Below are 144,179 nucleotides of genomic sequence, written 5' to 3'. Positions count from 1 at the left end.
ATGTTTTTATTACCTTAGAATGAGACATTTATATCTACATAACCGCGGGCACCCCCTTCTATGAAGGTCGACATATTGTGTGACGTCATGTTTCACGTTAAGAATTGATTCTATAGTTATGTGCTTTTGAAAATATGTGCACAGGTTTGTAATTCCATACAACCCATGCCTAAACAAACTACTTGTCTTGCCTATAATATTATTGATCTGCCTTACTTAAGGTGGACGTTGACGCAATTTTCTTTTAGAAACAAACTTTGTTGTATTATTTTCATGTTATCACTGTGAAGCTGCTTTGATACAATCTGTATTGTAAAAAGCGCTATATAAATAAAGGTGACTTGACTATAAATTTTGATACAGAATTTTGTTTTATTTTATCACTTCGGGGTACCCGAACCGAAATTCACAACGCTTTATCTGTAGAGTGGGAAAAGGATCCTCCATAGGGAGAGGATAGTTGACACTTCAGCACTGCATTGTCATCGGGTCCAGGCAAAGCTCCTTCGTCAGATCTGTATACGGCCTGGATCCGGCAGGCTGCGGGAAAACCTCGGGATAAACAAAGACACGAATATTAGCGTAGATGCCATTCTTCTTATGATGTAACGAGTACATCAAGATTTAAGGGAAGTGTTCCCAGTTCCGGCTGACCTAATCTATGCAGCCTAACATTGAATTATAGAAGTCTATAATGTATTATGTGTATGCTAGGTCAAAGAGATGTATTCTTAGTCTAGCTTTGAACTGACAGAGTGTGTCTGCTTCCCGGACAATGGTAGGAAGACTGTTCCAAAGTTTTGGTGCTAGAGAGGAAAAGGATCTACCGCCAGCAGTCGATTTAGATATTCTAGGTATTATCAACTGGCCGGAATTTTGAGATTGCAATAGACGTGAAGGACTATAATGCGTTAAGAGCTCGCTCAAGTACTGCGGAGCTAAACCATTTAGTGCTTTGTAAGTAATCAACAATATTTTAAAATGTATACGATGTTTAATAGGGAGCCAATGCAGTGTTGACAGAACCGGGCTAATATGGTCATACTTCCTGGTTCTGGTAAGAACTCGAGCTGCTGCGTTTTGAACTAGCTGTAGTTTGTTTATTAAGCGTGCAGGGCAACCACCCAGTAGAGCATTACAATAATCTAGCCTTGAGGTCATGAACGCATGAACTAATTGTCCCAGCAGATCTCTCTGAGTCCTGAGAGAACCAAATATCGTTACCCCATTGAGCTTTCCAAAAATTTACATCAGCAGATGTGGAATGGCTTTCTTGAAAAAAAACTAAAATCCGTACAAAGTTGTTTGGCAAAAAAAAAATAAGGCTGTCCTTTTACAGATCTGTCTTAGTCCCCTGGCATTGAAAGAAACAATAGATAAAGACAAAGTTCTTAACGAACGTGAACGAGAAATAAACTAGAAAATAATCAATAACAAGTTTGTTAGGAGTGTATTACTGGATAAGGGGACCGAGTGCAGCTTCATATTAAAAAAAAAAAATATATATATATATATATATTTATCGGTAAAGAGGAAAGGAAATATTCCCTGCCAACTAAAAAGCACAGCGCTCCTAATCAGCTGCCTTGGTTATTAAATGGCCTTAAAAAGTAGAACATATTATAGAAATGGCAGCGATTTTTGTTGATAAATCCGCAACCTCCAATGAAGAAGGCTGGTTTGCCCTCCTCTCGAGTTTTTTTTTATCACGGGCCATAGTTTGCTCTTTCGTTCTCTGTCTTCCTTAGAAAGATCCTCCGCAAATCTTAATCCGTTGTCGCACAGGTATGACGTCTTGGCAGCTTTCCATACGGCGTCTCTGCAGACACGTGCGATGAACTGGATGATGATGCCTCTGGGTTTGTAGTCGATCTGCCGCTTAGTGCCGAGCCGATGTACGGTGTCGATAGTGTCAGCCAGCCTGTTCTTCTCCTCCGGCAAAACAGCCTGACAGACCTCGATGGCCTTCTTTCGTATGTTTTCCTTTTCTGATTCTTCAACTCCGTAAAGTCTAAGGTTCCATCTCCTGGAGTATCTTTCCAACTCTGAGACCCTTTGCTGACATGTGTCTACTCGTTCCCTTTCGAGGGAACTCGCGATGCGTCACTTGACGCTTTGGGAACGCCCCCAGCGTGAATGCGTCTGAGCATCAATGTCAACTAGTCCAATGGAAAGAATGAGCGTCACGGGCGGGTGACGTCATGACCAGGAAGGCATAAGAGCACATCCGGTGAAACGCGGCATTAGCTTCTGTGTCTCAGCAAGCGATCTGTGTTACTCTGTCTCTGTCTATTTATTGTTGTCTGTTCGATATTATTGGGAAGAGTTATGGCGAAACAACTTTACAAACTCTGTGCTTCTCCCTGCCCGCGTTATTTAACGGGTGGGGACACACACGAGCTTTGTGTATTTTGTTTGGGAGTGGAGCATGCGGTATCAGCCTCCGAGGGGGCTGATTGCAACATTGTGAGAAGCTTTCGCTTCGCATGCTCCACTCCCGCCTGTCACTTTTCGAGGAAAGTGGCCAGGCTCGCGATCCTCGGGGTGCAGGACACGCGTCTGCCGAGGCAGCGCGGAGAATGCATTCCTGTGGATCGCGAATAGGATCTCGTTACGGGGTTGGAGACGGGTCCGCGGATCTTATCTCCTCCCTTTCCACGAGGGATCCAGTGCTCTCTCTCCGGTCTCGGAAGCCCGCGCTGCGGTCTCTTCTGCCCGGGGAGAGAAATCAATGCTTCAGTGCTCTACCTCCGAGGAGGTAGATGTGCTGGGCATTGAAAGTGTACACAATCATGGGGGAAGTGGATTTGCCATCTCTTCCCCAGCGTATGAGAATTATATATAGCCTATATATATATATATATATGATAGTTTATATATTATATATAAAATAAAGTGTATATATATAAAGAATGTATATAAAAAAATATATATATATAATAATAAGCTGGTGGAGGTGTTTACTGAGGCTGTAGATGAATTCAATATTTAATGGCCAGCAGAAATAAGGGGGCACTCGTCCTTAAAATAAATTTCCTTCCCTCTATTTTTCCACCTCCATCACGGGGCCTTCCATTTTTCCCGATCTGCACAGCGAGCTGTCTAGATCATGGAAAAAGCCTTACTCATTTTTTAGCCCCACATTCATGTATATTCAGATATTTGGGGGTTAAGAGAGTATGGCTATGGGGCAATACCCCGGGTAGAACAGACACTTGCGAGCTATGTCTCCCGGTTCAGTATCGTCCCTGAAGGCGTCGGCTTCTCTCACTAACCATTAAAGAAAACTATTTTTTAATCTAGTGGGAAAAGCATATATGACAGTGGGTCTAGCACGAGCCTGCTTGCACACTATAGCAGTGCTGCAAGCATATCAGGCTGACCTGCTGTGGTATTTGGACAGAAGTGAGGGAGTTTGGCCCGATGGGGTTTGAGAACTCCGTCGGGCCTCAGATTTATCTCTCAGGGATGGCAGCCAAAGAAATGTGGTCACTGAGAGACACCTCTGGCTCAATTTGATGGGAATCATGGAGAAAGATACAAGATAATCTCTCCCTCGCTATGTCCAACCCACTGGGGCTGCTGGGCGTGAGCAGCTCCAGCCGGCTAGTTTCTCATACACAACACAGCAGCCAAAGCCTTCAAAGCAGAAGCCGGATCCGAGGACCGTTCTTCATGCTGAGAAGGCTGCGGCTCAAAAGAAAAGGTCTGGCGCCACGGCGTCAGACCGGTGAGGGCAGCCCCAACCGGGGTGGAATGGTGTACACCTCATTATACGGTGCCCTTTCCATCTCTGTGCCCTCAGGGGACCGTTCTGCCAACCCCGCCACCCTTGGTGCTTCGGGGCGCAGCGTTCTCCAGCGAGCTTCTGGCGCAGCGTCAACTCGACATTGCGTCGGACTCGCGCCCTCTGAGGGGGGTTCGAAAACAGTCAGTTCGGGTGGTTCCTGCCAGTATGTTTCAGGTCCCCGAACTGGCTGTCTTTATTACACCAGAGGCCAGCCTCGAGGGGCTGGTTCCCTTGGTAGATTTTCTGGCAGCGCGGAAGCTACTGCCAAATATATCTCTATGGGTAATGGTAATCTCTCTGGTAATGGAGCAAGGGGTAAAGGCCCTGTTAGCAAAGAAAGCTATAGAGCAGGTGTACTCACCCGACATTGCGTCGGGTCTTTACAGTCGTTATCTCATTGTTCCAAAAAAGGATGGAGAGCAGCGTCACATACTAGATCTTCGTCTGTTGGAGTGTTTGGTGCTGGAACTCAAGTCCAAGATGCTGACACTCAAACAGATCGTGACTCAAATCAGATCCGAGGACTGGTTTGTCACGATAGATCTAAAAGACGTATACTTCCATATCTCCATCCTCCCTCAGCACAGGAGGTTCCTGAGGTTTTCTTTGGGGCAAAGAACACCAGTATCAGGCACTTCCTTTCGGTCTAGCTCTATCACCCCGCACATTCACGAAGTGTATAGACGCAGCTCTGGCCCCGCCAGGCTGCAGTGTATACGCATTCTGAATTGCATAGATGACTGGCTGATTCTAGCGGAATCAGAACAGTTAGCGGTTCGGCACCGAGGTGTCGTTCTCGCTCATATGCAGATGTTGGGGTTGAGGCTCAATGCCAAGAAGAGTGTGCTTTCTCCAGTACAGAGAACCACTTTCCTTGGTGTGGTATGGGATTCAGTGAAGATGCGGGCCACTCTGTCGCCCGTTCGTGTAGCTGCTATCCTAACAGCCACAAAAGAGCTGAGGCTAGGCCAGTCACGCACTGTAAAACAGTTCGAGAGACTGTTGGGTCTTGTGGCAGTAGCGTCCAACGGGATACCTTTTGGCCTGCTGTACATGAGACCTTTGCAGTGGTGGCGCAGGACCAGAGGGTTCTCCCCGAGGGGAAACCCACTTCGTATGATCAAGATCACGCGGCCGTGCCTTCGTGCCTTGGTTATATGGAGGAAACACTGGTTCTTAACCCAGGGTTCGGTGTTGGGAGCTCTTTGCCATCGAGTTGCTATCTCGACAGATGCTTCCCTCACCGGCTGGGGAGCGGTATTGGAAGGCCGCTCAGCTCAGGGCTTGGGAGGAGTCATCATCTCGCTTGGCACATGAATTGCCTAGAGATGATGGTCGTCTACAATGCGTTGAGACATCTCCTCCCAGACCTGAGGGGCCATCATGTGTTGTTCTGAAACAGTGACTGTTGGGCCTCAGGGCAGCAGCGTTCAATGTGATACCCTTTGACCTGCTGTACGTGAGACCTTTACAGTGGTGGCTCAGGACCAGAGGGTTCTCCCTGAGGGGAAACCCACTCCGTACGATCAAGATCACGCGGCAGTATCCCCGCGCCTTGGTTATATGGAGGAAACTCTGGTTCTTGACCCACAGACAACACGTTGGTGGCCTATTATTTTGGTCCCTCAGGAAATTACGCTGTCTGAGGGCAGTGTATATTCCAGGGGGGCCAGAATATTGGAGCAGACACCCTGTCGAGGCAGGGGCTGAGGCCAGGGGACTCCACCCCGAGGCGGTGGAGCAAATATGGGAGTTTTATGGCCAGGCAGAAGTGGATTTGTTCTCGTCTCAGCATACGACGCACTGTCCACTCTGGTTATCCCTCACTCAACCAGTCCCCACGGGGCTGGTTGCTATGGTGCAGACGTGGCTGAGGCTACGTCTGTACGCATTTCCCTCTGTTGCTCTGCTCCCAGGAGTTCTGGAGTGATTCCGCCAGGATGGAATAAGCCTATTTAGTAGCACCACCCTGGCCGAGCTGAATTTGGTTTGCGGACCTAATTTTTCTCCTCGACGGACCTCCCTTGGAGGTCCCGATCAGGAGAGACCTTCCGTCTCAGGCAGGGGATGCAATATTGCACCCCCGGCAGGGGATTTGGAAACTGTGGGTTTGGCCTCTGAGGGGGCCCAACTCATAGAGAGTGGTCTCTCAACCGAGGTTGTTGAGACCATTCTAAGCTCCAGAGCTCCCGCTACGAGGAAACTATATTCACTATTTCGAGAGTTTTTCACTTCTTGGTGTTACCAGCGTCAGTGGGATCCGGTTAACTGTTCAGTAAACACAGTATTCGAGTTTCTGCAAGAACGCTTTGTATCAGGTCTATGTCCTTCCACGCTTAAGGTATACGTGGCGGCCATTGCGGCTTTCCACGCCCTGGTGGGTAGTACATTTTTGGGTCGAGACCCCCTGATCACTCGTTTCCTTCGTGGCACTTTGAGGCTGAGGCCTGCAACTTGCACTAGGGTGCTGGCTTGGGACCTTGCAATAGTTCTAGAAGGCCTATCTGGGGCTCCCTTCGAGCCCTTAGATTTGGTCTCAGAGAAGTTCCTTTCTTTTAAGACTATTTTCTGCTAGCTATTTCATCCCTATTAGAGTCAGACCTTCAGGCCCTTTCGGTCCCCACCTGCCTTGAGTGCACCGGGGATGGCCAAGGCATTCTTACCCGAAACATGGATATGTTCCAAAGGTGCCTACCATTATTCCGAGGCCTATTGTGCTGCAGGTTTCTGTCCTCCTTTTACATCTGCGGACCAGGAAAGGCTGAACCTCTTGTGTCCAGTGCGAGCACTGGATACTTATGTTCATCGGACATCTTCAATGAGGAAGTCCGACCAGTTATTTATTTGCTTTGGATCACCTAAGAAGGGTCTTCCTGCTTCTAAACAGACGGTTAGTAAGTGGATAGTTGAGGCTATTTCACTTGCATACGAGTACTCTGACCAGCCGTGTCCTTTGGTGGTCAGAGCTCACTCTACGAGGGGTATGGCGGCCTCTAAAGCCTTATTATTTGGAGTTTCTCTTCAAGACGTATGTGATGCGGCAGGCTGGTCCTCACCGCTCACGTTCGTCAGGTTTTACAGTTTGGACCTGGATGCTGCCCCAGGTTCTCAGGTGCTTAGTGCTTAGTTCCAACAGACTAACACTCAGGTACTTGGAATTCTGGCGTTTTGGGTATTCTCGTTCCCAAAGCGTCAAGTGACGCATCGCGAGTTCCCTCGAAAGGGAACGTCTCAGGTTACTACTGTAACCATAGTTCCCTGAGAAAGGGAACGAGACGATGCGTCACCCTGCCATACTTCCTGCATCCCTGTGATCGGCTTGCTTCGACTTTTTGAAGCTAATGCCGCGTTTCACCGGATGTGCTCTTATGCCTTCCTGGTCATGACGTCACCCGCCCGTGACGCTCATTCTTTCCATTGGACTAGTTGACATTGATGCTCAGACGCATTCACGCTGGGGGCGTTCCCAAAGCGTCAAGTGACGCATCGTCTCGTTCCCTTTCTCAGGGAACTATGGTTACAGTAGTAACCTGAGACGTTTTTCTCCTTTTGCCATTTTCACCTCGAGTGTACACACTTTGCTCTTTACCTCCTTAAGCTCTATTATGGTAGCCCTGTTTGTGCTAAATAGAGTGTAATTTCACCTGTGCCATTAATATGTTTATAAGCAACTGAAAAAAGCACAGATGTCAGGGCATGTCAAAACATCTCAAGGACCCCAAAAACACCTTAGACCCCAGAGGGTTAAGTCCATCATCAGCACGTGATCATTATTGTCATCAGGTTCTCCCTCACCTGGCACTGGGAGTCTACTTAGAGCATCAGCATTTTGGTGACACTTTCCTGGCTTGTGCACATTGTTGTACTGATATGCTTGTAACATCACAGCCCACCTTTGCACTCTGGGTGATCCCATTTGAGGAACTGCCTTCGTTTCATTGAACAAATGAATCAAGGGCTTATGATCAGTGCAAATTGTGAATGCACGACCATACAAGTACTTATAAAACCTTTGGATCCCAAAAATCACAGCTAAGCCTTCTTTGTCCAACTGTGAATAACGCTTCTCTGCAGACGTTAGCGTTCTTGACATGAACCCAAGGGGTTTCTCCACACTCTCTCCTTTTCTACGCTACGAGAGCACTGCAACAACCCCGTATGCTGAGGCGTCACAAGCCAGAACCAGTTCGGAATCTGATGAGTAATGCACTAGCACCTCTGCTGATTTTAGTAGAGCTTTAGATTCCTTAAAAACTTCTTGTTGTGGCTTTTTCCACATCCACTGAACATCTTTTCTCAGCAGCAGATGTAGGGGGGCTAGCAGCGTTGGAAGGAACTAATTATAATAGTTCAGCAACCCCAGGTATGCTTTAAGTTCTGTGACATTCCTTGGTTCTGGTCCTTTTTCAATGGCTTTCACTTTAATTATTTTAATTCCCATATTTTTGTTAGATAAGTATCAGGTTTTGCATTATGATTACAATCAAACAATAACATTTGGTTAAAAAGGGAACACAATGCACAATGTATATTTGTTTTACTCAGTATTTGATCATTAAAAAATCTAACAAAATAAGGGATGGATAGTGATAATTCAAAACACTTTATACTGTACATTTTGCAATTAATTGGTATTTAATTCAGTTTAATTCTATAAATGGTAATACAACTTCAGAAGGGAACAGCAATTATGATCTAACAGCAAAAACACAATAAAACAACATAACAGCAAACAATCATTATCAAACTGTGGGTTAAAAAAGAGGAATAAAAATGTAATAATAATAATAAATATTATTTTTTACTATATACAAACACAATGTAATTAATTTATGTATTGTTGCATGTGCAAGAGATATCAGGAACACCTATTAGGCTAAAATAAGAGCAAACACAATAATTGTGTGTGTGTGTGTGTGTGTGTGTGTGTGTGTGTGTGTGTGTGTGTGTGTGTGAGAGAGAGAGTTTGTGTGTGTTTACCTCAGTGTGCTCAGCAGTGAAGTTGAATTTGCTAAATAAATATGACAATAAAACAATGTTTGATTGCACTACACTGATCATTGCTGGAAAATTTTGCTTAATACTGGAAAGCTACATTGGAAAGCTCGGAAGGATGTGAACTATATAGTATTTTGATGTTGAGGAGTAATGAATATCCATCAGAAAAAGCAGGTGTGAGGTAGATTCAAAATAGATTTAAAATACACCTTTCAGCGCTATTTGACAATGTTTCCGGCTTTAGAACGCCTTCACAGCATGACTGCCATAGATACTTTAGTGCAAGCACTGCCTATTCTGTTCAAAGTGCAGTGACACTGCAACAGCGTATTGACTGCAAGCTAAGAATAACTCAGTTATCTTGTAAAAGAAGAAAAGTCAAAGAAATCCTGATCAGCAGCCATGGTTGGTGTGTTTCTACTTGCATGTAAGTACTGAAATTACAAAATCTTAAATATTCAATAAATTAAATAAATAAATTAAACCTTTTTTATGATAAATTATTATTATTATTTCCTAGATATCTCAGTGAATCTAATCCTTCAAAGTCAAGGTAAGTTTTAATAGTGCACTGAATAAACACCTTTGCAGTTAATGTAATATTGTACTTTTTTAGGATGAACAAACGTCTTATTTCCTTCACAGGCGAACAGCTTCAAAAAGCCAAGATTTTCACTGGAAATACAGAAGTACCAGAAGGTGGTAGACTGGAGGTTACTTGCAGTACATTTGGTTTTACAAAACCAGAGGCTAAGGCAGTTTATGTATATCTGTGTAAAGATGGTAAAGCTATAGATATGAAACACGGACCCACTCGACAAGACATCACCTTTAAAATAGAGAGAATAGAAATGGACCATTCGGGCAACTACAGCTGTCTGTTTTCTGAAGAGCACTTGGAAATAACCAAAGTGATGGGATATGGTAATAATATCATCTTCATAAATGTGATCGGTAAGATGTATGACACTTCTGCTTACATTTGAGAGTGTGTTTGGTTCCTGTGCACAGATGAGACATGTTGAATAACACACTTGTGCAGATTAACCACAATAGACTCACTGTTGTACAAAATTGCCTTTAATGAGAGAGAAATGTTTGAAATTGTGTTTTCTTTTTGCTTTAGACCCTTTGTCCTGGAATGCATTAAAGGCCATGCTAAACATTTAACCATAAGTGTTCCCTTTCTCTCTACAGAATCTTTATTTAATTCACAGATACATTTGCTACAGTCTGAGGTGGCAGTGGGAAGTGATGCTGAGTTTATCTGTACAACATCCAATCCTATGAACAAAAACCTGTCCAATAATATGATTTTGGCTTTTCTCATCAAAAATGAAAAGCCCATTAAAGTCAATATTTGGGACACAAAAGAAACGATGACAACATTCACCCTCAGAGAGGTCCGGATGGAAGATGCTGGAACATACAGTTGTGCTTTGTTAAACATTCTCCCTTACCATGGAATGAGACTTGATCGAAATAATAAAGTCAACCTTCAGATAGTTGGTAAGAATGGGAGGGGAAGAACAAAACCAAACTTTTGTATGGTTAATGTGTTAATAAGGCTGTACGGGGTGCCATGCATTCTTACTCTTATTTACTCAGTTTAGCGAGAGAATATACCTTTGTGAAAAAGAAGTACTATTTAGCATACCTTTGAAAAGAGTTGTTATAACATAAATAATGTACAGTACTTTAAAATAAGTTCCATGCAAACATGTTTTCAGTGACTACATTGCATGTTAATTAAAAAATAAAAGAAAATGTATTATTGTTAGAATTTATATGAAATGCAATTAGCTGAAATTCAGAGTTTTTTTTACCCACTTAAGTACAGTAGTATGTTCTACCGAATGTAGTGACAAACATTTAATGTTGCCGTAACTTTGCCAAGTAAGACATGTTCCTGGATCATTTGTTGATCCTGGAACAACAATCCTGTCCAAAACCAGTCCTAACCCTATCCCTATCCCTACACCTAAACCTAACCCTCCCTATCCCTAAAATCAGAGGGTAATTAAAGGCGAAAAAAGTGGTGTAGAAGCCCTTTACATTACAGTTAAAATGATAGCCAAGTACTTTACATGTGATTTAGTATGTTAGCCAACAGATGAAAATAAATGTCCTTCTTTAAAGCATAACAAAAAATAATGATTTTATCATAATGAAAGGTTACTTACTTGTCTTGGGGTTAGTTCACCCAAACATGAAAATTCTGTCATTAATTACTCTCCGTCATGTCACTCCGAACCTGCAAGACTTTCATTCATCTTCAGAACACAAATGAAGATCTTTTTGATGAAATCTGAGGGATTTCTGTCCCTCCGTTGACAGCTACCAAACTACCACTCTGACGCTTCAAGAAGTCCAAAAAGAGATCGTCTTACTAATCTACTGAAGCGTATTGCATTCACTTGAGGAAAAAAAATCTACTCTGTTTTTCTGAATTAACGAGTTAATTATCTCAGAATTACGAGATAATTTTTCATGGTAAACGTTTTTGCTCTGTTTTTCTGAATTAACGAGTTATTTATCTCAGAATTACGAGATATTTATTCATGAAAAAAAAGTTTTTGCTCTGTTTTTCTGAATTAACGAGTTAATATCTCAGAATTAAGGGGGAATTTTTCTTGAAAAACATTTTTTCACTCTGTTTTTATGAATTAATGAGTTACTCATAATTTTGAGATAATTAAGTCATTAATTCAGAAAAACAGAGCAAAAACTTTTTTCCATTAAAAATTATTATGAATTAATGAGTTACTCATAATTTTGAGATAATTAACTCGTTAATTCAGAAAAACAGAGTAGATTTTTTTCCTCAAGTGAATGCAATACGCTTCCGTACTAATCCATATGAATTGAGTGTTTTAGTAAAAAAATTCTGAAGAGACTCACTCGCTTTATAGGATGAACAGATTGAATTTAGGCTTTAATTCACATATAAACATTGATCAGTGAACATAAACTGAAGCTCAACCGAACCTGCTTGAAGCGTGAGGACAACGTGCTGCGTAACACATGAGAATAAACCTCATTTGTTCTCGCACGTCAAGCGAATATGCTTGAGCTTCTGTTTACCACAACTGATGTGTGAGTTTATGATTGTTTATATGTGACTAAAAGCCTAAATTAAATCTGCTCAGCGTATAAAGCGACCAAGTCTTTTCAGAAAATTTGGACTAAACTGCTCTATTCATCTGGATTAGTTTTACGATCTCTTTATGAACATGTTGTGTAGCTGTCAACGGAGTGAAAGAAATCACTTTTGCATTAAAAATATCTTAAATTGTGTTTCGAAGATGAATGAAAGTCTTTCTGATTCGGAACGAAATTAAGGTGAGTAAATTATGACAGACTTTTCATTTTGGGTTAACAAATCCTTGAAGAAGCATAGACAATAGTGTGTACTTTCCAAGTACAGTCTAGTGGCATTTTATTTCATTAATATCATATTACCTGCAAGAATAGTTTAAAAAAATACTTGGTTACACTTTGTTTTAAGGTATATTTGTTACACTGTAATTATAAATTTAAGTTATTTACTAAAATTAAGTAACTTAATATAGGGTTGGGATTAGGGTTAGTTACATGTAATTATGCATAATTATATTATTTTACAAGGGTAGTTAACTACAGTATTATATTGCAACATTTAATCAAACCTACAATAAAATATTTTTTGTGTTTCTGGGATTTCTTTGACAGTGGCATCTAGCAGCGGCTTTGACAAAATCATTATTGTCATAATAATGTGCTCTACCATAGTGTTATTCCTCAGTCTGTTTCTGGGAATTTGGGCAGTGATCCGCAAAAGAGGTACTGTGACACTTTCTCCTAAACTGCAAACATTGACATATTTCACTTTAACGTTTCACTTGAAAAATTCTGTTTAAATCCCAACACTCACAACGTTTTGTTTCTAATAGGATGCCTTGGATTCCACAAGGAAAGGTCTGTTTGAGATTTTCAATTAAAATATATTGAATTTTTAACAAAGTTTTTATGAATTTCTAATCAACAGATCCTTGAATGAGACAGAGCTCAAAGGAAATGATGTGTTCTACGAAGGTATTCACTGTATGGTTCTTGTTGCTTTGTTAAACTATTTTCTATTAACAACAGGAGATTGGGACATGACCAGTAGTGACAGAATTAGTTGGGGGAGGAGAGGGGGTGTAAATGGGTACGCTGTAACAACTGAGCTCATGAATATTAATTAACTCTTGTTGCTTAGTAATCTTCCCATAGTCATTCTTAAAAGTTTTGCTTATATTGTTCTGTACATAAATGTAAGTGGCAATGGTATATATTTTGAAGGTTTAGTTTGCCCAAGAATGACAGTTCCCTTTCGTTGTCACTTCGAGTTACGTCGAATGACGACGAAATGGGGTTTCGCTTAGAAAGCCTATCAACTTCGAGTATTAAGAAATGCCATGGGTCTGCGGATTTTGCATAGCGTGACTCTGCCCCACCTCGTGGGTATATAAGGAAGTACGCTAGCAATATGCAGATATGTTTTTGCTTCGGAGCCAAGAAGTCCTCTTCACTCCTGCAGCCTATTCTCTGACTATCTTCAAGAATCTTCAAGACGAGCAGCTTCCAGTCAGTGTTGGTGTGATGTCTTGTTCCAGCGAGTTTCACATTCCTGCCTGCTGAACTGAACAGCGTGTGTTTCTCCCTGGGCACTTCAGCACTGCTGCAAGCTTTTCTCTCTCAAAAAGAGCGTGCACGCGGCACAACTTTCTAAAGACGATCTGCCCGTGTATTTCTGAGTGAGGTAGTCTAAAAGATTCAGCTGATTGGCACGAGCGCTGTTTTGACGTGTTTAGGCTTCGATCATGCTCAGACAGCGTTCGTGGATGCATCACATTCTCCCAGCGGGAACATGACCATCGCAATGTAACGGTCGAGACTCGATGAGTGACAAACTATCGCCGCATTACAAGGTGAGCTGGAGTCCTCTGGAGATGAGGGCTCGTCTGTGCTGCCACCCTCGAGTGTGCTAGCATAACGAGTCTGATCCACAGTTGACAGCAATACTTTCCCAGGCCACCGCGAGTATCAAGCTTGTGTGGAACCATCTGCCATGTCCCGAGCACTTAAGGCTGATGATTGGTTTTTGGGGGAGGCGATCCCAAATCCTTTCTACTCAGACGTGCATGAAGAGGTCATGAGATCGTGGGAGTCTGCTTTGACTTTTCGCGATTGCTCAGCGGCCTCTTCCGCCTTTTCTGCCCTCGCAGAGGCCGCGGCCAAGGGTACACTGGGGTTCCCCCTATGGAGTGTTCTGTGGCAGCACATCTGTGTCCCCACAGCGCCTCCACCTGGCGTGGCGACCCTAAGCACCCCTCCAATGCCTGTAGGTTTTCGTCTACTCCGGTGGCAAAGACCTATAGAGCTGCAGGGCAGGCTGCCGCCTCACTGCATGTTATTGCCATCCTTCAGGGTGCTCAATGACATGCACGAGGTTAGGGCTGATTCAGGGCTCATCCAAGAGCTGCCTGCCACCACCGACCGACGAAGGTGACCGCATGCTCCCTGGGTCAGGTGATGTCCACATGCGTGGTCAGACATCCCTGGATTAACCTGGTTGATATGCGCGAGGTTGAGCGAACCCGCTTCCTCAACTCCCCCATATCCCAGGCTGGCCTCTTCGGCGGCACGGTCGAGGACTCTGCCCAGTTCTCGGCCGCCCAGAAGCAGACTGAGGCTACCAAACATGTTCTGACCCCGCGGCCAGCTGCTGTCACCCAGCCGCCGGCTCAGACACCTCAGTCCGCTTGCCGCCGAGCGCGCCCTCCTGCGACTTCCGCACACTCCCGCACGACCCCAGCAGCATGGGCCGCGCCGCGGAGGTGGTCGCAGGAAGGCGCCCCTGCCCGTACCAGTCCCGCAGCCTCCCGAACACCAGGCGATGTGTCTCTCCCGTTACGGGCAGCTCAGAGGTGGGTTGCAGTTCTTTCAGGAAATGGTTGCAGGGCCACTCCTTCCCCCGGTGGAGGGCCGGGGGAGAACCTCTTCTCCAAAGAACTGACATCCTATCTCTGAGCCCCCAGAGGGTGCGGATGGCAGTTTGCAGCGATTGACCTGAAGGACGCCTAATTCCATGTCTCCTTTCTTCCTCGACACAGACGTTCCCTTGGTTTGTTTTCGAGAGGTGGACATACAAGTACGTGGTTCTCCCATTCGGGCTAGCCCTGTCTCCTCGCGCCTTCACGAAAGTGGTCGAGGCAGCCCTTGTGCCACTACGGCAACACGGGGTTCGCATCCTGAACTATCTCAACGACTGGCTGATCCTAGCTCACTCTCGTGGCCAGGTTTGTAAACACAGGGACCTAGTGCTCCGGCACCGAGCTCGTCTGGGCCTTCGGGTCAACTGGGAAAAGAGAAAACTTTGCCCCGTGCAGAGGATCTCTTTTCTCTGTATGGAAATCGACTCGGTCGCCATGTGCGCGCAGCCTATGAGCAAGCGCGCGCGCAGTCACTGCTGACTTGCCTTATACAGTTCGAGGGCAAGAGTTCCACTGAAGTTATTTCAGAGGCTCCTGGGGCATATGGCATCTGCAGCTGCAGCAACGCCGCTCAGATTGCTTCATATGAGACTGCTTCAGCTCTGGCTTCGCGATCGAGTCCCGAGGTGGGCATGGCAACAAGGCACGCTCCGAGTACCAGTTACTCCGACCTGCCGTCAGACCTTCACCCCGTGGACGAACCTCAGCTTTATACGGGCCGGAGTGCCCTTAGAACGAGTTTCCAGGCATGTTGTTGTCTCAACAGATGCCTCCACCAAAGGCATCAGCGCCTTTGGCATGTTGATTGCCTCGAGTTGCTGGCAGTACGTCTCGCTCTGCACCGCTTCCATGCGTTGCTCAAGAATCAGAATGTACTAGTCCAATCAGACAATACCGCGACAGTAGCGTACATCAACCGACAAGATGGTCTACGCTCCCGTCGTATCTCGCAACTCACCCGACACCTCCTCTTATGGAGTCAGAAGCATCTGAGGTCGCTTCGAGCCATTATATTACGGGAACCCTGAATTGTGCAGCCGACGAGCTTCACGGTTTCAGCCTCTTCCTGGAGAATGGCGACTCCATCCCCAGTCGGTTCAGCTGATTTGGGATCAGTTTGGGGATGCACAGGTAGACTTGTTTGCCGCCACATTTCGTCCCATTGCGACCTGTTTTACTCCCTGACCAAGGGCACGCTCGGCACGGACGCACTGGCGCACAGCTAGCGGCAGGGCCTTCCCAAGTATGCGTTTCCCCCAGTGAGCCTTCTTGCACAGACCCGGACAAGGCAGGTTTGTGTACCCTACCACCAGTGGTGGTGGCTACCATCACTTCAGCTAGAACATTGTCCACGAGACATGCCTACGCATTGGAGTGGAACCTCTTTGTCAACTGGTGCTCTTCTCACGAGAAGACCCCAGAAAATGCCCGATCAGTGTCGTGCTTTCCTTCCTGCAAGATGGGTTGAAGTGAAGGCTGTCTCCCTCCACCCTGAAACTCTATGTTGCCGCTATCGCCGCACATCCCAACGCAGTTGAGGGTATGTCCGTGGGAAAGCACGACCTGATCATCAGGTTCCTGAGAAGAGCGAGGAGACTGAATCCTCCTCAGCCTCCTATCGTTCCCTCTTGGGACCTCTCAGTGGTTCTAACTGCCCTGCAGAGTGCTCCCTTTGAGCTTCTGCAATCAGTGGAGCTTAAGCTCCTGTCAGTTAAGACAGCTCTCCTGGTTGCATTGGCCTCCATTAAGAGGGTAGGGGACCTGCACACATTTTCCGTTGACGAAGCGTGCCTGGAATTCATGCCGGCCTATTCTTACGTGATCCTGAGACCCCGGCCTGGATATGTGCCCAAGGTTCCCACCACTCCCTTTCGAGATCAGGTGGTGAACCTGCAACCGCAGCCGCTGGAGGAGGCAGACCCAGCCTTGGCACTGCTCTGTCCAGTACGCGCCCTCCGTGCTTACGTAGAGAGAACACAGTGTTTCAGGACCTCAGTCCAGCTCTTTGTCTGTTATGGTGGGAAGCTGAAGGGAAAGGCTCCGTCCAAGCAGAGGCTGTCTCACTGCATAGTGGACGCCATTGCTTAGCATACCAGCAGCAAGGTCGACCGTGCCCCCTTGGTGTGAAAGCCTAGTCCACCCAGAGTGTGGCTTCCTCTTGGGCTCTAGCGCATGGCACCTCGCTAACAGACATCTGCAGAGCTGCAGGCTGGGCGACACCCAACACATTCGCCAGATTCTCAATCTCCGAGTGGAGCCAGTGTCCTCCCATGTACTCGCTTCAACCAGCCGGTACTAGGACCCACTCAGGTGTCTTCGCTTGCTCGCCATTCCACTCCATGGACTGGATACATGCGATATATTCCTCAGGTGAGCTTTCCCACAAGCCCTGAGTTCCTCCAGCGCTGTTGATGTCAACGCCAGAGTCTATGCCTGCGGCAGCTTTCACGTTGAATAGGTGCCTCCATGTGCTTGGTTCCCCACTGGTGACCCCCACATGTGTATTTCCACTGTAAGCCTCTCCGAGCATGTGTCTTTCCCTTGGCAAGCCACCTTGCCACTCCTGGGGTTGAAACATTCCACCCTGCGGGCTGGACACCCCAGTGTTTCTCCATATGCAGCCCCTCTGGGTCATATGTGTATTCTCTAAGTCCCCCCCTTCGGGCAGGCACTGATTGCATATTTCCACTGAGGTATGCTTCCCAGTGTACCTTGGTATTCCTGTTTTAAGTAGGAGTCCTTCGTCCGTGCTGGTCTCACGACAGGGAGCTCAGACTTACGCAGGGCACTGGAAGACAGCTGAGGTGGCGTGATTAGACTGGGAACCCCATTTCGTCGTTACGTCTCCCTGCCACTTCGCTGTACCACTGGAACAGCCTGAGTTCAGTCTCGGCTCCTCAGCAAGTAACATCTGTATATTGCCAGCGTACTTCCTTATGTACCCACGAGGTGGGGCGGAGTCATGCTATGCAAAATTCGCAGACCCATGGCATTTCTTTGCCATTGGCTCGTTTTGTAATACTCGAAGTTGATAGCCTTTCTAAGCGAAACCCCATTTTGTCGTCATTCGACGTAACGTTGTATCATCATTTACTCACCCTCATGTTATTCCACCCCTGTATTACTTGTGGAATGTGAAAGATGATTAGAATCAGAAGAATGCTGGGATCCAAATAATATTGAATGCCATTGACTTTCATTGAATGGACAAAACCTTTTTTTTTTTTTTTGTGTTCCACAGAAACAAACGATGCATACTAAAATCTGTACAATTTAAATATTTATCTGATAAAAGTTAATTTTGTAAGCATTTAGGTGTCCACCACCATACCAATAACATCAAAGCTAAACAAACGGATTAAAAACTGCTAAACACCACTTTTCAAATTTCATAGGGTGTTTTTGTTCTCTTTGCTTCGGTTCTGAGCAAATTTTGTCTCTTACAAATTTATATTCTAGAAATGCCCAAACCGGATACAGCTGGTACTGGTGAAATACGAAGTGTTGTCTGGTAAGCCAGTAAAAAATGAATAAATGAACTAATGAGCTTTGCACTGTTTTATCTTTAATTTTCCAGTCTCCGATTGATTACATATGTATCATGTCAGCTTTCAGATTATTGATGTCTTATCTATTTTTGTTCATTATTTCTTTCCATGCAAATGCTGTAAATCAATCTCCATGATGGCTTAGTTCTGTCGCAGTGTGGGACGAGTTCTCTGATATCGGTACGTCAAAGATTTCTTGCAAATTAACTGTTGTATTTTTTTAATACAATATTACAGTACTGGAAAACACAGTAATTCGGCTATACGACAAATAATAGGATCTTGTGTTTCTAGCGTGAAACCATTTTGGCCATTTTGTGCTGCACAATAACAATGACTAGCTATGTCTGCATTACACAAATTACAAATTATTTTTCACAGATGAAGAGTATGATGAACTGGTCTTCCAGCAGTCTTAATGGCCTTCCTGTGGCTCAATAGCACATGATAGCAATGCATGGTCATAGGTTCGATTCCAAAGGGAAAGCAAGAACTGATCAAATGTGTACTTTGAATGCAATATAAATAGCTTTGGATAAAACTGTCTGCTAAATGCATAAATGTAAATGTGATCAATTGGGTGTCTTTTTTATATTATTTGTTTGTCACTATTGTTGTTGTTTTTTATGACCGTGACCAACTGAGTGTTGACCATCTCTATAGTCATTGTCCACATTTTCACATCACATGACTTTACTAAAGTCTATAAATCTCTCAGAATTAATAACAAAATACAATATACATATTGTTTATGTAACATATTGTACACATGCAAATTCAGAATACATGTTTTTTTTAAATAATTATTTAAAATAATAAAAATCTGCAATCTGTTACAGTGTGTTCACAAATGTACTGAAGAATACCTAATAATAAAATGTTTTGAATGAAAAGATATTTCACCAGGTGGGCTTCATTTCATCATATTTCATCACAGATTGTATTTCATCATTTTTAAACATTGTAAAAATAAATAAATATTGACATTTTGATAATTTTTGTTTCAAAGCACAGGGACTTACTGTATGATAACAAATTTGTTATTCTCTGATAAATTTGTAAGAAAGAAAGTTCCACAGCACCATTATGTTAATGCTCAGCCTAACTCAAAATGCAGGATATTTGAACTTGGATCCATAAGTAAAAATCTTTACTATTTTTGAGGAATTTATGTTTGATGAAAGCAAAGACTAACTTTAGTTATGTCGATACAACAATTTCCCCTAAAGCCGATTATACTCATAAATCTCCTTTCATTTTTTTCCCAAACATTTTTTTTACAGCCTAAATTTTCCTTTTCAACTATTTACCTTTATCTTGAAAAATAGCTATAAAAAGAAGATCAGCATGTATACCTATATATCACCAAAAATGTATAATCTGTGAAAGGAAATCTGCTCATATACAAACAATCAGCAAATGTATAATTAAAATGACATTATCTTTTATATCATACTAATTCTAAAATGGCAATACAGGACTATGTTTACAACATAAATTAATCAATTTCTTTGCAATGCTTATAGGCTACTAAATGTTTATATCAGGTAAACAGAATGTTACATATTTAACTGTGTTAGCAGTAAGCAGTATCCTAGCCTTGTTTGATAGGTAGAAATCTATAAAAATCTATAAAAAATCTATAAGAGTTTTTTCGAATTCATGGTTGTGAAGTGGCTCTCAATTACTTCCTTTGGCTGTTTCCTGGCTTTATTAAACAGTTGGTTCAGTTCCTTTTGTACCACTTTTAGCTCAGTTCTATCTTTATTTCTGAAAGTTGCCTTTTTTTCGATTTATGCAGTCTTTTATGTCCTTGGTTATGTAAGGCTTATTGTTTGGATAAACCACAACCTCTTTCTTTGTAAGGACGCTATCTATACAATAATTTATATAGTCTGTGATTGTGTCTGTTGTGACATCAATATCTGTGTCGTGGAACACACTCCAGTCTGTACACAAGAAGCATCCTTTTAGTGTTTCTATCCCTTCATCAGACCACACGGTGACTGTTTTCACTTGTGGCTTACTGCGTTTCAGCATGGTTTTGTAGATGGGAATTAAGTGAATCACGTTGTGGTCTGAATTGGCCAACGGTGCTTTTGGTTTGGCTACATAGGCATTTTTGACGTTGCCATAACATTTGTCAAGAGTCTTATTTCCACGTGTGCTACACTTGATATATTGTTCGAACCCACTGTAAACTTGCTAATTCATGTTTACAGTGGTTGAAGTCGCCCATTACAAACACGGGGGCGCCCGGAGCACGCTGCAGTTCTTGGTGTACACAGTCAGCAATGCGAGCTGCGGCCCTAGCTGCATTCCCGTTTGGGGGAATGTACACAACGCACACGGCCACACTTCCGAACTCCCTTGGGAGGTAAAACGGTCTCATAGTCAAATGCAAAATCTCAACATCCGGACAGCAAAGAGTTTCCCTAACTGTGTACTGTTTGCACCAATTGTTACTTACATACACAGCCATACCGCCACCTCTTGTTTTTCCGGATTGTTCAGCCCTGTCTCCCCTGACAAGTGAAAATCCATCGATGTCAACCAGGGAGTTTTGGATATCTCGGTGTAACCACGTTTCCGTGATCACCATTAAACTTGAGGTGCGATACTCAGAGCATGTCCTGGTATTAATACGAAGTTCGTCTATTTTTAGCTCGAAGTGATCTTGCGTTGCATAGTATCATTGAAGGTAGAGGAGGCCTGCTGCCTCTCCGTCGTAAACGCTGGCGCTCTCCACCGCGCCGACCCCTTTTCCTCGACCGTGCTGTCCGAGCGCTCACGCAGGCTGGTAAATCCACAGGTGGAAGATTGGACGATTGGAGTGCCAGCAGCGCATCTCGGGTGTAAATAGTAAGACGCTGGGCCTGAATGCCCGCTGAATGAGTTTGGCATGGTGCACATAGTCCGACAATGATCAACACAAGATATATGTAATGGATAAATCTTGACATGTTGGCTTCACACTCCCACAGCGCAGCAACACATTCACAAACATATAAACCAACGCAAACAACAAACAAAACGAAACGAAGATCGCAGTAGACAGCGTGCCCGGGTCGCAAGCAGAACAGCGCCACCGGAATGTTATGTTCCGTTATGTTCCGTAAAAATAATGTTTAAATGAAATAGAGTAAGTACATGTAATTAATATTACTCAGTACTTATTTGAGTAAGTAAAGTATGTCCTAAAATAAAATGTAACCAAAAGTTGTCATCCTGTGCTCTCTGCCACTTCAGCAGTGTGTTTAAAATATACCTGATGGAAAATTTGCAAAAGGTTAAAAAATGTCTACCAAGACTGTTATGACAGACTCAAAACTGGCCATTTAAACTGAGATAAATTCAATCAACAGACATTGACCCTTTGAGTCAAAGCAAACAGATTTTGTGTGTATTACAGGTTTTTTAAACTTTGTCAAGAGTGCAGCACATGTATAACCACACTCAAGCACACACACATACACATACACACACACACACACACACACACACCTCTGCTGACCTAACCACCTTCACATCATACGCCTCAGCAAATTTCGCTTCACGAGAGGCGAAACTAGAAATAGAGCAAAGTTCTGCATCACACGCTTAGCATTGTTTATCTGTATAATAATTCTAACCACAGCTCTCTATAACAAGCAGTGGAAATTTACAAAAGAACCTTCTGTAACTTCTATCCACAATTAATTCTGACCAGTTGTAGACCAGAATTATGAAATGTTTTTTCTCCAAAACACGTTGGCCACAATTATTGGCACCCCTATAATTGTATATCTCTGAAGTATATTCCAATTAATATTTACCTTTTTTAGCACACCAGGGTGACTAAGAACATGAAATTGTCTAGCTATGACTTCTTGTTTCACAGGAATTTAAATATGAGAAAACACAAAGGCCAAATTCCCTTATCATCCATCACAATGTGTAAAACCAAAGAATATAGTTATGATGTGCATCCAAAGATTGTTGAGCATCACAAAATAGAAAGTGGCTGTAAGAAAATAGCTAAAGAATTGAAAATCCCCATTTTGACCATCAGGGCAATAATTAAGAAGTTCCAATCAACTAAATGTGGCAACCACAGGGACAAAGGACACTACATATATGTTGTATGTTTTAGTTTAGACTACGCCACCCTGGGAATTTCACCCAGAGAATATTATCCGCACACAGGTTCCTCACCAAAGACAGGAAACATGGAGACACAGGTATTTATACAAAATTCCAAAAAGGAAGTTTATTATAAGTTATAACAAGACCCCATACACGAAAGACAAACCTCAAATACAACGTTCAAAAAAAGGAAGCTGCGGCCTTGGCAAGAGATGTGTATATTCCCCTCATACACACTACACACTCACTCTCACAGCACAAAGAGCCCCAGTGAAATGATCGGTCACGGCACACGTTGTAGACACCACCACCAAAGATAGGAGGGAAACAATCAATTTCCTAAGCCCAAAAGGCCACAGCTCCTAAAAACAAACACACTCTCTACACCACACACACACACACAACACACAAAAATAAGAGATTAATAAAAAAGGTCATACAAGCAAACAGGTGGATGACAAATACTCATCCACCTACAGGCCTTGACATTCAACCTTAATAGGCGGAATCCAAATGAAATAAACAATTATAGTAAACAAATTTTGAAAATAAACTTTACAAAAATCAATAAACAAGAAAACAATTATGTTGTGTTATACATAAATCAACACTTCAAATGCATAAACAATATCAAAAAAATAAATCAATTCACAATATTATATTTACCAAGAAAGACAGTTTAAGGCATGAAAAATACAAAAGAAAGAAAACCCCCCCAAAAAAAGAGGGAAACCAAAATTACTCCAAAATAAGATATCAAATGGGAAAATATAACTTGAAATCCTACTGTGGGCAAAACATCCACTGAGGAAGTGTGTGGAAGCAGAAAATATGAAGATGTAACAGCACAGCAGTCTCAAAACATTGTATCAGCAGTATCAAATGGCCTAGGACAAAACAGCGGTGACACTGCACGAACTGTAGTTCTCCTGTAATTCACACAAATGGTTAAAACAATCTATATGGGCACGTATACCTTTTTAAAAGGGGAAATACGATGGTGACCTACCGTAGCTGCGAGGCCAGGCACCCAAAAGGACATACCCTCACTAGTTTAATGCAGTCGTCATTCACCCACCCAATCACGAACTAACAAAACAAATGCAGGAGAGTTGCCACCTAACCAGTTGCTACACTTTAATACAATAAATTAAAACCAGTCATACCCGCACCTGAAGTCCACAGACGCCCGCACAACAGCCATCTGAATGAAGCGCAAATGGGAAGTTGTCCGCCCAGAATGGTCACCGGCTTAGCCGCGTGCAGCAAAAAGCAACAGGCGAGAGTTTCCAAAAGACACGCTGGAAGTGGTCACAGCAGCGCGCAGCACGAAGCAAAAAGGCGAGCATTCACAGAAGACGCGCAAGGAGCCTAAATGCGAGCGCAGATTAATGACGTCACATACTTTAGAGTGCGGACAAATGAGCTTTCAGCTCATTATGCCACAATCTACCCCACCCTTTTGCAACGTCGCCCCGACGTTGGACTCAACTCCAGGGTCTAAAGACAGAAACTGAACTAGAAACTGCTGCTGGTCGAATAGCTGACCCAGAACCTCCTACTGCCCTAGGAAGGGCCCTAGGAAGGTGAAGAGGGTTAGAATGTTGTCCTGCAGTTGTTCGTCTTGGCCTCACCTGACCATTATCTGGTTCAGGGGGGTGTATAACCCCTGGTAAGATAGAGACCAAACTACCACCCCCTACTTCTACCGGTTCAGGATCAGACTCGCTTGGGACCACTAATGGCATTGCAGCAGTAGTGGATGACTCAACCAAAGCATGACCGTCTAAGGCTGGCCCATCTGCTTCTTGATGCTCCCTTGGGACCACATGCCAGCAATCCACCTCGTCTACCTCCTCATACACAGTCTCTAACAAGGTTGAAGACACCTCACTAGGACTCGACTCTACAGTTACTACCTGACTTCGTCCCTTTAACAGGGAGCGATGGACATGTTTGACCTGATCGGGTTCTTCCCGTGATGCAATAGAGTACACAGCACCGTTATCCTCGGGTGCTTTCACCACATAATAGACCACAGGACTCCATAAATCTTGGATTTTATGGCGTCCTCGTCTACCACACTCCTTCAAATACACCAGCTGGCCAACGGCCAATGGGACATCCCGAACATGCTGGTCATGGTTCACCTTTCGATGATCTGCCGCAAGCTTTAACCGTGCACGGGCCCCTTCAAAAGCAGCCTGTAGCCTTGCTTGATGCTCTACAATCCATTCATGCACGTCGCCAGGAACGACGTCCTGGACCCCTCCAAGCAGGAAATCCACCGGGAGCCGTGGCTCCTGCCCAAACATAAGAAAATATGGGGACTCACCGGTGGACTGGTGGGGAGTGGTATTGTAATAATACACCACTTGCGGGAGACAAGACGCCCAATCCCTCTTCCTTGAGGGAGGAAGGGTGCGCAACAGATTATGCAAAGTGCGATTAAATCGCTCGCATTGGCCATTACCTGCAGGATGGTAAGGCGTTGTGCGAGACTTCTTGATGTTGTACAATCTGCATAACTGCTGCACCAGGATAGACTCAAAGTTACGGCCCTGGTCGGAATGGATTCGACTGGGGACTCCCAACTTATAAAACCATTCCCCTACTAAGACCCTAGCAACGGTTTCAGCCCGCTGGTCTCGAGTTGGGACAGCCAATGTATATTTAGTGAACACATCGGTCATCACTAAAACATTCTCTATCCCTGTCTGAGATGCCTCCAAGACAGTGAAATCAATCGCTAGAATCTCATTAGGCCGAGATGCCAACAGATGGCCCATATGACTACGAGCAGCTGGTTGCGTGTCTTTGGCAACTTGACACCGCTCACAATCTCGACACCACTGGGCCACTTCTGCTGCCATACTCGGCCAATAGCAGCGCTGCCTCACCAGTTCGAGAGTGCGCTCTATCCCCTGATGTCCATGTTCCTGATGCAACAGGGTCAACACTTCACTGCGCAGAGAGGAAGGGAGAAGAATTTGAAGAATCTCCTCTCCTCCATCAGAACGAAAAACACGGCGGTACACTACACCTTCTCGATCTACCAACCTATTCCACTGGCGGAGTAAGACTCGTGCTGACTTGGAGAGCTCTCGGCGCTTCTCCCCATTGGGAAAGATCTTACCATCCCAAAACTCTAATACCTCACCAAGGACTCTGTCAGCATGCTGCTGGACTCTAATCTCTTTGGCAGAGTAACTCGGTAGAGCGGACATCACTGCCTGAAGAACGTGGGGACCTATTTCTCCCTGCCTCACAGAACCCAGCATCTCCTCTGGTACAATAGTCCCAGGAAGCGCATGATCCAACCCATGACAGCCAGGTGGACCCTGTCTTGAAAGAGCGTCAGCATTACGATTGCTTCGGCCGGACCTATACTTTATCTCAAAGTCAAATGAGGCAAGCTGTGCGGCCCACCTCTGCTCTGTAGCACCAAGCTTTGCAGAATTCAGGTGACTCAGGGGGTTGTTGTCAGTGTAAACTACACATTTCTGTCCCAACAAATATTCCCTGAATTTCTCTGTCATGGCCCACTTGAGCGCAACAAACTCCAGCTTCATGGAGCTATAATTTGACATGTTGCGCTCAGTGGGCCGTAGACTACGACTCGCATAAGCGATGGGTCGCACTCTGCCCCCCTGCTCCTGAGAGAGCACCGCTCCCAGTCCTTTATGGCTGGCATCTACTTCCAGAACAAAAGGTCGGGAGAAATCAGCATAAGCCAAGACCGGAGATGACGTAAGCCTATCTCTCAAGCCATCAAAGCTTTGTTGGCACTGCTCGGACCATGCCATGCCAAAGCGTTCAACCGTATGCTTCCTGGATTTGGACCCTGCAAATTCTGCCACTAACCGATGTAGAGGAGCAGCTAATTGAGCAAAGCCCTCCACAAAGCGACGATAATAACTTGCGAAACCCAAGAATGAACGCAATTCCTTAACCGTCTCTGGGCGGCGCCAGTGGGCCACTGCCTCAACTTTACTGGGGTCGGTGGACACTCCCTCAGCCGAAATGACATGTCCTAGATATTTCACCTCTTTCTGGAAAAAGGAGCACTTCCCTAACCTAGCCTTTAACCCTTCAATCTCCAAACGATGTAAAACCACCTCTAGACGCATCAAATGTTGTGCCACTGATGATGAGAACACTACAATGTCATCAAGATATAGTAATAACGACTGGCACTGCTGGTCTCCAAACAAGCGTTGCATTAATCGCTGGAAGGTACTGGGGGCATTGCAGAGCCCAAACGGCATACGATTGTACTCAAATAGGCCAAATGGGGTACAAAAGGCGGTCTTCGGCCGATCCCCCTCAGCTACCGGGACTTGGTTATATCCATTAGCCAAGTCCATGGTTGAGAACCAGCAGGCCCCTGACAAGGCATCTAAAGATTCCTCTATGCGAGGCAAGGGAAATGCATCTTTTCGGGTTTTGGCATTTAGTTGACGGTAATCTACGCACATGCGTAGAGTACCGTCCTTTTTCTTTACCAGGACTATCGGTGAAGCGTAGGGGCTACAGCTCTCTCGAATCACCCGTGCCTCAAGCAATTGGTTAATATGTGCTTTAACCACCTCGTACTCGGAGGGCGGGATCCGGCGATAACGCTGCCGAACTGGAACATCGTCCATGAGGGGAATATCGTGAGCCAACAAACCAGTACATCCCAAATCCCCCTCATGGGCTGAAAATACCGACTGGTATCTATGAAGCAACGCCCTCACTTGACTTACCTCCTTCTCCGATAATCCTGGCAATTCTAGAACATTAATCTGTTCCTCCATAGTGAGAATCACCTGGGGATCAGGAGTCTGGACAGTGGCGACAACAGATCGAATCTCTGCCACATCTGGGGGCAGGCTGACCACAAGCACCTGATCCAAAGTTCCTAAAGGGCTACGGGGATAAAGCATGAAATCGGAAATCCCAACGTTCACAACGGGCACATATGCAGTACCCCGGATTACCTGAATTAACGCAGGAGACGCCAATAATCCCGCAGGTAACCCCTGCTCGAGTGGCTCAAAGAGCACAGGAGAATCAGAATAGTGCTCAGAGCATGTGGCAGCGACAAATTTCACTGTGCCACCGGGTATACAGCAAGCCCGGTGGCCACGAACTCTGACCTTACCAGTCCGACCCTCTACAGGTTCAGTATTAACTTGACAGCAATACTGAAGTGCGTGAACCATCACGCTCGGAGCCTGGGTAACAAAAGGCACGCTAAACAATGCAGGGCCATGTTGACCAAAGAGCTCCTGGTAACATCGGCGCAAGACATTCATCCCCAATACACCGGGAACTTTGTCACCCATGCCGCCAGGAGGATCTCTGACCACCAGAACCCCACACTTAGGCACTAAGCACCCACAAAGCTCAATGTCTAACTCTACATAGCCAATATATGGAATCTCGAGCCCATTTGCTGCACGCAGCTGCAACCAATGACACATCTTAAGCGCTTCTTGTTCTCCTGGTGCAATATCCCTACGGAAACAGCTCTCTGTAATAGTGGACACCATTGAACCAGTGTCCACCAAACAGGGAACTGAAACCCCACCAAAGACGGCAACAAGATGGGGACAGGACGAAATTAGTAGAGGCCTATTTTCAACGTGATTTAAGACCGAGCCCATTGACACCCCAACCGGACTGTGGCTCTTTAGCCCGGTGGGAACTAGTTTTCCGACTGTTGTGCTGGGCGGGGCTGTCTTCCCCCAGATACGGGTACTACCGCGGAGGGAGGCCAAGGGCGAGGAGGAACCCGGTCACCATCGCATTCTCGAGCGAAGTGACCAGCACGTTGACATCGTCTACATATTACAGGACCCCTGCGAGGGGAGGGCTTTTGCAAGGACGAACCCTGTAACTGGGCAAGCCCTTGAGTAAGCTGGCCCAACTGTTCCTGTTGAAGTTTTAACATCTCTTTTAACTCATCGAATTCCGATCTGGCCACCAAGCCACCACCCTCTAACCCAGAACGCCCCTGCATTCCATATTGGACACCATACGCTAACGGGAGGGACTGACTCCGAGCTCTCGCACCTCCCAACATCCCTTCCCTTTCCCACCTTATCGCTTCACTACGCACATGTAAAAAATTACAGGATGGCTCACGACGAACCAATTGTTTAAGCTCACGGCGCAATGCTGGGTCTAAAACGAATTCAACAAATTGGTCACGTAGCAAAACCCCTGCATTTGGCATCGCAGCCGGTGACTGTTGCTTCACCTTCTCCTGAAGGCCCATTAAGGCGAGGGAGAACTCCAACAAGGTCTCCCCCTCCTGTTGCCTACGGGAGAAGAAAGCTTCTTGTAGTGCTACATACGATAAGGAACAACCATACAGGTCCCGAAGAACCACAATCATTTTATCAGGGTCTCCCTTTTCTACATCAGGACGATCCCTAATTTCCTCTCGAGCTTCCCCGTCTAAATGATCAAAGAGAAAAAAAGCTTTATCGGCCGTGGACAGACAACGGACCCGCATACAGGCCTGTGCTTCCTCAACCCACTCGTTAATACCTAATCCTGATTTACCACTAAACTTTGGGCACTTCCGGTCCCTGGGGACAAAAACAAACCTATCAACAGCTTCAGTGCCAGCACCGACCTCTGAAGGCCTAGTGGTTGCTGCATTACTACCCTGTGCATCGCTTATGGCACTTACTGAAGGTTGCTGTCCCTGTAGCCTTTCGTTCTCAGTCCTCAATTGGGCCACCAGGTCCCGCAGCTCCTGCAACTCAACATCCATATCTCACAATTTAAATAGAGAAAAGAATTGTGAATTAAATGGATAAACCTAAACGTAGGGATGTTAGAGAGAACAGTTTATGACACCGCTGTTTTGTCAAAAATGCATATGATCAAAAAAACAAACAAAACAAATACCCATGTCTCCACAACCCCGTCAAAACAATAAGCAAGCCCTGCCGACTATACGCCAAATATGTGGCAACCACAGGGACAAAGGACACTACATATATGTTGTATGTTTTAGTTTAGACTACGCCACCCTGGGAATTTCACCCAGAGAATATTATCCGCACACAGGTTCCTCACCAAAGACAGGAAACATGGAGACACAGGTATTTATACAAAATTCCAAAAAGGAAGTTTATTATAAGTTATAACAAGACCCCATACACGAAAGACAAACCTCAAATACAACGTTCAAAAAAAGGAAGCTGCGGCCTTGGCAAGAGATGTGTATATTCCCCTCATACACACTACACACTCACTCTCACAGCACAAAGAGCCCCAGTGAAATGATCGGTCACGGCACACGTTGTAGACACCACCACCAAAGATAGGAGGGAAACAATCAATTTCCTAAGCCCAAAAGGCCACAGCTCCTAAAAACAAACACACTCTCTACACCACACACACACACACAACACACAAAAATAAGAGATTAATAAAAAAGGTCATACAAGCAAACAGGTGGATGACAAATACTCATCCACCTACAGGCCTTGACATTCAACCTTAATAGGCGGAATCCAAATGAAATAAACAATTATAGTAAACAAATTTTGAAAATAAACTTTACAAAAATCAATAAACAAGAAAACAATTATGTTGTGTTATACATAAATCAACACTTCAAATGCATAAACAATATCAAAAAAATAAATCAATTCACAATATTATATTTACCAAGAAAGACAGTTTAAGGCATGAAAAATACAAAAGAAAGAAAACCCCCCCAAAAAAAGAGGGAAACCAAAATTACTCCAAAATAAGATATCAAATGGGAAAATATAACTTGAAATCCTACTGTGGGCAAAACATCCACTGAGGAAGTGTGTGGAAGCAGAAAATATGAAGATGTAACAGCACAGCAGTCTCAAAACATTGTATCAGCAGTATCAAATGGCCTAGGACAAAACAGTGGTGACACTGCACGAACTGTAGTTCTCCTGTAATTCACACAAATGGTTAAAACAATCTATATGGGCACGTATACCTTTTTAAAAGGGGAAATACGATGGTGACCTACCGTAGCTGCGAGGCCAGGCACCCGAAAGGACATACCCTCACTAGTTTAATGCAGTCGTCATTCACCCACCCAATCACGAACTGAAGTCCACAGACGCCCGCACAACAGCCATCTGAATGAAGCGCAAATGGGAAGTTGTCCGCCCAGAATGGTCACCGGCTCAGCCGCGTGCAGCAAAAAGCAACAGGCGAGAGTTTCCAAAAGACACGCTGGAAGTGGTCACAGCAGCGCGCAGCACGAAGCAAAAAGGCGAGCATTCACAGAAGACGCGCAAGGAGCCTAAATGCGAGCGCAGATTAATGACGTCACATACTTTAGAGTGCGGACAAATGAGCTTTCAGCTCATTATGCCACATAAAGATGTTACTAATCTACCAGGAAGAGGACGTGCGTCTACATTGTCTTAATGCACAGTGAAGAGTGGCCAAAGACTCTCCAATGATCACAGCAAGAGAATTGCAGAGATTAGTTGAGTCTTGGGGTCAGAAACAAAAAGATCCCCTACATCCCCACATGTTGTTTGGGAGGGTTTCAAGAAAAATCCTCCTCGCTCATCCAAAAACAATCTCCAGCAAATTCAGTTGTCAGACACGACTGGATCTTCAAATGCCACAGGGTTCTGTGGTCAGATGAAACTAAAAAAAGAGCTTTTTGGTAGCAAACACGCTAGATGGGTTTGGTGCACACAAGGATAAAAAGTACCCCATGTGTACATGTTACAAACCTTTTAGGAAGAATAAGGCGTGCAACATCAAAATACTGAACGTGTACTGGAAAACATCTCACACAAACCAGTCTAATTTAAGTATGGTGATAATTTACAACAGTGAGAAACGAGATGTAAAGAATACCTCAAGATAATTATTTACATAAATGTAAAATGTGTATACAAATTATAACCAAGGAAAAGGTTCAAAAGAAAGAGGTAAAGAGAAAAGAACTAGACAGTGCCAAATCAAAGAAAGAAGCAAAACCAAAACCAATGTTACTAGATATAAACAAAACAATTTATAACCTGACTGAGTTAACATTCATCAAAAACAAAAGAGATCAAAAGAGTAAAAAACGCCCTAAATAAACTACTCTTACTACAAAACGAAAAATACAAAGAATGGCATGTGTCGCTAAACTAGTGTTCAATACACAATTGACAACTCAATGTAGCACATGTATATCACATGATATCTCACCTGTCCTTTTCTCTTCCTGGTTTAATAACAGGTCTAACAACCAGAACAACGGCAAAATAAACGGCGAAATACTCAGAGAAAAGACGACCCAAATGGACCTCTATTTACCAAGTTCTCAAAGAACACTGCGTTTCTCAAACATTAAAATGGTACAGGGCAAACATGCATCACAGACAGATCAAGTGGAATCTCCTGCTTCCCACACAGGTGTGCTCTTTCAACGCATTCTCATCCCAAAGCGTAATATATTGACTCTTTTGACAAAGCGTCTATATCCAACGCACATGGCACCCTTTAGCGTCAATATAACACGCTTCGGTTTTGGGTAGGTTTAGATCTGGGGTAGTGTTAGGGTTAGACCACTAGGAGGCGCCATATATCTGCGTCTCATATGACGCTAAAGGGTGCCATGTGCGTTGGATATAGACGCTTTGTCAAAAGAGTCAATATATTACGCTTTGGGATGAGAACGGGCTGGCTCTTCATAGTCACATAGCGTGTCCTCATTGGTGAAGCCGCGTTGCATCATCACCATGCATTTCGATGATTGGCAGATGGATGAACCAATCAGGTAGACGCATCATCCTGTTAGGAGTGAAAGTAAAGAGAAAAAAGGGAGAAGAAAAAAAAAAAAAAAAAAAACCCCAGAAAAAAAATAACATAGGACGTAACAGTACAATTTAATATACCGTTGGATCTTTAATGTTGTGGGTATATTTTTCTGCTGGAGGTCCTGGACATCTTGTTCAGATGGCATTGTGGATTCTATCAAATATCAACGGATAAACAAAATCTAAAACCTGACGACTTCTGCTAGATATCTTATAATGGGACGTGGTTGGATCCTCCATCAGGACAACGATCCAAAACAAACATCAAAATCAACACAAAAATGTGTTACAGAACACAGAATGAAGCTTCTGCCATGACCGTCCCAGTTCCCTGACCTGATGAGTGGAGTGAACTGAAGAGAAGAATCACCAACATGGATCTGGGAATCTGAAGGATATGAAAGCTTTAGCGCAAGTTCTGCCGGGAAGACTCAATTGTTACGTCATTCATTACCTTCTCATCTATCCAATTGCGTCTAACATTGTGGTATAAAAGATGGGTACTTACACATGTCTGAGTTCGCAGATGCTGACGCTTACATTCAGTTGCTTGCGTTCAGTAGCCGACCGAATATGTCTCAGGACTCGCACATAATTTGCGAATATTCTGACTCCGACGATGAAATCGTCCAGCCATCTCCTACATCCGCTCGCCGAAGTTCGCGCATCCAGTGCCGTACTTCCCCATGGGCGCAGTGGTCCTCTGAAAGTATGACCAAAGTTCTTGAAGACGCCGGTATACCAGTTACCCAAGGCCTTTCAAGAGAGGATCTACTTCTTCTAGCCCATAACACTCTGGGTGACCCACCTGTTTCCATCTCTACTCCAAAAGCATCAACATCGACAGCTCAAACCAGATTAACCGGAAGGAAAAGAACTGCTAAATCTTCTTCACCTATTCCTGCTTAAAGATCATCGCAGCCTGCCCGGGTACCATCTACACCACAGACCAACCTTTCTGCCGATACGAACTTCCAGCTCCTCTCCGCTGTTCAAAGCCTCTCTCAAACAGTCATGGGCCTGCAATCTAAAATGACTAATTTCGAACATTCCTTTGCCAAGCTTCAATCCAGCGCAGATCCGGCCATAGACTCTCCAGTTATTCCTCATTCGTGTCCTCCTTCTGGGTTAAGCAACTTCCCGAGCGCGCCCTCGACTTCAGCTACCCTGCCAGCTTCTCTACTCCCTATTCTGACGCCATTCCAAGATGTATCCGCTCCACCGGCTTCTTCAACTTTCAGCCTCTCCACAGCAGCTCCAGCACAAGCGTTCGGTAGGCGTTTCGTTTCACCGGCTGCTGCTACAATATCTAACTCTCTAAGAGCTAATATCGTCCAAGGTAAGGACATTAACCTTGCTACTTTGCTGCTTCCTTCGCCTGCTGCCGACAGGAAAATGGTTGACTGTGGTGACGTGGCAGTTCTCCTTAAAACTTCTGACCCCCGGTTACAGCGTAATCTCTCATTTGGTGAATTTGTAATTGCTTTTAGCATTTACAGAGATATTCTGTGCCAAGTTTACCCTGACAGGAGGGAAGAGCTAGATCTTTATCTAGCATTAATTGCGGATTTCAACCAAAGATACGGGGGGACTTTATTTTATGAATACCACAAGTCTTTCTCTGCTAAATCTGCCTCCTTCATCGCGCTATATAATTCAAGGCTAGACTGGTCAGTTATGGACACCGAACTGCTCGTCCGCCATTTCGGAGGCCAAAAAAGCTTGGTTTGTGCTGTTTGTAGCGCTCACGGTCACAAGGCTCCATTTTGCCCTAAAGCCTTCGCTAGCAACGACGCAGGTGCTGTCCGCGGTACTGAAAATGTAAGATTTTCGTCAAATAGCAGAGGTCGCTCTGCTGCTGAATTTAACGGTGTACCTCTATGTATTCAATTCAATGAAGCTGTTTGTTCTTATCCTAATTGCAAATTTGCTCATATTTGTAGTTCTTGCAAGGATCCACACCCGAAATCTGTCTGTCCACGCCGGTACAAACCTGCACCCCCAAGCAAAGCCCCAATTCGGAAAAAATTCTGAATAAACACCCATCTACTCCTATCAATATTTCTAATCTTTCAAGCTACCTCTCTTCCCACCCTGATCCAGTATTCGTTGATTATTTAATCACCGGTCTGTCCCAAGGGTTTCGGGTGGGCATCCTTTCTCATCTTTCTGCCTCTTTTGTTGCCAAAAATTTACAGTCTGCCAGGAACGAACCCGACGTGGTGTCAGCTCTCCTTGCCAAAGAGGTCAATAAAGGATATGTTATTGGCCCTCTCACTTCTCCTCCTTTTTCTCCTTTTCGGGTTAATTCCATCGGCGTCGCAACTCGCAAATATTCTGGTAAAAAACGTCTAATATTCGACATGTCTTCTCCACATTCCTCCAACATAGCAAGCGTTAACGAATGCATTCCCCTAACACCTTTCTCTCTGCATTACGCTACGGTGGACAATGCTGTCCAGTTAATTAAATTAGCTGGTCAAGGCGCTTGGTTAGCTAAAGCCGACATTACCGACGCTTTCAAAACCATGCCAATTCACCCCTCTGATTGGCCGTATTTTGGAGTTAAATGGAATTCAAAATTCTATTTCGCCGTAAGACTCACTTTCGGTTGCAGAAGTAGCCCGCATATATTTAACAGTCTCTCAGAGGCTCTGTGTTGGATTCTGCTGAACGTCTGTAAGCTTCCTTTCGTTTTGCATTTACTAGATGATTTTTTGCTAATCGATTTTCCATCTTCCCAATCTTCTATCCTCGACATTCTCAAACAGATCTTTAGCGACATCGGCGTCCCCCTTTCCGCTGAGAAAACATTGGGCCCCTCTACTTCGCTCGAATTCTTAGGCATTTCTCTCGACACGGTCAAAATGCAAGCTTCCCTTCCACAAGAGAAACTTCTAAGGATTAGGTCGTTCCTGGAATTTTTTTCCTCTCTACGCACCGTCTCGAAACGCGACATGCTCTCTCTGCTTGGTCACCTTAATTTTGCTATGAGCATTATTCCACAAGGCAGAGCCTTTATTTCTCGGCTACTAACCCTGGCTCATTCCGTCCAAAAATTAAGTGATCCGATCCAGATGGACGAAGGATGTTTGTCCGATATCAAATTTTGGACCCTGCTGCTTAACGATTGGAACGGCATTTCTTTTTTTTACAATGATGCTTTCGAATCGTCCGCTGACTTACATTTATTTACTGATGCCGCCCCATCTATCGGCTTCGGTGGGTTTTTTCAAGGGCAATGGTTTGCAGAGAAATGGCCAAACGGTTTTCCCAAGACTAAATCAGGCTCTGTTTCTTCTGCGCTCTACGAGATTTATCCCATAGTCTTTGCCAGCGTAATCTGGGGTTCAGCGTGGTCAAGAAAACGCATTTTGTTGTTTTGCGATAACGAAGCCACTGTTGCCATAATCAATAAAGGCAGATCTTCGTGCCAGACGATCATGCCTTTTCTGAGACGCTTAATTTGGCAATCAGTCACTTTTAATTTCATTATTAAAGCTGCTCATATACCCGGTCACTGCAACGTTGTCGCTGATGCGCTTTCCCGCTTTCGTTTTCAGACGTTCAGACGGCTTTGCCCTTCAGCCAATACGGAACCAACACCCTGCCCTCCCCTATCAGCTACAATGTTAAATTAGAAGATTTGCAAAGATCAGCTAGACATTATATGTCTAAAGGGCTAGCTCTTTCTACTTTGAAAGCTTACACCTCCGCTTGGTCTTCTTTTCTAATGTTTTGCTTTTCCTTTCAGATTCCTCTGTTTCCCATCTTGATCTCGACTGTGTGCTCTTATCTCGCTTTTAATTTCGAAAATCGCAATTTAAAGATTTCCTCCATCCGCAGATTGCTCGCTGGCATCCAATTTTATGCAAAATATTTTGATCCCGATTTTCCAAGTCTCTTTACTGCTTGTCCCGTTCGATTAATGCTCAAAGGCATGACTAAATCCTCTACGGATTCTCCAGATAAAAGGTTGCCTTTTACTTTGCCTTTATTGCAAAGATTAATCCTTTCTGTACGCAACGGCCTTTTTTCTACATACTCTAATATTCTGCTAGAAGCGGTGTTTCTAACCGCTTTCTATGGATTTATGCGCCCAGGGGAATTCACTTCCGCATCTAAACAATTTGATCCCGTCCGCGGTCTTTCTTTCTCTGACCTACACTTCTCACCTAATTTCTTTACACTTTTTCTCAAATACTCCAAAAATGACTCACTAGGTTCCGGCATCTCAATCACAATTTCTAAAATTGGCAATAATTTTTGTCCCTTCTCATCTATGCTTAGATTCCTTAAAGTTCGTCCTAAATCCTCTGGTCACTCCCCTCTATTTTTACTACCTAACGGAGCTCCTCTCTCCAAAGCTTGGTTCAGGTCTCATCTAGTTTCTGTCCTCAAAAACTGCAGTCTATCCCCTTCCCAGTATACTGGTCACTCATTCAGGATTGGCGCAGCTACTACAGCAGCTGAACGTGGCGTTTCTACTGCTGCTATCAAGATCCTGGGCAGATGGTCTTCCTCCGCATTTGAGTCTTATATAAGACCCGATCTCAAGATTATTCTCGAAGCTCAGCAAGCCCTGCAGTGACGATTCAGGTAAATCCATACGCAATTACTGGTGGTGGTGTCATGCTTTATCTATCTGGCGATAGTCTCAGCTTGATTAACTCGTCCTTTGCGCCTATCACTGTCAATTCGCTCCTTCGGGCCTGGTTTCGCGCAGCCTTATGGCTTCTTCATGCGTGTTTCGTTATGCGCGGCTTTAGCGGCCTCGCGTTCAGCGTGCCTCGTCTATTCGGGGGTCTTCACGGCCTCGCGGCATTCTATTGATAAAAAAAAAAAAAAAAAAAAATATATATATATATATATATATATATATATATATATATATATATATATATATATAAAATAAATACATAAAATAATAAATAACTGTCTGGTTCAGTGTACCCTAGCGGCGCTGTCTTCGTACTACTCATCTGTTTGTTCTTCGTTTCCGTGTGGCTCAGCGTGGCTTCGTCTCCGTGTGGCTCAGAGTGGCCTTGTCTCCGTGTGGCTCAGCGTGGCCTTGTCTCCGTGTGGCTCAGCGTGGCCTCGTCTCTGTGTGGCTCAGCGTGGCCTCGTCTCCGTGTGGCTCAGCGTGGCCTTGTCTCTGTGTGGCTCAGCGTGGCCTCGTCTCTGTGTGGCTCAGCGTGGCCTCGTCTCTGCGGCTCAGCGTGGCCTTGTCTCTGTGTGGCTCAGCGTGGCCTTGTCCCTGTGGCTCAGCGTGGCCTCGTCTCTGTGTGGCTCAGCGTGGCCTTGTCCCTGTGGCTCAGCGTGGCCTTGTCTCTGTGGCTCAGCGTGGCCTCGTCTCTGCGTGGCTCAGCGTGGCCTTGTTCTGTGTGGCTCAGCGTGGCCTTGTCTCTGTGTGGCTCAGCGTGGCCTTATCTCTGTGGCTCAGCGTGGCCTTGTCTCTGTGGCTCAGCGTGGCCTTGTCTCTGTGTGGCTCAGCGTGGCCTTGTCTCTGTGTGGCTCAGCGTGGCCTTATCTCTGTGGCTCAGCGTGGCCTTGTCTCTGTGGCTCAGCGTGGCCTTGTCTCTGTGGCTCAGCGTGGCCTCGTCTCTGCGTGGCTCAGCGTGGCCTTGTTCTGTGTGGCTCAGCGTGGCCTTGTCTCTGTGTGGCTCAGCGTGGCCTTATCTCTGTGGCTCAGCGTGGCCTTGTCTCTGTGGCTCAGCGTGGCCTTGTTCTGTGTGGCTCAGCGTGGCCTTGTCTCTGTGTGGCTCAGCGTGGCCTTATCTCTGTGGCTCAGCGTGGCCTTGTCTCTGTGGCTCAGTGTGGCCTTGTCTCTGTGTGGCTCAGCGTGGCCTTATCTCTGTGGCTCAGCGTGGCCTTATCTCTGTGGCTCAGCGTGGCCTCGTCTCCGTGTGGCCCAGCGTGGCCTCGTCTCCGTGTGGCTCAGCGTGGCCTTGTCTCTGCGTGGCTCAGCGTGACCTCGTCTCTGTGTGGCTCAGCGTGGCCTTGTCTTCGTGCGACTCAGCGCGGATCATCTTAGCTTGGCTCAGCGTTTATAAAAATAAATAATCAAAACGAAATATATATGATTCCATGTTATAAGCGTTAGGAAATGCGCTATTTCAGCAGCTGAAGTATCTTGCATTAAAAGTAAAGCATACTCCACTCTTCTCATTATAGAGTTACTGTTCCCACAATGATATCAATGGAACTCTCTATAATAAACTATTGACCTATGGAATTGATAGGTCCATTTCTACCTAGCTGTCGCTAACTCTTTTTTTTTTTTTTTTTTTTCTCCTATTTAGGAACTACACAACATACAGCTGGTGGGTATACTTTTCTTTTCCGTTCTTTGGGGGTGGGCTCCGTCCAGTGGAATTATCTTCCACCTCTTCTTGGGGGTCGGCTGCGCCCCTGCCTTCATCTTCAGGCAGGAAATGCAGAATCCGTACCCTCGGATCGCGAGTTACGGACGGGGCCTACGCCAAAGAACTCTATTGCATATATTGCTTGCTGGGCTGCTAATAAATGGTTTATTGTTCCAATATTATTTTCCCGAGTCTTTCTGGTAGAAATGAAAGCTTTAGCGCAAGTTCTGCCGGGAAGACTCAATTGTTACGTCATTCATTACCTTCTCATCTATCCAATTGCGTCTAACATTGTGGTATAAAAGATGGGTACTTACACATGTCTGAGTTCGCAGATGCTGACGCTTACATTCACCTCCACCCTCCCCACCACCAAGTTGGTTCCTTCCATCCATCCTCCCCACCACCACCAGGATGGTCCCTTCCTATACCTCACGGGGGGTCGGCTGCGCCCCTGCCTTCATCTTCAGGCAGGAAATGCAGAATCCGTACCCTCGGATCGCGAGTTACGGACGGGGCCTACGCCAAAGAACTCTATTGCATATATTGCTTGCTGGGCTGCTAATAAATGGTTTATTGTTCCAATATTATTTTCCCGAGTCTTTCTGGTAGAACTGGAGAGATTCTGAATGGAGGAATGAATGGTCTCTGATCTCTTGTCAGGTGTTCTCCAAACTCATCAGGCATTAGGAGAAGACTCAGAGCCGTTATCTTGGCAAAAGGAGATTACAAAAAGTATTTATTATAAGGGTGCCAATAATTCCAGTAGCACCTCATTGCAGTACATGAGATCCAGGGGGCGGAGTTGGATCCAGATAAGGGGTGGAGATGGGTAGGATTAGGGGTGGGGTTAGGGATCAGGGGGTGGAGATGGGTAGGATTAGGGGTGGGGTTAGGGATCAGGGGGTGGAGATGGGTAGGATTAGGGGTGGGGTTAGGGATCAGGGGGTGGAGATGGGTAGGATTAGGGGTGGGGTTAGGGATCAGGGGGCGGAGATGGGTAGGTTTAGGTATATGTAAGGTGGGAGGAGTTGGATCTGGGTCCAACTCCTCCCCCTAGATTTCGTGATATTGTGATTCGTGATTTAGATATTTGCAAATTTTTTTAATGAAAGTTCAAAAGGATAAACAATACAGATTTATTTTTTACAGCCATTTTTTTAAATCAAATTTACCAGGGCTGCCATTAATTCTGACCACAACTGTATTTTAAGATGGAATAATGAATATTAAATGAATTATTAAATAATTATGAAATCACAGCTAGAAAAAAAATGACATTATTATTATTATTATGACTATATATTATACATATATTTATGGATAAAATTATGGATAAAAATATTTTTCCAAAATTTGTTTTCTACATCTGATCTTTGACCTTTTTTAGGGTGCTGTCATTTATAACTGACTTTGTTCTAGGGTAAATTATTTTTAGCAAATTGTCTGAAACTTCACACACATTAAAATGCACTTTCACTATCTGAGTCTTAGTTAAAAAAACACAAAAAAAAAAACATGAAAAAGCATTATTAACATTCAATTTCATCTTGTGCTACTATACTTATTTTGGAAATCCCATGTGAAAATGTCAAACAAAATGTCAGTGTTTCAAATAACATGAAAACAAAAATCGTTAACATTGCAATTTTTGTAAACAAGCATTTTTGGAATAACATGAATCGTTCACATTATGACCGGGAATGTCCAGTATGAAAGTACATATGGTTCATATTCATTACTTTAATATGGTACTGTACATGTGTGTTATTTATAGTGCAAGCAATAAACCTGTAAATTTTACACATTATGTAATAGAAGTTCTTTGTTGTCTCTCTATCCGCAAAAGTCAAGTCAAGTCAAGTCAAATCAAGTCACCTCTATTTATATAGCGCTTTTTACAATACAGTTTGTATCAAAGCAGCTTCACAGTGATAACATGAAAATAAAACAACAAAGTTTGTTTCTAGAAGAAAATTGCGTCATCGTCCACCTCAAGTAAGGCAGATCAATAATATAGTTGAATATTAAATGTCCCCATGACAAAGGCTCATTAGCTTAAAAAGAATGGAAGGACCTCTGTTGTACTCTCATTAACATGTGTGCATGTTTTTGAACAGGAGGGGGCAGGCTTTACAAGATAATGAGGGATCAATGGATGTGATTGGCTGTTTTTTTCTGTGCGGGAAATTGCAAGGGGGTGAGGGGGGTGGGGCTGCCTTTCTGGAGGAGGAGGAGGAGGAGGAGGAGGAGGAAGAGGAGGAGGAGGAGGAGGAGGAGGAGGAGGAGGAGGAGGACGAGGAGGAGGAGGAGGAGGAGACGATGACGGCTTTTATGTAATAGCAGCCACACACATGCTGGTTGGCATGGACACACGACGACCAAATGGAAAAGAAAAACTCTAAAGGATTCCGCTCTCTTCCAGTCCATAATCAGGTAAGGAAAAGAAATTGACAAAGAAAGAGAAAGGGAGAGAAGCAGAGAGAAAGAGACACTGGGTGTTTGCAGACTGATGAATGCGAGTGTAATCTCAACAGACAGGTGGATAGATACATGCTTTGCGTGCTTGTGTAAAGGTCTGTTCACATGTGCATGATGCAGAACATTTTATGTGATCAATTGCACACACATGAAAGATGCAAAATATGCAGCGTTCAGGTGCATGTGCAATGTCTTCACTGCATAGTGAAGACATATCACATATATGTTTAATTGCTAACAGGCTTGTGAGTCTTCAATAACAGATCGGACTGTATTTGTGTGTAATAAAGTGCATGCATGCCTATGTCTGCTTGCAGGTCTTCTCTGTGGCTTTGCTGCTCCTGATGGTATCATGGTAACAGCTCACAGCATTGTTAGAGTTCTCCTCCCGCTAGTCTGCTGTGCTGTCCTCTGCTCCTCTATAGGTAAGTGTCTCTGACCTTGGCTCAATGCCCCACCTTCACCCCATCTGTGCCTGGGTGAAATCTCACAAAGCCTGTCATGCCCACAATTCAACCCAAAATTTAAAGAAAGAAACGATCATTTATATATCAAATATAGACAATTTCAAAAATAAATTTAGTAGAATCTTATCTTAGGACCATTAAGAGAAGAAGAACATAGGCCTTACTTTTTATTTACAATAAAAAAAAAAGTGTTACAAGTGTGCTGATATCTCGGAACACTACTGTACTAATCTTACTAGTAAATATAGCGTAGGCAATTTCGCAGAGGCTAGAAATAGCAAGCTAGCTTTGAAAGCATGAGATCTCACCCTCCCTTCAGAGCATCTCTAAAGCCACACCTCCTTTAAAACACATGGACTCACACAGCAGAGTCTGCAAAGCGTCACAAGAGATGGCGTTAAATTACCTCGTATCTCAAAACACATAACATTATAATAATAATGAACAGAATTAGAAATCATTTCGACGTTAACTCATTTGTGCCCAAATTTTTCTGAATGGTTTCATGCATATAGTCGTGTTAATAGTGTCCTTTGTGAACATGTTCTGCATTTATTTTCCCCAGGTTTTTGTATTTTGTCTTGAAAATCGTATTTGAACGTGCGGGAACTATAGTTGCCGGTGGGCTAATGTGTTGTATGAACCCCCTCAATGTCAAATTTGAATAGGAGGAGAACATTTGGCATCTAACTCAAAATAACTGCTTTCAACAGATCAATCTTTATTCATAAACAAATGTATTATGTATAAAAGTCGAGGAACATTCGATCCAAACCCAAAAAAGCTGCATCTAGCTAATAAACTTGAATATGAAAACACAACCGTTTTTTTTTCCAGTACAAAAACTGCTAAACTTTGACAAAAAGTAACTTTTATTGTAATAATTGTGATTTCATAATATGTAGATATGAATCCAACTCGAAAAACTTGTGAAAATATGTCTTTTAGTTAGACAAATAGCAAATAGTGGAGCTCTGCAGCCACCTATTGGTTAACCCTCTGGGGACCAGAAACGCGCCGGCGCGTTTTGCTAGTTTTTTTTCACATAGCAGAAAAATAGACTTAAAGTACTACCATCATTTCTGTTCATATAGAGTTAAGAAATATGAAAAAATAATCTGGTAAATGTCTACTTTTATATGTGCCCACATACAATCGAAATAAAATATTGTGCTTTTGTAAAATAAAGAAAATAAACAGGGTGTGCGTTCTGCCTCTCATTCACCGTGAACTTTTTTTCTGGAGCACGTCTCTAATCTTCAACACAACTCAGCTAATACTATTCACCCAGCCATAAGCAATATATCTTTTAAATCATTTGAGTTTGTACTTTTAAATGATCCGATTCAAAACTAAAATTAATATTCTCCGTTTATGTCATCTATATAAAAAGAGAGACGTGTCAGCCCGTCTCATTATCGTTCTCGAGCTGATTATCTCTGGTAATGTGACACGCCCACGGAGAGCACGCGCTATTCAAACGCAAATATGTGAAGCAACACATTGAGACGCGTTAACGCCCATAAACTCTGAAAACACACATTATTTTTTAGTCAGATTAATCTACTGTCGTCTTGCGCGGCTATATGAGGAACAATCCTGGGACATTTACCACTGGATTTATTTTCACTTCGAGGATGAACAGATTCAGCTGAGAAGTAAGTGTTTTTTGCAAGTGCTTTGTTCTAATCGCGATATAGAATAACGTAGTGTCTGTAAACGGAAAAATAGCATACTGTTTAAAAATGTGAATCATGTTTGTGTGTGTGTGTGAATGAATGAATGAATGAATGAATGAACGCACAGATACACACTGTTACAGACTAAATAACAGACAACATTTCGTTGACTCGTTTTGGATAAAGTTTTTACTCTAAAATAGACATCAAATAAGCTTTTTTTAGGAGTTTCTGCTCATATGTTAAATATATAGTATGTTTTGTCAATAAACTAATCAACTAAGATGTTATAGTGTTTGTTCAAGCTATATCAAAATAATGAATCCTCAACTTTGAAATATGTATGATAAAACTAAGACATTTATGGAGAAAGACAATTTTCTTTTCAAGATGTTTCCAACTCTAACTTTGAACTTTGAACTGAAATAAAACCATGTCTATATGGTGAAGGGTGTGTGATAGAAGTGTCCAGACGTAGGCACCCTGTATTTTCCTTATATAAATCCAAACAATCTAAAAGCCATTCTTTTTTAAATCTCCTCATTCTTTGTGCAAGGCTCCTGTAATGATAGGGCCTGATAGCACCTAATAGGGCCATTATGGGGAGGGTCTTTGTCTTTCTCAGGTGTGGAATGCCACACATATTAATGAGACATCACGCGCCCTGCATAAAGCTTTCTCAAACAAAACACGTCATTAAAAATGTAAAAGACTTTATTGACTTATCTGAATGAGTAGTCAGGATGATTCTCACATAGTTTTGGAGCAAATATTCTAGACTATGTGATGCAATTTTCAAAAGTCTTGTGAAGAAATAATCAATATGTGTTTTGTGGTCTTATTTCAGCAACTTTCATTTTTATTTTTTTCAATAACCACGCATAAACATTATTCTATTAAAAATACAAACATGTACATACTACATGTTGCTCAGATATCATGGTAGCCAAGTTTGTGCTATATAGAGTGAATTTACACCTTTGCCATTAACATGTTTATAAATAACTGAAAAAAGCACAAATGTCAGTGCATGTCAAAACATCCCAAGGGCCCCAAAAACACTCTGGTCCCCAGAGGGTTAAAGTGATAATTTTTTACTTTTAAAACTGCATTTTCCAAAAGATCCCCATGAATGATATTTAGAAATGTGGGTCTTTTATAATTATTTTTATTTTTTATAAAAACCTATTTAAAAAAAATTATATATATATTTTTTAATACATTTTGTCGAGTAAAAATTTCCATATGTGGAGTAAAAACAATAATAAACTGAGTAAAATTACATTTGTTAAAAAAAAAATGGTTGCCTGTGGTCTCTCTGGAGACCCCAAACAGCCCGACTGTAAACTGCAAACGAACAGCGCACAAGGGTGGAAAAAGTGGTGGAAAATAGTGCAGAACAAAGTGCAGCCATAACAGGGCATTGTGTATCAAAAAGTTAAATGAAAATAAATAAATAAAAACGTATAGAATGAAGAAAAAATTACATCTAAATAAAAAAATAACAGTGCATAAAGACAATCTCTGTACAGTAGAGATGTCATTTAAAGGGTAAAGCTATGCTTATGCACTAAACAAGACCAATAACCTTGATTTATTAACCTATTAACACAGTATACCCTATTTCCCCATGATATATGTACTTACAAGGCATTTGCCCACCGGCAACTATAGTTGCCGCTTGGACTTTTGACTAATTATACAAAAAACTATACTGTAGATCTCTTGTAAGATTTGTTTTGTTTGGATGATTCTAGAGACCTTCATGATTATGTAGATACATATATATGTCAACAAAAAGTACTTATTAGTAACATGAAAATGACATTTCTTTGGGAGGGTTTGCCTTCGTCATGCTTCCTGGAAGTAGGGGTAGGAAGTTGACAGCCTCATGTGACAGGAAGGACGTGAATACCTTTTTTTCTTTTCTTGAAATCCTTTATTTGGTTGTTTGCTTGCATGTCATTGAGAAATAAAACATGGATAACATCTAAAAAAATTCTTAAAAAAGGAAAATGACAACTAAACACTGCGGCAACTATAGTTGCGGGTGGGCTTAACCCCCTGGGGTCGGCAATCGCGCCGGCGCGACGGCTCACTTTTTTTCTTATCAGTGCAAAAGAGACTCAAATTACTCTGTTGATTTTGATCTTACATATAAGTGTTGTACATCATTAGATCCTGTTAAGTGTACAACAGTATCCTGTTAAGTGGATACTCACAATAAAAACAAAGTGTTCTGCTTTTCGCCAAATAGAGAAAAAAAAACATGATGTGAGTTCTGCGTTCTCTCTGTCAGTGAAGTTCATTCTGAAAAGCGTCCGAAAATTAACTGTAACTAAGTACATAGTTGTCACACAGGCACGAAAGATTTTTCGTTATGAAGCTGAAATTCTCTTCTTTTAAATGAAGTAATTTATATAAAAAACAACTATTCTCAGTTTATGTAATCTGTATGAAAAGAGAGAGATGTCAGTCTTTTTCCCTTCAGCTAATTATAGCGTATGACGTGTTAATGTGACCACGCCCACTGAGAGTGCGCGCTATTCAAACGCAAACGTTGAGGCAAGCCATGAAAACGCCCACATCAGCTGGATAAAACATCCAAAAAGTTACCTCAGAAGTGCTGGTAGTTTCATTTCGAGGAGCGCGGATTCAGCTGATGAAGTAAGTTTATTCTTAAGTGCTTTGTTCTAATCGCGTTATTGAATAGTGTTATGATGTTGGAAGGGTGAAGAAGGGAATGAGCCCAATCGCAGACAGTAGTCACAGCACACGGTTTATTATGAACAAAAAGGGAAAACAAAACCCACGAGGGGGCGAAACACGGACAGGACAAGGACTCTTAGGCTGACAAGACTAAACTAGGACTTCACAATAAACAGACAATAATTCTAATGAATGCTCACAATGACAATAATCTCCACAAGGTACTCACAGGTAACATCAGGCAATGAACCGACACAAGACAGCAAACACAAGGGGATTAAATAAGGAGACTAATCAAGACATGACAGGTGACACGGGTAAAGCAATGATGACTGAATCAGGATAACAAGGGGGCGGGTCTAAGAGACGAGACAACACAAGCACATGACCAAAACACAAGGCCATGTGCTTGCACACAGAACATGGGTCTGTCATGATCCTGCCGCAATACTAAGAGAATCACGGACATGATGGCAGAATCATGACAGAACCCCCTCCTTAAGGAGCGGCTACCAGACACTCCCCAAGGAGACATCAAACACGGGACAAAACTGACTGAGACATAGACAAGACCCAACAAAACATGACAAATAATAACAAGGGCATACAAGAGTAAACAATGACAGGGTTGGGGTGGAACATCAAAAATAATAAACAAGGAAGGGGAGGCGGAGGGACAACAAAGTCTTTGAGCGAGGGTCCAGGGTGGGTAGGCGGGACGGTGATCTTGGGACTACGGGGTGTGGGCTTAGGACGGGGGGTCCGAACGGACTTGGGTGGAGTGGTGTGGGTAGAGGGAGAAACAGTCCTGGGTTGAGCCATGACGGGGGAAACAAACGGGAGTCCGGGGGCAGTGGAGACAGCAGCAGCGGGAGACGAAACGGAGACACGGGAACTGACAGGGGAAAAGGAAGCAGGAACGGGAACAGAGTTACTTGAGTCAAGGCTTCCCCAAGAAGAGGTGAGACTCATCATCTCCGACTCTGGAGAGGCGTTGACTGCTGCGCTCTCGGCGACAGGCGTGGGTGCTGCGCTCTCGGCGACAGGCGTGGGTGCAGCGCTCTCGGCGAGAGGTGTGGGTGCTGCGCTCTCGGCGTCAGGCATGGGTGCTGCGCTCTCGGCGACAGGCGTGGGTGCTGCGCTCTCGGCGACAGGCGTGGGTGCTGCGCTCTCGGCGACAGGTGTGGGTGCTGCGCTCTCGGCGACAGATACTGGGACTGAAGGCGAGACAGGACGGACAGGGACATCAAGGATCTTGACAAGACGGGACAAGTACTCTGACAGGGTTCTTGCAGCAATGACGACCGGCATCTCTTGATGGGCTGATACAGACTGTATCACAGCCTTTGCAGCGGAATCGGCCGCTGCTTTCTCTTTAGCTGACATGACTGAAGACTCAGAGATGACATTCACAGAACAAGTCTCTGGAATGGATCTCCCCAACGCCGACTGGGAAACAGCGCTTTCTGCAGCAGGTTGAAGAACTATGTCTCCTGTTGCAAAGACCGGAACCGCGCTTACAGCAACGGAGCCAGGAACAGGGCTCTTGACTTCAGCGGCGGGTAGGAGAGCCATCGCGGACTCAGGAGGAGGTAGAGATGGAGAACCAGAAGCTCCCTTCTTCCTCTTCTTCTTCCTGGGTCGCGGAGCGGAGAATGTGGCCAGACTGGGGACCGGAGAGGGAGGTGAAGCAGGAACCGAGACAGGAACTGGTGAACTCACTGCAGGCGAGGAGGATTCCGGGCAGGAAGACTCCGATGCTGACTCCCACGACGGGTGCCTTCCACGCTTACCATGAAGATTGGTGGACGTGGAAGGTGTCTCAGGAGTCGCGGCGGGACTGGGTTGGTCCCCAAGTGTAGCAACGGCTAGCAGACGGCCCTCAGGGATCACAGGAAGTGAAGCGTGAGATGAAGACTTTGTAGTACCCTGCAGCTCCCTCCGTGACAGACTGTCCACCATACTGTGGAACGGGCGGCTGACAAGTCTCTCTCGTTCAGCGAGAGGAGGAGGGACGTTGAGACCCGCGATGAGGTAGCGGTTAACCAGAATTTCCGGCAAGAAAAACCTCCTCTCCTCCACGACCTGGGCGTACCTTCTCAGGGTCAACCTACCCTGAGGAGGGAAAGGAAGCTTGCCTTCCAGGCTGTCGGCGATGGCCGACTGCCACCATCGTTCAGGGTCTGACGACTGTAGAGTAGGGAAAATCGGCGCGCTGTCTGCTGGGTTCTTTCTTGGTCGGTTCATTCTGTTATGATGTTGGAAGGGTGAAGATGACCAAAACACATGACCAAAACACAAGGCCATGTGCTTGCACACAGAACATGGGTCTGTCATGATCCTGCCGCAATACTAAGAGAATCACGGACATGATGGCAGAATCATGACAGAATAGTGTCTGTAAACTGCACAAAGACTGTTTAAATATGAATTGCGTGTCTGTGTGTGAATGAATGAATGGCACAGACGCGCGCGCGATGTTACTACAACATCTTTGCGTTCATTCACTCTCACTCCTACATTAGTAAACGTTACTTTTACATGAACACATCCAAACTATATTGCTATAGCCAACTGAGATTTGTTCTAATCGCGATATAGAATAGTGTCTGTAATGACAACATGTTGTTGACTAGTTTTGGATAGATTATAAAGTTTTTACTCTAAAATAGACATCAAATAAGCTTTTGTTAGATAGTTTCTGCTCATATGTTAAATATATAGTATGTTTTGTCAAAAATAAACTAATCAACTGTTATAGTGTTTGTTCCAATGCAAGCTAAATAATGAATCCTTAACTTTGAAATATGTATGATAAAATGTATTGGCCTACTTTAAAAAATAATACTTTATAAGAGATGTATGGAAATACAATTTTCTTTTCAAGATGTTTCCAACTCTAACTTTGAACCAATTCCATAGAATGGCCCATATAACCTATTTGAACAGGATTTGTTTCCAGGTATGACTAAAAATGTGCTTTTGACTTTCATTTATATTTTGATTATTTATATATATATATATATATATATATATATATGTGTGTGTGTGTGTATATATGTATATATATTGTCCTTGCATTCTTTCTTGTGTGACACACCTGAATGAAAGGCTCATTATGCAGGTCTTTGTCTTCTCAGGTGAGAATCACCTAATTATACATGAGGGGGGTTGGGCCGTTCACGCCCATTCGCATATTGCCTTTCCAAACAAAAAAAATGTTTTTTACAATTTATAACAATCTATTGTTTTATGTGAATGATTAGGCAGGATGATTTTCAGATCATTTTGAAGCAAAAACTCTAGGCCACAACATCCATTAGTCAACAGTCTTGTGGACACATATTTAGTATGTGTTTTGTGGCCTTATTTCAGAAACTTTAATTTTTAGTTTTATCAATAACCATGCATAAACAATATTCTCTCAAAAATACAAACATGTACATACATGTTGCTCACATATTATGGAAGCCCTGTTTGTGCTAAATCGAGTGTAATTTCACCTGTGCCATTAACCCTCTGGGGACCAAGGTGTTTTTGGGGCCCTTGGGATGTTTTGACATGCACTGACATTTGTGCTTTTTTCAGTTATTTATACACATGTTAATGGCAAAGGTGTAAATTCACTCTATATAGCACAAACGGGGCTACCATAATATGTGAGCAACATGTATGTACATTTTTGTATTTTTAAGAGAATAATGTTTATGCGTGGTTATTGAAAAAAATAAAAATGAAAGTTGCTGAAATAAGACCACAAAACACATACTAAATATGTGTCCACAAGACTTTTGACTAATGGATGTTGTCACTTCGAGTTCTCGATAAACTCTATAATCTATTCAAAACTAGTCACACACACACACACACACAGAAACATGATTCAAATTTAATCAGTAGGCTATTTTTGTGTTTACAGACACTAACGTTACCATATACCGCGATTAGAACAAAGCACAAGAATAAAACACTACAGTTCAGCTCGCTCCTCGAAGTGAAAATAAACCAGCACTTGTTCTGAGGTAGGTAAATGTCCCAGGATTATTCCTCACAGCCGCGCAAGACGACAGTACATTAATCTGACTAAATATAGTGTGTTTACCGAGTTTATGTGGGCGTTTACACGTCTCACTGTGTTGCTTCAGATCATTAGTGTTTGAATAGCGCGCGCTCTCCGTGGGCGTGTCACATTAGCGGAATAATGAGATTCGAGAACGATAATGAGAATGGCTGACACATCTCTCTTTTTATATAGATTACATAAACGGAGAATATTTATTTTAGTTTTAAATTAGATAATTTAAAAGTACAAACTTAAATGATCATAAAAATATATTGCTCCTGTCTGGGTGAATAGTATTAGCTGAGTTTTTTTTAAGTTTAGAGACGTGCTCCAGAAAAAAAGTTCACGGACACGGAGAAGCAGAACGCACACCCTGTTTATTTTCTTTATTTTACAAAAGCACAATATTTTATTTCGATTGTAGGTGGGCACATAAAAAAGTCGACATTTAACAGTTTATTTTTTAATATGTCTTAACTCTGTATGACCAGAAATGATGGAGTAGTTTAAGTCTATTTTTCTGCTATGTGAAAAAAATCAGCCAAAACGCACGGGTGCGTTTTTAGTCCCCAGAGGGTTAATATGTTTATAAGCAACTGAAAAAAGCACAAATGTCAGGGCATGTCAAAACATCTCAAGGACCCCAAAAACTCCTTAGACCCCAGAGGGTTAAATTAATAGTGTTGTGAGCAGGGTGCTCGGAGGTATGCAAATACAGCAGGTAGGTCATCCTATTATTGCATATACATTTTTTTGGTCCTGAGACTTCCACAGAAGATATATGTAGGCTACATTGTAAAATATTTCGACCACTTCTATTGTTGAGTGCTATCAGAATGTAAAGAGACTTTCAACCAGTATAACAAAAAAATGTTTATGAAAAACATTGCCTAGTTTAGCTTTAATTAAAGGGATAATTCACTCAAAAATTTAAATGGTCATAATTTACTCACCCTCATAGTTTCCTGAAACTGTAAGATGTAAAAACATAAAAAAAAAAAAAAACAGAAATTTTGAAAAAGATATGTGAAGCATTTTGAGAAATATGTTTTTTGTTCATAAAATGGAAGGCAATTGTTACCAAAACAGTTTGGTTACAACACTTCAAAATATACACGCATTCTTCGAATAACCCACAAGTACGCTTTACAGAATTAAACATGAAAAACAGTGTCAGTGTCTCTTTCTTTTAATTACAACTTTAAATTCTACTATAAAGTAGCTATCAGTTGGTCATGTTTTTAATCGTGGACATCTGACCTCGATGGACTGAAAGTTGATCCAAATTCATTTGCCGATATAAAGTGATGCCATGGATGACAGTGACCCCTGGATGGTGTGATTGGCCAGAATTGATTATTCCAGAGCAACTTTAATAATATAATATAATATAATATAATATAATATAATATAATATAATATAATATAATATAATATAATTATTTTGGGATAAAATCTGACCCGTGATTCATTCTCTTGTCCATCACATCACATCTCTTCATTCAATTATTATTTCCAACAGCTCTCTCGCTCTCTGACCCTCTCTGTGATAGAGGCTCTCAGTGTCACTGATAAGATTACACTCCAAAATGGATTGTCTCCTGCTCTGTGTTAGTCAGTGAGGGGCTTGACAATCAGGATCAGACAGAGATGAAGACTTTTATGTTTATAGTATAAAATAGCAGGTGCCACAAAACTGTAAAGAATGTGGCATGTTAAATAAGAAGTCACAAAGGCCACAGATAATCCAACTTTTGGATTTAGTTGATTTCAAAATATTATGTTATGCAGCACATATACAAATTAACTGACAGCAGCTGAGAATAAGTTATTTGAGAATTGAAGGCTAAACTGATGATTACAATCAGTGCACGTCAGAGATGTTAAATTAGGCTGCAAGGCTCAAATAGCTTTAGTAAAAACACTGTAGAAAGTGAAAATATAGGAAGGTATCTGACCCTTAAATTACTTTTGTTTGTGTAACTTAATGTAGTCATGTTGATTTAGTCATATTTAATAATACAATTCAGTTACCACTTAGGTTGTAGAACTGACCACCTATATAAAGCCTATATGCTTTATGGGATAAACAATTAATTGAGCATTGCAATTGCATTTGTCACAGTATATATATATATTGCATTTTAATTAGTAATGGTCAATTCAGTTCATGAATGTGTTGCAAAAATATTTTATTCTAAGATAAAATAGTAAAAAACAAAACTATGTTCTTTGAAGATGTAGAGAAACAGAGTTTAGAGCAGAGATCAGATTCTGCCTGGAGTGATTCCGAGTGTTTTAATAAGTCATGGTCCACATGTTCACCCACACTGAATTTTTAATTGGTCTTATATTGATCAAGGGAGACCAGAACCACATCTATTGATCAATGGCAAAACAAGCTGAAACTGGAATACCATCTGCGGTTGTCTGTGAAATGACCAGTTTTATAACAACAAAAAACTGAGCTTTGGGGCAGAGATAAAATTGTAAAATCCAATCAATCAATATGGAGATGAATAATCGGCACAGATATGCATCAATCAATATAAGGTATTTGGGTCTTACCACACTTCTTTTTTTTTTTTCTTTTTTTTTGTGATAAATGCAGCACCAATGGTCAAAAACCTCATTTTAGACAGAAATGAGAAAAAGGACACTTGCAGTGTTTTATGGCTTCTGGGTCAAAACATTCCCTTGAGTCTCAGTGAGGCTAGATGATTTATTTGGTCTTATATTACATCCAGCTTTAGACATCCAAAAAAATGAATTCCAGCAGGCTACCAAATATTATATACGGTTTAGTCAAGTCAAGTCATCTTCATTTATATTGCGCTTTTAACAATGGATTGTTTCAAAGCAGTTTAGATTTAAAACAGGCCGGTGAGTGTATACTTATACGATGCACTATAGTAATGTGAAAAAAGACAGCAGATTAAACGTAGATATGAATATGGTGTTATTAGTATATCAACGTGCTTTTGGCCAACTAGTTTGGCATCAAATGTACTTCAATTATGCACATGAAGGGCATTATTTTAAACATTTTAAATCAGTCCCGTTTGAACTTCCATTTTAGTTAGGATGCTTCCTTTGGATGCAACTTTCTATGTAAAGCTGTAGACAGCTCACTAGGTTTTGGAACATAAAGTAGCTTGACATTCAACTTTGAAGATTATCCCTCGCACCAGTGATGGTAAAACAACCCAGATCATCTAAACCAGTTTCACATTCATAAATCTCCATTCATAACTCTATCTGCCCTCACAGACCAGAACACATGTTTAGCAAATCATGTTTCCCTTAGTGACTAAGACTTTGGAGGCCTTGAGAGGCAAATCTGATCAGGATATAGCATGATAGCAGCAGCTGCTGGAGATCCAATCCAATAACAATGCCAAATGAGCTTCATTCGAGTTCATCAAGCATACACAGCACATTAAAACAGAAGTCATTTTTAAGGCCGCTTTGAAAGGCTCAAGCTCTGATATTCACTGATATCCCATAATTCCAGTAAGAATGAATTCTATTGGACTGAATTTGTAGATGACACTAAAAGGTGCAGGTGCAAGCTTGTTACAAAGCCTATGTGAGATGTTCATTGTGAGATCAATATGTTCATTGAACAAGTATCGACCAAATCTATAAGCCTGTGTGGTCTTTGAATCTGAGACTGTTGTCATCTAATTACTGTTGTTTAGTGTCCCAGTCCCTCCTGATTGAATGGAAGAGAGATTAACATGAAGTTGTTGTTTTCTTTAAGGGCCTCCTGTGCTGTCTTCCTATGCCAAGACAGAAGACAAGCTGTTTAAACATCTCTTCAGCAACTACCAGAAATGGGTGAGGCCAGTGGAGGATCTAAATGGAACGGTGCAGGTGAAATTTGGCCTGGCAATCTCCCAGCTGGTGGATGTGGTGAGAATTAGTCCTTCAGAAATAGCATTCTCCTCCTTTGGGCAAATTTTTACCTTACAATAAAGATCACATTTGAAAATATATACATTAGGCAATTCTCTAGCATTAAAATAGTTCAGGAATTTTTTTATTGTTAACCTTTATGTTCTGTTTGGAGTAAGTAGCAAAAATAGTTAGATTAACTGGGGTTAGTAAATAATCCATAATATCTGTCATGTACAACATTGGGGTATCTGGGACATAAAGAACATAAAAATCAATCTCAGCAGAACATGAAGGCTCATAGAATAACACAGATATAATATCAGAGGTTTTGTTGGTTAGGATGAGAAGAACCAGCTGATGACGACCAATGTCTGGATAAAACAGGTAAAGCAGGACTTAATAACCCATTGAGGTTTATCTGATTAATATGAAATATACCTTTTCTTTATTTTGCCTTCATATTGTCTGCATTTTGATAGTAGTTAACATTTTGATAGATTCAATTTTAACTATGGCCAATGTGTCCAATTGCTTTCTTTCTGTTTAATTTGGTGATCAGCTTTTCAGATAAATCAATGTCTCACTGCATTCAGGAATGGGCAGACATGAAGCTCCGATGGAATCCGGATCATTACCTGGGCATCACTTCCATTAGAGTTCCCTCAGACTCCATCTGGAGACCCGACATCGTGCTCTATGACAAGTACGTGTATGAGTCCGAAAGGAAACCAGAGAGGGACTGAACAGTATGTTTAACATTTCTGTTAGAGCCACAAATAACATAAAAAGTCTAATAGTATTTTTTGTGATATTTTATATTTGAATACACACATATTTTGAACGTTTATACTGTGACTTTAGTGAATTTCATACAGTTATAATCTTCCCCGTTTTGTCTAGGGGTTGGAGAGGATGTAACAATAATTGGAAATAATAATAATAAATAAATATAATGAAAAAGATGGACCGTCAATTCAATCCCCTGATCCAGAAAAGAAGCAGAACAACAAAATTGGTAGCACTTTATTTTACAGTCCTGTTTCACATGAACATACTATGTACTTATTGTGGTAATGAGACTAACTGGGTAATATTAACCCAAAATTAAACAAATAACACTTGATTTTATTTAAATCAAACTCAAAGGTAACAAAAAGAAAGCAAATAAATAAACAACACAGTCTTACCTATGTCTAACATAATAGGCAAATTTCAGATTCAAAGAAAATGGCACCCTCTTCCTACAGCTTCCGAATTCATAATTAAAAAAACTATTCACATAAAACTAAGAGTATAAGAAAAATACAATATTCACATAAGTGAGCACACTCAGAGTTCCCCATCCTCACAGCTAGCAGTTGCAAATCAATAACAAAAGCGGAAAAGGGAGGACCGCACTCTGGTCGTACACGTTTGCACAAAAGAGAATTCACTAATTCATATACCTGTTGTCACGTTTTGGAAACCTGTGTTTCATTGTTCACAGGTGTCCCTTGTCTAGTCATTAGTCTTGTGTATTTAAGCCCTCATGTTTGCCATGTGTCTTTGTTAAGTATTGTTTCCTGTAACCACTGTTTGATAAGCGCCATGTCCCTGTCCATGTCCTTGAGTTAGTGCCACGCCATGCTTTTGTTTGATCATGTTTTTGTAAATAAACTGTCCTTTGGTTCTCAATAGTGATGGGAAGTTAGAATCATTTTACTGACTCTCTTGTTCGATCTCATTCATTAAAATGAACAAATCTTTTTTCGAGTCGTTTCGTTCATTAAGTGGCTTTAAATGTTATACATTTAACAGCCAAATTCCCCGAACACATCCACCTACGCAATCTGTTTGATCACGCTTTTGTAAATAAACTGCATTTGGGTTCTCAACAAGCGCGCCTTCAGTGGACTTACTTTACACCTGTACATTCCCCTCTAGGACTCAATTAGCAGCCTGTGAAAGGTAGAGAGATAGAGAAAAGAGCAAGCACACAACACATCACACTTCCAATAAGCAAGTATTACACGCAGATCACACACATATAACATATCCACAGGACGTAACAATAACATGCATGTGAGTAGGGTCTAATCGTTTTTTTTTTTTTTTTATCTGAAGAAAACGGAAGGGGTTTGGTACAAGAGTCTTTTGACTGTGGAATTTGTTAAAATCATATTTAATTTAAAGCTTGATCTTACATGTAAAAAGTTCTTAAGTTTAATTTCTGAAAATCAAACGGAACTGTTACAGTGCGAGTTTATGGACCCCAGTGGAAATGGAGAATCCCTTAGACCCCATTATAAGTTCTATAGGTCAATAATGTTTCCAACTGAAATGTGAACTTTTGTTTTTTACTCTCAAATGACTTAATTCTCACTAAATTTGGACTCTGTATCTCATGACTGAATGATTCCCACCTGCAGTGCAGATGGTCATTTCGAGGCCACAGTGACAAAAGCAGTGGTGAGATATGATGGCACTATCTCCTGGACCCCTCCTGCCAACTATAAATCTGCCTGCACCATCGATGTGACATTTTTCCCCTTTGACCTTCAAAACTGCTCCATGAAATTTGGCTCCTGGACCTACGATGGTTCCCAGGTATGTTTTATCTATTATTAGAGGCATTCAAACTAGTGTTTGCTTGATGAAAAGAATTGTTACCCCAAAAATGAAAATTCAGAAAACTACTTTTTAAAAACCTTTATTTATTATTTACCAATCTATTGTCAGTTCATAGTGACTAAAAGCAGCTAATATGACTCGTGTTCTATTTTCCATGTCTTCTGACGGCATATGATAGTTTAACATTTGGATATTTATATAACAACTGCATAATATTCGTTTTTTAAGGTGGACATTCTCCTTGAGGATGTACAAGTGGACAAACGTGACTATTTTGACAACGGTGAATGGGAGATTGTGACGGCCACAGGTAGCCGGGGTTTGAGAAGCGATGGGACATTTTTCTATCCATCCATCACCTACTCCTTTATTATCCGACGTCTTCCACTTTTCTACACACTCTTCCTCATCATTCCCTGCATTGGATTGTCTTTCCTGACCGTGCTGGTGTTTTATCTCCCATCTAATGGAGGAGAGAAAATCTCCCTCTGCACGTCTGTCCTCGTCTCCCTAACTGTCTTCCTTCTGGTGATAGAAGAGATCATCCCTTCCTCCTCAAAGGTGGTACTCTTTGAAAGAATTCAAAGCTATTTTTAAATGACTTCTATATTTAAATGAGGTATTTACTGTAAGTCAATGTGCCACACACAGTACTCTTCTGAATTATTTAACATTATTGTCTGCAATATAAGAGTAAATTGCAGTATTTGTCAGCTATTGGTTGTCTGTGTGATAAAGTTTCAGCATAAATATAAGTTCATTCATGCAGGCATTGCAGTTCTTTTCTGTATTTACTTTGAGGGCCCTTTTGTCATTCTGCAGTATAACAACTGGATTTATGGAATAGTATATATGATAGTGTATCTATATGATCTTATAATCCATCATTTTAGTTAAGTTTTGAATGAACTGGGGTACCACTTTGAGTGACAGGGGGACCACAGAAAAACTGTTAAAGGGATACTCCCCCTGTTTTTCATATCAAACTATGTTATTCCCTTAACTAAGACGAGTGGATACATACCTCTCTCGTCTCAGTGCGTGCACTAAATCGCTCTGTCTTGCGGCGAAACTTTGTTAGCACTTAGCTTAGCCCAGTTCATTCATCAGGATCCAAGCAGAGAAGCGACCAAACACCTCCACGTTTTCCCTATTTAAATACAGTTACACGAGTAGTGTAACTCGACCAAGTATGGTGACACAAAATAAAACGTGGCGCTTTTCTAAGCGTGTAAAATGGATAACTATAATGTATGGCGGAATAGCACTTGGGAGCACTTCGACTCGGCACAGTAATATCATCATATCATCAATGAGAGGGAGAGGATTTTTCAGGAGTCATGATATTACTGTGCAGAGTCGAAGTGCTCCCAAGCACTTGCTGTGGTATTGCGTAAAATGGATATAGTTATCCATTTTACACGCTTAGAAAAGTCCACGTTTTATTTTGTGTCACCATACTTGGTCGAGTTACACTACTCGTGTAACTATTTAAATAGGGAAAACGTGGAGGTGTTTGGTCGCTTCTCTGCTTGGATCCTAATGAATGAACTGGGCTAAGCTAAGTGCTAATAAAGTTTTGCCGCAAGACAGAGCGATTTAGTGCATGCACTGAGACAAGAGAGGTATGTATCAACTCGTCTTAGTTAAGGGAATAACATAGTTTAATATGAAAAAAAAAACTGTGGAGTATCCCTTTAAAGAAATTAATAGATTTTTACAAAATAATGCTTTTGGACTGTGATAGTTCACCCCATACCTCATCTTCTCCTTGCATTCTGTAGCAAATCCTTCCCTTGCAGGTCAAAATGACCCGAAGCCCCAAAATTATATATATATATATAAATTTGTCCAGAAAGCTAATATTTCATTTTTATAATTTTCTTTCTATTTTTTAATGCAATTTTGTTGGAGATTTAAAAAAAAAAAAAAAAAAAATGTATGTACCTTTAAATTACTAGATTTTATCAATGAATAATTTATTTAAGCACATTCCTCACATTCTTTCAACCTAAAGTCAAAATAATTATTTAATACATGCATAAACCAGCTCAAAAATCTCACATCGGCCGGGTCAATTTGGGTGTCTCTGATGACCTCTATATAACATGATATTTCATGACTCTTGCCACTAGATGACCTCATAGCATTATATGAAGCAAATGAGCTGTTCCGCTGTGTCCTAAAGTCAGTTCTTGAGTTTATATCTTCAGTATGCATTCAGATACACGTGTAGACATTATAAAATCATTTTTGGTAAGGTCTTTGCATTTGTAGGTTTAATTTTGAGTATTTTTTTTTTAGGTTTTTCTATGTATGCTATTACTGAAGCATTCTTTGCATTCCATTTCTTCCTAAGGGGGTTGAATTTACCCGTGAGGGAAGGATTTGTTACTTTTTTTTTAATTACAACAACATAAACTCCTAATCCAAATCCAGTCATTTTTTTGTGTGTATTCGTGGTTCAAGTGCGACAAAAGTCCTTAAAGGGATAGTTCACCCAAAAATGAAAATTAAGTCATTAATTACTCACCCTCATGTTGTTCCAACCCCGTAAGACCTTCGTTCATCTTCGGAACACAAATGAAGATATTTTTGATTAAATCTGAGAGGTGGATCACTCCTCCATAGGCTTCCTAAGGGAGTGAAACTTGACGGCAGTTCAAGAGATTTCCACGACGCATGTGAAACTTGACGAGAGTTCAAGAGATTTCCACGACGCATGCGCGAGAACTGAACAAGAAGTAGTAGAAGAAGAACGTCCTCTTCTCAGTTCTCGCGCATGCGTCGTGGAAATCTCTTGAACTCTCGTCTCAGGCCCACAAGGAAGAAAAGGAATAGTCGAACAAAGTCGTTATTTTTGTTTTGTTTCCGCACAAAAAGTATTCTCGTCACTTGATAAACTTATAGTTGAGCCACTGTAGTCACTTGGACTATTTAAACATTTTCTTCAATGACTTTCTGGGCCGTCAAGTTTCACTCCCTTGGGAAGCCTATGTAGCAGTGATCCAGCTCTCAAATATAATCAAAAATATCTTCATTTGTGTTCCGAAGATGAACGAAGGTCTTACGGGGTTGGAACAACATGAGGGTGAGTAATTAATGACTTAATTTTCATTTTTGGGTGAACTATCCCTTTAAGTCTTGGACCCCTCCTATGAACACTCAACCACGATTTTTCGGGTCAAAATGACACGAGGTAAGGATTAAAACATTTAAAACATTAGGAGGGTCCCTAAACAAAAAGAACAAAAAAAACCTGCTTTACGGTATTAATTTACTGTACATAAAATTTTATATTATTACAATTTTTAATTTTGTTTTTTAAACGCATATTGAGATAATTTCCAATGATTTTTAAATTTACTTTCAATTCTTTCATTCTCATTTTTAAATAGCTCTGCAATTCTCAAATGACTTATGTTTTCTGCTATGTTGTTTTCTGTCCCAGGTGATTCCTCTCATTGGAGAATATTTGGTTTTCACTATGATCTTTGTGACCCTTTCCATTGTCATCACCGTCTTTGCCATTAACATCCATCATCGCTCCTCGTCTACTCATCACAGCATGGCGCCCTGGGTCCGCCGTATCTTTCTGCACCACCTGCCTAAACTGCTGTGCATGCGCAGCCATGTGGACCGCTACGCCACCACCGCAGGGAGGCAGAGAGCAGACAGGACTGGAAGAGGAGGGCTGGGGTATGAGAAGAGTTTAGGCCAGGATCCCACTCTGCTCAGTGCAGAACACCGTCTGCGGGCAGCCTTAGAATCTATACACTACATCACGCTTCATGTGGTGAAGGAGAATGAAGTCAGAGAGGTAAGAGTCTCATTTTAGACTCCCAGGCATGATGTGATTTTTGTGAGTTTTGAGTTCTAATGAATTCTTATGTAATGCCTCTTTTTAGGTTGTTCAGGACTGGAAGTTTGTGGCCCGGGTCCTGGACCGGGTTTTCCTGTGGGCATTTCTCTTAGTATCACTACTTGGCTCTGCTCTCCTTTTTATCCCTGTCATCTATAAATGGGCCAATATCATTGTTCCCAGCTATGTTGGAAGTACCAGCTAAAACACATGAATGTATAAATTTACAAAAGCTTTTGCTTGGAAAACAGTTTTCGCATTATTGTTACATTTATTATTGTAGTCTTCAAAACATCTATGCAACTTAGCGCTGTCATTTATGCTGTAACATGCTGCATCACATTTATTGTTATATGCTGATTTCATTACAATAAAATTTACAATAAAAAATAGTTATTGTGCATTGTGACAATTTATAATGGTTTCCTTCTGAGAAAATTAACAAAAAATATAGATTACTCATCTTGAACTCAAGGGTGTGTACAATAATTTAGTCCAATTAAATGCTCCCTGGTATTAGAATGCCCCTCCCCCTAATATCATCTGCTACATAGTAATATTAAACAGCTAAGTGTGTTTTTTCTGGGATGTGATGTTAGGTAAAAGCTTGTGGCAATTTAACCCTTGTTAAATAACCTAACCCTTACCCTTAAAGGGTCACTCCACCCATTTCAACATTAATCTTTATTGAAAGTGGGTTATATATGTAGTCGAAATGTAAAAGAAATTTTAAATTTGGTGCCCTCTTGACCGAGAAAAGACAGAAAATAACTTTGGGGCGCATTTGTATGTAAGACAACAACTCCCACAATGCACCATGTTGCACAGCTCCGCAAGCCACTCCCACTAATCCAGAACAGCGCAAACATCAGAGAAATCGCTCTTCCGTCTACAAGAAGGCTAGCTGCCAAATGAGTTTAAAATTCATTTCACAAAAAATGTCTAGTTAGTTGTGGCGAGCAGGACGAGGGCGAGGGACGTGAGAGGACGACGCGAGTGATAATGAATGGCACCTGTGCAGCGGTCTCATATCTCTCACGGAGGAGCGGAAGCACAAAAGGAACAGGCCTGATTTTATGTTTTGTTTCTGTTGTGTGTGGCCAGCTGGCTTATACTTTTGTTTTGTATTTGTTTATTTTACTATTAAAACGTTTAAATGTTCGCCGGTTCCAGCCTCCTTCTTCCCACAACAACGAACCCCGTTACATTGGCAAACTCATTAGTGAATTACTCGTTTGTATTTCTTTCTATATGGTGAATTATTGCATGATACCTGCATGTTCAGTCAGGCGAAACTAGGATGGTTCACATCACAACACAAACGTCCGTGTGGTCGTCTGATTCAGAGATTTCGTCCAGGAGAAACTGCCTTGTTGAAATTCTCTGCAGCAGACGGACTCTATCTGTGTCCGTAGCGCACAGCGAGAGCACACGCACCAGCAGTCCGCCCAGCTCAAGCCAGCCCGGGCTCCTCGTCCGCGACAGGCAGCCGCCTCCTGTTCCACCATCAGCCTCAGCTGCTCTTCACTATATTGCGGCTCGTAAAGATAGCCACGAACAGCGGATTCGAGCAGCAGAATTTCAAAATCCTCTTCTTCCATATCATGTTTAGTTTCTTCCGTCATTGTCGTAACTTCCTATATCCACAGCGCTTGTTAGCTTAGCTTATAAACAAGATGGCTGATATTGCTTTCAGTATCTGCAAGTGAAGTCCCACCCACTGATCTGTGATAGCTCTGTTAGCGCATTAGGTCCAACCCCCTATGGGCGGGTTTGAAAGGGTGGGAATTTGTGCTTGTAGTCTATACAGAAATCCCCCCTTTTTACACTTCCTCCTACAATGACGTCAAATGACGATTTTTGCGTCATTGTAGGAGGAAGTGAAAAAGGTAAATAGTAGATTTCTCTCGTCTCAGGGGAAAATGAAAGAATGTTGCACGACCATTCAATAGTATGACTGGTTGTCTAACAATGGACCTCTTAATGCAAATGGGTGGAGTGTCCCTTTAAAGGAGATTTTTGTCTTTTTCAGTTTTTTATAATTTTGCCTGTTATTGTCAACTACATATATTTGGGCACAAGTGTGATTTTATTGGAATTTATTGGAATTTTTATTGGACGCAAAATAGTTACACTTAGGACCTTAAAGGGTTAGTTCACCCAAAAATTTAAATTCTGTCAGTAATTACTCACCCTCATGTTGTTCCAAACCCGTAAGACTTTCGTTCATCTTCGGAACACAAATTAAGATATTTTTGATGAAAACTGAGAGCTGTCTGACTCCTTCATTGGCTTCTAGGCAATTTCATTCCCCGGTCCAGAAAAGTTAGTAAAAACATAGTTAAAATAGTCCAAGTGACTACAGTGGCTCAACCTTAAGTTTATCAAGCGACGAGAATACTTTTTGTGCGCAAAACCCCCCCAAAATAACGGCATTATTCAACTATTAATTTTCTTCATGTGTGGGCCTCTGACATGATTCACGAGAGCGCCACGGACGCATGGACTCAGTTCTCGCGCATGCGTCGTGGCGCTCTCGTGAACTTGCGTCAGAGGCCCACACAGAAGAAAATTAATAGTTGAATAAAGTCGTTATTTATTTATTTTTTGCACACAAAAAGTATTCTCATCACTTGATAAACTTAAGGTTGAGCCACTGTAGTCACTCGGACTATTTTAACTATGTTTTTACTAACCTTTCTGGGCCGGCAGAATGAAATTGCATAGAAGCCTATGAAGGAGTCAGACAGCTCCAAATATCTTAATTTGTGTTTCGAAGATGAACGAAAGTCTTACGGGGTTGGAGCAAAATGAGGGTGAGTAATTACTGACAGAATTTTCATTTTTGGGTGAACTAACCCTTTAAGGACAAAAATGTCCCTATTGAAACCCATTAAAACTAATATTTTAATCCCAGGGCCATTTTACTATAAAATGATGCTGACTTTGTTAATAGGCTTTTATTCTGTTGGCAAGGCTTCAAAATTATTATTATTATTCTTTTTTCATGATGGCACCATTTTCTCAGGTTTGGCCTCTAAAGCAAATACTTGCTTTTTTCCTGTTATCTGCATCTTTGTATTATAGAGCCAATTGGATAAATTATGCAGCTATAATTGTGTGGGTGTGTTGGTATATGGATGTCAGAGTGTGGTTTGTACTAAAAAATTGTGTGTGTGCGAAATATATGAGAGAGAGAAATTATACTGTACTGCAAATCATAAAACCAACCACTGTGTATCAGTGGAGCTTTGCTGGGATCAGATGGAAAAAGTTTGGCACTGCGCCCAAACCAAATATTATGTAAGCTCATTTTTTTGAGATATCAAGCTCAAATTTGGAACACAACTTGTTTAGATTAATGGCTTTGATTTAGTTATGTTTTAAGCAGAGATAAAGAGAGGTGAGAATCCAGTTGAATACTGGTTCCACTGTATGCAACACAAAATGGCTTACTGAGAAAATTCCCTGTCCTCCCTATTGCCAGATCATCCCTGCCAACAGTAAAAAACTATCTTCTTTATTAACACACACTCACATAATTGTATAATTTGAAACAGTATGCTGAATGGACATATTTAGATGAATTTTGCTCAGCTTCTGCCTTTAATAATTCATTTTGTAGCAAGGTTAGTGATTCAGGGAAGGAGGCGGGAACCAGCGAATGATCAACATACTTTAATATCAAAATAAACAAACACAAAACGAAAGTAAAACGGCACCCCCTCACAGACAACTGCCGTACAAACATAAACAAAACACAATGTAAATAGTCCAAAGCTGGTCCAAAGCCACTAGAAGACAAGCCTGCATCCTTTAGTCAAAAAAGCGTAGCGGCTAATGCTAACGCTGCGGCTGTGTCGGTATGCAGGAGAACAGAGGCCACTTTTTTTAATGGATCTCAATGGAGGAAGAGGCTTCACCACACTAAATAAACCGCTTTTGTAAGGAAACAGCTTATCTTTTAATGAATCGGCTGCCTGTCCACTAATCTTCAACATGTTTTACACTAAATAATCCTTTTTGTTGCGAACGATATGTAGTTTTTACTATGATAAAAAGGTTATTTTATAAGGGAAGGCAGAGAAGGGAATGTCGCAACAGGTAGGACTAATTTACGGCATTACCATCGTATTTAAAAGCAATATTGAGTGATATTGTATACAGTAGCGCGGGAACGGGGGTGCTGCGGGGGCTGCAGCCCCCCTCGTCATAGCCACAGCCCCCTTGGTGGGGGCTGTGGACAAACATAAAATTGTACTAAAAAACGTGGGGGGGGAAATGAAAATAGACATGCTGTGTTTGAGTGTTCAAGCTACGGAGAAAATGAAATAAAGTTTGAATTTGTCTTGCTTAGTTTGTTCCGATCAGAGCATGTGAGCGGAGAGCGCATTTCTGAATCCCTCCGCTCGCTCATTCCACTCAGGGTCGCGCGCTCAACCCAGAATGGCCTGCTGGTTCGAAAATATGTGGAATAAGGGCTGCCTCCGACTAAAGTTTTCTTCTAGTCGATTAGTAGTTGTTCATTTTAGCCACTGTGGACACATCGCCCCTCTTTATATTGATTTAATTACTTAAATAGGCTACAGGATGAGCGTTTACGTAGCCTAATATAGCCGCACTCAAGCGCACGCCCGCACTCATAAACCTTGCCACAAAGAACCGGCGAAAGTAATGATTATTAATGTGTCAAAAATAGCAAGGAGACATTTAATTGTTTATTAATAAACAGGTGTTTTCTGTGTCGCTGCAAAGATGAAGTTATGCGGACTCGCCATGAACGCCAGAGAGAAATGCACATTTGATTACATAATCAGAGAGTCGTCTATTTCTTTTCGTTTTGAATAGTTTCGTTTAAAAGAAGACATTTCAAGCTAATAGATATAGCCTATATTTATAAAATCTGTGAGGCACAAGCTGAGTTTCGGCGCCCTCCAGTTTACGTGCAATGCAAGTGATCGCCGGCGCCTTACTGTCATAATGTCTGTATGAAGGACAGGAAACAATCGCAAGTTAACAGATTTAATGAGTGATAAGATGAGAACAGTACAAGCAGGTGGAACACAGTGACGCAGGGACTTCGATGGCCAGGATCCGTGATGAGGTGCTGTGCAGAGGTGACGGTGAGAAGACAGGAGATCCAGATGCGAACGACGAGGAACAGGAACATGAAGCAGGAACAGAACACCAGAACACCAACACGCAGGACATCAAACAACGATCTGACAGGGATGATAGAACAGCGGTAAGTATTTAAGGAGTTGTGAGATAGATTGCAGCTGGTGATGAATGACGATCAGCTGGAGTGGATCAGGTGATGTCATACACTCACGCCCACTACACACGTGCACTCACACAACAACATAAACACAAGACTAGAAGGGACGGAGAATATGTCTACCGTGACAGTACCCCTCCTCCTAAGAACGCCTCCTGGCGTTCTCAGACTCCGTTACCTGTCGATTGTAATCATCGATAAGGGAGTGATCCAGGATGTCTCTAGCAGGCACCCAACTTCTCTCCTCCGGACCGTAACCTTCCCAGTCCACCAAGTACTGAAATCCGCGTCCTCTCCGCCTAGAGTCCAGAATACGATTAACCGAATATGTGGTCTCCCCATCTACGAGTCGCGGTGGGGGAGGAACCGGGACGGGCGGATTAATATGAGAATGAAACACGGGTTTAATCTTGGATACATGAAAGGCGGAATGGACCCTCCTGTACGCTGGAGGTAACTTGAGGCGGACTGCCACCGGACTAATGATCTTGGTGACAGGAAACGGGCCAATAAATTTGGGTGCAAGTTTATTAGAGACGGTACGCAGCGGAATGTTCTTAGTTGAAAGCCACACTTTTTGACCAACGACGTATACGGGAGGCTTTGACCTGTGGCGATCGGCCTTGGCCTTGGTGCGCGCCCCCACCTGGAGTAGAGTCTCACGGGCTCTAGTCCAGGTGCGGTGACACCTCTGAACAAAGGCGTGAGCGGAGGGGACCGCAACCTCGGATTCCAGACTGGGAAAAATTGGTGGCTGGTAACCTACGCTACACTCGAACGGAGATAGGCCCGTGGCCGACACTGGCAACGTGTTGTGGGCGTACTCCACCATAGACAACTGTTGGCTCCATGAGGAAGGATTCTTGGAGACCAAACATCGCAACACTCTCTCCAAATCCTGGTTGGCCCTCTCGGTTTGACCATTGCTCTGGGGATGAAACCCGGAGGATAGACTAACCGTCGCCCCCAGTAATCTACAAAACTCTTGCCAAAATTTGGACACGAACTGGGGTCCCCTGTCGGAAACCACGTCAATCGGGAGGCCATGTAACCGAAAGACGTGGTCAACGACCGTCACCGCTGTCTCCTTAGCTGAGGGTAATTTGGGTAAGGGAACAAAATGGGCTGCCTTCGAGAACCGGTCCACCACAGTCAAAACGACTGTGTTCCCCTGAGAAGGGGGGAGGGCGGTGATAAAATCTAGAGCGTAATGGGACCAGGGTCTCGAAGGAACCGACAGCGGCTGAAGTAACCCGTCTGGAGGTCGATTGGAAGTCTTGCCAGTGGCACAAACCGAGCAGGCCAAAACAAAATCGTGAATGTCGCGAGCCATAAGTGGCCACCAGAATCGTTGCTTGACTAAAAAGCTAGTGCGATTAACTCCTGGATGGCAAGCTATATTGGAGCCATGACCCCACTGGATAACGTCTGACCGTAATCCCTCCGGCACAAACAAACGATTCGGTGGGCAACCGGGCGGAGGCGTTACCCCTTCTAAGGCCTTCACGACCCTCGATTCGACCTCCCATGTGAGTGTGGAAACAAATAGAGTTTCGGGTAAAATGCACTCGGGAGTAGACGGGCGTTCGGAAAAATCAAATATGCGAGACAAGGCGTCAGGTTTGATGTTCTTAGAACCCGGACGGTATGAAAGAGTAAAATCAAAACGACCGAAAAAAAGTGCCCACCGAGCCTGCCTGGAGTTCAATCTTTTGGCGGTTCTGATGTATTCTAGGTTCTTGTGATCAGTCCAGACGATAAAAGGTACCCCCGACCCTTCTAACCAGTGGCGCCATTCCTCCAATGCTAGCTTAACTGCCAACAGCTCTCTGTTACCAATGTCGTAGTTACACTCGGCTGGTGACAAACGGTGGGACAAAAACGCGCAGGGATGCATCTTGTCGTCTGCCGGAGAGCGTTGGGACAACACTGCACCTACTCCCACCTCTGACGCGTCGACCTCCACCATGAACTGACGTGAGGGATCAGGGGCGACAAGGATGGGGGCTGAAACGAAGCGGCCTTTCAGTTTGGTAAACACGGCTTCCGCCGTGTCAGACCACCTGAACGTAGTTCTGGGGGAGGTCAAGGCGGTCAGAGGTGCGACTAGTTGGCTGAAATTGCGAATAAAACGCCGGTAGAAATTGGCGAACCCCAGGAACCTCTGCAGGGCCTTGCGAGAATCCGGGGTTGGCCAATCCACCACAGCCTTGATCTTCTCAGGGTCCATCCGCATACCTTCAGACGACACGATGTGCCCCAAGAACGGAACCGACTGTGCATGAAAATCGCATTTCTCCGCCTTGACAAAAAGCCCATTCTCTAGCAACCTCTGAAGCACTCGTCGGACGTGTTGCACATGTTCCTGGAGAGAAGAAGAAAAAATCAATATGTCATCCAGGTAGACATATATGAACTGATCGATCATATCTCGCAACACGTCATTGACCAGTGCCTGGAAAACTGCTGGGGAGTTGGACAACCCAAAAGGCATAACCAAATATTCAAAGTGCCCCCTGGGGGTGTTAAAAGCAGTTTTCCACTCATCCCCCTCCCTAATGCGAACCAAATGATAAGCGTTACGCAAATCCAATTTTGTGAAGATAGACGCTCCCTGCAACCTCTCGAAAGCTGAAGACATCAGCGGCAAAGGATACGTATTCTTTACCGTGATGTTATTCAACCCCCGGTAATCAATACAAGGTCGCAGAGAACCGTCCTTCTTCCCCACAAAAAAGAACCCCGCCCCCGCTGGAGAAGAGGAAGGGCGAATGAACTTGGTTGCTAGAGAATCAGAAATGTATTTCTCCATAGCCTCTCTTTCAGGAATAGAAAGTGAATATAATTTGCCTTTAGGCGGAGACTTACCTGGCAGTAAATCTATAGCACAGTCATAGGGACGATGCGGAGGAAGAGAAGCAGCACGAGACTTACTGAACACCTCCTTCAGGTCCAGATACTCTGCGGGCACGTTAGACAGATCCCCTGTTTCCTCCTGAAAAACAGAAACAGGCACAGACGAACAAGCAGACACGAGACAAGACTTATGACATTCCTTGCTCCACTCCAGCACTGATCCATGAAGCCAGTCCACCCGGGGATTGTGTTGGAGGAGCCAGGGATGTCCGAGGACGACGGGTGCAAGAGGTGAATCCATGATGTAGAATGAAACTGTCTCAGAGTGATTGCCAGAGGTGATAAGGGTAATGTCTTGAGTGGAGAGGGAAATGGTGGGGAGTTCTTGTCCATTGAGTGCGTGAACTGCGATCCTATGAGTGAGAGGTCTGAGGGGAATCTGAAATTTCTGTGCAAAATTGTGGTCCATGAAATTACCTTCAGCCCCAGAGTCCAGAAGTGCTTGGCAGTTGTGCTGGTGGACTGACCATCTTAGTCTTACCGGGAGGAGCGTGGAGGTAGATGTGATCGCTGATGAGGTCTTCCTGGCGGAGATCCCACCCGATAGTAGCCTCAAGTTTACTATCGGGCTTGGCCTTTTACCGGACAATTATACGCAAAATGTCCCGCTCCTCCACAATACAGGCAAAGGCCATGGGACCTCCGCCTCTCCCTCTCCTCCCGGGAAAGCCGAGCTCGACCCACCTGCATGGGCTCGGGATCGTAGACGGGGCTGACCACGTCCCTGCCGCTGGATCGTGTCCCGTCATTCCCTCCGAAGGTACGGGTGGACGGCACCCGACGCTCGACTCTTGACAGTCGGGCGTCCACCCGCAGAGCTAGATCAATGAGACCATTCAGTGTGGTCGGCAGATCCAGGGCGTAAATCTCCTTCTGGACGTGGTCAGCCAACCCATGCAGGAACATATCCCACTGCGCCTCCTCGTTCCAGCCGCACTCCGCCGCCAAGGTCCGAAACTCGATCGAAAAGTCGGAGACAGACTTCTCTCCCTGCCGAAGATCCGCCAATGTTCTGGCTGCCTCCCTCCCGGAGACAGCCCGATCGAAAACCTTTCTCATCTCGGCGGCGAGGGTCTGGAACGAGGCGCAGCATGGATTCTGATTCTCCCACACCGCCGTCCCCCAAAGCGCCGCCTTCCCGGTAAGCAATGTCAATACAAATGCCACTTTTGCCGGTTCCGTGTTGAAAGTGTGTGGCTGAAGAGCGAAGTGCATAGAGCAGCGTGTAAGAAACGCTCTGCAAAATGCTGGTTCTCCAGCATATGACTCCGGTACCGGTAGGCGGGGCTCGGTCTGCGATGATCTCACTGGGGGTGGTGGGGGAACGGCCGGCGTGGGCGGCGCAGCGGGATTCTGTAGGCGTTGGATCTGCTGGGTGAGCTCGGACACCTGCGTCACTAATGCTTGTACTGCCCGGCCCGTGTCGCCGATATCCCGCTGTTGAGAATCCATCCTCCGAATGCTGTGTTGGATAAACTCTTCTAAAGATCCCGAAGACGAACTTGCTGCTTCCATTTGCTGGTCAGATCGTTCTGTCGTAATGTCTGTATGAAGGACAGGAAACAATCGCAAGTTAACAGATTTAATGAGTGATAAGATGAGAACAGTACAAGCAGGTGGAACACAGTGACGCAGGGACTTCGATGGCCAGGATCCGTGATGAGGTGCTGTGCAGAGGTGACGGTGAGAAGACAGGAGATCCAGATGCGAACGACGAGGAACAGGAACATGAAGCAGGAACAGAACACCAGAACACCAACACGCAGGACATCAAACAACGATCTGACAGGGATGATAGAACAGCGGTAAGTATTTAAGGAGTTGTGAGATAGATTGCAGCTGGTGATGAATGACGATCAGCTGGAGTGGATCAGGTGATGTCATACACTCACGCCCACTACACACGTGCACTCACACAACAACATAAACACAAGACTAGAAGGGACGGAGAATATGTCTACCGTGACACTTACATTGTCTGCTATATTTGCTTCCTATTTAGCTATTAAATACAGGCAATTGTTTGATAAAACATATCAAAATTAAGATTAAATTTATACTAAACGAAAATATTTTTAAAAGAGTCTTTCTACAACAACAACAACAAAGACATTTTGGGTATCTCATGATCTCATGTATCATGTCTTTCTCACGCTGCACGCTCACTTTCATAATCAACATTGATTATATAAAAAATAACATTCGCCTATAATATTTAAACATAAATATGAAACTAAATATGTTTTCTTTATTGGCTACAACATATACAGAGAAATGTCATGTCTTGTCGTCAGCCATAACACAATGACGTCACATATTTTCCAACCCAGCCCTCAGCCCCCCTCGCATGAAACAGCTTCCAGCGCGCCTGATTGTATATTGTCTAAAGAAAGTAAAAAATATAGATGTTTCCTTTCTTTTGCTTTCAGGTTTTACCAATTAAGACTTGAATTGTAATGACTTATAACTGCATGTATTTGAATACTGCATTTGAATGAATAAAGAGAAAATGAATAATTTAATTATAGTGTATAATATACAGTATTTATTATAAATATAAGTGTAAAGTGTTCTTTCTATCGCTGCCAGGTTAATCTTGTACTGTAATTATATATGACTGCTGTGTGCCTGATGATAATATAATGCTTATAATGAATGATGGTAAAAAAGTTTGCAGTGACTAGTACTTTGCAGCTAATAGAGATATTCACGCTCTTTTTTCCCGCAGTAAAGCACATTCCACAAACATTGCAGTCCTGCTGTACCTTTACTAGCGATATAACACCAAATATAGAACATTTATTCACAAGACCAACGCGCTAATCCACAAGAAACTGATTAACGTAAACCTGTAACTGACTGGCATAAAACTTTGAACTGCGGACACTGCCATTACACGATATGAGGTGCCTCACGTGATCCAAGTTAGCCGTTCCGCTTTCTCCAATGGTAAGATATACAGACCCTCTCATCTCCCTATAATAAGACAATCTCTGGCCTCGCTCCGTTCCCACGCCTCTTGGACCCGCCCACACATTTATTTAAACCTCTGACTCTGCACTGTGAGACATTCACTCACTGGCTTCATCTAAGGGTAAGATTTTTTTTAAATTATTATTATTATTAAAATAATATCAGATCTTTTATTGTTTGTTCATGTTTCTGTTGATGTGTTACCAATTTTCTTAAACTTTTTTCAGTAACACTTTACAATAAGGTTTCATTTGTTAACACAAGTAAGCTATATTACAAATGAGACCTTGTTTTTCTTACTGTTTTATCTCATTGTATCTTCTTTTTGTAGCTTCCATGCTCCCACATCTTCTTAAATCTTTCTGTTTTTCACAACTCCATTCTCACTTTCTATTTTTTGGTTGCAATTTATGTTGTATTTAAGTAACTCTTTATGAAATATCACCTGCAATTCACATATCGGAACATATTTAATTTTAGTGACTACAGAATGTAGGAAATGTTGTTCTTTAGGGTACAAAACATAATATTGTCATAAAAAAGTTATCCAGTTATCTTGTAAAAACATATATTCTATTTGTTTTTTCTAGTAGAAATATTGAAACATACTTAAAACAAGATTACCAGCAAATTGTAAAAAAAAAAAAAAAAAAATTCTAATTGTTTTCTGCTGTGTACCCTATAACATTAAAATTCAAGTCCCTACATTTTCCTTAAACTGTGTAACACTGCAGAATGGGCAAATTCTATTAAAGCAGAGCAACCAGCTTAACCAAACAGAGCTGCAAACACAATAAGCTCATTTGACATGACAACATGACACCTCGCCTTGAATGTAAATGAGAATAAACAGAGAAAAGGAGCCTGAGAATGAACCAAATAAGTTCTGTCAAGAGCTGAGAATTTTCACTTCTCAGTGGACAAGCAATATATGTGAGCAAAAAGCAATTGTTTTTATTTTTTTATAAGTGGATGCATTTGAAATGTATTAAAGTGAATATTTATCAGAACAACATTAGATACGAACAAAACATCTCAGTTGTGAGACACGCTGCTCAGCATGAATGATCCCAAGATCAATTGGGTCTTCTTTAAACTAGAACATATTTACGAAACATGATGGTGATTTTCAAATGTTTTACCTGATTTGCTTTAACCCACTGGAGACTAGGTTTATGGGTGGTCCAGTAAGTCATTATGAGTACATTTTGCCGGCTGTTTACTGTGAATTCTGACATAATACTATTTTCACATACTGTTTTTCACCTATAGGGAAGTATGCGATTTTGGATGCAGTCTTTTGCGCAAAACTTGCTCATCTCAATTGAGCCTAAGGACCCAAACACTCCCCCATCTGCAATTGTTTGGACAATCTGATGGTCCCGCCCCAAGCTCACCCGATTTTGTGCTGTGTTGGATTATTTGGGATGACCAAATAAACAGAGCAATGTTTTGATAGGACCAGACACAGTGTTTATACTTTTCAGGAAAATTAACCTACAAATGGTGTACTTATAGTTGTCACTACACATTGAATAGTATTTAATAAGATGAGGAAAAAACATATTTCAGCTTTAAAACTGTTTTTGCATTGTTTCTTAAGGGACTCTAATGGATCTGAGAGGGTACTTCAACAGGATCGGGTTTACTGGCCAATATGACAAACCCGACCTGGACACTTTACGCACCATCCACAAGCTGCATGTTATGAAAATTCCATTTGAGAACCTCAGCATCCACTGCGGAGAGAAGAACACGACAGACCTGCACATCATCTATGATAAATTAGTCAAGAGCAATCGGGGAGGCTGGTGTTGTGAAAACAACCTCTTGTTCTCATGGGTCCTAAAGGAGATGGGTTACAAATACACCACACTAGGCTCCAAGGTGTTCAACAAGTTCCAAAATGATTTCCACCCCGTGGACTCTCATCTCATCAATCTGGTGGAGATTGATGGGAAGCCTTATATTACTGATGTGAGCTATGGAGTGTCATGCCAACTGTGGTATCCCTTAGAGATGGTCTCGGGTAAAGATCAGCCACAACCTCCCGGTGTGTTCAGACTCCTAAACGATGGGATGAGGTGGGTTCTTGAGAAGACATCAAGAAATCCAGTGGTCAAAGATAAGGCCTATGCTAATTCCAGCCTCCTTGACCATCGCCTGACGAAAAAAATGTATTGCTTCCCATTAACACCCCGTAATAAAGAGCATTTCGTGGAGACTCTGGATTGCCTGCAGACCAGTCCAGATTCTCGGTTTGTGCTGAAGTCCATTTGCTCCCTTCAGACGCCCACAGGCTTCAGAGCTCTGATTGGCTGGACTTACAGTGAGATCACCTACAACCCAGAGGAGGACTCTGACTTTGTGGACATGAAGGAAATTCCTGACTGTGAAATAGAGGCTGTGTTGAGGGAAAAGTTTAATGTGGTGTTAGTTAATAAGTTCACACCTAAAAATAACAAAGCTAATTATTGCATGTAATGCTCAGGAGCATTACATAGGAATAGGAAGAAGCAGCAGTCAATAGCAGTAGCATTAGCGCAGCAAAAGCCAAGGCTCAAACAGATTATACAAAAGAAAACAAAGCAGTGAAGAGGAGTATCAAGAAGGATAAGAAAGACTATTTGAGACTGGCAGCTGAAGCAGAGCAGGCAGCATACAACGGCAATATGAAACAAATGTATGACATCTATAATATAATGGGTAGCACTTTATTTTACAGTCATGTTCCCCATATACATACTATCTTATTTTAGTAATTACAACAACTGGGTAATAACTAACCCAGAAACTACCCCTAAACCTAACCTCTGTGCTGTCTTGATGTTTCTTGTGATTTCTGAAAAAAAAAAGTTTTATTTGACAAGATTCAAAATTATTGACTTGTGTTTGTCTCAGTGACTGACAGATTAGCATGTATGCCAATACAGCTCTATAGTTTGTGTTGACAACAATGCATTTTTAATTACTGTCTGTCGAAAGAATCAATAGGGGATATTTAGAAACAATAATAAATTAATTGTAAATTTGATTTGTGTTGTTTTTATTTACTTCAATAAGCAATTTTGGTCATCACTTGATGTTTAATGCACAATTCAAGTCCAGTTGAGAATTATTCTTTTAAAATTCATCAATTGCTAACAAATTGAGTAAATGATTGTTTAGACCCCTGCTGAAATAGCACACAGAACAGCATTGTTAATTAAAATCAGTTACTAAACTACTGGTCAGGTTAAGATTTTAAAAATCAGCAGGTTTAAGTTTTGCACAGGTACATATTTTACAAACAACATGGACATTTTTCCCAATATCGACATTTTAGATTAAAAAGTGCTAATTACAGTGCCTAAAGTAACTAAATGATACTTTATACTAATTATAACAGAAAGAAACTACATGTATAATAATTTACAGATGTTGAATAAATTGGGTTTATTCACTGCACAATATATTTAAAATATGTTTGGGCTAACATTCAAAATCTTTGAAGTTGAATTGTATAGGGCAAAAGTCAGAGTAATGGCATTAATTAGGAAATATAACTGCCCCATACCACTTTTTTTCTTTTTCTTTTTTACAGTATAGTAAATGTTATCTGATATTGAGACATATATTTCTGTAAAAAAATATTACTAAACAGCACATTTTATTATTCTGTACAACCATCGAAATGAAAAGTGAGTCATACAAATTGTCATCTGAGATTCAGATGAAAAACTTTGGAAAAACGTTTACATTTTTTAAAATTTTGCATTAGTGTTACCAGAAATGCTTCCTAGAGACTTTTGGCTTGACTTATGAAATATCCTGATGTTTTCCGGCCAGACATAATGTTATCATTAATTGCTGTAGTTTGTTTCTCTTTTTCTCTAAAGGTCAGTGAGCAGTTTATTACATAAGTAATAATCAAAGTCATGGGACAGACATATAAGAATAATACATGTCTATACTAAATATGCAAATGTGTTACTCAGTTTTCCTTTTTCTGCTGAAGCACTTGACACACAGATATCGAACTGTTAAAAATATAGATAGAGTGAATATCAGAACAACTGCAAACAAGGTAACTGCAACATCTACTGAGTAATAGGAGTACCAAGGCAGTTTGTAGGACTCTGTTCGGAGGTGAGCAGCACCTTTGTGTCTCATTACAAACTCAATCCAGAAGAGGGCGCTGTCCAAAGGTTTAACTGGCTTGTCTCTGTGCAGATGAGAGAGTCTCTGCATACTCAGTCTGTAAGATGGTTCATTGATTACTTCCTGTATGGCTGCATGCAGTATGTTTTTATCTAAAGTTGCGACGGTAACGATCTTGGCTCCTCCCCTTTCTTGCAACCGAAGAAGATTGTCATACTGGTCAAAAAAGAATGGAATTCCAACCACTGGAATACCATGGTACAGAGCTTCTTGAACCCCATTGGTTCCACCATGTGCAATAAAAACTTTAGTCTTTGGATGCCCTAGAAGATCGTTCTGTGGCATCCAGTCAACCAGTAATGTGTTGTTCCCCAAAGTAGATGGTCTCTTTCCAGTGTATCTCCAAATTACCTTTTGCGGGAGCCGAGCAAAAGCAGTAGCTATTTCTGCTGTTAAATCATCAGGTAGGGCACTGATAAACGACCCTAAAGACATGATGATGACTCCATGCTCTCCAGAACTTTGCATGAAGTCTTCCAGATCATGTGGAAGGGCCTTCACTGGTTTACACTGAAAGCCTCCAATGTAGATGATATTTGGCATTGTTGGACGTGGAAATTCAAAAACAAAATCAACCCTCATAAGCCATATATCAGCCCCCTGGAGAAGTTCATAAAAATTTACAGGAGGATGGAAATATTTGTCACAAAGTGCTTGGTACTGTGGCAAATTAAAATAACTGTACTGAAAGGCCATTAGGAAATAGTGGAAAACATTTTTTACTCGTTGGAAGAAGTTCATCTTGTCAGTGTTTCCAGATCCCGTGATAGGGATGTAAGACATTGGAGAGGGAGCGACGTCAAAGTGTCCCTCACCAGTAGTGGTCCATCTCACATTATATACCATGGGTAACTTGAGTTCATGAGCCAAGAAAATGCCTGCACCCCATACAGGATCAGTAAGCATCAGATCATACTGTTTTTCTTGCAGTGTCTTCATCATTTCCTCACTTTCAAACATATTTGTTATAAGCTGACATATCATTTTATGCATTTCATACGTGTTACTAACCACATCCAAAAACACCTGTACAGCGCTCAGCCAGTGGCTCTTTCCTCTTTCACGGTCGATTAGTTTGGAGATCATGTCTTCTACAAATTCTTCATCCATTCCTTTGGTGTTAGGTATGCTTATAGAGTTGTAATAAGTTGAATTCTCCTTTACGAACCAGCTATTATAGGTGTGTAATACATCAATGCTGTGCCCTTGACCATTTAAAGCCTTGATGAGGATGTCCATGTTCACCCAGTGACTTCCCTCCAAAGGCACCACCAAGATTTTGCCCCCATCACAGAGAGAACCAAAAATGACTACGACTGTTATCCAGAGAGAGACAGAAACCATGTTCTTAGAAATTGGTGTCATCTTGCCTGTAAATAATAAAATAATGGGATTACATAAAATCAGATAACATTATTTGTTTATTTACTTCAGTTAATAATGTTGCCGACTAGGGGTGGAACGGTACATGTATTCGTACCGAACCGAAACGGTACGGGCGTCACGGTTCGGTGCACGAATTTACACGGAGAATACACGGTATAAAAATAAATAAAACTCACGTGGAAATTAATTAATGTAATGCGGAACTACTGTTAGATACGCGGGTTCTTTAGGGACACATAATCTGTACCATCGGCTTAGCTCTGAACGCGCGTTCACTTCAAACGTTGGCTTTATACGCGCGTCCTATTCGCTTTGGACTAGCGTCGAACTAGACGCCATAGACGCGAATTTAACGCTCTATTCGCGTTTGGTATGACCACACAATGAACAGGCTGCGATGTCAAGATTGCAATGCTGGAGTGTGTGTGTGTGTGTGTGTGTGTGAGAGAGCTAGGCGCGGCCGCGATCGAACAGTGGAAACATAAAAAACATACTCAGTCATTTTGTTCATACAGATCATTAAACCTGCAAAGTGTTTACTTAAATTTTTGTACACTCGCAATAAAACACAACATTGTGCTTTTGTCACACTGTAAACTCTTGTCAAACTGTAACCTACAACTGTCACCCAACCAAAATCTCTCTCTCTCTCTCTCTCTCTCTCTCTCTCTCTCTCTCTCTCTCTCTCTCTCTCTCTCTCTCTCTCTCTCTCTCTCTCTCTCTCTCTCTCTCTCTCTCTCTCTCTCTCTCTCACACACACACACACACACACACACACACTGTTTTAAAAGCAAAACATATTTATCCAACTCCATTTCAAAACAGTCTGTGGGTCCCATCTTTTGGACATTCATCGCACTGGTTTTCATTTCTCGTCCTCGGAGCACTAATCTTAAACATTCTACATTGATTAAAAAAGAAAATCGAATGCGTTTTTAATGGTAGTATTATTTTATACAGAAATCAATTATTTATAATTCAGATGAGAATAATGTTACATTGTTAATTAATAATGTTAATTAAAATTAAGGAAAACAAATATATTGATCTGAAATATAGCAAATTAATTTTAAATTAATTCAGGTACAATTACCAAACATATCGCAAGGTCTTTTTGTCTTTTTATTAATTTAATTAATAAACTAATTATATAAAACTATTGTCAGTGCACTACAAATAAACTGGTTCTATGCCTTTATTAATAAAACGTATTTAAAAAATACAATGCCTTCTGCATTTTTGTTTTGCTTTTCCCTCCATTGTACCAAAATCGTACCGAACCGTGATGTCTGAACCGAGGTATGAACCGAACCGTGACTTCTGTGTACCGTTCCACCCCTATTGCCGACAGTGCAGTACTGACATGACATAAAATAAATAAAATGAAATAGATTTAGAGTAGTAGCCAAGTTTATTTGTGTCACCTCATTATCTGAATGCCTTGTCAGGCAAACCAGGCAAAATAGTTCATATTGAAGGCTCCAAGGTGGAATGAGTTGTTGTTCCAGAAAAGCTGGTGCCTAGATAATGCAGTTCTGTGACACAGGGGGTCACCTCATACCTAACTCGGGGTCCGGGTGTCAGCCGTATCATTGATGAAGAGATGCTTCTACCCATCAGTCCATGTGTGGAAATTTACTATGTGTATCTATTTCTTAGCCAATCAGAATCATTCAACCTGATATGATGACATATAGTTAGTGATGTGCTAGAGTATAATTGATGTTGTTCTGAAACTGTAACTGCTTGTGAATCTTGAAGCTGACTTCTGCCTGATGAAACTGCAAACTATCTTCAGTAAAATGTTCTTCAATTGACTGCACATCTGACTCCAGGTCTTCATTCATCATTCTGGGTCTTTAACTGTCCCCAACAATATAGTTTATTATCTTACACAAACAGAATACCTTTGAAAATGTGAACAGCAATAGCTTAAGCTTAACGTCAAAACTTTATTAACTTTTTGAAGAGCGTGAACTAAGTGTGAAGAGCGTGATTCATTTGCTTGCCATCTCAAGAATAAAGGGGCTGCTGATGAATATTCATGAAGCCTTGTCTAGTGGAAACAAATCCCTCAGGATAACTGGCTCTTGGTTCGTCAGTTTAACGCTCACAGTTCATTTTTCAGACCACACAAATGCTAAAAATTTTTTTAAAATAAAAATAAAATCAGACTTCTTTTTTACTTCATCAGTGGATAATTATACTGTATATGTGCTCTCTTTTTTATTTGTGACAGAGTGATCTGTCACCTCCATTAACGGAAGCACTGGCTTTGATATATTCTAAGCATTTCAAAATAATTGATCTGTTATTTTAATATTTTGAATAGAATATCATTACACATATGAATTCCCTCACATCTGCTGCAGTTTATTTGTGTTCGCATACATGCACTAAACAGCATCCGTTAGGGCTCTTAGAACAAAGGTGCGCATATTTGGAGAAATATAGATTTTTTATCACGTCTGCAAAATATTTCATCATACAGAATACCATTTCTATTAATTTCACACTGAATTATGCGATCTGAAGAGCTAAAACAACGTACACGGCGCTGTCTGTCTGTTCTTTTCCTGGTTTATCAGTCATGACCTTAGCTCATTCGGTCTACACAGCTGTCAATCATTACGTGAATCAACATGACACATAATCCTGCCCTTCTGCATGACGCTGTCCTGTAAACTTCCTCATTCTGAGCACAGTGAAAATCAAAGCCAAAGAAACATTTCTACACATGAAACAAGAAGTTAATAAACACACGATTACGATAGTTTATGGTTTGTGAGGTTGTGTTTTTTTTTAGAAAGACTTCAGATAATAGGTAGATTAATTTAGACTATAGTAGGATAAAAGTGGTGTAGATGGGCAAGCCATAATGCCAGAATAAAGGCTAATAATGGCTGAAAACAAACAAAAGAATAACGCTAAAAAATAAATGAAGATTAAATCTCATATAGACAAGAGGTGTGAAAGTGAGAACAATAGAACATGAATTGAGCAGTTCTCCTTGCCAGACATTAGATAATAGACTGCAAATGGGTGTTTAAAGGGCAATAAAATATTGTATTAGCATCTTATCAGCCTTCTCTAAAAACTCACGACATGATCTTAGAAAATCTTTAATAAAATTCATAGGTTTAGAGATATCACCCTCAGATCTGAAATGAAGCATGACCACACTTGTGGCTTCAGTTTAATGGTGGATATAAGTTATTATACTACATTCACATATTTTTATACATTTAAAAATTATATTCTTATTTTTATGTTTGAGCTTATATATCTCCATATTAATAACAGTCTGAATAATTGAGTCTTAAACTGTAAACTCTCAAGTGTTGGCATTCTAAATATATGTTGGTAATATGTCTATTCAGAATGACATGAGCAGCAACCTTTTTATTTTGGGTATGTCATTTATGCCCCACTTGCCAAAATGGGGATGTTGGGTAAAGGTGTTAATGGAAATCCACTTTTTAGGAGCACTGCCATCTGCTGTACTGGACAACGGACGTATTTCTCACATGGGTGACGTTAAAGTCACCATGAAATAATAATATTAATAATAATAATAGTAATAATAAAACAATTCTTATTTTTTATGGTATATAGAGAATGTGAAGCTGATGTCATGTCGTGTTGAGTTCTGGGTAGCTGCTTTGTTTATAAGCCTGGGAGGATCACGCTGCCTTTCTGCTAGTGAAGCCAATTGATAGGGCAATATTTTTATTTTCTGTCGTGATTGTGAAATATGTCTACCCTGGAAATCCAGAGTTCTCGCGAGAGCACAATTTGAATTTGCTCAGCAAGTCACTCTGGCATTGAGTAATGATGCTCATTAACTATGCCCTTGTAGCCGAGCTGCACCAATCACATCGGTGTATCTGATATAGGCGGGCCAGAGGCGAGCTAAACGGATGACAACAGCGCTGCAACGTCAAAGTCATTAGTAAACATTGCAAAATGGCTATGGATGAACACCAGTTGTTTAAAACGGCTTTGGCCGCTACAATGAACGAGTTAGACTTGGCTTTTTATCTAAAAGAGGAACAGAAGACGGCGCTCGAATCGTGCCTTTGCAAGAAGGACGTTTTTGCTGTTTTGCCGACCGGATACGGCAAGAGTCTAATCTACTATTTAGCTCCGCTGGTAGCTAAGCGTATGGGGCGTATTGTTGTGATTGGTCGTAGTGTTAAATTGCGTGCAGTGAGATTTTCAAATGCATGCTTGGTGCCGCCCCTCGAGTTGGGCAATTTTCATTACTCAATGCCAGACCCTTAATCTTTCGGATTTGGGTCTGGATTTCCAGGCTAAAATATGACCCATTGTTGATCATTCATGCTGCATCGAGAATTGCATTAGTAACACATCATTGTTCAGGGAGAAAACTGGACGATGTAATGTTTTTTTTTTTTTTTTTGACTTTTCTACATGTAAAAACACCAAGGCAGCAGGTTGAGGAAGTGACAAGAAGGAGCCAGATAGCAAATCTAGTCACTGATTAAACCCACTGCCTATCACTCAATAAAATAATCACATTGCTGAGTGTTTTTGAAAGTTTTGTATTTTGTTTGGTTTAATAATTAACATTACATTACCACTTGTGCTTTTAGGGGGCCAACTTTAACATTTATCTTAAAGGGATAGTTCACCAAATTGTTTTTAATTCTGTCATCATTTACCCTCATTTTGTTCCAAATATGACTTTTTTCTGTTGAACATAAAATATATATTCTGAGAAATTGAAGTCAATGGGCACTGAAAGAGTTTGGTTTCCAACATTCTTCAAAATATCTTCTTTTATGTTCAACAAAAGAAAGAAATTCACACAGGATCGGAACAACTTGAGAGCGAGTAAATGATAACTTCTCGGTTACGTATGGTAACCCTCGTTCCGCGAGGAGGGAACGGAACGTACGCCATGACTGACGAATGGGGATCTCGCTTGAGAGACCAATCCACTTCGAGTGTAAACTAAACGAGCCACTGCACATTGGCATGCGATAATTGCGTCGTATCTTTGTTTTTCCACTGAGGTGCCGGACTTGTGACTCGGCCGTACAGCAGAAGGTCAGCAACTGTGGCGAGGGGACGTACGTCTCTGTTCCGTCCTCTGGGAACGAGGGTTACCATACGTAACCGAGACGTTCCCGTTCTTCAGTCACTACAACGTACGTCATGACTGACGAATGAGGATATCTACTAACACGCCACTGCTGCTGGCCCTTCCAGCACTCTGCTTGAGTCTCCTGGCCTGACCGCAGTGTTGGGCAGAAAGTAGGAGCTCTAAGCAGAGAAGGTCAGTCACTGCTGTTCCGCAAGACTCACTCAGTGTGACTTATTGGATAAGGCTGGGAAAGCGTGCCCTTGGAGAAGGGGGACGCTGCGGATGCCTCGTCCTACCCCGGAGGGAGGTACTGTGGTGGTTACACATATGGACTAGCCTAGCAGGGTAGTGCAACATATGGCAGTCTCTGGGGTGGTTCCAGCCTAATTCTAGGGGGGAAAGAACACCAACAGAGATGACAGAATGGACTCTGTCGAGGGAAAGACACGGGCTCGTCCACAGAGGAGCTGATAGTGGAGGAATACACATATGAGGTTGCCGCAGGGACCGCTACATATGGACACCCAGCCTAGCACAGGTTCCACAATGCATACGAGTGTAGGCCTGGCGTCAGACGCTCCGCAACGTCTGACTGCCGCAGGGGTGACGGAGGAGCTTAACAGGGTTAGACATTTCTGGGGAACACTACTGGAGCATATAGACGCATGTATCCGGCCCAGTGGGACGGGAGTGGCGTTGCAGGGCGACACTAAGAACGGGTCCTTCGCGCTACTGGCCACTGGGGGCGAGAATACGGGAAGATACCAGCTCTACACGGAGGCTATAGAATCTAGCAAACGTGTTGGGTGTCGCCCAGCCAGCAGCCTTACATATATCTGTCAGCGAGGCACCTTGAGCCAGCGCCCAGGAGGAAGCAACACTTCTAGTTTAGTGTGCTCGCAACCCGAACGGCAAAGGCATGTCTTGGGACTGATATGCCAAGACAATATCATCCACTATCCAGTGGGCAAACCTCTGCTGGCCTTCGTAACAGACAAAGAGCTGGTCTGAGGTCCTAAAGCTTTGCGCTATGTCCATGTAAAACCGCAAGGCACATACGGGACAGAGAAAAGCCAAGGCTGGGTCTGCCTCCACAGAGGGCAGCGCTTGCAGGTTCACTACCTGGTCCCTGAAGGGAGTGGTAGGAACCTTGGGCACGTATCCAGGCCGGGGTCTCAGGACAACGTGAGAGTTGGCCGGCCCGAATTCTAGGCACGATTCGTCGACCGAAAATGCTTGCAGGTCCCCTACCCTCTTGATGGAAGCCAGAGTAGTCAGGAGCACTGTCTTCAGTGACAGGATCTTTAACTGAGCTGACTGCAGTGGTTCAAGGGGAGGTCTCTGCAGTGTGCTGAGCACCAGAGACAGGTCCAGAGAGGGTATAGAGGGGGGGTGAGGCGGATTCAGTCTCCTCGCTCCCCTCAGGAACCTGACGATAAGGTCATGCTTCCCCAATGACTTACCTTCAACTGCATCGTGATGTGCGGCGACGTACACTTTGAGGTTGGAGAGAGACAGCCTTCGCTCCAACACATCTTGCAGGAAAGAAAGCACAACACTGATCGGACATCTTCAGGGGTCTTCCCGGTGGGAAGAACACCGTCCAACGAACAGGTTCCACTTCAGTGCATAGAGGCGCCTCGTTGAGGGGGCTCTAGCGGAAGTGATGGTTTCTACCACCGCATGGGGTAGGTCACCTAGAACCTGCCATAGAGTGCCCCGTCTCTGAGAAAGCAGGTCCTTCCGCAGAGGAATGGGCCAAGGAGGGGCTGTCGCGAGGAGCATGAGTTCTGGGAACCAGGTCTGGTTGGGCCAATACGGCGCAATTAACAAGACCTGCTCCTCGTCCTCCTTGACTTTGCACAGTGTCTGTGGGAAAAGGCTCACTGGTGGAAACACATACTTGCGTAGGCCCCGGCGCCGGGCGAACTGATTCACATAGCCGAGTCTGATGGTATGGATGAGTCAGCGAGACGGGCTGGGGGCGCTAGCCAGGCTCTCAGACACCGTGCAAGCGGAACCAACGGTACCACAGAGATACCCGGGGTGGAGCAGCGAGGATGTAACACAGGGACTCGACTCAGGAGGCACTGAGGCTGCCCGAAGTTGGGTCTGAGTGTGCTGTGCAAGACTACCTGGTTCCAGGGTGGGGCAGAGGGTGCGTGGGAAGGCATGGTGGCATCCCCGAAATGCACATTGCTGCCCGCTGGCAATAGAGGGGGACAGGAGTGGCAAGGCATGGAAGCATCACTCACTGCCATCCGCACCCTCTTGAGACCCAGAGATAGAGAAGCTGCTCTTGCTTTTTTTTTCGCAGAGGACTGACACCCTTGGCAACAAATAGACTGAGGGGCAGCCCAAGAGTGACTCTGAACTGTGGAGAACTGCTGGGCACAGTCTCCAACAGTGTCGCCTAAAATGGCCACCAGAAGAGGAACTAGATCGGGGAATAGGCAAAGGGGCTCCACCTCGTTTGAGGCACTTGAGTCCCGACGGCGCATCTAGAGCGCCGAACGAAGCACGCTGGCTTGCCGTGACAACCCGCGCTGTCAGCCGGCAGCTCGACGGCACGCTGAGCGGCTCAAGCCTTTACGAGAAAGGGGAGACGAAAAAACATGCAGACGTGGTCATGCTCTCATGAGAGAACATGAACCACCCACGAACGTAGTCTCAACACGCTTAAGCCCAGGCATGTGAAACAGTGATCGTGGCCATCAAATGAAGACAGGAAACGACCGCATCCAGATACACATGGTTTGAATGACATCTTGAAAAAGACGCAGTGTCAAACCATGTATGCTCTTTCAGGAAATTGCTCTCTCTGGTGCTGAAGGACCCAGGGATGATCGCAGCTACACAAACAGGACGATAGTGCAAGCCTGATGTGAGCACTCACATTCTCATTGAAGGCACAAAATTCTGAGCTGTGAAAACGGCTGTTTTGCTCTCTGTGAGATCACGGCCAGCGGTGTCTGTGCTGTAACACCAACACCAGCTTGAAGAGGCGTTCTCCTGAAAAAGCAGATTCGTTTTTTGAAGTTAAAACACTCTCAGATAAGATTGCAGAGCAGGAACAGTATTCACCATCTGGCTCCGAAGCGAAAGACAAAGATGTCACAAAGATTCTGCTTATTATATGCTCCCGCCGCGATGCACAGCAGCTTGTGCAATTATCGCATGCCAATGTGCATTGGCTCGTTTAGTTTCCACTCGAAGTGGATTGGTCTCTCAAGAGAGATTCCCGTTCCCATAAAGGGATAGTTCACTCAAAAATGAAAATTATGTTCCCCTTCGTCAGTCACTTCTTCATACGTCATGACTGACGAAGGGGAACAGAATTTTTATTTTTGTGTGAATTACCCCTTAAAGGGGACCTATTATGCAAAATTCACTTTTGCATGGTGTTTGGACATAAATGTGTGTTGGCAGTGTGTGTACACAACCACCCTACAGTGATAAAAATCCACCCACTCCTTTTTTTTAAATCCCCATAAATTATAAGCAGTGTCTCCCAACGACCTGTTTTCAGAATGCGGCTTTAGTGACGTCACTAAAGCCACAGGCCCCGCCCACGAGTGTTGACAGTTACTGCCGTTTTAACATAGAACCGCCCTGATCGAGTTCACAGCGAGTTGAGAGTTGTACACATCTGCCATTGCTGCACTGACGAGAATGTCTCCCAAGCGTTGTCGGTGTTGTGTAGCTGGATGTATTAATCCACATATCTATTTACTAAAAAGTTGCTCCAGGAGGATGTAGCAGTGCCAACTGCTCGTGATCCAGCTACACATCTAGAAGTAAGTATTACGCGTTTGTTTTCCAAATTGCCTTTGAATTTGTCAAGCTCATAATAACATGTTAGACTTATAAAGTTTGTGATAGCATGTGATAGCACCATGTTATTTTCTAATCGCGCTGAGAGTGGAATCTTTATTTGTAAAGGACAGCACATCAGAACAGAGCAGCCAAACAAGAGATATTGCTTGCCAGACAGACGCAAAACCGCTGACCAAGTCTGTTGGTACTCAGTTATCAATGAAGACAATTCATGTTCGGAGTTCAAGTATGTTTATGTATTACATGATACTGCTTATACAGAGGACCTCTCTCATCAGAAAAGTGGGGCGGGAGCAGCAGCTCATTAGCATTTAAAGGGAAACGTTTTTGCACAAGCCCAAATTGGGCAATTTTGAAATGCTATAAAAAATTATCTGTGGGGTATTTTGAGCTAAGACTTCACACACACACTATGGGAACATCAAATAATTGTTTTACATCTTGTGAAAAGGGGCATAATAGGTCCCCTTTAAACTTTTTTTCATGATTATTGGAAAGTAATTTTTCGCTTCGCAATCGTTACATGTGAACTAAAATGATTTCAAGATCATTTATTTATTTGACAGGTAATCTTGTATTGTGAAAATGAGCATTGATGACATAACACTTTTAATATCTGGAACTTTTCTGCATCTGTAAACTTGACATACTATTAACACACACACACAAAAAAAAAATCTGCCGTATAATATTTCAGATGGGCCTATCACAAATCAACTTAGGAAAATTAAGTTATCTGTAATATCATGCACACTCAATTTATAAAAGCAAAACTAAACCATTTTAGAATATCTATTTATATAGGATTTTTTTATATAGCATGTTTTATAACTTTTTATTTTAGATCAAATAGAAATAATGATTAATATACAAACTTTTTTTGAACTATTTTGAAATGTAAGTCAATTGGCTGAGGCCAGAGCCAATGGCGAAGGTCTTTGCACGTGGAGAGCCCGCCCCCTTTTGGAGGTTCTGCCCACTTTTGGAGATTTGGAGAGCTCCGGTCTGCAGCTCTACCTACTTGGTTTCAGCAGCAGTCAGTTCTCACCATAGTTTTGACAGAAGTGGAAGAAGTGGGCATGATTGAGCTGTGAAGTGGAGGAGAGACAGACAACACAGCAACGGCTTCTGATTCAGCATCAAATCTTCCCACAAGTGTACACTGCAAATTACCATTACATGCAACACAATACACACAAGGTTTTGTAAGCTTACCGTAAATTACACAAATACATACATATCCTGTGACAGCGTTAATTCAAATGCACAAATAATGCACAGCCATTCGCATTTGCCAGGGGCGGCATTTTTTCATGACACATGAGGGGGTGGCACGAGCAGTTAAAAAAAAAAATATATATATATTTTGCGCCGTAAAGCAGTTTTCTATTATCTATCATTTCACTATGTGGGGAATTGGCAAATTGGAACCCCTGCAGCTGCAGGCGCCCCTACTTGCTGAGAAGGTGCCATGCACAGAAGCTGTGTGAGAAGGGGAAAGGGGAGGGGGGCACGGGGGACAGTTCACCTCTCTGGGTCTCTCCCAAATGGAACGGACAAGGGGGGTAACGGGGGATCCACTGTATAGAGCAATACTCTAATGGAATTAGTTGGTTAAAGTCAGTCACACCTCAACTTTCTTCCAAACAACGTACATTTCATTCATAATATTATAAATACAGGCCTATAGTTCCTGCACATTTTCGTTTTTTCTGAATTGTGTGAAATGGCTAATAAAAATAGGTAATACAAAACGATTATATAGTCACCAAGGTGAATTGGTAAATCTTGACTTCTGGTCATGACAGTGTGTGACAGTGTTGGGGGGATGGGAAATCTGTTGATTGTCGAGTGCCAAATAAACACAGAGATGGACAGAAAAAGGTCAAAGCCATCAGGTGCCCAATTTAGAAAAAAAAGACAAGAAGAAGATGAGAAACAAGCAAAAGATATGCAACTATGTTCTCTCTGTATGATTACGGTATCCATGTCCTGAATGAAGGGCTAATGCTAATTGGTGGGTATAACTCTTACGTTTGTTAGCCTTTTTGCTATGATGCTTCCTATGCTTATACAACAATAATTCGGTTTTAACTCAACAGACACGAGATCTAATTTCACCATAATATTGTGCTTTGCAACAAAACTGTTACAAGTTCAGTTATTATTTATTTCCATCAGTTGGGTTAACGTTAGGCCCTGTAATTAGCCAATGGAATTTTCGAATCTGTAGGTAGTTTCAAAGACGAACATTTTCTATTTATTTAGCAAATATCCATTTGTGTGATGAAGGATTTGTGCTATTTAGAATATTTATTCTATATTTTATTTGTATATTATTCTTAATATTTTATATTATTGTTGCTCTCTGCTCTTGTTACATTTTTTATATATCTAATTGTATATATTTTTGGCACAATTATGTATAAAGTGTATATTTCTTTAAGTTCTGATAACTTATATACTGTCATATTTTGTGGAGAATTGTGTTCATTGTCTTTTGGCGATGTTGGAGTTGGAGATTGTGCACCTTAAAAAGTGTGTTTCCTGTTGTAATTGCAATAGTTAAATAACTGGATTCTCTTAAGTGTTTATTTCTAATGTCCTGATGAAGGATTTGTGCAATTCTGCAAAGGGGGTCTCGCAGGGTGTAATTCAATGTAGAACCTTTACTGCTCTGCATAGAAGATATATATGAACATGCTGTTGCATATTTGATAACTTTTGATGCTTATTTTGCAGCGTTTTTATAAGCTTTTTGATTGGTTAAAGGGTCGTAAATACCGGTAACACTCAGCCTGGATGAATAGTGTTTGTGTCAAAGACTCAGGATCTATTAAAGAGAACTTATGCAATGCAGAAACTCTTACAACAACTTGACATCATGACTTTGCGTAAACATACATGCCACTTTCAAGTCAAGTGGCGTGTTATCTATACGCATTTTGAGCTATCCGCGTGTATGTCCACGCCGAAACGAACCGTCATCTTTTGCGTGTATGTCTACGCCGTTAAACGTCCGAGTGATTCCGCGTGTATGTGTACGCCGTTAAATGTCAGAGCGAAACGAAGCAAAATTCATATCTACATCTGTGGAGCAATATTTTTTTTCCTAGGATGGTAGGGGGAAGACTCATAAACAGTATTAGCCCCAGTGACGGGTAGGTTTAGGGACGGGGTTGGGGTATGTCATATATTTATATATATATACAGTAATGTAACGTTAAGTCAACGGCGTTGATAAACACGCTGAAAAGCGATTATGGATGTTGATACCACGCCAAAAATGGAAATACGAATTGGCGTGTCATACATACGCCATTTCATGAGATCAGTCTGCTTACAAAGCAAAACCTATGAAGGTAATATGATGCCATAAATAATCGCATGCGCAAGGTAAGATTTGTGAAAGTGTGCATAAGATTGCAAGCGTAAATTAAATTTGCATGTGCAAGAGAAGATTTTGTAAAGGTGAAAATCGCATTTCAAGTGAAAGAAAAAAATATTTGCAGGATTTTACTGTTATTCGTAAGTGTAATTCATGTATTGTGAAGCTGTAGCTTCATGCTAACGCAAAATAAATATGATCTGTATTCCTCTGACTTCCATTTTTCCGCGCTTACACTTTTGGCACAGTTTTTTCACACAAATACGGCCAAAAGCACTGCAAGCCTGTGAACAGCAATTTGCAAGCGAAAACAAAAGGGTCAGGAACTGCAAACCAACCTTTGTGTAAAAAATAAACTGTTATAAATGTCTGAATGACTTGTTGTGTAAATGGGGCAAAAAAGTTTCCGAAATAACCCTATTTGTACAGTTGCGTCTTTCTTTTAGCTGCACTTACAGTTTTGGCACGATTCTCTCACTCACTGAGTTTTGCAAGCGCAAAGAGGGGGGCGGGTCCACCTTCTTCATGTAGCCAATCAAATGAGCTTCTCGCTGACTCTCGATTTACTCTTATCTGATTGGTTCAATAAACACGCCAGTCACCAGAACACATCTTTATCTTCTTTTGGCTCTGCATGGGAAAAGGACATCCAGTTTCATAAATAAATATGATACACCGATGAGTCATCAATCTACTATAGTACAAGAAAATATTGTGATCCTGACACAAAGACAAATTTATACCCGGAAGCGCAAATTGTTTTTAACCCTCTACTGCACGCATTATTATGCAATCATGGGAAAAAATTTTACAGTGTTTTTTTATATATAAAATAGACTCAAACTAACATTTCTTTTTTTTTTTTTTTTTTTTTTTTTTTTTTTTTGGGAGGGGTACTTTTGGGTCCGTTGCCATATGGCAACATTGTGCGACAATGGAACAGCCTGATGCGTTTTCTCCCAAAATGATATGAAATTCATAGATGATTACAGACCTGTCTTTTAGAAATGAAATTGTTTTTATTATTTAAAATGTTTTCAAGAGCTTTGTGTACAAAATATGAAACTAATTTTCAAAGTATTATTTCAACAATATTTACAAAACATCTGACGCAAACTCATAAGAACTGTTCAAGTGAAACTACTCAATGTGAAACGATTTTTTCAACAACATTTACAAAACATCTGACGCAAACTCATAAGAACTGTTCAAGTGAAACTACTCGATGTGAAACGCCTTAAAGCAGTTGTTCTCTCCGTTAACCCCCTGGGGTCGGCTATCGCGCCGGCGCGATTGTCTCGCTTTTTTTCTTATCAGTGTAAAAGAGACTCAAAATACTCGGTTAATTTTGATCTTACATATAAGTGTTGTACATCATTAGATCCTGTTAAGTTTCTATTTTTTTTTGTGGATACTCACAATAAAAACAAAGTGTTGTGCTTTTCACCAAATAAAGAAAAACAAACATGATGCGAGTTCTGCGTTCTCTCTGTCAGTGAAGTCCATTCTGAAACGCGTCCTAAGATTAACTGTAACTCCGCGATTACTTGTCACACAGGCACGAGAGGTTTTTCTTTATGAAGCTTAAATTCTCTTCTTTTAAATGAAGTAATTTATATAAAAAACAAATATTCTCAGTTTATGCAATCTGTATGAAAAGAGAGTGCTGTCAGTATTTTTTTCCCCAGCTCATTACACTTCATTACGCGTTAATCTGACACGCCCACGGAGGACGCGCGCTATTCAAACGCAAATGTCGAGGCAAGCCATGACAATGCCCACATCAGCCGTTCCACCGCGGCGGTAAAATGTGTGGTGTATTTGCTGCCTTTTACCGCTAAGAGGCGCTACAATCATAGACTCTGAAAAGTGTTCGTTTATTCCGGTTTATTCTCTCTAATGCGTAATCTGCTGCCGCACCGCGCTGATTCAGAGCGATTGAAAGCTGGTAGCAGAAGAATTCAACAAGTGAAACGTAGTTAAAATAATTCATAATCACAATACTGAAATTAGGCTACTGAAATGTAATTGAATAAATAATGAAAACATTTCAACATAAAACATAGCAATAAAAACATTTAGGCTACATGAATGAGGCTTTACAACTTTAACAGCATACAGAAGACAGCTCAGTGATCAACGCAACGACACGAGCTTCGAGGAGCTTCATTCGACCCGAGATCGAATCTCAATGTAGCATACATGTTGTTAACCGATGTTGTCCTACGTTTATATTTTCCCACCTTGATGCTTAAATAGGTAACTGTTTATATCTGTTTACTTATTTAAAGTCAAGAGTTTTGTTTGATTATCATTACAACATAAATTTGCTACATTCCTGTAGAACCGCAGCCGCTGCACAAACGACAAAAACTGATGAAGGAAGATTGTCAGCCGATTGCATCAGAAAATGAAAATGAAGAAGCTCGTCTTTAGTCTGCTAAATTATTGTGTAATGTAAAAGAACACTAAAATTACTTAAGTTTGAAACCAAGTTCGAACATTTCAAGGTTTAAATTGTTTAATGTAAAACAGGGTTGCATCTTGTTTAGAGTTTATTTCTTTTGCGATGCAAAATAAGAAACACTAGGCTAATCTTATTCTTGCGACATTTTGAATTTGTATTGCCAAAGAAATTACAGCTAAATTAAACAATTAAAACAGTAGGCCTACAAAACGAAAATTGTCCAAAGAAACATAATTAAATTAAAAACATGCGTTTCTCTTTGCCTCTCTCGCGCTGGATCTCTTTTTAACAAGTTTATTTAGTCTCCCTCGCTGCGCGCGCGGGTCTCTCTCTCGAAATTAAACATTTCAGGGTAAAAACACATCATACAGCTGATAATACTGTATATGTCGCTGCGTGTCAGCCATACAAATCACGAAAAAATTATTTAACCTTCAATTGTTGCTTCAAAGACACAGCATGCCTTGTTGAATTCACCTTACAATAACTTCAATTGAAATTTTGTGTGAAAAAAACTTTAAATAGGCTACAATAAATAAACTACAATATTTATAATTTAATAAGATATGGGGTCTACATTTGGACACAGATTTATCCTTACAATAATTTTGCCTGCTCATCAGGCTGGCTATCCGACACTCTCCATATGAAAGAGGAACATTAACACCTTTGTCCAGCAACTGTCCCTCCAACCCCCCACAGGCTATCGGAGTCTGAGGCTGACTTAACACAAAGAGAAGTCGCAATTCACACTTAAATCGCTATTCTAGACAGTGTTGATAATGAAGGAATTAAATGATTTAAGTTACATGTAGCCTAGTGATATTTCTGTCACAAAAGTTTAATTACTAAGTATTTCATTATTTCAATAATTGATGAAATAAAACTGGTTTGGGCCAGCTTTTTCCAAGCAAAACTAAATATAATCTGAAAAAACGCATGTTAATTTGTTGTCATGAACAAAATGTTCAACTCAATATTAAATTCTACAGGGATCTTTGGATCCTTACTAGGCATGCAATTTGTGAATTAAGTTTTTATTTTATTTTGTATTATTCAAATAAATATCGAAACACGGTGCTTCGTGGTAATGCTGCTAAATTAAATAACATTTATAGAATAATTATGAACTTAAATGAAACAATATCGCAACATTTCGACAAATACATTATTTGATTTGTTTTTACATTTTAATTCAGGGCGATTTAGCCTACATAGAGCGAGATTTTCACCCTTGTCTTGTCATTTTCTCATTGGGAAGCGCTTACATTGCATGTTTGAGTAGATCCTCTGTAGGCCTATACTGTTTTTGTCGTTAGCCTATATGAATACAAGTTTACAGTTTTGAACGATGTAAGCCTACTCTTATCTGTATGACCAAAAAATTATGGGGGGGATTAAAATAATTCAGCAGAAGCAGGGATGTTTAGACCAGAAGGAAATCCTAGTCCCCCCTGGCAAATCACACTTTACTTAAAACCATGTTTTTAAAAACTCTAGGTTGTAGGGAACAGACCTCTCTGCCATGCGCGCGCATGGTTTCGAGCACAATATCTGTCTCGCATGCACGCTCGCTCTAGATAGATTACGGGATATTTTAACTAATTTGCGGTATAACTAGTCGATCACGAGTGGCTCAACAGGTAGATCTATAGATAAACTATATCTTTTAGGAATTTGACCGACCGGGTTGACACTTCAGCGTGAGAAATCGGGGGTGTGGCGTGAGAGCGTGAGATTTGGGTCAATTGCGTGAGAGTTGGCAGCCCTGAAAAAAAAAAAAAAATATATATATATATATAGTATATATATGGTATATATATATATATATATATATATATATATATATATATATATATATATAGGCTATATATAATTAATTTTTTTACATAACTGCTTTTGAAATTACGATTGGTAGCCTATTATTATACAGATGCAAAGTCGTTCTGTTGGATACTATTTTTTTTCCTTAGTGTAAAATGGAAATGCATGATAATTGTATTTTATAAATATAAGCAAAAAAAACTGTATGGTGTAACAGAGTTTTAGAGCTAGACAAATCGAAATAAATATAAAATATACAGCAGACCTTGTTTGTGCGGGATTTGAACCCGTGTCATCTTGATGATGAACCCTAAGTTCTACCGCTCGGCTATGAATTTACTCACTGAGAAATACCCAAACGTCTGTTTCTCACATGAGCGATTTTTTCATTTAGCCTGTGAGTGTAGGCCTATACTTTAGCCTTTTACAGTTTTAAAAGATTATATCTTATCTGTATGACCAACAATTACGGAGTAGGCTATAAATGTTTGTTGTAGGCTTATTTGGAAATTACCATAACTTGTAGTATTTCATCCTTAGGCTACAGACATTAGCCCCACTTAAGTTTTGCTAAATGTCCCTTTGCGCCACCTGGCGGTCGTTTCGCGAACGACTTTGAAATGCGACTGGTTTATTTTGACCGCCGGTGGATGGCTAAAAATGGTATGTGGATGGCTAAAAGGTGTGACTAAAAATGTGCTTTTGGCTTTCATTTATATTTTGATTGTTTGTATATATATACACACTACCGTTCAAAAGTTTGGGGTCGGTACGATTTTAAATACTTTTAAAAGAATTCTCTTCTGCTAACCATGGCTGCGCTTATTTGATTAAAAATACAACAAAAATCAGTTATAGTATTAAATATTATTCCAGTGTAAATCAGCTGTTTTCTGTGTGAATATACAGTAAAGTGTAATTTATTCCTGTGATCAAAGCTGAATTTTCAGCATCACCAGTGTCAGTGTCTTCAGTGTCAAATGATCCTTCACAAATCAGTATAATATGAGGATTTGATGCTCAAGAAACATTTATTATTATTATCAATGTTGAAACAGTTGTTGGTCTGTCAGTTGTACAGTTTTTTTTTTTTTTTTTGGGGATTCTTTGATTAATAGGGTTAGGGTTAGAATCTTTTGTAACATTATAAATGTCTTTACTGTCACTTTCGATCAAATTAATTATTCCTTGATAAATAAAGGTATTGATTTCTTTCCTCCAAAAAATAAAAATAAAATTCTCACTGACCCCAAACTTTTGAACGGTAGTGTATATATATATATATATATATGTGTGTGTGTGTGTGTGTGTGTATACATATTTATTTATTTATTTATATATATATATTGTCCTTGCATTCTTTCTTGTGTGACACCACTGAATGAAAGGCTCATTAGTATGCAGTCTGCTCAGGTGAGAACTGCCTAATTATTCATGAGGGGGTTGGGCCGTTCCGCCCATCCGCATATTGCCTTTGCAAACAAAAAAATGTTTTTCACAATTTAAAACAATCTATTGTTTTATGTGAATGATTAGGCAGAATGATTTTCAGATCAATTCGAAGCAAAAACTCTAGGCGACAACATCCACTAGTCAAAAGTCTTGTGGACAGATATTTAGTATGTTATTTGTGGCCTTATATTAGAAACTTTATTTTTTTGTTTTTTCAATAACCACGCATAAACAATATTCTCTCAACAATACAAACATGTATTAACATGTTGTTCACATATTATGGTAGCCCTGTGTGTGCTATATAGAGTGTAATTTAACCTGTGCCATTAATATGTTTATAAGCAACTGAAAAAAGCAGAAATGTCAGAGCATGCCAAAACATCTCAAGGACCCTGAAAACACCTCAGACCCCAGAGGGTTAAAGGTGGGGTATGTGATTTTCTTTTTTGACCATTTTTTCAAAATCACTTGAAATCCTATTCCTAACCCACTTACAGCCACTGAGTTAGAAGCACTGACATGAAAATTAAAAAATTTAATCATCTGTGGAACGGGCAGGACTCGAAAAACTCCAGCCAATCATTTCCAAGACCACCTAGAATCATTGGACAGTAAGTGCGTCAATCAAACGGTCGTACCATACCCCCCTCCCCCCATGCCCCTCTTCGAATGGGTGGAGTCAGGGCCAGCGTTGGAGGAAAGAAGGTAGGACCTTTTGAGTTGTGTATTTTCAAAATCTGCCGGCCGTTTTGCAAATCACTTACCCCACCTTTAAGGCAGAGGTGCACCTTGCACTTAGTGCAAACCCCTCTGACGATGCCCTTGCAGCCAGGATTCTGGCACCTTCCTTTTGGTGCACCCATCTCTGGCCAGTGATCAAAGCGGTCAAGACGGATATATATTTTAATTTTATACTTTACTTTTACTTTACTTTATAAATATATACAAATATATATAAATATATGAGTATAATACAACCATCCAACTATATCAGTGCATCCATACATTGTCATTCATACAAAGCTACTCTGCATTAGCATGGGCAAAATATTGTTCCATTACCGCACAATGTTGCCATATGGCAACATACCTATTTTATTAAATAAAAAGGTAATATAAGTATCAAAACAATGTGACAATGATTGAAAAAAGATTAGAAATTATCCCAGATGCTTGATGTATTTTTTTATTCCGAAGAAATATGAAAAAAATGAGGAAAATCTTCACATATACACAAGCACTTTTTCAGCAGCTGGAGTCATCAAAAGTGTGTGAAAAGAATGACGTTGCAAGGGTGTGTGTAGTGTCGTGATGTCATCAAAGCATATCATTGGTTACCACCGGGTTCTATTATGAATTTAAGATCAATCAGAGCTCATGTTTATTTTCAAATTTCAAGAAATGTCCAAAGAAAGGGTATGTTGCCATATGGCAACACTGTGCAGTAGAGGGTTAAATTAACTAGTTCTCTCCTACATTTAAAACTAACAGATGGTAATTGACTTCAATGATGTTCAACACTCATAACTCAGTTAAAATTACAGGAAATTTGGTTTATGGTTTCATGACCATTTAATAATGTCACTCAGTTTTCCTTTTTCTGCTGCAACACTTGCCACACACAAATCTAATGGTTAAAAATATGAAGAGAGTGAATATCAAAACAACTGCAAACAATGTAACTGTAACATCTACTGAGTAATAGGAGTACCAAGGCAGTTTGTAGGATTCTGTTCGGAGGTGAGCAGCACCTTTGTGTCTCATTACAAACTCAATCCAAAAGAGGGCGCTTTCCAAAGGTTTAACTGGCTTGTCTCTGTGCAGATGAGAGAGTCTCTGCATACTCAGTCTGTAAGATGGTTCATTGATTACTTCCTGTATGGCTTTAAACAGTGTGTTTTTATCTAAAGTTGCGATGGAAACAATATTAGCTCCTCCCCTTTCTTGCAACCGAAGAAGATTGTCGTACTGGTCAAAAAAGAATGGAATTCCAACCACTGGAATACCGTGGTACAAAGCTTCTTGAACCCCATTGGTTCCGCCATGTGCAATAAAAACTGTAGTCTTTGGATGCCCTAGAAGATCGTTCTGTGGCATCCAGTCAACCAGTAATGTGTTGTTCCCCAAAGTAGATGGTCTCTTTCCAGTGTATCTCCAAATTACCTTTTGCGGGAGCTGAGCAAAAGCAGTAGCTATTTCCGCTGTTAAATCATCTGGTAGGGCACTGATAAACGACCCTAAAGACATGATGATGACTCCATGCTCTCCAGAACTTTGCATGAAGTCTTCCAGATCATGTGGAAGGGCCTTCGCTGGTTTGCATTGGAAGCCGCCAATGTAGATGATATTTGGCATTGTTGGACGTGGAAATTCAAAAACAAAATCAACCCTCATAAGCCATATATCAGCCCCCTGGAGAAGTTCAATAAAACGTACAGGCGGATGGAAATATTTGTCACAAAGTGCTTGGTACTGTGGCAAATTAAAATAGCTGTACTGAAAGGCCATTAGGAAATAATAAAAAACATTTTTTACTCGTTGGAAGAAGTTCATCTTGTCAGTGTTTCCAGATCCCGTGATAGGGATGTAAGACATTGGTGAGGGAGCGACGTCAAAATGTCCCTCACCAGTAGTGGTCCATCTCACATTATATACCATGGGTAACTTGAGTTCATGAGCCAGGAGAATGCCTGCACCCCATGCCGGATCAGTAAGCATCAGATCATACTGTTTTTCATGCAGTGCCTTCATAATTTCCTCACTTTCAAACATGTTTGTTATAAGCTGACATATCATTTTATGCATTTTAACCATGTCACTAACCATATCCAAACTCAGCCGTACAGCGCTCAGCCAGTACCTTTTTCCTTTTTCATGGTCGATTAGTTTGGAGAGCATGTCTTCTAAAAATTCTTCATCCATTCCTTTGGTGTTTGGTATGGTTATAGAGTTGTAATAAGTTGAATTCTCCTTTACGAACCAGCTATTATAGGTGCGTATTACATCAATGCTGTGCCCTTGACTATGTAAAGCGTTGATGAGAATGTCCATGTTCACCCAGTGACTTCCCTCCACAGGCACCACCAAGATTTTGCCACCATCACAGAGAGAACCAAAAAGAATTACGACTGTTATCCAGAGAGAGACAGAAACCATGTTCTTAGAAATTGGTGTCATCTTACCTGTAAATGATAAAATAATTGGATCACATAATTTTGGATAATATTATTTGTGTTACTTCTGTTAATAATAATGTTGCCGACACTGCAGTACTGACATAACAAAATAAAGAAATGAAATAAATTTAGAGTAGTAGCCAGGTTTATTTGTGTCACCACGTTATCTAAATGCCTTGTCAGGCAAACCAGGCAAAATAATTCAGATGGGTTACTCTTAAACAAACTCACGAGCCTACACACTCTACAAAAATCTCAGGATAGCTGGCTCTTGGTTAGTCAATTTAACACTCACAATTAAATAAATAAATAAAACCAAACTTATTTTTTAACTTCATCAATGGATAATTAACATGTTCTCTCTTTTTCATTGTTTCAACGTGATCTGTCATCTCCACTAAAGCACTGATTTACATAAATTCTAAGCATTTCACTTTCTGAATACCTTAGAGCTCCCAGATACAAAAATTCAACAGTTAAAGGGATAGCTCACACAACATTTTTAATTATGTCATTATTCACTCACCCTCATGTCGTTCCAAACACAAGACTTTTCTTCTTTTTTCGGAACACAAATGAAGATCTTTTTTATGAAATCTGAGAGCTTTCTATCCCTCCATAGACAGCAACGCAGTTGACACTTCAAAACGTTCATAAAGAGATCACAAAACTAATCCATATGAATTGAGCAGTTTGGTCCAGATTTTCTGAAGAGACTTGATCACTTTATATGATGAACAGATTGAATTTGGGATTGAAACATTGATCAGCAAACATAAACAAAAGCTCAACTGAACCAGCTTGATGCCCAAGAACAAACTTCTTGTGGAAGCTCAAACGTTCTATGTAGGACACAAGAATGAACCTCGTTGGTTCTTGCACATCAAACGAACATGCTTGAGCTTTCGTTTACCTCAACTGATGTGTGTGTTGATGAATGTTTATATGTGAATAAAAGCCTAATTTGTTCATCATATGAAGCGATTGAGTCTCTTCAGAAAATTTTGGACTAAGCCGCTTAATTATATGGATTAGTTTTACGATCACTTTATGAACTTTTTGAAGCATCAAAGTTTCAGTTGCATAGCTGTTTATGGAGGTATAGAAAGCCCTCAGCTCTTTTCTTAAAAAAAGATCTTCATTTGTAATCCGAAGATAAATGACAGTCTTACGGGTTTGGAAAAACATGAGGGTGAGTAATTAATGAAATCATTTTTTGGGGAACTAAACCTTTAACATGTCAATTACATCCATATATCCGTTCAGACCCTTTTACATGATCAAACATATTTCTGTCATGCCAACTCTCGGAGTGATTGGCATGGTAATGGGTATGACAATGTTGTATGTTTGGTCTTGGCGGAATAGACCTACTACATTGCTGCTGTAGGCTGCTGCGGTAGAGCAAGTATGGGACTTGCTACTGCCAATACATACACGACACGCTGCTGTGAGCAAGTAAGACATGCTGCTGCTGTACAAGATGGGGTACATTAATTACCCGTAGCAAATCTATACAGGTGGAGCTGGGGAAGGTGGAGGGTTTCTGAAAGCGCGCTGCACTGCTAGGGCAAATGCTACCCAAGTATTTGAAGGTTGAGCAGCGAGCTCATTGGCAACTGATACAGCAGGAACCAATCAGCTGCGCCCTACAGATAACGATGTGACTATGAACAGGTGAGTAAAAGCACCTATTAGCCTGCACCATCTAGAGTTTCATGCCAGAACTTTGTATACATACACAAGTAAACGCTCTCTCTCGTTTTTTTTTCTTTTTTTTCTCACTTATTTTTATGTTCATATGCGTTAGGGTTCAATCTGTTTTTCGGGTTGCACTGCTGTCTGTGTAGTGTGATTTTGTTCCCAAACCACTTCACCAGAAATCCCACCCTGCAGCTAATTTCATTAGGGTTACAGTGACGGGTAGGCTTAGGGATCAGTGTTTGGTGTAGGCAATCATTACCAATACAATTTTAAGAATCTGCTGCAGGCTGGAGTTCCCGCTGAATTGGTTTGATGAAAACTCTTTAGGAGAACTGCCGCCATCTCCTGTACTGGACAACAAACTGTATTTCTCACCCATGAAATCAAAATGAACAATTCTTATTTTTTATGGGATATCGCAGTAGACTATTTATTATGAATGATTTATCTGTGCGCTATCATTATAGTTTAAAATTAATTTGCCCTCCTAATCTTTTATCAAAAGAACTTTCCCTAACTCTTCCAGTGACATCTCTTCTCTTCTCTTTTTGGTGTGAGGGTGAGACAACCTCACTCACATAAGATTACAGCAATAGCAAATGATGACGATCCAACAATCAAATCAATTCCCAATGGACAAAATCATGTCCCACTCTCAGGGCTTGACATTAGCTACGTTCGACCAATCAGTGTATAACATCAAAGTATGCTCTAACGGCACTGTGATGGGGTATGGAGTTAATTTTGTGCCATAATTAAACAAACAAATCTAGCATCTTGCAAACAAACTCGATCTGCTTTGCGAAGGAAAACTCGACTCGCAAACAAACAGAAAGCAATGTGCAAGTACAAAGGTCAATTTGAGCGAAAATGCAGTGGAGTAACAAACATGTATTGATAAATAAATGAGCCTAGATAATATTTCACAAATAAATTCAAACCATTCTACAAATTGCATGCAACCTTTGAACACATACCAAATCTAGTGCATACAAATGCATATCTGTCTGTTATGACTGTGAGACACTTGGCTTTTTATGAGATCTCTCGGCTCGATTTTCTCACAAATGTGTCCAGGCAGATTTTCTCACAAATGCAGTTGAGCAACTTCCTCTTCTAAAACAGTAGATGGCGCTAAGTTAGGGGATTAATTGAGTGCTAGTCTCCCGGGAGAAACACTGATTTAAAATGCGTGCTTGACTTTGCCTACAGCTGAGGAAAATGAGCAGTGATGAGGTTTCTGTCTAACTTTATCTATAATTAACCATTTTGAGGTTTTCTTTTGCAAAATGTTTATTACACATCTAGACAGAAATCAACATTAGCACTTAGAAGCACTTCTCTCTCTCTAGGATATAGTAATATATAAGCTCAAAGCTCTGCCATCATATGTTGCTTTTTACATTTTTTCTACATTGGACGCATGCGAAATTACTAAATTTGTGATTATGTCTACACTGAACGAGTCGATTTTTTTCGTTCCCCAAAATGCATGAGAACTTTTCATTTAATTGAAAGGAGGGTTTCATTTTTCTGTCCCATTCCAACGAAATTTCAAAATGCACCTGCACCTGCAAATACATAATATTTTTCCAGTCATATATTTTGTCATTGAAGATTTCTAAAAAATAACTTTAAAGTTTCATCTTGTGAGTCTTGTATATTGTCACACACCTAATAAAACAATTTCACAACAAAAAAAGTGAAAATTCTGAGTGCCTAGTAAATTTGGAAAACCACTAGCCACAGAGGCTGGTGAGCAAAAGAGTTAATATCAAGCCCTGCCGGCCTAAATATTTTATTGTTTGAGAAGCCATTTCAGTCGAATATACATCACAATAGAGAAGAAAATTATTTTGCAACGTCTGTTTATGCCGACTTCAATTTGTTTTTTTAATGTCAACATGCACTAGATGACTCGTGTCTCACACTCAAGACCCTGCCTTCTTTTCCATTCATCAGTGCTTCGATTCTGCAGTTACTTTTTCATTGTAGCCTAGTAACCGCTGAACTATAGTACCTATAATATTAAGCATTTTGCTATTTTTTTTAAGAGCAAAAACACATTCTGTGTTGTAGTGTCATTCTTGTCTAATAAAGAAAAACAGCTGAGGCAGAAAGAGTTCCCTTCTGATACGGTTTACTCGCATTGTGTCAACTACTGATGCTTATGGGGAAAACTCTGCTTTTCTCCAAATACTGAAGCCTGATGGGTTCACATGCACAGACAAATGGCTTTTCAGCTTGCCGAATCGGTTGGGGCCATCTGCTCAAGTCATAAAGTCAAGAATTTTTCTCCTTCAGCGCAAAGATCATCTCACTGACTCAGAAGAAGACAATGAAAAAGAAACCTTCCCGCTCGCTGTGGAAAAAAAAACCAGCAGCGGATTAATGGTGCTGACAGCTTGACAGCTCGACAGCTGAGAATGGCGCTTCTTCCCAGTGGCTAACCTGTGAGACTAATTGAGTAGATTTCACCCTAAAAGAGCATATTTTTGCCAGCGTTTGTTTTTTGCCAAACTCTGCGCCACGAGTGTGTCACATACAGGGCATCCCTGTTCTCCACCATTCTCTCCCTGAGAGGACGAAACAACGGAGTCGCAGAGTGAGCAGATCATGGGACTGAGTGAGCTCACGCTGGCCCATACCCTACGTACCTCATTCTCCCTACAGCGAGGGAATTCCCTGGTGCTCCTCTCACGTAGACCAGCGCCCTTGTCTGGTACGAGTGTTCTAGTCTTTTTTATGTGTTCCGAGGAGGAATTTGCCAATAATATTGGCAGCTGCAGATACAGGGAAGTGGTCGGACTCCATGGAAGACTCCGCCCCCTACAGCCTAGGGAGACAGTTGATGTTGAGCCTGGCCTGAACTTGTCGTGAGCTCGGTTTGGAGTAGCCGACCCCGGAAGTGCCTGCCCACAGTCGTCTCAATGAATGGTTCCTGCAGCTGGGGCACCATCATTGAGCTCCCTGCCAGAAACCTACCCCTTTCATTCATGAACTTACCAGTTGTGCTGCGCATCACCGCCACCATTGGTGGCGGCGGCAAAAGCTTCCCCCTGGAGGGGGCCGTCACCACAACTCTGCCCGCCCACGGCCCTGGGATGAAAATCCAAGGCTGTTCATCCCTCTAAGCCATGCAGGGCCACATCTGCCTTCTGGCCAGAGCCTACTCTGCTGCCTGTCAAGCTGGATCCACTCTCAACACAATGGCGGTCCTCCGAGTGTTTCAAGTCAAACTCCTCTGCACTATGAATGAGTCCGTTCCAGACCTTGCTGCTTTCAAGGAGCTGTGCAGCGCAAAAGACCTTGCTCTGCGCCCTACTAAGACTTTGGCCCAGGCAATCAGCCGTATGATGGTCAGTTTGGTGGTGCTCAAGTGCCACCCAAAGTGCCAGTCCTAGACTTCTGGGGGCCCTAAGCAACACTTTGTAAGTGTTCATTACCCGTTCATAAAACCCCCAAAAGGAAACCCAACCCCTTAATCTGTTCTTTCAGAGCAGTTTCACTGTTAAAGAATCAACAGTCTAAAATTTCAAACAATAGGACAAATACAATTGAAAAAAGATCAAATTAAATAAACAGATTAGCCTACTAAGCGAGAGTACCGCCAAGGCTGGACCACCTCCCATGAACATTGGTCCCTCCCCCAAGTGTGGCGGCCAGCCCCTTGCTACCCGAATCCAGGCTTAGTAAGCCACCCCCCACAAACGTGAATCTCAAGAACGGTCTGTGATCTGCAAATTAAAGTATGCGTCCTTCAGATCCACTGATAAAAACAATCCCTGGGTCAAACCTGCAAGAGGACTTATTTCAAAGTTAACATTCTGAACGGCTGTCTTATCAGGGTATGGTTCAGACATCTCAAATCGAGGATGGGCTGAGACCGCTATCCTTCTTTGGAACAAGCAAGTTGTGGCTGTAAAAGCCTGACTTACCGTGGGATGTGGGAACTTACAGAACCCTTCGCAAGCAGAGCTTGTACTTCGGCTCGGAGGACGCGAGCGTTGTGCAAGCGAACTGGAAAGTAGCCTAATCTGATTGTCTCCAAAACCCAATTTGACACACCCGGAGTGGCTGCCCATGCCACGGCTTATGTGAGGAGAGGCTGGAGAGTCGTGAGAGATAGGTCACCACGCTGTGGTAGGGAGCTGATGCTCGTGAAATTCAATTGTTTCAAAGATCCATGCTGACACACCCGTAACGGCTTCCCAATATAAAGTCCTACCATTTGGAGTGTCCATAGCTCCATGCGCTTTTACAAAATGTGTGGATGCAGCCCCCTCCCCCCAGAGACAGATGGGAGTGCATATCCTGAATTACTTAGACAATTCTCTGCTCTATAAAGTTCTTTTTTTTTCTTCCTTTAAGAAAATGTCAGAACCTTTAAACTCAAAGGTTTATAAAACAAATAATATCATTGAGTCTGTTGTAAAGAACCTTACATGCTTTTATATTGACAAAATGTAATATTGCATTGATTTGTGTAACCTAATTCAATCTCTTTTGATGTCCATTTACCCCCCTTGTTTTTTTGTTAAACAGATAATTTAATCCGTGCAGATCTACACTATAACGTTTATATTTAAATTAACAAAAAACACAAAATTGTCAAGTCTATGGACGGGTTATTAAGCGTCGATTTAATGATGTTATTTCGCAGTATGTCCCTCTACTGGACGTATCAGGAACAACAGGGTCGTAAAACTGCCGGGGCGTAAAACTGCCAGGGGCGTATATCTGCCGGCTCCAGGTCTGCAGCCTCCCCCTACTCCCAGCTCTTGCACATTCTTTGCTTTTCCAGCATCTTCTGCATATTTGACTCCTTACTAGCAGTGACTATGATGATTGTGAGATCCATCTTTGATGGTTTAAATTGTTCTTCTTTTTTTTTTTTTAAATCATGAATTAATTTAGTCCTGCCCTTCAGAGGCTAAAAAAGATATTAGCATGTAAAACAAAATAAGAAAAATTTAAACCACCATCATCTTGCTCAAAAGTTTACCCCTGGCTCTTAATGCATTGTGTTGCATTCTTGAGCATTACCTTGCAGATTCTGAAAGATGAACAATAGGTAAACGTATGACTGTGACTATACATTGCAATCATTTTGTAAGGTTTACAATATTAATTTAAGAGCTCAGTGTTGAGACCTTTCGCCAGAATTTGATTGACAGGAGATCTGACCAATCATAATGCAGATACCCACCATTTTTGTCCGACAAACAAACCAAACCAGTTAGTAGATTAAAGTCAGTGGACTTGAACTTGAAAAATGTGTGATTTCTTTTTGCAGTTCTGATTTTAATTCATGTTTAATTCGTGCTATAACTAGAAGAGATTATTAGTTAACGTGCTGCTTGAACTGAGGCCTACACATTAAAGCACCACTTTATTTCATACCAAAAGTAGGCTGCTCTGTCTGGTATGTTGGCGCATTGTCAGTGTCCTCTTTGCTCCGCAATATATTTTTCACTGTGTGAGAACATGAGTGAGAGCGGAATGGCGTGTCGGACGTAGCAACAGTAACTAAGAGGGGCGGGTCTTTGTGAAAGGTCAATTTCAAATCATTTAAATCTTTGTGGACTCGGCCGGACCCGACTCGGACGTTAAAGGGGTCATATAATGGTACATGCACTTTTTCAAGTTGATTGTACTGAAATGTGTGTTGGCAGTGCCTGTACACAACCATCATATGATGATAAAAATCCATCCAGTGTTTTTTTTTTTTTTAAATCTCCTTTAATTTTTTCCCCTGTCTCAAATCAAGCCGTTTGCCCCTCCCACGATTGTTGATTGACAGCAGTGTTTCAACATAGACCCACCCTGAGGGAGCTGTCATCATAGTCCGCGATTGTTGATACACTGAAGCAGAATGGCGTCTAAGCGATAGTGGTGTTCTGTTCTTGTGTGTAATAACGAACACAGCAGTCATTTTGATGTTCCTAAATCAGAACCACTGAAGACGCAGTGGCTGAGTTTTGTTTTCGAAGGGAATATTCCCCACGATCAACGTCAATGCATTCATGTTGGCGCAGATCATTTCTCACCAGACTGCTTTATAAATGAGGGTCAGTATAAGCTGGTTTTGCTAAGAAGCTGCTCCTGAAAAAATAATCGGTACCAACTATTCATGTTCCTGCTGCACCTCCAGAAGAAGTGAGTGTAAAGATTTATTAACCTTTATATTAATCTTTGCAAATCGCTTGCACGCTTCACGATGAATCATGCTAAGGTTTACACTCAGGGTACATTACGGCATGCTTTCTATGTACGACGTTCTCAATATAATTCATAATCCCACGTTTATAATAAACAACGCGTTATGGTTTTTGTGTTATTACAAACTGTGTACGTATAAGTTACATCGGTAAACACATAGCGTTCGTATCTCACTACTCTACCCTGCCAGTACATACAAAGATAGATTAAAGTGACATTACGTTAAGCAACCATTCAGAAACGTCCTGTTCGAGCCTTAATTGTCGAACTTCTTCGGGGCTGTCATCTTGTTCCGGGTCCGTCTCCGGTTCAAACTGATACAATTGCACAGATGTGTCCTCAGAGACTCCCACTGCCATTCTCTCTCCAAAATATACCCTCAACTGTTGTCAAGGCAACACTCCACATGTGTTGTGTCAAAACGCCCGCAGAACAGAGGGGCGGAGTGAGCGAAGCTCATTATCATTAAAGACACATGCACTTAAACGGCGTGCTGAAAACAGAGCTGTTTTTGACCAGGTAAAATTAGTGTTTTCTTACAATACTATTGATAATTTTTAATTAAAGTATATTACAAACTTTTCATTTAGACCCTAAAGAATCAAATTAACTTGTATGAAAATGGCATTATATGACCCCTTTAAAGCCCCGTTCACACTACACACGACCAAGCGACGCGATACCATTCCTTTCAATGGTGAGCGGGCGACTTCCGGCGACACGCGCGACAGCGACCGTTGGCGACTAGATGGGGCGTGTCTGGCGACGCGACAAAGTTGAGAAATTTGTAACTTTATGCAAATGAAGAGCGATTTTCGCGAGCGACAACCAATAGGAGTGGAGCGCACGTGATCCTTCTCCTCAGCCCCTGGGCCTGCAGTGATAGCGGCAAGAAAGCTGATTCGCTGTCTTTTGGATGTCATACTAGTCAACCAGTAGTGGGAACGCCCACTAGCGACCTCATCGCCAGCAACTGGCGACTTGCAGCGAAAAAGTCGCGTGTAGTGTGAACGGGGCTTAAGGACTCGGACTCAAGTCCGACTCGGCCCTCTTTGGACTCGGACTTGGACTCGATTTCTTAAGGCCTTGGACTCGACTCGGACTCGACAAAGGTGGACTCGGACCCAACACTAGAAAGCATATGTGTGTACTTTATTGATATATCACAAGCTCATTGGTTTTCCATCGCGGCAATCCGTGTTAGCACCTAACCGCCAAAGTTCATTTGCGATATGTATAACTAATGCTTAAGTACCATTATAGTGTAAGTAATATCTCTGGATGGTGATTTATATTGTTATTCACTTATATTTGTGTATATATTACATTATGTGTAGTTTCTTTTTCTGCCATTACTGCCTATAAGGACACATATCTTTCATATCTAATGCCATGTCTGAGCTCTCAATGCCATCTTGTGGACAAACTAAGTACTGCAACAACTTTAATAATGTAACCTGGATTATTGCATATGTGAATGTTATTGATTTATTTGTATATCTAATATTTATTGTTATTTTTTTATATTTCAGACCACTCACTGTTACCATTCAAACTGAATCATCAGTAAACTTAAAACTCTGGTTCAACTGAGTCTTATGTGTTCTTGCCGACACACCAGTGCGGATACAAATCCACCTGTTCCAGCACAAATACAGCCCTTACATAAATCTCCAAAACACGGACAATATGAAAACAGAGCGCTTGCTGAGGCACAGAAGCTAACGCCGGTCATTCCGGATGTGCTTTTATCCTTTCCTGGTCGTGACGTCACCCACCCCTGACGTTCACTCTCGCCATTGGACTAGTTGAGTTCAGACGCAATCATGCGGGGGCGTTCCCAAAGGGTCATAGACACAGAGCAAGTTCCTTAGAAAGGGAACAGATATTTTCCTAATTCTGAGTATCTGAATTGTTGTGTAGGCTAGTCCACTGCTAGTGTACATATAGACATTTATTTCAAATCTACTTTACTCTTTCTCCGCCACCGACTGAATTTTTCAGATAACCATATTTTCAATAGGGGGCGCTATTATGCATATTCTGAAAGAGTACAGAATCTCCGGATCAAAACACAGGGGAATGAGAAGCAGAATCAAGTGATGGAATATTGCTTATGCAAAAAAGTAAAACAACAGCATTTAAATCAAAACTCCCTAACGTTACCGAATGAAATGTCAACCCAGAAAGGGTTAACAACTGTGAAGCTGTGGGAGAGTTGATGGACTCGATCTACTTAATTTATGTTTTGATCATTGTTCCGAATCCCATCCGGATGTAGTCTTTGGTAAAAACATTTTTTTTCTAAATATATTTTTTTTAAACTTACCCACATTCTATAATAAAATGTTTTTTTTTTTTTTATGGAAAGAGTTAAAGTACAGTTAAAGGTATATTTCAAGTATAAAACATTAATACCTAATAGGAACATAGTATATTTAAAGTGCAACAATAATATGTATAGTAAACTAAGTATAATTGTATGTTCACTTAAAGAAAACAAATAAGTATAATTGCAGGATACAACTACTAAACTAGTAGTTTACTAAGAGTATACTTAAAAGTGTCCTTTCATAAACTAAAAAAGTACTACAAGTATTAAAATAGTAAACTACTAGTATTCTTATAAGTTCACTTGTAGTACAGATAGTACTACATACTTGATACTTGATACTAGATACTTGTAGTACAGTACAAATGAGAAACATAGTTGTAAACTAGTCGTGCAAGTTTGCTACTGTAACACTTAAAGTACACTTAAATGTATTTTATATACAAAAAGTCAGCCAATTTAGTCCCAAACCATATTGAAATAGTACACTTACAAGTTTACTACTAGTACATTGGTATTGTATACTTACTACATAAAGTATACTTAAAAATATACTTGAACATTACTTAAGTATACTTCATAAAATGTATACTTCATAAAAAAAACTTTGAAGTATACTTTTTCATAAGGGAAACTATTTGAAAAATGTCGAATGAATTCTTGAAAATGTAGAAACCTATGATCCCTGACATAATGGAAATTTCACTTTTTTTCTTTGAATGAACACACTTTTGTTAAAAAAGCTTGTTGTTTTAATCCATAAACTGTAGATTACTTACGGATATATTGACTGGCATATGCTTCTTTGTTCGGTGCCGATATCTTTATCTTGGCATATTACTCCTGAAAATGAGCAAACAACTTTAGCATTACGCCTTATCGAACGTTATCATTTGAAATGTAGTGAGCAGCCCACAGAAAGTCCAAAGTGCAAAGTTTATTAGTGTAGCCCAGTGGTAAACTTGGCTATTATAGTGTAATGGTAACCCAGTGGGTTATGATTAATCTCTCTTACTCTCAAAAACGAGTCACATGACTATTAAAAAAGTAAACGTTTATTTACTTTGAAATAAATAATAGGGGACACCTGATTTCTAAATAAGGAAATATAAATTCATTATACATAATTAAAAGGAGATCGATATTTGGTCATTTTATTTCATGATAGTAATTAAAACGAAAGTTTAAAGTTTATATTATTTAGCTAAATAATATTACCAGAGGTTTTATGCAGATAGCCTTTTATTACTTTATTCTTACTGTTTTTATGTTACTAATTTTATTGGTCATTTGGGTATTCACGCTAGCCTGACTTCGTCATACTCATATTCTAGTCAGAATGTGAGTCTGATACTGCTCCATAGGACTTTGATTATGAGGCGTGTCTTAACCGAACCAGGAAAAAAAACCTCTGCACTCAATTGGATAGACCTACAACCAATGAGAGCAACGCAGTAAGTCAACTACTTTGCATAGCACAGTTGTCAACTACAGAACTCAAATGCACGCACGCTGGAAGAAGTAAAATAACGAGTGTTGCTTCTTTTACTTGGTCCTCTATGAGTGCGACCAAAGGAGAAACCACAACGACCACAGGGTTTTCATTGCGTCCCATCTTCTTAGTGACCATCGGAGCCAGCTGATAAATTCAACTTTTGCCGAGTTCCGTAGGAAGGACGGCAAACACATCTTTCCGATCGACAAATGCCTTGATTGCAGTTCTCTGTTCGTCTTTTAAAATGAATTCGCTGTCGATTTCTTTTACAACAGACGCGATAGCGGAATCTATACATCTCAGTTCTCCAGCGACAGTCATCTCTGAGGGAAACCAGTTAAGCGCTCTTTGATAACGTGATGATTACGTCCCAGCAGATCATCTGTCCATCATCGTATAAAGCCCGCCCTGGCAATTTGATTGGCCCGAACATTTTTTGACTAATCATAATTACTCCTCAATGGAGCGAGTCCAGAACGAACTTCCCGACCAAAAAATGTTGTGGGCGGGGTTCGGGCTGGCATCCAGGCTATATTCACGCTGTATAGTCAATAGTGTTTGGCTGCAGATATACACGTGACCTGAGGAGAGACATGTGTGAGGAAGTGGTGGAAGTTTTTTCCTCGTGGTAGTCGTGTGGAGCACGGGACGCTGACACGTTGAGAAGGAAAAGATAAGACGCTAGAAAGTGCCGGTAACGCCGATGAAACTGCGCGGGAGGCTCAGAGAAGAGGACCGCGGACTCGGGATGTTTGTGAGCCGAGAGACAGAGTGAGAAACGAAGCCGGAGACCCGTCTGACGGAGCGGGAGAGAAGGAGCGGGAGCCGTGATCGGAGGGAGCCGAGATAGCTAGCCACGGTGGGCGAATGCTAGGCGGAGCTGTTGGTTAATCGCACTGCACCTGATCGGAAAAGCTTTTATATTTTATTTGCCAAGTTCTGTTATCAATTAAACAAGGGCGTGACCCTATTTTTTTTTGCTAAAATAACAACCATCTCTGGGTCTCATTATTTTTAAATATTTTATTGTTAAAAGTTTTACAACTCATTATACACTTATTAGGTGCACCTTCGTGGTATCCACCTGAACTACATCAAACCCAAGCACCCTACATTCTCACGTAAGTAACTCACAGAGTGGTTGTACGGGTGCTACATTTGTAACATGATCTATATGGCACATATATATTTTTACTCGCATGTAAATTTGCTAGTGATATCAAACAATTTCTACTACGTCTCAACACCATAACTATATCTTTGAACACTTGCTTATTATAAAACAAAATAATTATTGATTAAAGAGTAGCCTACTTTGGCTCATTGCTCATTTAACTGCCTACAATCAGAATCTGGAGGGCAATGAGGGAATGACAGATCACATGAGGGAATGAGAGTTCATGAGGGAAAAGTTAGTTAAGTTAGATTTTAGACTCATAGATCCATTTGAGTGGTAATGGGAGTACCAAGGCAGTTTGTAGGACTCTGTACAGAGGTGAGCGGCACCTTTGTGTCTCATAACAAACTCAATCCAGAAGAGGGCGCTGTCCAAAGGTTTAACTGGCTTGTCTCTGTGCAGATGAGAGAGTCTCTGCCATAGATATCCATAATAAAGGCTGAATGTCTGGTCCGCACCTGGCGGCCATCTGGTCACAGGCAGCTCGCTCACTCGTAACATTGTGTTTTAATGGTGCATGTACTTTTTAAATAACCATAACTTGTTCAATTTTCTACCGATTTTCAAACGGTTTGGTTTGTTATAAACGTCAGAGATGTAGTTATGACCAGTGTTTGGAATAACGCCGGGGTAATCTAACCAATTACTTTTCCCGTCGTTACAACGCCGTTAACGTTACTGGACGTTAAATGCGGTGCGTTACCACGGGCGTCAGTTTGGTTTGAAATGTGCTGGGGATAGAGACGCATTCGTTAGTGCATATTCAGAAGTGCTGGGTACAAACTTGTCATACTGTGCTGCCTCTCTGCTCAACCCGTAAATAAATCCATCGATCCGCCAATGTTGTTTGAGTTCTTAAATGGTCTAGTGGTAGATATTTTGCCAAGCGTGTCAGAGGTTACGGGTTCTAATCCACGCTAGTATAGTTTTTTTTCTCTCATCAAAACTGAATATGTTCATAAGTGGTTACAGTCTATATCAAGCAGGGAAACGTTTGTGTGCATTTTATTTTGTGATTTCACCGGATTGAATAGAGTCTCCACAATGGTGATAGATTGAAGAGCGCGTCCGAGTGAAGACTGCGTGCGAGCCACAAGAGAACAACTGTATATGCAACTGATAGCAGCGGCAACGAGCGCTCAGCTTGAGTTCAAAACCAAAACAATTTAGCGCTAGATCTCTTATTTAATAGCGAACTAAATGAATGCTCTGCTAGTTAACTGGAGATGTTTTATTTATTTGTTTCAAAAAGTGGTGGGTACAAAATGACTCATGACAAAATCGAAGCCTATGTGCGTTACTATGTATTGATTGAATAAACTGTGTAATCCGAACGCACCCCTGGCTCACAAAGCTAGTGAGGAGGTGGGTTAATAAGTGCAGTGAAGTGAAGTGCAGGATAAACCTCTTGCTTTCTGTCAACGTGCAATACATATAAAAAGTTATGTACAAACACCTGTCTGTTCTACTCATTTCAACTGACTTGTGAAAACTGCAAAAAAAATTCAAATTTCTTTGACATATAGCAACTTTTTTTTTTTACAGTAATGCAAATAGTTACTTTCCCTGGTAACGAGTTACTTTTATTATAGAGTAATTGAGTTACTAACTTAGTTACTTTTTGGAACAAGTAGTGAGTAACAATAACTAATTACTTTTTTAAAGTAACGTTCCCAACACTGGTTATGACACTGCATACTTATGAAAAATAAGTGTATAAATAAATAATCATCCAGAATTATAGCCACGTTAAAAACGTTTGTAATAAACCAAACCGTTTGTAAATCCGTCAAGATTTCAACGAGATAAGAGTATTTGTGTCTGGCTGATCACTCATCTTACATCAAGTACCACAGAGCCTGCCAGAAAGCTTGCCTGTGACAAGATGGCCGCTGGTCATGACGATCTAGGCTGCGTTCCAAACCGCATACTCAAAGAGTAGGTACTTAATTTCAATGAGTACTTACTTAACCACCGCTAAAAGAGAAGGTACTTTATAGCCAAATCTCGTTGAGTATGAATGCGATCCGGACATCATACGCCATGTTGACGTTATCATGTGACCTACGACGCGTTTTCACAAGCGCAACAACTTAAAAGATGAACGACACGTTTAATTCATCTATCTGTAAATATCTTGAAATGATGAAACTTGCTCATTTTGTGGTATTGTTGAAGAAACAGCTGCCAATTTATTTTATGAATACATTTAGGGTTGATTTAAGTTGTTATATTTTAAACCCTACTAATGTGACCCACAGTTTTATCCTTATAATGATTTTTTTTAAGAAACCCCAAAATCGTCATCTCTTGAATATGTTGTTAATTTCTTTATTTTATACCCAAAAAGTTTCTCCTTTAAGTTTTCCTCTTTTCTTGATGAATTTACCTCTCGTTTCATCCCTCAGACTTATAACAACAAAACAATTTTTAATGTATTATGAAGAACTATTTAAAGATATTTAGCCTTGTTATTGTTCTTTTTTCCTGTGTATAAATATCATATAATGATGTACACAAACCAATTGATCTTTATGTTTTCTGTTTTGTCATTATGATTGTTCATTGTTAGATACAACTATGGTATCTTTCCATGATCTTTATGTAATAAGTTTATAAGTTTAAATTATATGAGCGACAGGTGCACTAACACTTCATAACATCAGTAACTCGACAGCACAACCTAGAACAGTTTTCCTCTGCGTTTTCTAAGGTCTGCACAAGGAGACGGGCCGCTGCTCGAAGATCTCTCCTTTGGAGAAAACTGTTGACTTTATACTCGAAAAATGTAAGTATCGCTCCTTAAAAATTAATATTACCTCAGAATGAATTGCATTGTTAGCCCACCCCAAAACTTAAACAAAATAATATTAAATGCTGACCAATACTTAATTATATTACTTTTTTTATATACTAAAAATGATATAATGTAATAAAACAAGCAAAATGTAATTTGTTTTGTCATATGAATTATGCATGAATACACATGAACATCTCAATTGTCAGTCAAGCAATGAATTAATGCATACATTAAATAATTATATTTTATATACTGACAACAATAAGAAACATCAATAAATGAGTAAAAGAACAAATAAAAGTAACCATCACACAATAAACAAATGCATATACAATTCAACAACACATGAAACAAATCTTTATTCAAACTACAAGCATGTATTTACAGGCGCTGAGCCCCACATCTACTGCCATCTCAACACAGCGGTTCCCATTCTGCGGCTTTACTCTGATGAATTCACCAGAGGTGACCGTGCCTTCGTGCCGGAGCTTGTTGCTGCGCTGCGCTTCACAATTTGAGGCGATAAGGGCAGATGGAGTGATGGAGCGTCTCATCCATGGCACCGTTTCCAGGATTCAGCTCTGGGCTCCTCATCCTCAGTGCTCACATCAGTCTGAATAAAAACATGTTTAGTTACTTTATAGATTTGTTTATTTACCTTATTTACAGCACATTTGTCTAATGTCAACAGTGTTGACAACAGTGAATTAATGTTATCCTATAATAATGCCACACGTATCACTCAGATGTCTTTTTCATGTTGTGATGTGCTCATCTGCAATATGTCAATACTTACAATATTTTCCTTTCAGATGTAAATAGACATTTTAAATAAGCGTGTTTAAGATGTATGTAAATCCACTTTAGAGACGTTAACGTTACGTGTGCTAGAGCTCCCCTGTTAGCTAGCTATACAAAACATGTTTTTACAGCAAAATCACAACTATACTATACTGTCTAACTACTTTACACCTTCAACAGTTAAAACGTCTACTCTATAGTAGTTTAACACTTAAGGAACCGTGTTTACTCACATTTGAAAACCCCCGGCGTCGCTGATCTCCGTGATGTTTGATAATGACGTATGCTCTCGCGTGGCCTCCTGGGATAGAAGAGTATCCATCGGTTAAGCACTCAAAAATCAGGCCGGAAGCAGTAAGCCATCCGGGAACTTCTCGCCTACTCTTTTATGAATACTGATGTTTCGAACGTACTGCTTCCTTCACGTACTGTTTTCGCCTACTATATAGTAGGAAAGTAGGCATATTCGAACGCACTTAAGTCTGAATCTCGCGATAATTAGTACGTCAACCAGGTAATTCTCGCCTACTCTTTTGGATTCATACATACTTTTTCGCTCGCCTACTCTTTTCCCATACTAAATAGTAGGGAAGTATGCGGTTTGGAACGCAGCCAGAGACTCCGCCGTAAGACATCTAGCCTTTATTATGGATATCTATGGTCTCTGCATTCTCAATCTGTAAGATGGTTCATTGATTACTTCCTGTATGGCTGCATGCAGTGTGTTCTTGTCAGTGTTGCCAAGTCCGCGGTCTCCCTCCCACCCCGAAACGCGATCGGCTATTTTTTAAAAAGCAATTGGCGGGTTTTGTTGTGAAAATTTGGTGGCATCCCTGGTTCTTGTTTAAAGTTGAGATGGAGAGTATCTTGGCTCCTCCCTTGTCTTGTAAACGAAGAAGATTGTCATGCTGGTAAAAAAAAAAGAAGGAAATTCAACCACTGGAATACCATGGTACAAAGCATCTTGAACCCCATTGGTTCTGCTATGTGCAACAATTTTTTAGTCTTTGGATGCCCTAGAAGATCGTTCTGTGGCATCCAGTCAACCAGTAATGTGTTGTTCCCCAAAGTAGATGTTTTTTTTTCCAGTGTATCTCCAAATTACCTTTTGCGGGAGCTGAGCAAAAGCAGTAGCTATTTCTGCTGTAAAATCATCTGGTAGGGCACTGATAAACGACCCTAAAGACATGATGATGACTCCATGCTCTCCAGAACTTTGCATGAAATCTTCCAGATAATGTGCAAGGGCCTTCACTGGTTTACACTGAAAGCCTCCAATGTAGATGATATTTGGCATTGTTGGACGTGGAAAATCCAAAACAAAATCAACCCTCACGAGCCATATATCAGCCCTCCGGATAATGCACATGTGGATGGAAATATTTGTCACAAAGTGCTTGGTACTGTGAAAAATTAAAACAGCTGTTCTGAATGTCCATTAGCAAACAGAAGAAAACATTTTTTACTCTTTGGAAGAAGTAAATTTTGCCAGCGTTTTCAGATCCTGTAATAGGGATGTAAGACATTGGTGAGGGAGCGACGTCAAAGTGTCCCTCACCAGTAGCGGTACATCTCACATTATATACCATGGGTAACTTGAGTTCATGAGCCAGGAGAATGCCTGCACCCCATGCCGGATCAGTAGGCATCAGATCATACTGTTTTTCATGCAGTGCCTTCATAAATTCCTCACTTTCAAATATGTTTGTTATAAGCTGACATACCATTTCATGATTTTTATGAACAGCGTTGAATACATCCAGAAACAGCCGTACAGCGCTAAGCCAATCTTAGAGCAAATCTTCTACTAATTTTTCATCCATTCCTTTGGTGTTAGGTATGGTTATAGACTTGTAATAAGTTGAATTCTCCTTTACGAACCAGCTATTATAGGTGCGCATTACATCAATGCTGTGCCCTTGACCATGTTAAGCCTTGATGAGGATGTCCATGTTCACCGAGTGACTTCCCTCCACCACCAAGATTTTGCCACCATTACAGAGAGAACCAAAAAGGACTACGACTGTTATCCAGAGAGACAGAAACCATATTCTTAGAAAATGGTGTCATCTTGCCAGTAAATTATCAAATAAATGAATTACATAAATTTGGACACTATTATGTTATTATATGTAGTCGACACTGTGCAGTAGAGATGAAATGGTATGAAAGGGACATTTTTTTTCCATCCAGGACCTGTACTCTTTCAGAGTGAGGAGACAGGCAGAATCATTTCCATTTCGAGGGAACATGCACTGCATCAAAGTATTGATGCTTTGGGAACGCCTCTGCTTGATTGTGTCTCAAACACGTGTGAAATCAGTCCAATGGCGAAACAGAACATAACAGGCAGGTGAAGTTACGACCAGGAAAGCCTAAAAGCATATCCGGAATGACTGGCCTTTTATCCTGTGTCTGATGCTTACAAATACAACCAGCCTGATCTTGATTTAGTAGGTTAGGCAGGAATTATTCCATTCTGCCATAATTGATGTGAACAGTCTATAGTAATTTATTATATTTTAATTTAGTAATAACCCCTTTCACTTCATCTGCTGTTATTTCTTCTATCAATGTATTATTTTGCTCATCAGTGAGAGTAGGCATTTTAGAATATAATTTTCTATAAAACTTTTTAAAAAACATCTTGAATATTCTCTTGTTTGGTTTGTGTTGTGTAGGTTGCAGGATCCCTGATTTTATGTATTGTTTGATCTGCTTGTGTTTTTCCTTCTTCTTAATTTCAATGCTTTTTCTCTTTTTTTGTAGCCTGGATGCCAGCCGAACTTAGCCCCACCCACAACATTTGAGGATGGGAAGTTCGGTCTGGACTTGATTCGTTGAGAAGCAAGTATAACCGAACCAAAGCTGATTTATATGATAATGGACAGATGATCAACAGTAACGTAATCATCCAAATCAACGTCACCAAAGAGCGCTTGGGTTTAATTAGTTTACAACAAAGAATGGCTGCCGCTGGAGAATTAAGATGTGTAGATTCAGCCATTGCGTCTGTTATAGAAGATGTACACAGCACATTCATTTTAAAAGAGGAACAGAGAACCACGATCAAGGCATTTGTCGATCGGAAAGATGTTTTTGCCGTCCTACGGGATTCAGCAAAAGTTTAATTTATCAGCTGGCTCCGATGGTCGCTAAGAAGATGGGGCCCAATGAAAACCCTGTGGTCATTGTTGTTTCTTCTTTAGTCGCACGCATGGAGGACCAAGTGAAAGAAGCAACCGAAATGGGCATCACGGCGATGCAACTCGGCATGCACGACGAGGTGGACATAACCAGCGGTCGTTGCCAGCTCCTTTTCGGAAGCCCGGAATTTTGACCGTTGCTCTGATTGGTTGTAGGTCTATCCTAATGAGTGCAGCAGAGGCATTTTCTTTCCTGGTTCGGTGAAACACGCCCCATAATCACAGCCCAATGGAGCAGTATCAGACTCATATTCTGACTAGAATCTGAGTATGACGATGCCAGGCTATATTTCATAAAGCATATACATTTATTTTCTAATTTTTTTAATTAGTTGTAATATTTTTGGGTGCTTTCTGCCCTTATATTCTCTTTCTAACAATTACCTAGTTCTGGCATGAAACTGTAGATGGTGGAGGCTGATAGGTCTTAAACTTATTGGTAGCAATCATGTCGTTATCTACATAGCACAGCTGATTGGTTGCTGTTGCATCAGCGGCTAATGAGCTTGCTCCTCAAACATTCAAATACTTGGCATTGTTTGCTGTTAACAGTCTGCACCGAGCTTTCAGCTTTCATATGTGGCTGTGTAAACGTGTTCACTATAAAAAAACTCAAACACAGCCAGCCATCTAAAAAACAGATTCTTTATTTCCGACTGCGTTTAAGAAAGACGCGGTGTTAACACCTGAGGTTTCCGTTTGTGGGTAGGTGCAGTGGTTAAATTGGGCCGGGGCTCTCCGGGGCTCAGCCCCGGCACATAAGCCTGCTCGTTTGTGTCCTGATTTGCCTGTTTGCAGTCAGTTGCCTACGGGAAATTATGTCACATAAAATTTGATGAAAGTGATGCTTTTGAAAACATATTTCTGATAATAAATGAAAAATTTTAGAAATGGCTTGTCTATTTTGTCTCGGCGGAGCTGAGATGAGAACAATCGGAACACGGCCATTTTCTTGTTCAGCTGCTTAATCTCGTCGTCAGTCGACCATGATCGCGCATGTGCATCTAGGTGACACGGATAAATGTACGCAGCAATATATCATGAATGTTCCTGGGAGATCCGTAGTTGCGCTTTGCGCGCGATGTGGAAGTGCGCAAAAGTTCCAGAAATGTACAAAAAGTCCCCTGGCCTTGAATGACAAGGTAAGGACAATACGACTAAATAAAAATGAAATAATCAAGACTAGGTTGACCATGTGATTTTTTTCAGGAGATGTTTTGAGCATTTTACTTCAGACACCGGATTATCAGCAAACTGCCAAGAGAACTGCTAGCTGGCTACTCAAAATAAACTAGCAATCTATTCAGTCAGCATATTTGTGTTTGATCTGTGTGAATTACAGAAATATAAGACTTGCTAGACCTTTCTTTTAGCTACCAAGCAACCTTTCCACAAGGATAGATTGATTTTATTTTTGTGACTTTTGCATACCTTGATGTGAAATGACGCAGAGTAGGCTGTGTGTGTGTGTTAGTAGTAAAGAGAGAGAATGGGAGCAGTGTTGCCAGATTGGGACGGTGATTTCCAGCCCAAAAGCTCACCAAAACCCGCCCACTACAAGAAAAAAACGCCCAAAATTTTACTGCCAAAATAATGTGATATAATTTCATTACCATGTCATTTAAGGTTGATAAGCACAATTTGTATCTCCTTAAAACAAAATAACGATGATAAAATAAAAAACAAATAAATTTTCCAGCAAAACAGATCAAAACAGGGCAATAATTAAGGAGAATTAGCCAATATGACTAAAATGTCCAGGTGGACACTGTCAAAACGGCAATCAAGAAATGAACCGATGACTTTAACCCTCGGAAGTACACATTGCAGAACATAATGCCTAATTTAGCAGTCAAAACAGATTCATCGTTGATTCAAACCTTTTTCAGCAGCTGTCAGGGACAAGTAGAGTGCAGTCTGGATGGTGTAAAGTTGCAGATGTTTGGTTAGGCTAGTGTGCACATATGACATGGACAGGAATCGTCCCATATTTGATTTCAATTCAAGTCATTCAACTGTGCTCTCCTCTCAGAGTTATATTCACTATAGAGTGATCTCCTTCCACGTGTGTGTTTTTTAGAGTTGCTCACTACTGTACACTCTTTTGTATAGTAGGCTATGTCACTTTGCCTTAGCGATCACTTGAATACAGCTACAACTTCTCGCGCTCAATCGCGTCTGCCTGCGGATCGCTGATTGGCTAAAAGTGCGTGCTCGTCGTCGGTGATGTCAACACTAACGCCAGCTGACCCTGCATGAGCGTGTGTGTACAGTAATGTCATGATGACTGATTTTATGGACTTCATGCACTTTAGTTTCGTTTTTTTAACCAATTAGACTTTAAAATGTAGATGTTTGAAAACCGCCGAAATGATCCCAAACCAGCCCAAATTTTGACCACCCGCCCAAACCCTTTTTTACCCGCACAATCAAATTCAAAACCGCCCAATTGGGCGGGAACCCGCCCAATCTGGCAACACTGAATGGGAGAAGGAAGTTTGTGTGAGGTGGACCTGGTCATCACAGACCCTGTTGCTACTGTCATATGCTGCACTGTCTCTTCATCTGGCACATTATGTTTGGCACATTGTATGGGTCACTATACCATAACAAGGTAATACAATGTGTAATCAAGTGATGACTGATTAACAGTAATGTAAATGCTAAATGTCCTAATACCTGGTGATACTACAACAATGCAAAGTATATGCTCTTATCCTTGCAGTTTTTCAATTATCATCATGTAAGACTCAATTTCTCCATTTCTTTGCACAAAACTCTCCAGAAAGTGCCATTTAATGGTTTATTTTTCAAATAAAATTACCAGGGGGGCAAACCCCCACCCCCATAATAAATCCCAATTTAACCCCTGGGTAGGTGTATGAACAAAATTTAGATGGCAAAAAAAAAAACACAAAAAGGAAACACGTTCCAATAAATGTACAGAAACGTTCCCAAAAATAAACCAAAGTATACAAACAATCTGTAAGAATACTTAAATCCGGAATAAACAACGGCAGTGGCTTTTTATGCTTTCTGGATAAAGAACAAAACACAGAAACATTATTAAAGATACATTCTCATAAGCCACAAACACTTATAAGATCAGAAGTAACATTTTACACTCTTCACATTACCAGTGACATTATTATATTCATTTCCATCTCTTAAGATAGAGTATTAATAAACTTGAATGAACACAGACATCAAAAACAGTACATAGCTCTTAATCTATTTTCTTTGAGTGAATATAAACATTTACAATCAAGAATGACACTCCCTCTGTGAAACGTTGGACCGCACTAGAAAAGCACTAGTCCCCTCTGATATTATTTTATCAAAAGAGAAATTAGTATTGTTTACTTTCTCCTCAACAACACCACATGAACTACGACACAAAGATTAAAACAACACTCAATGATCACATGGAACAATTACTCACGCTCAATCTCTGTCACTGCAGCCTGTACGATCTCGTCACATCGAAATCTCTTGCATTCGAAAGAGACACAGAGTCGTCAAACACCTGAATGAGGCTTTCCTCTTTTCTTTAGGAAAAACGGCGTGTTTTCTAAACTCACACACTGCAGCTCATGTGTGCTCAGGGATTTCTATAGTAAAACTTTTCAGTTATTCTTCCCTTTACAACTGCACTACACAAATGCGCCAGGGCGCCCTCCAGAGGCGAGAAGGCACGACTACAGTCTATTTTTGCCCTGGTTACACATCAGGCCTGGCTGCAGGATGAAATGACTGAGGGGGCATGTGAAATTGTTAAGGGGGCTTAACTTTATACCATTAATGAACAATGCACACTGAGAACTCGCTTTGGAACGACATATTTTTAAATGCAGCGCTCCCTAAAACACTCCATATTTTACAAACTCCAAATGTATTGTTTTACTAGTGCTTATGTGTATTTAAATGTCTGAAACCTAAAATAAACATTATGAGGTTGAAAACACTGCATAGTTGTGATATATGTAAGCAATGTACATTATGCGTCAATACTTACCGATAATTGCTGCAATAATAGCTGCTGCTCTCTGTCCTGCTTAAAATCATTGTCAACGCGATTTGTTTGGAACTATTGAGAGCTACACGAATAATGTGATCGCGCGGCGGCGAGATCACTGTAACAACCATCTATGTTCGGAACTCTCATATTTAACGGCTCTGGTTCGCGCTTAGTAGATACCGCCAAGGCAAGTTCAAAACAAAGCACGTGCGCTGTACTGTGATTGGTGGCTCGTTTGACCAGTTACGTTTTTATCCACTCATAAATAAAAAGGAACGACAGATTTTGAAAATGTAGTAGAGTAAAAAGTAAGATATTTGACTTTGAAATGTAGTGGAGTTAAAGTAAAAGTCTCCCAAAATTTAAATACTTGAGTAAAGTACAGATACGCAAAAAAGCTACTTAAGTACAGTAACGAATTACATTTACTTCGTTACTGTCCACCACTGAATGGAAATGTATTCGATCCCATTCGCCGTGGGCCGGAGTCTGTTGCCGTGATGGTGGCGGAGCCATAGACAGTAAAAGAAATAGACACAGCGACCCCGTAGACTTCAACAGAGAAAAGTGAAGTCAATTAGAAGCACTCACTTCCTGATGGCTGAGTGAACTGCGCAGGCTCAAACTGAGCTTGATGATGTAGATGTGACGTGAGCAACCTGTCTTACAGTTGTACGTCTTCTAGTAGCTGTGCCAAGAGATATCTGAATCATTCCCTTCCGAATCTTGCAGAGACTGAGAGCGTGAGTAGGAGCTGTCCATGAGCTAGCAGCAGGATCAACTTTATGACTCTCTATGGGCTTCTCCCTTGACTTTATGCCTCCACGTCCCCCCGATTGGCATGAGCTTCTCCTCCTGTCTATACGGTAATTTCTGTACTGTGCGACAGAGAGTCGCATGTTATGACGCAATCGTTAGCCTATTTTTACAAAAACTGCTTCTACAGGGCCATAACGTAAGATACAAGGTAATGGAGCATTTTATACATTGTCGTGTTTCTTTAGAAATAAACAATGGACAAATGGAGTCTTTAAACGCCTCAGATGTAAAGTTATTCGCTGTCAAAGTGACGCCAAAATGAATGGGAGTCAATGGAATGCTAACAGCAGATGAAGGCTTGCTGGCCAATGGCAGCCCCCAGGCAGACTTCAGTTTCCGGCTGGTGGATTACTCCCTTGGGCGGAGCAGGGAATGGGGGACTTGCTGCCGGCTGTTCTCGACCAGAGGAGCCATCGCCGTCCGCCAGGAGGCGGAGGATTTTTATTTAATTTTTTGGATAGAGGAGTCATTAAGAAGGTTCAAGTTAAATTTCCACAAGGTATCCTTAGGTTTATTATCTAGTCTTACTGTTAGGTAGATTGGAGCATGATTACTGATATCTATTGTTCCAATGTCACAACCTTTTACCCTCGTTCTATCTCAAAAAAGAAAAAGGGGTAATGGCGTAAATGTTAAATAAAGTAAAAGATGTTCCATTCATCATTCCATGAACAAATGTAAATGGCCCTCTTTGTCAACATATTCATATTGTCTTTTTCAAATATTTTTTTTAAATCTGATCTCTGAAATAATGCAAATACCACATTTATTCTAATATCCTTTCATTAAAAAAACCTGTTGTTTTAATTAATAAACTGTAGATTACTTACGGTTATATTGACTGACATATGCTTCTTCTTTGTTCAGTGCGTATATATTTATCTTGTTGTTTTCTTTATCTATGTTACTCTGTCTTTGAAAATGAGAGCAAATTTCTCCTTTAACATTGCCCCTTACCAAATACAGTGAGCAGCCCACAGTAATAAAAGTTCAAAGTACAAAGTTTACTTACATGTTCTATATGGCACAATCAGGGGCGCCTTTAGGTAACCAGAGGCCCCTGGGCTACAACTTGAGTTAAAAGTACAGTTAAAGGTATATTTTAAGTATAAAAGTATAACAGCTAACATGGTAGTATACTTAAAGTGCAAAAGTAATATATATATATATATATATATATATATATATATACTCACCTAAAGGATTATTAGGAACACCTGTTCAATTTCTCATTAATGCAATTATCTAATCAACCAATCACATGGCAGTTGCTTCAATGCATTTAGGGGTGCGGTCCTGGTCAAGACAATCTCCTGAACTCCAAACTGAATGTCAGAATGGGAAAGAAAGGTGATTTAAGCAATTTTGAGCGTGGCATGGTTGTTGGTGCCAGACGGGCCGGTCTGAGTATTTCACAACCTGGGGTGCGTTTCCCGAAAGCATCGTTAGCCAACTATGGTCGCTAGTTCCGTCGTTACCAATAGAGTTCAATGGGATTTGCGACCAACTTGCGACCATAGTTGGCTAACGATGCTTTCGGGAAACGCACCCCTGCTCAGTTACTGGGATTTTCACGCACAACCATTTCTAGGGTTTACAAAGAATGGTGTGAAAAGGGAAAAACATCCAGTATGCGGCAGTCCTGTGGGTGAAAATGCCTTGTTGATGGTAGAGGTCAGAGGAGTATGGGCCGACTGATTCAAGCTGATAGAAGAGCAACTTTGACTGAAATAACCACTCGTTACAACCGAGGTATGCAGCAAAGCATTTGTGAAGCCGTAGCAAAGCATTTGTGAAGCCACAACACGCACAACCTTGAGGCGGATGGGCTACAACAGCAGAAGACCCCACCGGGTACCACCCATCTCCACTACAAATAGGAAAAAGAGGCTACAATTTGCAAGAGCTCACCAAAATTGGACAGTTGAAGACTGGAAAAATGTTGCCTGGTCTGATGAGTCTCGATTTCTGTTGAGACATTCAGATGGTAGAGTCAGAATTTGGCCTAAACAGAATGAGAACATGGATCCATCATGCCTTGTTACCACTGTGCAGGCTGGTGGTGGTGGTGTAATGGTGTGGGGGATGTTTTCTTGGCACACTTTAGACCCCTTAGTGCCAATTGGGCATTGTTTAAATGCCACGGCCTACCTGAGCATTGTTTCTGACCATGTCCATCCCTTTATGGCCACCATGTACCCATCCTCTGATGGCTACTTCCAGCAGGATAATGCACCATGTCACAAAGCTCGAATCATTTCAAATTGGTTTCTTGAACATGACAATGAGTTCACTGTACTAAAATGGCCCCCACAGTCACCAGATCTCAACCCAATAGAGCAGTGGTTCCCAAACCTGTCCTGGCGACCCACCAACACTGCACGTTTTCTTTGTCTCCCTAAACAAACACACCTGATTCAACTCATCAGCTCATTATCACATGGGTTTATGAGCTAATGAGTTGAATCAGGTGTGTTTGATAAGGGAGACAAAGAAAACGTGCAGTGTTGGTGGGTCGCCAGGACAGGTTTGGGAACCACTGCAATAGAGCATCTTTGGGATGTGGTGGAACGGGAGCTTCGTGCCCTGGATGTGCATCCCACAAATCTCCATCAACTGCAAGATGCTATCCTATCAATATGAGCCAACATTTCTAAAGAATGCTTTCAGCACCTTGTTGAATCAATGCCACGTAGAATTAAGGCAGTTCTGAAGGCGAAAGGGGGTCAAACACAGTATTAGTATGGTGTTCCTAATAATCCTTTAGGTGAGTGTATATATATATATATATATATATATATAGTAAACTATAAGTATGAAATGTTCACTTAAAGAAAAAGTACAAGTATACTTGCAGTATAAAACTACTAAACTTGTTTACTGAGAGTATCCTTCAAAATGTACTTTCATAAACTAAAAAATGCACTTTACACTTAACAATACAGTTAAAAGTATACTTCTAGTACATTGATATTAGTATACTTACAACATAAAGTATACTTAAAAATATACTTGAACTTTACTAAAGAATACTTAATAAAATGAACTTGAAGTTTACTTATATTTAGTAAGGCACACTCGCAAGGTCTCTTGCTCTCTCTCTCTCTGCCGTGCGCACGCTATGTATGTTATGCGCGCAGTATGTGAGATTTTAACTAATTTGCGGGCATCAGGGAGACGCTATCAATATGCGGGAGACTCCCGGAACTTCCAGGAGACTTGGGATGTCTGCAACAGGAAACAAGCCACAACACAACAGAAACAAGCCACAGCACAACAGAAACAAGCCACAACACAACAGAAACAATAGGTTACTGTTCGTAACCCCAGTTTTCTGAGGAGCTCTAAATAATTTATATGAGCTGACTCAGCTGAGTGTAATGTGCTTGGCCACATGGTGTTCACTGTCCTGCCATCTTGGGTGTCTCCACATCCTGTTAAATATAACTCGTCATTACCTAGCCTGGTTAAAACCAGACCATTCTCAGTTGTAACTGAGTTATTGTCTGGCAAAGCTTCATAGACAAATCATTTCCAAACGGGCGTCACCAACGGAAGTCCAATGCCTCTGGGCGCAATTGGATAGACCTAAAACCAATCAGAGCGAAGAAGGAGATGTCTTATGCAGACCGACGTTCATCTGTTATAGAACAACTTAGTTTGAATAAATGAGCAGGCACTGATTAGCTACTTGCTCTATGTTTATTTAAAATTAACAGCAAGACAACTAGAAGTGAATGTGCTTTCCATTAAATAAATCACACACAGTAAACAAAACCTTAACAAAAAAAACTTTGCAATGAACTTTGCAATTTAGACGCGCAAACTGGGTGCCGGTGCGGTGAGAGTGAGACGTACATGCTCGGGCAGATTCGGCTTGAAGTCGGTCATCCTCGGACGCGGCGCCACGCGCACAGCCAAGCGAAATGGGGTCGGTCTTGCGCACCGAACGCGTCATTTTTGCCGCGCACCTTCGCCCTCGTGCGGACACGTCGAGTATAAACAAGGCTTTAATCCGTGTCAGCGCGCGCTCTGATCGGTAAAGGGGCACAGACCTCTCCCGAATCATCTCCAGCATTCAGCCTCCGAAGCACCACTAACTCCGCCTCCGTTTCCCTCGTAAGCTGATATTAGTATTTAAACATTCTCTATGATAAAAAATGTTTGTGAAAAAAATATTTTAATAACATGGTTTTGGCGGTTATAGAGTTCTAATGACGGTGTTCAACTATAACCGTCACACCCCTAGTTCCACGGCGGCATCCATCTTTGTAAATGTACAAAATCTGCTTCACCCGTCGCTGTGCTGTCGTCATCGTGTAAAGCCCGCCCCGACGTTTCTGATTGGTGCCGCGATTTCGACGGATTACAAATGGGCTTGAATGAGCTCTTTGCCAGACTAACTTGCAGAGGAAATCTAAATTTCTCGGAAGTTGTCTGGGTTTTCCCAGGCTAGTCATTACCACTTTCTGCAACATGATTGCCCCGAGATGAAAATCCACTGAATAAATGCCCTTATTCTCAGAAGGCCCAGAGGCAGGACATGGACAGCCGAAGCCATAAAACCTTGTAGCCTGAGGCATGTGCGATACTGTACCACTCTCCTTCTTTGATTTGTGAGAGGCGATTCGTTGAGAGAATGCGTTCCGTGTAAGACGTGCACACATTGTTGAATTCAGCACAGACCCAGAAATATAACTTTCTGAGTGGAAATGAAATTCCTTTTGCTCGCATTCACTCTGAAGCCGAGCGAAGTAATGTGAGCGAGAACACAAGCAGTGTTTTGCATCACTTTCTCTCTTGATTTGGCTATAATCAGCCAATTGTCTATGTATATCAGGATATTGAGACCTTCCTCCTTGGCAGAGCTAATCCCGCCTCCGCACACAGATAGAACACTCTCTGACTTAGTGAGAGTCCGAAAGGAAGAACTGTGAATTTGTAACATATGCCTTGGAATGCGAAACAAATAAATTTCCTGTGGGGAGGATAAATGCTTATGTGAAAAAAAAAAACATATTTTACATTGATCAATGTGCACCAATCATTCTGATTTACAGAACGAGAGAGAACACTGTGGGTTATGTAAGACTGGAAAAACTAGAAGAACGTGAAGAGAGGGTTACTCTTTGAGAAAACAAAGGAAATTAACATTTGAACTCTCTCCTGCTAAATTAGCATCCTCATCCGAGACGCAATCACCTCAGTATTGTCTTAATTTACATTTCTTTCCCTTCACCCCCCTTTCCCCATCTCTTCTCTCACCATGCTGAGATAACCTGAAATTCACCCAAAAATATATGTGGTTTAATGTAAACAATTATTATACCACATTATGCTTGTTTGTTATCATTTGAAATGTCTCAGTGCGACTGGTACAAAGCTCTCATCCCCACAGAAGTAAACCAAAAGGTAATAAATGTTTTAAGAGTTAAGAGTTATTTTGCTTACTGTGGTGGAAGGGTAATGCAAATTACCCTCTGTCCTCAGTACACCTTACCCCTAAAATATACCTAAGTCTGGGACCGTGATTAATGCAAATTCCCATTGTTAGCACATGTTTCCATTTGAAAGAGGTTTCTGTCTTGGTCTGAGTATTTTGGGAGATGTTGCAGGAGGCTCAGGGCGCGATTTGTAATCAGATCAGCCCGTAATACAGAATGTCTTTAAGAATGTCTTTTCAGATTCGGGTCCATACGTGAGTAACACTGGGTGTCATTGTGTGTCTGGCGCTGCTGTGCTGTTGGTAACTAACAACCAACTCTTGTTTGTAATTACTATTGTGTACTGTATGTTAATTTTTGTGCTTTCTTGTCATTCATTCATTTCATTTCATTTCATTTATTTATTTAAGGACAGTGCACATTAATTAAAGGAGCTGTATGTAAGATTGTGGCCAAAACTGGTACTGCAATCACTTTCAAATTACTGTAGAGTGGTGTATCCCCTCCCCCTCCCCCCTGACTCAAGGTTGCCAGATAGGCTGCAGGATCCAGCAGGAACGTGACGAGCTGCAGCTGTGGTAACTAGAGCAGAGCTGGCAACCCGGATGCCGCAACACTACTGACTTCGTGATTGGTAGATAGGTGGAGGGTGGAGCATCAGACCAAAACACAACATGACAACATCAACATCAGTTGAGGGCTGCAACTGCACTTTTTAAATGACAATATCCTGGCCGGACAACTGTTGTCAGTGATATAAGTATTTGAAATGTACATGATTTCTAAATGTCTAGTGATATATCAGGGCCATTTTATGATTAATTGAAATACATTTCTTACATACAGCTCCTTTAACATCACTGTAAATGTGCCAGTGTTAGCCAGCAGGCTAATTTTCAACTGTAGTCCATTGGCAAGATGTTATACTAGGCACATGATGGCTAGAATAAATAAAAAATAAACATTAAATCACACAGCAATTGATACACAACAATAAAACATAATGCCATAGCACTGGCTCCATTAAAACATAATATCATAAAACATATAACATATAACCATACCGCCATACAACTGTTAGGGAATTAAACAGTAACCATCTATCATCTATCTATCATACATATACCATAGGTCACAAGACAGCTAAAATATAGAAGCAGACATTAATTATTATGAGAGGTGTTCACATTTTTGTATGCTCAAAAGCCAGTCCTCAAGATGGTGTGAGAATATATGGAATGAGGTGGAATTTCTAATGTCTATTAGAAATAGACATCATCTATGCTTTATTTTTCATGAAGCATTATTCTGTTGCGCTTCTATATGATAAACAAACATCCTCTCTTGGATTGTGTGCGGAACGGAAGCCAGTTAGGACAGAGTCGCACTGACGACTGCTAGTGAATGGGGTGTTTAGCGTCATTGTTGGTGCACTCGACTCACTTGCCAGGAGATCGGGGTTCGGGACCGACTCGGAGCAGGGCGTTTAGGATTGGAGTGTTTTGGAGGCGGAGCAATGAAGAAGGGTTGTGTTTGTTTGGGTTGATTTCAAACATCAACACTGGCCAACAGCATATTTCAAAAATGACTTACTCCACCTTTAACTAAGTTGTTATGCAGTCACATTCACTATAGAGAGCTATATAAAAATACTAACGAGGTAATAGTAATCATGGGGCAGCATTTCTGGTAGTACTTGCCATAATCTCTGGTCATTGTCTCTGCTTTAATTAAAACTATAGGGGGCTAGACCAAAATACTATTGGGGTTCTAGTAAGCATGGGGCGACATTACCTCATAGTACTGGCCATAACCTCTGATTGAGCTTTAACTAAGTTGTTATATTGGCGATTTGTAGGGGGCTAAATGGGTACCTTTTAACAATAGCAAGCATGGATGGCATTTTTAAACTGCTTTAGCCATAACTTCTGGTTATCGATCAGACTGGTGAGTTTGTGATCGTGGGCCCGCATAAAAATGAACAGCCGGTGCGAGGACGCTGTGCGACTTTGGCACCCGAATGAATGAGAACAAAAAGGGTAAAGAGTTATATAGAATAATCAGATGTCTAGATAAATTACCATATAAATGGTCAATCATAAATTGCCATTCTAACCTAAATTCGAGGTTGTGATAGATAAAAGTCAGATAAAAGTTTAATTGGAATTAAATTCGGTAACACTTTATAATAACTGCATGCTATTAATCATTTGTTAAGCATGAGTAAACAGTTAATTAATCATTTATAAAGCATTAATAGACATTAATAAGCAGTTTATAAATACAGCTATAAACACTTTTTTCTTGATTTATAAGCATATCTATAATGCGTTTAATAATTGTATTTTCATACTTTGTTAATGATCAATTAATAATTTCTAAATGAAGTATAGCATTATTTATAAACCAGTTATTTAAGAGTTGTCAGTTATTCATAAGATCACTTAGAAAGTGTAAGTAAATGTAGTAAATACAGGTAGTTATAAAGCATTTAGTAGTGGTCAGTTAACTATTTTGTGAGCTAATCTAAAGTGAGGACTATTCATGCCTTATAAAGCATTTATAAAGGAGATTTAAAGGCGCATCAATCTTCTAAACAGTAAAATGTAACAAACACAACACAGTGATACAGAACATAGAAATATTTAACAGCCTTTAAATCTCCTTTATAAATGCTTTACAAGGCATGAATAGTCCTCACTTTAGATGAGCTCACAAACATAGTTAACTGACCACTACTAAATGCTTTATAACTACCCGAATTAACCCTGAATTACAGCTTAAATACATGTTAATAAAGCATTTATTAACACACTAAGTAACCATCACTATATGTCTGAATAATAAGATGTATGAATGTACATTTAAATAGTTTATTAATCATTTACTTACACGTTCTAAGTAATCTTGTGAACCACTGAAAACTCTAAAATAACTGGTTTATAAAAAATGCAATTAATCATTTAGAAATAATAAATTGATCATTAATAAAGGATGAAAATACAATTATTAAATAAATTATAGATATGCTTGTAAATTAAGAAGAAAGCATTTATAGCTGTATTTATAAACTGCTTATTAAAGTCTATTAATGCTTTATGAATGATGAATTAACTGTTTACTCATGCTTAACTAATGATTATTAGCGTGTAGTTATTATAAAGTGTTACCAATTACGTTGCCACGCTGAAAAGACAGTAACGCAGTGAACCTTCTCTCGCTTATCGGAAACTGCCGTTGGACCGATTGGGCGGGCCTTACAGTTAACATTTCAAATTGTATTTCCTCAAATGTTTGTTCAACACTCTGAGATCCAGAATAGGGCGAAGAAAAATGCCCTTCTTTAGAATAAGGAAATAACGGAAGTAAAATACCTGATTGCATTGATGACGGGGTACCACTTGGACCGCCCCCTTCTCAAGAAGGCGATTTCATCTTTCAGAATGTAAGTAGAGCTCTCTTCTTTTTGTGATTTTTTAATGAAAGATCAAAATGATATACATTGTAGATTTATTTTCACAGCAGCCTTTGCTCATATTTACCAAGGGTGCCAATATTAGTGGAGGGCATGGTATGGGCAAAGTTTAAGGGTCCATAAAAAACATTGGTGAGGTAAAAACTAGGGGTGTAACAGTACACAGAAGTCACAGTTCGGTACGTACCTCGGTTTTGTGGTCACGGTTCGATATGAGTTTGGTACAACAGAAAAAAGCAACAAATCCCCATTGATAGGTTTCTTTTCATTTATTTTAAACAGACAGTAGTGCAAATTACAGTTTGAGCCCAGCTAGCGTCATTTACTCCCCCCTGAGGTAGTTGATACAGTTCAGCCTCCTTTAGAGTATTAAGCACAACGCAGTAAAAAGAATGTATTCTTGCATAGGTCATATTGTTTTGTAGGTCTAATAAAAAAAAAAAACTGATTTGGTTACATGAAAAGCATCTCTTGTGTTATAAAATACAAAATAAATAGAATAATGAAAAATTAAACTTGTGCAGAGATTTGTTTTTGCACTGAAGTCTTTTTCTGCTTACCTCCGGTGATTGTCATATCTGGATGATGTCGTCTGCCCACTACCCCCCTCATTAGGGCCGAGTCCATCAGCAGTCATGGGTGGGGCCTGTACAATGTGACATCACATTGCATACAAACTGCTGAGTCACTGCTTATGATTTATGGGGGATTAAAAAAAGAGCAATGGGTGGATTTTTACCATTATAGGGTGGTTGTGTAAACACACTGCCAACACAATTTATGTTCAAACACCATGTAAAAGGTGCCCTTTAAAATACATAATTTATGGTCATACAGATTAGCGTCAGTTTACCTTTAAAACTGTAAAGGGTCTATTTTTATTTGTATATACTCACAATAAAAACATAACATTTTTGTAAAATAAAGAAAACAAACAGGATGCTGCTTCCTGGTGTCCTTTCCATGAAGTTAGTGGAGCGTGTCTCAAAAATGAACCGAAACTCAGTGTGTTGCTATTAGCAAGCTCTTGCATGCCATCTGCACTCTTGTTTTGAGTTGGCGCATAGATCTTCTATTCTTCTTCTGCTCTTTTTCCTGTTGTAGCGGTGAGCAAACAGCATTGCATTTCCGGGCGTGCGCACCCTTCTGGATTGTAGTGTAGATCGCCTGTGAACTGTATTCGTCATCTGACTGTATGCAACGAACCATGATCTCCGTACCATGACGGTTCAGGACGAATGCATGTATTGTTACACCCCTTGTAAAAACTGTTCAAAATCTGGATTTCGTTAGTCCATTACCACTAGAATAAAGCTTGCATGTTAGCTTTGACGGACCTCTATAAATGGCACCGTGAATGGGCTGGTCACACAATATAATGATAATGTATTGCCCCATAGAAACTTCAAGGGTTCTGCTTGTTTTAGTCCATTGCTGTTTGTTTTAGTCCATTGCCACTAGTATAAGGCTTGAATGTTTAGCTTTAATGCACCTTAATAGAAACGGCACTGTGAAATGGGCTGATTGCGCAATAGAATGATAATGTATTGCCCCATAGGAACTCCAAAGGTTCATTAAAATATATTGGATGCCTCTTTTATATATATATATATATATTTATGCCTCTTTTGTGTATGCACATAAGACCATTTCCATTGTGTTTTGGCTTGTTTTCAATGTGTTTCCGATTTTGTTGTGTTGTGGCACTTCATTGTGTTGTGGTGCTCTCATAGTGTTGTGGCTTGTTTACGTTGTGTAGTTTAAATTTCATGTGTTGTGCACTACTGGGCCACTGTACGTACCCCCTCCGTCACCTCATGTACCCCGGGTAACACGTACTCCAGTTTGGGAGCCACTGAATTAGATCATACACATCTTCGCATACACAAGTTATACAATAGCCTATTGTTGTTGTTTTTTGTTGCATAATTGTAAAAAGACAATGGTTGTGTAATGGTTAAAATGTTCAGTGAATGAAGTTTGTAAACCCTTCTTTCTGCATAATTGTACCTACATACATTGAGATCAGACCTTCATCTAAGTCCTATAAACTAAGATGAAGAGAACCCATTTGGAGAACCCATTTGTTTTTTGCCACACCATTAAAGTTAGATTTTAGACTCATATAGGTCCATTTGTAAAAGTTTAAAGAAACTTTTCTCTGTTTAAACCATGTGGTCAAAAAAGAAAAATTTCACTATAATGGCAGAAGGATCAAATCATTATTCCAGGCAGTGAAATGGGGTGTACATTAAACAGTCAAAACAGTCAAATAATTGTATATTAGTTGTAAGTGATCAACGTCAAATGCAAATGTCACTCAGTTTTCCTTTTTCTGCTGCAGCACCTGACACACATATATCGAACTGTTAAAAAAATACATAGAGTGAATATCAGAACAACTGCAAACAATGTAACTGCAACATCTACTGAGTAATAGGAGTACCAAGGCAGTTTGTAGGACTCTGTTCGGAGGTGAGCAGCACCTTTGTGTCTCATTACAAACTCAATCCAGAAGAGGGCGCTGTCCAAAGGTTTAACTGGCTTGTCTCTGTGCAGATGAGAGAGTCTCTGCATACTCAGTCTGTAAGATGGTTCATTGATTACTTCCTGTATGGCTGCATACAGTGTGTTCTTGTTTAAAGTTGAGATGGAGAGTATCTTGGCTCCTCCCTTGTCTTGCAAACGAAGAAGATTGTCGTACTGGTCAAAAAAGAATGGAATTCCAACCACTGGAATACCATGGTACAAAGCTTCTTGAACACCATTGGTTCCGCCATGTGCAACAAAAACTTTAGTCTTCGGATGCCCTAGAAGGTCGTTCTGTGGCATCCAGTCAACCAGTAATGTGTTGTTCCCCAAAGTAGATGGTCTCTTTCCAGTGTATCTCCAAATTACCTTTTGCGGGAGCTGAGCAAAAGCAGTAGCTATTTCTGCTGTAAAATCATCTGGTAGGGCACTGATAAACGACCCTAAAGACATGATGATGACTCCATGCTCTCCAGAACTTTGCATGAAGTCTTCCAGATCATGTGGAAGGGCCTTCGCTGGTTTACACTGAAAGCCTCCAATGTAGATAATATTTGGCATTGTTGGACGTGGAAATTCAAAAACAAAATCAACCCTCATAAGCCATATATCAGCCCCCTGGAGAAGTTCATAATAATTTACAGGCGGATGGAAATATTTATCACAAAATGTTTGGTACAATGGCAAATTAAAACGGCTGTTCTGAATGTCCATTAGCAAATAGAAGAAAGCGTTTTTTCCTCGTTGGAAAAAGTTCATCTTGTCAGTGTTTCCAGATCCCGTGATAGGGATGTAAGACATTGGAGAGGGAGCGACGTCAAAGTGTCCCTCACCAGTAGTGGTCCATCTCACATTATATACCATGGGTAACTTGAGTTCATGAGCCAGGAGAATGCCTGCACCCCATGATGGATCAGTAAGCATCAGATGATACTGCTTTTCCTTCAGTGTCTTCAGAATCTCTGCACTTTCAAATATGTTTGTTATAAGCTGACATATCATTTCATGCGTTTTATGAATAGCTTTGAATACATATGAATACAGCTGTACAGCGCTCAGCTGGCTCTTTCCTCTTTCATAGTCGATCATTTTGAAGAGCATATCGTCTACAAATTCTTCATCCATTCCTTTGGTGTTAGGTATGGTTATAGAGTTGTAATAAGTTGAATTCTCCTTTACGAACCAGCTATTATAGGTGCGTATTACATCAATGCTGTGCCCTTGACCATGTAAAGCCTTGATGAGGATGTCCATGTTCACCCAGTGACTTCCCTCCACAGGCACCACCAAGATTTTGCCCCCATTACAGAGAGAACCAAAAAGGATTACGACTGTTATCCAGAGAGAGACAGAAACGGTGTTCTTAGAAAATTGAGTCATCTTGCCTGTAAATGATAAAATAATTGTATTACATAAATTTGTATAATATTATATTATTATATGTTGTCGACACTGTGCAGTAGAGATGACATGTTATGAAAGGGACACTTTTTCATCCAGGACCTGAACTCTTTCAGAGTGAGACAGGCAGGTAGAATCATTACAAATATTTTTTGTGAGAGAACACAAAGTTTCTCAGGGGAACACAATACATTTGGGAGAGAACATAAACGTTTTGTGAGAGAACACAAAAAATATAATTGTTCCTCCTATATCATTTCCCCCCATCACCATGTCCCCCTAGGGCTTTGTAATTTTCTCATTCATGCATGTTTCTTTACCACTCTTTCTTTGCCTCTCAATTTTCACAAATTTCTAATAATAATTAGAAGAATTCTCTTTTTATTATTATTCTCTTTAATAATAATAATAATAATAATAATAATAATACATTTTATTTGGCCGACGCCTTTCTAAATACCCAAGGACATCTTACATGTTCCAAAAAAAAAAAAAAAAAAAGGAAATACATTAAAATACATTTAAATTCATAGTAGGCAAATACATGTTACAAATAAGACAAACCAGCAAAATGCTAAGAACGCCAGAAGAAAGCACTATAAAAGAGTGTCAGGAGGGTAACTATAGCAATGTAGAACTAAAATGTTTTAAAGATTAAAAGCTTTCTTAAAGAGATAGGTCTTTAACAATTTTTTTAATGAATTAACTGTGTCTGCCTCTCGAATGTAGGAGGGGAGGGCATTCCAAAGTCTTGGAGCAGCGCAGCTGAAGGCCCTGGCCCCCATGGTGGAGAGACGGAATTTGGGGGTGACAAGTAGGCCAGTTGAGGAAGAGCGAAGGGAGCGTGTAGGAACATATCCTGATAGGAGGTCATAAATATAGCTGGGTGCAAGATTATGGAGTGCTTTAATATTATTAACATTTTTAATTAATCAATCATGCATTAATGTGTTTTTATAAAAAAAATTTAACCAATTGTACTAAATGAACACAAGTTGACAGGCCTATTGATAATAATTACTATGCATACAGTATAATGTGTTATAACTGTCAGGATTATGTTTTGTTTAGTTGTATTTTAATTTCTGTGTGTTTGCTTGTGCTTCAGTTCAGTTTAGAATTTACTGCATCCTAGTTAGTCTCCTTGCTTTCTGATTACATTAAGCTGTCTATCATTAACTTTTCCTGTGTATTTATACTCCTTGTTTCATTCAGTTCATTGTCGGTTCTCATCTTTCATGTGAGTAGTAGTTAGTGTGATTGTGGAGAGCAGGCGAGGGACATGAGAGAACGGCGCGAGGCCGGTGGCGTGAGCGATAATGAACGACACCTGTGAGACGCACCGGTCTCGCATCTCTCACGGATGAGCGGAAGCATAAAGGAGGAGCAATGACAGTGAAGATCGAGAGAGGAACAGGCGTGATTTTATGTTGTGTTTTGTTTCTGTTTTGTGTGGCCAGCAGTCGTCCGTGAGGGGCTGCTGGCTTATACTTTCATTTTTGCATTTATTTATTTATTTAAATCGTTGAACGTTCACCGGTTCCCGCCTCCTTCTTCCCATAACATCTGAACCCCATTACAGTGATATTTCTTTGTGCAAATGCCTGTGTATTCTCTCTGTGTTCGTTAAAGTTATTGTCTGATATTCTGCGACATGATTCTACTACCCTTACGAAAAAGAAGCACACTTCAAGTTCATTTTATTAGTATACTTAAGTAGTGTTCAAGTATATTTTTAAGTATATTTTATGTAGTAAGTATACTATTATCGATGTACTAGTAGTAAACTTGAAAGTGTACTATTTCAATACTACTTGGGACTAAATTGGACCAATTTTTATTATATAAAGTATACGTTTAAGTGTACTATAAGCAGTGTTGGGGGTAACTCATTACAAGTAACTTGAGTTACGTAATCCGATTACTTTTTCAAGAAACTAGTAAAGTAGCACTACTTTTAAAATTTACAACAAAATATCTGAGTTATACTTTTTCAAATAAATAACGCAAATTACTTTGTTTTCCCATTTATTGACTGACAGCTCTCTTGTCCCCATGTTGAGACATTTCTAGACTAAATGTGAGTGTGCGTTTACTCACTTGCACAAAAACAGATTCAATATTCCTCAAAATGAATAAAATCAGTGAAATGCCGAATCAGAATATGCAAACCTCTAATAACTAAATAAATATGTTAAATAAAACATACATTTTATCTCACTTTATTGACCAATGTACTTGCTTCTGAGCTTCGATGGTTCAGTTGAACCATAAGCAAAAATTATAGATTTTTTTTTTTTGACTGGTAAAGTAAATGTTAAACTTTCTTCTCCTGCATCCTATTCTTCGATTATCCAGGATGGCAACACAGCTGATAGGTTTGCTTGAGCGGCGCCCTCTACATTTTCCCAAAAATATAACTTTTTTGTTATAAAAAAAAACTAGCCCAGCCCAGGTGAAAAAAAGTAACCCAAAAGTAACGTAACGCATAACTTTTCTAAAAAAAGTAACTAAGTAACGCAATTAGTTAATTTTTAAGGGAGTTACGCAATATTGTAATGCATTACTTTTCAAAGTAAATTTCCTCAACACTTACTATAAGTGTAACAGTAGTAAACTAAGTGCACAACTACTTCACAAATGTTTCTCATTTTTACTGCATCTGTACTACAAGTGAACTTATTATTATACTAGTTTACTATTTTAATACTTGAAGTGCATTTTTTAGTTTATGAAAGTACACTTTGAAGTATACGCTTAGTAAACTACTAGTTTAGTCGTTTTATAGTGGAAGTATACTTGTATGTTTACTTTAAGTGAACATTACAGTTTACTATTTATATATTTTTGCACTTTAAGTATACCACGATGTATCTATTTAGGTATTAATTTGTTATATTTGAAATCATCTCAGGTTTCAACTATAACCATAGTTCTCTGAGAAGGGAACGAGATGCTGCATCAATGAACACCTTCTTGTGATTGCGTCTGAAGTACGTGCCAACTAGTCCAATGGCGAGAAGGAAACTCACAGGCGGGTGACGTCACGACCAGGAAAGCATAAAAGCTGTAAGGATTCAGGGCGGATCTAATCCGTGGGGAATTTGCATAAATTAATTAATAATTGGTAATTAATAATTATTCATACATGTTTGGATTAGATCAGTCTTACATTGAATTTACTCTCCCTCTAAGGGAGGATCTATCATTTTACCTGCATGCATACGTGTATCCTTGCATTTTAACTACAAGTTGATTGCATAGATCACGTTTTACAGACAGGTAAAATTTAATTAGCTCAATTGTCAGATTAATATTGGGGGAATCCCACATATCATCTTACTTCATAGGATTTCAGGAAACGCAATTCTCTGGCCAGAAGAACTGGGTTTTCTGCCCTATAAACACATACTCTTTAAAGTATTTTTAATTTATAAAGCCGTAGCTTGATCTATTCATTTCAGAGACCTGGAGTATGAGCAGACACAGTAACATCAATCAAAATGAATATAATGGATTTAATAAAGGCATGACTACTTATGTATTTACTACGGTTACATGGGATACATGTATTTACAAATACATAGACAACAATGAACAATACAATAAGACATCAATGAACGAGAAATGCATAAAGTTTGGACAATGGATAACGTACACGCGTGAGCGAGTAAGAGAGAGAGGAAAGGGGATGGGGAGAGAGAGAACAGAGAAATTGGGAGAATTTCATTGGCAGGAAGACATTCACCTCTCTGATAACAACACGAAACATCATCTTAAAACTTCTTAGAAGCTCTATAAAGAGATATACTTGCGCAAGTTTCTTGGTCTCTCTGTATCGCGGCAATCCTGCGCGGCCTTGTCTGGCCGCGTGCGTGAGAGGATTCCTATGTGTGTGAGGAAGCATCACGTGGGCTGCTTGGCGCGCGTGTTGAACGGAGGTTCACAGTCTTTGGGGTAACATTACCAAAGGGAAATAGTTCGGCTGAGTTCGTTTCACTTCGTAGAACGGAGGAATCACGAGGAGTTAATGTTCCATCTGTGCATGGCTGGCGAAGAAGCGCGTGCTTCGCTCGGTCCGGCGCGTCACACGGTCACGTGCGCGTGTTTCTCCTTCAAAGCGAGCGCGCGCTCGTTTAAAGGTCCCTTGTAGATGGATTTGCTGAAGAGATATGTCACGGGGTTTTCTTTTCAATCGTCGATTGGAATTAAACACAGAGACTTATCTACAACTGAAAAACACAAACTAAACTAGAAACAAATAAAATAAAGGCGAAGAACTCGCCCGGAGGCGAGACGTTACATCATGACACAAGGACACGGGAGGAAGAGAGGGAGAACAGGGGGAGGTTCAGTCCTCTTTAGAGGAACTGGAGTCCACACCTCTGAGGTGCGAACTGGCCAATGACATTCAACGAAACTTTTGGCGGCCAAATTCTCTTTGTCTTGTCAAAGTTAAACTATGGCCGTGTCCGCCTCTTTTATGACCAGTCAGAATTTGTCAGAATCATTCCACAAGATGATAAAAACATAGAAAACATACATTTTACTGTAATCTTCTGTATCTGACCAAATCAGTTGGAACGAGATAATTAAAACGGTACCAAACACAACATTTACACATAATTGGAATATGAAGATACATTTAATACATAACTTTTAAACTCTCAAGAGTTTCACTGATACGCTAGGAGATCATTTCTAAACTACCATGGACTGGGAAACACACAGACATACAGGAATATATCATATACATATATATATATATATATATATATATATCATATACAATTGGTAATGGCTCGTTTTCTGCGTGTAATGTAAAGGTTCATTATGTGTGTGTGTTGGTTCGTGTGTGTGTGTGTGTCAGAGTTCTGTTATCTCTCTTGTAGAGATGGGGGATGGCATGGAATGTTAAAAGCATTTTATGACTCTGGCCATTCCTGAGAGAGAGAGTGTGTGTGGTGTTGCATTCAGTCTTTTTGGGTCTTTAGCAGGATGTATTTAGTTATTCAGATTCACCCTTTTAGCCCAGTCCTTACAAAGCACATACGGAATGACCGGTGTTAGCTTCAATTAGCCGAAGCAAGTCGATCACAGGGATGAAGGAAGTATGGCAAGGTGACGCAGTGTCTCGTTCCCTTCTCAGGGAACTATGGTTACAGTAGTACACTCACGCTGCGTCAATGACGCTTTGGGAACGATAATGCCTAAGCCCCATACTTACAAGTGCCTGTCGTATAAATACTGAGAGCTATCGATATGTGAACCTGTAGCAGCACCCAGGTGGCCGCAATACTGCTAGTAAAATGTGCTCTGACGGCCAAAGGTGACACCTGGCCAGAAGCGTCATAAGCAAGAGATATGTCAGCAAGTGGATAGTTGAGGCTGTTTAGAAGCTGGGAGCCCTTTTTTCAAGTGATCCAAAACAGACAAAGAGCTAATCAGATTTCCTCCACAGGGCAGCTCTGTGGACCAACAGTAAGTATCCAGCGCTCTAACTGGACAAAGAAGGTTCAGCTTTTCCTGGTCCTGATTTCTGAAAGGAGGAGGAGGATAGAATGCCTGCAGAACGATAGGCCACGGTATGTTGGTAACGTAGCCCGGCTTATAGGGTAAAGGAAAGCCTTGACCATCCCCGATACGAATTCAAGGCACGAGGGGGATACCGACAAAGCCTGAATATCTCCTACTCTCTTTAGTGAAGATATGGCTAGAAGGAACACTGTTTTTAAGGTAATAAACTTTTCTGTAACCATGTCAAGAGGCTCGAAGGGAGCCGTAGATAAACCTTCTAAAACCAAAGTCATGTCCCAAGCTGGAATTCTGGTTCGGGCTGCAAACCTCATACTCAAAGTGCCATGAAGGAAATGTGTTATCAGAGGGTTTCTCCCCAGATAATCCAACCAAAGGACGTGGTAGGCCACTATGGCCGCCAGGCACACCTTCAGTGTGGACAGAGATAACCCTGCAGAAAAACGATTTTGCAGAAACTCTAGTACTGAACCAACAAAAAAAACCTAGCAAAAATATGTTTAGTGTATGAACGTGTCTAAATGTGCATCATAGTACAAAATACATTTTACAAACAAATGGTATATAGTATAATAGCATATATATATATAATTTTTCACACAATATAAAATCAAATATAAATAACAATCTTGACCTGCAAGCATCACACATACTAAATTTTTTTAAACTGTTGTAGAAAACTACAGACGATCTCTGAAATAATGCAAATGTCACATTTATTTTGTTGTTTTAATTCATAAACTGTAGATAACTTACGGTTATATATTTGCTTTGTTCAGTGCTGATATCTTTGGCATGTTACTCTGTCTGTCTCTGGCAAATTTCTCCTTAAGCATTGCACCTTATCAAATACAGTGAGCCCACAGCATGAAAGTTCAAAGTACAGAGTTTATTTGTGACATCATCTACAGTATATGGCACAGATATGTTTTTAAAGTGCACAATTTTACTTGATTTGCTAGTGATATCAATTCTACAGAGAAGAATTTCTACTACTTTTCAACACTATGACTATATCTGTGCACACTTGCTTATTATAAAGCAACACAACTATTGATTTAAGAGTACTTTGTCTCAGTGGTGCCCATTTAACTGCCTGCTATCAGTATCTGGACTGTGAACTTGAGAGAGAGCAATGAGGGAAAGAGAGTTTACATGAGGTAATGAGAGATCACGCGGGGGAGTGCATAAACTCAAAAGGAATTAAATCTGTTAAATTTTGTGAACAAAGACAGAATGCCACATGCACAGGCACATGTCTCAATAATACAGTTTCCAGTTTCATACACAGCTCTTTTTTGTTACATCATTACAGACAGACATGGTTGTGTAATGGTTGGAGATGACATTTTCTCAGGAAATGTATAAAAGGGTTTTAGAAAAAAATGCACAGACTGTGGGAAAATTCTATATTTATTATTCCATTAAACGTATGGCAACATGCCATTTGAATAGAGTTTCAAAGAAAAACAAAATTTTTTGCTGCAGCATGTGATGCACATAAAGTTAAAAATATGGAGAGAGTGAATATCAGAACAACTGCAAACAATGTTATTACAATGTTTGTCAAGTAATATGAGTATCATAGTTTGTTGGATCTGAGTATCATCGGCATAACAGTGGAAACTAATTCCATGTTTTCTTATAATATTACCAAGTGGCAGCATATATATTGAAAACAGCAGAGGGCATAACACAGATCCTTGTGCCTGAATACCAGTGTAATAATTTTGAAGTCGATCTAAGAGTATTTTATGATCTATAGTGTTGAATGCAGCACTAAGGTCAAGAAAAAACTAGTATAGAGATACAGCCTTGGTCAGAAGCTAGAAGAAAGTCATTTGTCATTTTAATGAGTGCAGTTTCTGTGCTATGATGGAGCCTGAATCCACACTGAACATTTTCATAAATATAATTTTTTTTGCAAGAATTGAGCACAATTGAGCAGACTTTTTCTAGTATTGTAGGCAAATGGGAGATTTGAATGGGTCTGTAATTTGCTAATTAATTTGGATCTTCTTAACTTCCAACTTGAAAGGTCTTGATGTCTATTTATTTGTTAATCTAGCCACTGTACTAAACAAGAACCTTGGATTGTTTTGGTTATTTTCCATGAGTTTGTGGAGATCCTTGGCCCTGGATGCTTTTAGAGCTTTTTTAGAATGGGAACTGCTGTCTTTCCACGCAATTCTGAAGACCTCAAAATGAGTTTGTCTCCATTTGCGCTCTGGATTGCAAGTTTCTTTCTTGAGAGAGTGAGTAATACTGTTGTACCATGGTACAGTACTTTTCTCTCTAACCTTTTTTAAGCTGATCGGTGCAACAGTGTCTAAGGTACCAGAGAAAATGGTGCCCATACTGCTAGTCATTTCCACAAGTTATACTACCACCATCAAATCAACAGGGAACCAGATTTAGCCAGAAACAAGATGTCAGTGCAATGTAATGGTCTCAAGTCTGAGTGATCCCAGTGGTCCCAAGTCCTATAGAAACCTCATGTATTTCCTGAGAATATACGAAGAGTTCAGATGCAAAAGCCTCTAAATGCCATCTGAAATTTTCTTCTAAAATGATCATTTTTATCAAGCTCGTATATTTAAGTTAAATAATTTCACTTAAATGGCAAGAAAAATTACCCATTTATTGTCATTTAAGTGAAATTACTGAATTTAAATATACGAGCTTGATAAAAATGATCATTTTAGAAGAAAATTTCAGATGGCATTTAGAGGCTTTTGCATCTGAACTCTTCATACATAGAGAGAGCTTTCTTTTTGCA

General features: G+C 41.0%; 6 protein-coding genes and 1 pseudogene across 8 annotated transcripts; 3 read left to right on the top strand and 4 right to left on the bottom strand.

The window, feature by feature from the left end:
- Positions 1–9,061: 9,061 nt before the first annotated feature.
- LOC130077745 (uncharacterized) lies at positions 9,062–18,929 on the top strand. The gene is made up of 9 exons (XM_056243084.1): positions 9,062–9,215; positions 9,309–9,341; positions 9,434–9,742; positions 9,986–10,297; positions 12,500–12,610; positions 12,721–12,745; positions 12,816–12,862; positions 18,265–18,533; positions 18,735–18,929. The coding sequence occupies exons 1-8, from the start codon at positions 9,191–9,193 to the stop codon at positions 18,318–18,320; spliced, it is 918 nt and encodes a 305-aa protein (XP_056099059.1). The 5' UTR covers positions 9,062–9,190; the 3' UTR covers positions 18,321–18,533; positions 18,735–18,929.
- A 22,066-nt stretch (positions 18,930–40,995) lies between these two features.
- Positions 40,996–60,839, top strand: chrna5 (cholinergic receptor, nicotinic, alpha 5). Its single transcript, XM_056242981.1, has 9 exons — positions 40,996–41,097; positions 41,460–41,567; positions 53,824–53,975; positions 54,300–54,344; positions 54,554–54,663; positions 56,369–56,546; positions 56,799–57,131; positions 60,022–60,390; positions 60,479–60,839. The coding sequence occupies exons 2-9, from the start codon at positions 41,495–41,497 to the stop codon at positions 60,635–60,637; spliced, it is 1,419 nt and encodes a 472-aa protein (XP_056098956.1). The 5' UTR covers positions 40,996–41,097; positions 41,460–41,494; the 3' UTR covers positions 60,638–60,839.
- Positions 60,840–71,627: 10,788 nt separating this feature from the next.
- On the top strand, positions 71,628–74,428 carry zgc:101040 (Arylamine N-acetyltransferase, pineal gland isozyme NAT-10). Its single transcript, XM_056243072.1, has 2 exons — positions 71,628–71,720; positions 73,203–74,428. Exon 2 carries the CDS (start codon positions 73,211–73,213, stop codon positions 74,081–74,083), a length of 873 nt encoding a protein of 290 aa, XP_056099047.1. The 5' UTR covers positions 71,628–71,720; positions 73,203–73,210; the 3' UTR covers positions 74,084–74,428.
- Positions 74,429–74,613: 185 nt separating this feature from the next.
- LOC130077632 (UDP-glucuronosyltransferase 2A2-like) lies at positions 74,614–109,567 on the bottom strand. Its single transcript, XM_056242932.1, has 2 exons — positions 109,480–109,567; positions 74,614–77,169 (listed from the first exon to the last, which is right to left on the bottom strand). Exon 2 carries the CDS (start codon positions 77,162–77,164, stop codon positions 75,569–75,571), a length of 1,596 nt encoding a protein of 531 aa, XP_056098907.1. The 5' UTR covers positions 77,165–77,169; positions 109,480–109,567; the 3' UTR covers positions 74,614–75,568.
- Positions 96,725–142,227, bottom strand: LOC130077642 (UDP-glucuronosyltransferase 2C1-like). 3 transcript variants are annotated; one of them, XM_056242959.1, is made up of 2 exons: positions 142,157–142,227; positions 96,725–98,448 (listed from the first exon to the last, which is right to left on the bottom strand). In XM_056242959.1, the coding sequence occupies exon 2, from the start codon at positions 98,441–98,443 to the stop codon at positions 96,848–96,850; it is 1,596 nt and encodes a 531-aa protein (XP_056098934.1). In that variant the 5' UTR covers positions 98,444–98,448; positions 142,157–142,227; the 3' UTR covers positions 96,725–96,847. The 3 variants fall into 3 exon arrangements, with proteins under 3 accessions (XP_056098934.1, XP_056098926.1, XP_056098918.1); XM_056242951.1 differs by lacking the exon at positions 142,157–142,227 and adding an exon at positions 123,847–123,895; XM_056242943.1 differs by lacking the exon at positions 142,157–142,227 and adding an exon at positions 109,480–109,566.
- On the bottom strand, positions 111,574–116,961 carry LOC130077725 (UDP-glucuronosyltransferase 2A3-like; annotated as a pseudogene).
- Positions 134,139–135,876, bottom strand: LOC130077662 (UDP-glucuronosyltransferase 2A1-like). Its single transcript, XM_056242972.1, has one exon. The coding sequence runs from the start codon at positions 135,842–135,844 to the stop codon at positions 134,252–134,254; it is 1,593 nt and encodes a 530-aa protein (XP_056098947.1). The 5' UTR covers positions 135,845–135,876; the 3' UTR covers positions 134,139–134,251.
- Positions 142,228–144,179: the final 1,952 nt, after the last annotated feature.

The sequence above is a fragment of the Rhinichthys klamathensis genome, unplaced genomic scaffold (genome assembly GCF_029890125.1).
Source record: "Rhinichthys klamathensis goyatoka isolate OS25496 unplaced genomic scaffold, OSU_Roscu_1.1 h1tg000024l_1, whole genome shotgun sequence".
In the NCBI taxonomy this organism is placed as follows: Eukaryota; Metazoa; Chordata; class Actinopteri; order Cypriniformes; family Leuciscidae; genus Rhinichthys; species Rhinichthys klamathensis.
Note: the sequence above shows the minus strand (reverse complement) of the source record. Positions and strands in the feature narration are given on the sequence as shown.

What these genes read in the sequence shown, in the direction of transcription:
- LOC130077642 (XM_056242959.1), bottom strand. Translation starts at nt 98,443, where the DNA reads ATGACACCAATTTCTAAGAACATGGTTTCTGTCTCTCTCTGGATAACA.
- chrna5 (XM_056242981.1), top strand. Translation starts at nt 41,495, where the DNA reads ATGGTAACAGCTCACAGCATTGTTAGAGTTCTCCTCCCGCTAGTCTGC. An exon ending in TCTCCCAGCTGGTGGATGTG is followed by an intron (nt 53,976 to 54,299) that starts GTGAGAATTAGT and finishes TTTGTTGGTTAG; the next exon opens with GATGAGAAGAACCAGCTGAT. An exon ending in GGACCTACGATGGTTCCCAG is followed by an intron (nt 56,547 to 56,798) that starts GTATGTTTTATC and finishes TCGTTTTTTAAG; the next exon opens with GTGGACATTCTCCTTGAGGA.
- LOC130077632 (XM_056242932.1), bottom strand. Translation starts at nt 77,164, where the DNA reads ATGACACCAATTTCTAAGAACATGGTTTCTGTCTCTCTCTGGATAACA.
- LOC130077662 (XM_056242972.1), bottom strand. Translation starts at nt 135,844, where the DNA reads ATGACTCAATTTTCTAAGAACACCGTTTCTGTCTCTCTCTGGATAACA.
- zgc:101040 (XM_056243072.1), top strand. Translation starts at nt 73,211, where the DNA reads ATGGATCTGAGAGGGTACTTCAACAGGATCGGGTTTACTGGCCAATAT.
- LOC130077745 (XM_056243084.1), top strand. Translation starts at nt 9,191, where the DNA reads ATGGTTGGTGTGTTTCTACTTGCAT. An exon ending in TCTAATCCTTCAAAGTCAAG is followed by an intron (nt 9,342 to 9,433) that starts GTAAGTTTTAAT and finishes TTTCCTTCACAG; the next exon opens with GCGAACAGCTTCAAAAAGCC. An exon ending in GGCAGTGATCCGCAAAAGAG is followed by an intron (nt 12,611 to 12,720) that starts GTACTGTGACAC and finishes TGTTTCTAATAG; the next exon opens with GATGCCTTGGATTCCACAAG.